The following is a 135,646-nucleotide window of genomic DNA, read 5'->3' as shown; positions in this document are numbered from 1 at the left end:
TGCTATACAACATATATAGACTTAAGCAGTACTATACCTTACAATAGGTTTTTTAGGGGTGCAACAAGTAAATGCAACAGCCACCTATTAGGTAGTGTGTGCAATGTAAACTGGTGCCAATTAATCCCTTAAAGGGACATTATTACTTTTTTTTTCAATAAACATCCACTTAACCTCAGCTTTGTGTAGCTGATTTATATAAAAGTGATGGTGCCCCATTAAGTTTCTCTTATCTATATCCTCCTGCCCCTTTAAGAGAGATTCAGAACCTAAGAAGTTCATGGAGGCAGTCTTTTCCAAGTTATTTTAGATTAGCTAGAATGCTATCATAAGAATTCTAAGAGGGCTGGTTTTCCTGATATCTGGAGTTTCTGCGGCAATGACATTTTTTCTACAGGTTATTTGCTCTAAAAATGTATATATGTGTTTCACATTTTAATATCTGTAATGTTTTGTTTATATTTTTACCAAATATTTCTAATGGGGCTGCTATGCTGATCACTAGTGCCAAATTTACTTATGAGTATTGTTACTCCATTACAGATCTAAGAACTAAACCCATTAGGAGGAAGTATATAAAATACAAACAATGCACAAAACAAAAGCACTCAACCAATATGCACCAAACATACAGGAAGGGTGCAAGATCTTACCAAGGATACAGAAATTAAGGGATCAGGAAAGGATTTATTTGTGCACCCCAACAGATAGCAGTGATACTAAACATATTATTTCTAAAAATGATTAAAAAAACACTATAACCTGCTGATAGCTGCTTTCCATCTCTGTCATTAGGAAGCATGCCACCTATCTTAACCCAGTCTGATGATTATGACAAAAACTGGACGCTGGACTTCAGTTGCTGTACTCCCATAATAACATAATCGGATGCATTGCAGGTAATGCATTCCCAATAAAATATACTGGGAAGTGGCTGTCATTGGTTAAATGTACTTTCCTCAAAAAAATAATGAACATCATAATTTGTGTTGTGCCATTGTATTAAGTCTGAAATCATTTTACCAACATATATAATAGGCAGTGTTCCACCAGCTCAATCCTATATGCGCCACTTGCCTTTTCTGCCTAATAACTAAGGATGACCTCCTAACTGTAAAGCAGCAGGTGCTGGGAATAACTGCAGAGCCAACACATGTGAGCACGCTGTTGTATGTAAAGTCCATTCAGCAGAGTTTCACAAACACATTGCCTGTTCTAGCAGCAGCTCAGCTTGTTCAGATGAACCAAAGAAATTTGGAGTGATTACTGTTTGTTCAGCTCAACAAATCTGAGTATTAAAGCCTGAGTTACTCTCATTGCATAGAATATTAGAGGTTGTCATCATAAGACTCTTCGCCGATGAGCTGCTTCATGAACCAACTATTAAACTTACACCTGACTAGATTCAAGACCTCTGTATGCAACCGCCAGTGCCCACAATCTGCATTCCTGGATAACAGCTGAAGGTGGACTATAAGCAGGTTAGTGTGGAAAATGTTACCTCTGTACCTTTGAATAAAGATATAGAAAGAAGGCTGGAGATAATATGGGAAATGAAATGGAAAATGGAGGGGGGTGAAGCTTCCTTTGAAATGCAATAGAAACATCTAGGTAGTAAAGAGCTGCTTATCCAGACAGCAATTTTTACATATAATTGGGTATAAGTATTCTATGGAAGCACATTTAGCTTCTAGTAGCTTGAAGCAGGCCACAGAGATATATATATACCAGCACATGGGTGCCATAGTCCATTAACAGTGAAGATACCTAAACAAACCTATTTAAACCTACAATGATTCTATACAGGTATAGGTATACAGGTATGGGATCCCTTATCCAGAAACCTCCAAGGCCATCTCTCTCTCTGTAATAATAAAAAGACACTTTGTACTTTATCCTAACTAAGATATAATGAATCCTTATTGGAATCCTATTACATTCATTTAATGTTAAATTATTTTTTAGTGGACTTAACTCATGGGGATCCAAACTACAGAAAGATCCCTTACCTGAAAAACCCAAGGTCCTGAGCATTCTGGATAACAGGTCCTTTACCTTTATAATATGCTAATGCCACTCCCCCCTGGTAAATACAGTAAATAACCAAAAAAAAAGTAACAGGGCACAATATATGTAAGGGCGAAGACAAACAAGGTGATTAGTCGCCATGACATTTGGAAAACGAAACCACACAGCGAAAATGCTTGCGCGATTAGTCGCTGCAACAACCATTATAGTCTATGGGCGAAAAGTCGCTGCGACTGTCTTAATTAATAGTCGCGGTGATTAATCGGCCCGTTTGTCTTCGATCTAACTCTGCATAAACCAAATTACTAAATAATAAACAACTGAATTCATAAATCACTTGTAGTCACTATTTATTTTATATATGGACGGCCAAATTGCTGTGGCTTCAGGCAACTTATGAATTGTTTATTATTGTTTGTTTATTTGTTTAATACTATTTTGCTCCCGAACTTTCTTTTCTAGAGTGTTGTTAGTTATTCTAGCATAGGGAATGACAATATACAAAATATATATATCACATAAAACTGACAGGCTAATTACTAATTAATGCAGATTCATATTAAATAGTAACACAGAAACAAATGCATTTCTGCACCAGAAGCATCAGCTTCTATGATTTAACCTCATTTTTCTGCTAATGTTGTGATGATTTTCCAACTTCTGGAACTGCAGAATTCAGCATCATGTGATTCTGAAAAGGCTGAAAACTGGTTTTTTTTTTATTTATTTATATGATACCAACATTATGGGGGTCATTTACAAACGGTTAGATTTTTTTCTGACAAGTCGCCAGCAACAACTTGTCGAGATCATGTAAAAGTCAATGGCATATGTCCTTTTCCTTCCCTGGAGGATCCTTATTTGCTTCCAAACTTTGGATTTTTTGCACTGTTTTTTTGCACGACAATTCGAAAAAGTAGAGTTTTTGGTGCAACAATTCAAAAAAGTTTTTCTTTCTGCGACTTTTTCCCGCACATACTTTTTTGGTTCAGACTTTTTGGTAAATGCCACAAATTTGTGGAAATTATTTTATTCTAATTTTTAAAAAGAAAAAAAATGAGAAATGTTAGAGTTTTAGTAAATCTGCCGCATGTGTGTTTACATTAGCTAGTTGATTTTAACATAATAGCATCATATTTGCAAACATTTTGCCCAAAAACTTTAGTACATATTGTACAAGAGAACTGGTTAGAAAATATTCTACGTACAACAAGTCATTGGGACAATTTCTAGTTATGATGTATGCGCAATCTGAAGTGCTTTCAGCAGACTGGAAGGGTAAAGTAACATACGCCAGTGTTCAACATAAACTTTTAGATTTTGTAATATGCTGAATTTAATAGGGCACATGGAGAAAGTTTTACTTTGCACATATTCAACAGTGTTTGTGAAAGGTTAAATGAAATGGGGCAATACACACAACGGAGTGCATGCTGATGCTATTCAGTAAAGGGCACCTATCATAGCCAAATTGTTTCCCCCACTGAAAGTGCAGACTAACAGAACTTTCTGGCCAAAATAGTTATTGGTTCCCTCATTTCTAATAACCCTGCACTTCTGATGCAAGATGTAATTTTTGAATGATCAGTGTCCTTTAAGGTATTGTTTTCAAACATACTCTTATGCATCCACAAGGTTGCCAGTGTGTCCATCCTGCCTCTTATGATAAATGGTAAAAGGCCTTTTGATGCCGGGGAACCCTGGCTTAATCACACTTTAAACCCAGTGGTAACTCCAGTGGGTTGTGTCATTAGGCACAGGCTTGCAGCCAGTGAATCAGATGCAAAAGCTCTTTTGAACGAACCCTCTGGAAATGATGAAATTTACATTGGAATTCTGGCAAAAGGCACTTCATTATGGGTAAAAAGTAGTGCAATCTGCAAAATTGCACTTTGCACATTTGTAAAAGAACACTAATGTCTCTCTCCCCCAACCAGTTAATACAGCAAACTGTAATGCAAAAGTAGTACACAGAAGGGACTTGTCATGCAAAGTTCTATATCCCTGCCCACTTTGTACTAGGAATCAATTCCCTTGTCCATCACAGTTACTGTACATTATTGTATTATTCATTATTATCTTATCTAACACTACAAGAGGCACTAGTATGTCACACGTTAGTATAGTATGATACTATAGTGTTTTGCTGCTTGCAAACCCATTGTTAGCAAAACAGAAAACATATTCAGGTTAACATCAGTTTTTTACAAAATCCTCCAACATTTTATGTAACACAACCTTTTCTATGGCATCATGGAAAATAATGCAAACTGACCTGCTGGGATCTAATGGTAACCGGATCTACTCCTTAGTTAAGAAGAGCAAAGAAACTTGACTTATGTACCAACACTTTTTCAACAGGTTTTCTGAAATGAGGCATGAAGGATCCTAGGATTTTGTTGGAGCTCACACCTTTTTATTTAAAAAAAACACCCACTACTATTGTGAGTGGTATGGGGTTACAAAATGATCTGTTAGCTCTAAACTGAGACCAGTGCAAAATAAATTGTGGTGTGCACAAAGAATTGTGAGTGAAAACCCATCATTTTGTACTGTGAACACCAGTTTTTTAAAGAGCGCACGTTTTTAAAAAGTGCACCCCAAAGAATTTTTTTGCACACACAGCCAAGAAGAAATTAGAGGGAACATTGCACTAAAACCCCTATTTTTTTGAATTGTTGCACAAAAAACAGTGTCAAAAATCAAATACCTCTAAAGTTTTGAAGCAAAAAAGGATCCTCCAGGGAAGGAATGAGACATCTGCCACTGAGTTCTACATGATCTTGGCAAGATTTAGCTGGTGAACTGATTAAGATTTTTTACCGTGTGTCACATAGTAAATCTCGAAAAAGTTGCAACTTTTTTTCGGTGACATTTCGGGCTAAAAAATTAGAATCGGGAAAAAAATCCAATAGTTTGTAACTCGCCCCCTAAATGTTAACAGGAGGATATTTATTGCTTCCTACTACTTTCCAGGAACTTCAGTGCAGAAATGTTTACAGAAATAAATATGTAAATATGTTTACAAATTTTGTTTTCAGTTTTCCTTTTTAAGTATGATTTTTTTTTTTTGTCTGTACTAAGTTAAAAAGTTAGGAAATTACTTTCTTTGGTTCTATCATTCCAGGTCTGCCTTGGAATAAAAATAGAATACAAGGATGAAACAGAACCAAAAGGTGAATTGAATGGGTCGCCCAAACAATTCTGCACCAGGATTGAGGTTGGTGAGTAATTGCAGTTATGGCACTGCGACCCACCATGGTTTTCCCTAATGAACCAAAAATGTATTAGTGTCACTGTAGTAAGCCTGCTTGAGGTAGTAAGAGGCTTCCTTTGTCTTTTAATTATGGTAGTTTTTTCCTATAACTTGGGGAACTTCTGCCTCACTTACTAAATAATTTATTGTCCAGCAAGTACAAGGAAATGCTGTTTACACACTGCCAAAATATAAGGAAACCTTAGGGCCGTGACAGACGGGGAGATTAGTCATCTGCAAAAAATCTCCCTTGTCGCGGGTGACTAATCTCCCCGAAATGCCATCCCATGGGCTAGAATGTAAATCGCAGGTGGGATGGCATACGCAGCGCCGAAATCGCCGAAGTTTCATCTCAAGGCAACTTCAGTGATTCGGCAAATCGCCGCGCCACTTAGAATGTAAATTGCCGGTGGGATGGCATATCGGGGAGATTAGTCACCCGCAACAAGAGAGATTTGTCGCCGGGGACTAATCTCCCCGTCTGTCATGGCCCTTAGAGTAGGGATACCAGAAAGTTTGCTGAGTAAGACAACCATAAATGGATCACTAAAAAGCACTGACCCATAAAATCACCCCAGGTGAGGGCCATGAATGGCCATTCACACATGACTATCGCTTGCACCATTTTTTTGTTTTTTGAAGTCTATTGTTATCACATGAAAGGTTTATTTACAAATCGTATTATTTTATTGGCCCACATATGCACTTAATGATAACATTAGGGGATAGATTTATCAAAATGTGAGTTTAGAGTTTAATACATAAAACTGACCCATGTTCTATTCATGTCTATGGTATTTTTAGAAGTGTATTTATTAATGGGTGAAAGTTAGAGTTCACCATTTGATAAATACACTTCTAAAAATCCCATAGAAATGAATGGAACGTGGGTGAGTTTTTATGTATTAAGCTCTAAACTTAAACTCTAAAAATATTTAGAGATCCGCCCCTAGGTCTCAAATGTATTCAGCTGGATGAAAAATGTATTTGTGTGGCCAACTGGTATACACAAGTAATTTAATAGGTTAGATGTTGTTGAGTCCAGGGTCGCTGCTGCCATGAGGTGAGTTGAGAAACTCGCCTCAGGAGGCAGCTTCCGGAAAGTTACCAGGGGCGGCAAAAAGCTGCTCCTGGTAATTTAAAGGAGAAGGAAAGGCAAAGTCACTTGGGGGTGCCAAAATGTTAGACATTCCCAAGTGACTTTAATCGCTTACCTTGTACCCCGGGCTGGTGCCCCTGTACAGAGAGAACTGCACCAGCCCGGGGTACCTGTAGCGCTTCCTCCTTCCAGGTTGGTGTGTGCATGTGCAGTAGAGTGAAAAGCCAAACTTTAACAGAGAAGTCGCTTTTCACTCTACTGCGCATGCGCTGGTCCTTAGTCGTTCCAAGAACGAAGCCGGAAAGGAGGAAGCGATCGCTGCTACCCCAGGCTGGTGCTGTTTTCTCCTAACAGGGGCACCAGGCTGGGGTACAAGGTAAGCGATTAAATTCACTTGGGGGGTGCCTAACATTTTGGCACCCCCAAGTGACTTTGCCTTTCCTTGCCCTTTAAGGTGCAGAGAGCACTCACACGAAAAAGCTAAGCGCGGGGGGGAGTGAGGGGGGTGGCATCAACTTGATCACCTCTGGTGGCCAGGACCCCTGAGGTGGCGCTGCTTGAGTCTAAGAATTTGATATCATGTGTTTTCTTAATATCTGTTTTGGTAAACCAACATTAATTTAATTTTCTTTTTGGCCCTTTTCCAACACTTTGGCTTTGTAACTATTTATTTTGAAATTTTGTAAATGAATTGGCTTTTTTCACAGTTGTTCAATGCTAGGGAACCAAATAAGCTTTTTTTTTTTAAATGTAAAAAGCCTGCAGATCTAAAATACTAAAATGTTTTCAATCCAAGTTAAACTGCATTCCCAGCTCTGTATCTTTTAGCGGCCCATATCAAATATTGTATATAAAACTGTACATAAAGTCAAATCAATCAAATTCACTATAAAACAATCTATCAATCCATTTTTTACATGTCATAAAGACTATAGGGGCCATTTACTGATACTGAGGTATGGTGCAACATGCAAAAGACTGGTGCAAGCTGTCATGATTTTTGCACTTTGCAATCAGCACTGCCCTCAGTGCCTCTGGCTGCAAGTCCTTGGGATCCAGAATAAAGTCCAATCCCCATAAATACAAAAGTAGAAGGTACGTAGCTACATTTTCCTCTCCCACCCATCTGGAGGGCAGGGCTGGAACGAGGGGTAGGCAGATGAGGCATGGTCCTAGGATGGAACATTGAGGGGTGCTAGGGCATGTATCTCTGTCTCTCTCTGTCTGCCTATCGCTAATTCAGGATCACCTGATGCAATTGCTGGATGTGCTTCTTGTCACTTCTTTAATGGGGGTGCAATCTTGCCATGGGTGTACTTTCTATATGGCCCTGCACTGCTTGAAGGCCACAATATCCTTTTTTAAAAATATCAGCTGGAAAAAAATATACAAATTTGGTATTCCTATCTGCCCAGCAGCATGATTGTCAGCTTAAAATATGACAACACCCAAAACATAGTTAAAAAGACAGTTAAAAAGTTACAAGACAGTTAAGAAGACCTCTCTTTCATCCAGGTCATGATATACAGTATTTAGTAGAGTTAAGTCTAAAACAACTTATGTGCCTTTTCTCAAGAGAAAACAACTATAACCATGACAATCTTTCCTTATATTTTAAAGGAGAACTAAGACTTAACAAACACGTAGGGTAGAAATTCTACAAATTCTGTTTTTTTTGCGTTCCTGTACCAGCCCAAAGCAACCACAGCCCTTTAGCAGTGAAGATCTGTGCCTCCAAAGATGCCCCAGTAGCCCCCCATCTTCTCTTCCGCTGTTTCACTGCACACGCTCTGTGCTGCTGTCAGATACTGAGCTTAGAGTCCGATGCACAATATACTGTATATAGAGAATCTAAATGTCACAATATAAGGCTAATTAGTAATTAATATAGATTATTAATACATGGCAACTCAGAAACCAGTGCAGCTAGCAACAGAATTTAATTATCAGCCATTTTCTGCTTGAGGTTTTGCTCTGTCCCCTAAGCTTAGCTTTCAGAACACACTGAGCATGTGAGAGTCGCAGACACTTTACAAATGGAGAGCTCCTGTGATAAATGTAAAGACCAGAACCATTGCAGCTATTGATATTCTTAAACTTTAGGCTGGTACAGGGTTTAGTTATCCTTTAATTCTTCAGTTTCTTTTAACTGAACCTCATTTGACATTTTGCTGCCCAGTTCTTCAATTTAGTAAAATCTCTCCAAAGAGACAGCATCGGCCACCTCACCCCTGCACCTCCCTCCCCCTCGCATGCGCAGTTTCGGGGGGGGGGTGGGGTTGCGATGCGATGGGTCATTGACAAAGGAGTGCGGACTAGGGGTAGGCAGGAGAGGCTCCTGCCTGGTGCCCCGCAATCGTTGCGCCCTAGGCAGCTGCCTCTTCTACCTACCCCTAATTCTGGCCCTGCAAATATCTAGGGCAGATACTTGGAAACAGAATTTAATGAAACTACTCACCAGAGTACCTACCCGCCCTTGATTGCATGCACTTTTGCACTCACATTCTTTAAGCAATGTCCCTTCAGAGAAAATAGTAATAAAATAGAAAACACAAATATTTCTGTAAGATGCACCCCTTCATCTATAGTCTGAAAATATACACTCTAGAGAAAATAATGTATCCTCTTCTGTAAAATATAAGTATATTAAGTTTCAGCACAGTTCTGTGACCATATAGGAATAGGGGTGAATGTTTTTAAATGTTTAATTAATTTCAAAAACTTTACTAGCTTACTTACCATCTATTTCAAATCACGGTCTGGGCTGTATCTTGATCCAGTGCTGCCGTAGGCACCTGAACTCAGCCCACCTCTTCCCCTCAGTAATTGGCGCGTGCAAGCCACAGATGCTCTTGCTGTATTGTGCATGCCTACCTAAAGCCTCAGCTCTGCCACCTGAATTAGTGGCTAGTATCTGGCAGCAGGTTAGGGAGATTGTTTTCTTGCACAATTTTTTTTATTTACCGTATATTTATTAACCTCCTAAACCAGCAGCCCTGGGCAAGGGTCCTTGGGTGGCTATATGGTAGTAGTAGTAGTTTCCTTGCAACAATTTGCTGCTTTTATTGGACTTTATGGGAAATAGTATCTCTCTATTTAGGAGATTTCTGAATAATGTTTTTTTCATATTTAAACTTTGACTGACAAACTCCTTTCCAAATTCCAAACTCTGAAAATTGAATTCAGAGTTAAGAGATTCATATAAGATGTTTTTTGTTACAATCATACAATTCTTGAGGGGGATGATATTCCAGATAAGTATATTCATATCTAAATCATATATTCCTAGGAGGTGAAAAAACAAAAATAATTGCTGTATATACAGAAATGCAGAGAACTACACGCACAGATAAAAAAAAGTATTTTACAAAATACTTTCCAAGAACATTACAAATATGGTGAATACAGGGAGTTATTAAGTATTGGGCTTTTAAAGTATCCATCTCCTCTCCTCTACTGTGACCCAACAATTGTGTTGGCCTTTCTGCTGACTGAGATTGTTGTGGCTAATTGAGCTGACTACATGTACTATGCTTTGTTTTCCTTTTTTTGTCTGGAGAGAGTAAACTGATTGGGGCCTCTGAGATAAAAAAAAAAGAGAAATGTGCAGTGACAAGAGTTTTCTACAGGCAGGGTCATGAGAGAGCACAAGGCCGGACTGGGTCTGGTGACAGCAAATGGGCATGAATTACTCTACAATCACATCAATATAACATCTTAAGAGAAAGATGTCTTTAAATTATATCAAGAACTTCTATGAAGGATGTGTGAGTATTAAGACATCACTGTGATCATGCACTAGGTTCTAAATTATTTGAATGGTTTTTGATGTTACATGAAGAAGAGGCATGTATTTAAGCTGGTTATGTTTTAACATACTATATTATATTCTTTCAACTGAAATACTTTCATGAACACAAATTTTGCCTTTAACAAGATGAGACGATGACTTGTTACCTAGAAGTGGATAGGCCTGATTCATATCAATAACCAAATAGAAAATGATTAAATGTAAAACCCTTGTATGGCATGTAACACTGGGTTGCAGTACAGTTCATACAGTTTTGCTTCTACATCTGAATAGTGATCATTTGATTATGATTATTATCATTTAGAAAAATGAAAATGTTGCAAAGAAGTTTTCTGCATTGGTTTATAATATTGGCATGCTGCGCTGATAATATTATTAGAAATTTGATTTTCTGTTTTACATATGTAGCATTAGCAGAATGTTTGCAGAAGAATTTGTTTTCATTTATCAAATATAATTAAATATTAAAAATTGTTAAGCATACAGTAAATTGAATTGCTTACATTTTTTTCTTAAATATCTGTTACTTTCCAGCTCAGGCCTCCAACAGTGATTGGTCAGTTCCATACTCTCTTCTTTGGTTCTGTGCGAATGTTCTTTCTTGGTGTATTGGGCTTTGCTGTATATGGAAACGAAGCTTTACATTTTAGCTGTGAACCTGACAAGAGGGAGGTGAACCTGTTTTGTTACAATCAATTTCGACCGATAACTCCTCAGGTAAGGTACAGTTTTTTTCTGTTACAAAATATGCATTTTGCATGCGTTTATAACATCACTTATTGTACAGCGCTGCAGAATATGATGGCGCTTTATAAATAAATGTTAATAATAATAATAATATCTTTTTTTGTATTTTTTTTTTTTTTTAAAAAGGGGAAAGAAAGGGGCCAAAGAGGGAAGATAATAATCCAATATTACAATATTACATAGGTGTAGGTGACAAATCTGAATGTACAACTCAATCAAAACAAAAATAGTTAATGTCTTTGCCTATATTTTGTTTGCTTTGTACTGAATTAGACTAAAAGATATGTTTAACACAGATGGCAGAGCTTTTCTTTTGAACTGTTCAACTATATAACTAAAGGGATGCTGACATAAATCCTAGCCTGTTTTAATATCTCAGCAGTGCCATACCCTGGACATGTTATCCTGGATGGATAATTTCTTTTTTTTTGTTTAACTGTATCAAGGCCGGGCCTCTACATGCCTGGACTCTTGAAACCCTCCCTTTACATGATGCTTTTTCAAAGGTTAAAGTACTGAACAGCTAAATTAAGATTCTACAGTCTAAATCCTCCCTCCTCTACCAAATTATCAATTTCTTCTAAATATAAGGAACTACTGCTTAGACCAACTATTCTAATGCATCTCCAAATGTAATAATTTACCTTAATCTCTACCTCCATTCATAACCACACCCAAGATTAAGCCACCTCCCCCTCTTAGCCTACCTCATCCTCTGCTGATTGCATACAGATTGCAATATTATCTGTAGTAATAATTTTATACATTTGCTTTCGTGGTATTTTAAACGTTTGCTTAGATAATGTGACCCCTTTACCTGCAACACGTTAGGGAACATGCTGTCACATGACAATTCACAATTGTTAAAAAATTTTGCACAAATCATGTTTACAAGTCACAAGAGGTTTGACCTGAACTTTGTGGCATTAAAGAATTATGCTTATAATCTTTGTTTTTCTAAGATCTGTCATGTAACAAAGGCCCAGCATGTTGAAATCTTTATGTACATTCAAATTACTGTGACTATGCATGGGGATTTCTGGATATTCAGTTGGGCCAGAATACTATGTATTTAAAGTATATGGTTGTAGCAATAATGTTTACAAAAAAAAGGGGAACTACGGCTTTTGAACAAAAATGTGTTAAAGAGACCCAAACAACAAAGAATCCCCTAGTATACCTATCCCTGTAATCTGTTCCTTCAACAAGTATCAATAAATACCATTTTATATGTTGAAATCAGCTGCAAAACAATTCTCTTTCTGCATCATTTGAAATCCAGGTGGGCAGGAGGGAATAAACATTGATGTTACAAATTGTAACAACTTTGCTGCAGCTTACAGACACCATGCAGGAACTACATAACCCCCAATGCATTGCACTGTGACATTACCTTCCTTATTGGCATGCAGGGAATTGTGGGATATAGAGAATGCAGGCTGAAAGAAGGCTAGGGAAAGTCAACTACTGTTACATTTAACAAACAAAGTAACCAAAGTAGCCAGCCAAATCAGCAGAACAGGGGGCCAGGCTTAGGGAACAGTTCCAACCATATTATTACATTAAAAATCATGAAAACGCTGCAAATTATTTTTTTATGTATTTTGCAAAGTTGCTTAAAATTATGTTTGCTTTTTAAAAAGCTTTAAGTTGTGTTTGGGTGGAGTTCCCCTTGTAAATAACTGTGAAGATCTGTGAATAATGCATATTGGAAAGTGGATTTACATAAGAAGACTTACATTTTCTTTAAAGAGATACTGAAATCAAACATTTTTAAACATCATTTGCATGCTATTTATAACTTTGCTATAAAAGTATTTGCCTGATGCTTTTACATTGCCTATCTGATCCCCCATGTTCCTCTATGAGGGGGCAGCCATATTTGTAATCCAGTAGGCCGTTAGCATTAGTAGGTACAACTGACAAGTTGAGAAGGGACAGCCAGGTTGGCAAAACAGTCAGATTTAGGAACTTTAAGTTACTTACCCCAGCAGGCCTATCAGCAAAAAACGATCAACATGACCTATAGGTAACTTTTAGGGGCGTATTTATTATGCTGTGTAAAACTAATTCGCCAGAAAAACGGAGTAAAAAGCTGTGTAAAATAAATGGAAAAAATCGCCATCTGAACACCGGATATTATGCCGTTATTTTTTTTAAGTTCCGGTGGAAGAAAAAACGCGTAAAACAATTACGCCGATTTTACGCTGTTTTTATGCCATTTTTACACGGCAAAGCCTGGCGATCTGTGGCGAATTTTATTGCCGGTTTTTACACAGCATAATAAATATGCCCCATAATGTACATTAATATTTTGAAGGGTAGTTTTTCGGTGTCAGTATCACTTTAAGTATGCAAAAATATTTTTTTGGCTTTACAACCCCACTATTAATAATAGTAGGTGCACATTTAGGCATGTCTTAATGAATGATAATACAGGTATAGGACCCATTATCCAGAATGTGCGGGACCAAGGGTATTCCGGATAAGGGATCTTTCCGTAATTTGGATCTCCATACCTTAAGTCTACTAAAAAAATCAATAAAACAGTAATTAAACCCCATAGGATTGTTTTGCATCCAAAAAGGATTAATTATATCTTAGTTGGGATCAGTTACAAGGTACTGTTTTATTATTACAGAGAAAAAGAAAATCAGTTTTAAAATTCTATATTATTTTATTAAAATGGAGTCTATGGGAGACGGGCTTTCCGTAATTCGGAGCTTTCTGGATAATGGGTTTCCGGATAAGGGATCCCATACCTGTACCCCCAAAATCCAATGTTGAGTTCTAAAGCTAGTTGGTAGCATGGTTGTAGTATATCACTCAAAATATAAAAACACGTTACAGTGCAAATGCCCTTTTTATTTTTCAGGTATTTTGGGCCCTACAGCTAGTGACAGTATTGGTCCCGGGAGCTGTATTCCATCTTTATGCAGCCTGTAAGAGTATTGATCAAGAAGACATTCTCCAGAAGCCTGTCTATACTGTATCTTACATTATATCTGTGCTGCTAAGGATTATCCTGGAGGTGGTAGCATTTTGGCTTCAGAGTCATCTTTTTGGTTTTCAGGTGAATCCGATCTTTATGTGTGATGCGGGAAGTCTTGATAAGAAATATGATCTCACCAGGTGCATGGTACCAGAACACTTTGAAAAAACAATATTTCTCATTGCTATGTACACCTTTACTGTCATTACAATAATATTGTGTGTTGCTGAAATCTTTGAGATTCTGTGCAGACGGCTAGGTTTCCTAAACAATGAGTAACTCGGCTACTTTCCCATTTACTCATTTTATTAGTTATTTTTTAGTTATTAACCCTGCAATGTGAATAAGACCCATTTGCAAAGTAGTTTAAAATTCATAATAATAATGTATTTAATATATGGTTTTGTGTAACATTGGCAGAAATATTAAATGGTTCAAGAGTAGGAATATTATTCCTTAAATTCCTTGCTCCCACTGACAGTATTCAACATTGTTGTCCAAGTACAAGAATTTATTTGGATCTTACAAGTTATGCCCTTGCTCAGTGTAGATCAGGGGTGGCCAAGACGTTGATTGCGGTCCACCAGTTGATCCCCCGACAAAGCCGGAGGATGCGGAAGTGCGGCGTGAATGCGTACATATGCTGCGCCGCTAACATACGCTGCATCTTGGGGGAGGAGTCATCGGTCAATCGCCAATGGAAGAAGTCTGGCCACCCCTAGTGCAGACTGTTTTCTTAACTTCCACCCTTGCAGAGTCAATACCTTTAGCTTTTTCTTCAGCAGCTCTCCAGTTTGGGATTTCAGGAGCTATCTGGTTGCTTGGGTCGTGCTTACCTTAGCAACCAGACATTGGTTCAAATGAGAGACTGGAATATGAATAGGAGAGGAGCTGTATAGAAAGCTAAGGAATAAAAAAGTAACAATAACAATAAAATGGATTTAGTACGAAATTCTGCATTTCGCCACTGGCAAATTTTTTTGTGAAACTGCTGCAAAAATTTGGTGCAACAAAAAAATTTGCAGGGTGAGGAAAAAGTCACAGTCATGTAAAAAAAAACAGTCTTGTCAAATAAATCGCAGTGGCATCAAAAAAAGGTGTTGTCTTGTCAAAAAAAGTAGTGCGCAAAAAAGTCATGCAGTTGCCACATTTTGTGAATTTGTCACTGTTTCACAAATTTTTCAGTAGTTCCACAAATTTCAAAACAGGACAGATTTACTCAGCACTAATAACAAAGACCAATTGTTAAGTTGCTAAGAATAGGACCATCTTTAACATACTAAAATGTAACCTTAAAGGAACAGTAACACCAGAAAATGAAAGTGTATAAAAGTAATTACAATATAATGTACTGTTGTACTGTTGGACCAGGGAATGTGCATTGATCAATCCCTTTTGTCTTTCTGTATAATGTACTGTTGCCCTGCATTGCTACAACTGGTGTGTTTGCCTCAGAAAGTCTACTATAGTTTATATAAGTAAGCTGCTGTGTAGCCACGGGGGCAGCCATTCAAAGGAGAAAAGGCACAGGCACATAGCAGATAACAGATAAACCCTCATTATATGGGGCTTATCTACTAGTTATCTGCTATGTAACCTGTGCCTTTTCTCCTTTTTCCAGCTTGAATGGCTGCCCCCGGGGCTACACAGCAGCTTATTTATATAGTAACTTTTCTGTAGCAAAAACACCAGTTTTTTGCAGAGCAACAGCACATTATATTTTAATTACTTTAAACCACTTTAATTTTTTGATGTTACTGTTCCTTTAAGGTGAACCACCCCTTTAAGTGTTGACCATTCTAAGTAAAGATTATTTGCAACAATTCCACTTAGAAAACCTGTAAAAGGGGAATGTTCACCTTCAAGTAGAAACATTATATTGTCAGCTAACTGTCTAACTTTTCTGTTTCATATAAGCAGTTTTATAAGGTATAAGACAGTAGCATGTGTTACTTGCAGATGCTCAGCTCAGTTAGCACAGTATCTCAGACAGTAAAACAAGAGGCGGAGACAGAAGCGTTTTTGGCCCATGGGCCACTGAAGGCGGCTCCTCCGATGCCAGCCCCCCTCGGCACCCCACGCTTAACTTTACAGTGTCGGAGGGGGTCCAGGGGGGCCGCATCGCTAGTGTGGAGAGCTCAAATGCACTCTCTGCACTAGCAGAGACGAATTTCCGGTTTAAAACCCAGAAATTTGGCTCTTAATGTTACCAGGAGCAGCTTTTTGCCGCCCCGGGTAACTTTGGGGCACTTCAACTTTGGTTGCAGCATCATAGGGTTTGCTGATCATAAGTGTTTCAAATGGTGCTCATAATTTAATTATCATCCTCTTTAAAGGAGTTGTTCGCCTTTATATTAACTTTAAGTATGACATATACATTGATATTCTGAGACACTTCGTAATTGGTTTTAATTTTTCATGTTTTGTGGTTTTTCATTTATTTAGCTTTTTGTTCTGTAGCTCTCCAGTTTGGAATTTTAACGGCTATCTAGGTGCTAGGGTCTTGTTTACCTTAGCAACCAGGCAGTGGATTGAATTAAATATTGGAATATGAATAGGAAAGATGCTGAACAGAGTGATAAGGAATAATAATAAACAATAAATACATTGACCCACATTTGAAAGCTGGAAAGATGTAGAAGAGGAAAAGCAAATAATGCAAATACTATAAGAACAAAATAATGAGGACCAATTGCAAAGTTGCTAGGAATAGGACATTCTATAACATACAAAGTTAACTTAAAGGTGAACAACCCCTTTAACTATTGTTCTGTCCCCTTTGCAAATAAATCAGCTCTTGGGAGTGCGAAAAGTCAGTGCAACCTCTGCTTGATTCATTCTTCAAATGTGGCCAAGCAATGTGCACAAGCATTGCTTTTATGTATCAACTGTATGCAGCTGTTTTTACATCAAGTATCAAGTAATTTGATCACTTTTTAAACCTAAAATGAAAGTTCTGTTGTGTTTTAATATGTTTATAATTAGGTAGATCATATTATATTAAATTTAAATGAAAGGCAGTAGAAAAAAAAATTATATAGCAAAAGCAAAATATAGTTTTAAGTGGATGATAATGTAGTTTATCTAATGTAGTTTCAATGAGATATAGCATCAATACAAATATGTATTGCAGTGAGAAGAATAATTTTACTGGTCTAATGTCTCCCACATAAAATGCTACATTTCAGGCCTAACTGTGTATACATAAATATGTCAATGACTTTAAAAATGCATTGAATTCATTAAAATTCTTGGAACTATAAAGAAAATGCATTACAATAAACATTATAACTCATTTGCTGGTCAGAACAAATGCACCACCACAAGTGGTGATAAGGAGTAAGAATTTGAAAACATTGAAATATGTGCAGATTAACCTTCTAAACTGTGCAGCAATGTAATAAAAAGATCAGAAATCAAGAGACACTTGACAAGATACACCACTTCTTTTGCAAATATGATTGGTTGAATAATGCTGTGTAAATCATGTAATAATCTTCCTAGTTATATCTTTAAATATATTACAGAAAACCCTTTACCCAGAATCTGAATCTAAATTACAGGAGGGCCATCTCCCATGCATTTTAATCGTTTTTTTTTTTTTTTTTATAATCTCATTTTCTCTGTAATAATAAAACAATACCTTGTGCTTGAGCTTAACTAAGATATAATTAAGCCTTATTTATGGCAAAACAATCCTGTTGGGTTTAATAATGTTTAAATTATTGTTTAGTAGATTTAAAGTCTGGTGATCTAAATTATGGAAAAATCCCTTATTGGGAAAACTCCAGGTCCCAAACATTCTGGATAACAGGTCCCATACCTGTACTGTAATCTAATGTTCTATCAACTCTAGGTTGCAGGGCAGCGGTTCGGTGTAGCTGGTGAATTAAGTCATTGTAGCAAATTATACTTTAATTCTAAGTAGGGTTTAATTTTATTTTCAAACTTAAAAGCTAAACATTTGACTACACATTAGCAAATATGAGGAACATATGGCCTTTCAGTTGTTTTTAGGCTACAACCAGTCCAGAGGCTGGACTATATATAAAGGAATAATATACAGGAAATAGCAAAACTTTGAATCATAGCTACGTAAATCCAGTGTAGTTTATGAGTACAGGATAACCATAAAAAGAATTAGGACATACATAAAAAGGGAAACATTTTTACCTCTGAATGTCTGGTTTTGTACATGCAATTTATTACATTTTTCACATTTTCAAAATGTCAGGTCAGCATCTGTAGAAATTAACAAGTCCAGGTTTTCCCTGTTTTGTTGCAATGCAAATCTTTCTTAAAAATAACATGGCAACATCAGCTTCTCCTTTAGAAAAGTGTTGTTGCTATGAAAAATGAAGACCCATACATTAAAGGGCACCTATCGGTGGAAAACTGTTCCCCCTAATGGAGGTGTGGGCTAATACAGCCTGCAGTCTGGGGAAACAATCCTACTTTTCTGTAAAAATAACCCCCTTCAGGGGTATGCTACCTACCCTGGGAGGAAGCTCCAGATGTGGGCCCCCTGGCTTGCTCATTGCTTCAGATTTGTGTGATGCCATATTTTTTTATTGTTTTGGAAATAAAAAAAAAACTTTATGTCGAAACAAAAATTATACTGTAGTTTGTAGATCATGATTTTCCAGTAGATCTTAAAGGAAAAGTTCAGTGTAAAATGAAACTGGGTAAAATAGATAGACTGCTCAAAATAAAAAATATTTATAATATAGTTAGTAAGGCAAAAATGTCCACTCCAGGTCAGCATAAAAAGCTGCAACAGTTAAATATTAAAATCGATCAACCTTTATTTGCACATCTAAAAAACACAGCTTGAGGTCTTACGCGTGATAGAGACCTCTTATTTTCGTGGGTAGTGAGCGAATTTAGGGGGGGCACATGGGACATAACTATTTAGTTTGTGAGCATGCAGGTCTGATTAAAAAACTGAGAAGTTACGTCCCATATGCCCCCCCCCCTCAAGTAGCTGATTCATTACTGACTCCTAATAGTTTAGAGAGCTGTAAAGAAGGAAGCAGAGTTCTAGCTATTATGTTACACATCTGCTCACTCCAGCCTCTAAAGATTACATTTTTGCCTAACTAACTATATTGAAAACATGTTTTATTTTGTGCAGTGTATATATTTTACCCAGTTTAATTTTTATACTCAACTGCTCCTTTAAGCTGGCAACCAGTAGATCGCTGCACCTCAGCACTGTCCATGCACATATCCACTAGATCATCCTGCTGGGTACTTAATAGAATGCATATAATTAAAAAATAGGTTTTGGTAATTTAAAATCACCTTTCACAATAATAAAATGCATTTCAATGGAATAAACTCAATATTGGTGATGTAAGACAGTAAGATAATGGCAGTATGGATTAGAATTTGTATACAGTTATAATAGGCATTTTTCAAGTGGCCTTTCATTTTCATTCTTTAGGATTATTTAACTATTTATTCTGCACCTATCCAGTTTAGAATTTAAACTGTTATTTGGTTGCTATGGCCCCACTTACATTAATAACCAGCTAGTGGTTTTAATGGTTGGCTGAAAATGAAGAGAGATTGCTTAAATTGAAAGATGAGTAATAAAACAAGAACATTTAGGGGCCCATTTATTTACTCACGAACCGGGCGAATGCGTCCGATTGCGTTTTTTTCGTAATGATCGGTATTTGGCGATTTTTTCGGAAAATTATCGCGACTTTTTCGTTGCCATTCCGAATGTTGCGCAAAATCTGGCGATTTTTTCGTAGCGTTAAAACTTGCGCGAAAAGTCGCGCCTTTTTCGTAGCCATTCCGAAAGTTGCGCAAAATGTTGCGATTTTTTCGTAGCGTTCGGATTCATTCAAGCTTCAGTATGGTGACTTTTCTTGGGCCAGGTTGGAGCTGCAGGGTGCCATTGAGTCCTATGGGAGGCTTCCAAAATCATGCTAAGTCTGAAAGTTTCGCCCGCTGCTTACGAGCGCTCAATACGAAAAAGTTGCGACAAGATACAAGCGAATCGTAATGGCTACGAAAAACTCGCGTTTTTTCGCGAAAATCGTATTGGTAACGAAAAAGTCGCGACAATTTCCGAAAAGTCGTAAAGGCGCCGAAAAAAAATCGCTAAAAATACGAAAAAGTCGCAAAATGTTTGTTTTCCAATCGGAATTTTTCCAATTCGGATTCGAATTCGTGTCTTAGTAAATCAGCCCCTTAGTCTTATAATGAGTCTGCTTACTGGTTGCTGGGCTTCCTTGATCTTGACAACCAGATGGTGTTTACCTTCTATTTTAGAGAGACGTTTAAATAAAAGCAAACACTAGCAAAAGACTAGGTTTGTAGTGGGTGCTTTTTAAATGAATTTCCCAGACAGCCATTATCATATTGTTAGATACTTAATACATTAGTACTGTGCTCTTGCATCTAAGCAATATTGTACCTGGTGTTTAAATATATGACATGCATGGTAAGTAAGCAAATGTAATGTATAGCAGCAAGAGAGTCGCACAATGTAACAAACACAAAACACTTTATCTCCCTATGCTCCAGGCATATTCAAGAACTCACTTGCCAGTGCAGAACTGGTTACACTTTCTAGAATAAGCTGGTAATAAAAGTAACACAATTTATCATGACTTATGTTTCTAACACTGACGCATTGATTTACATTCTCATGCAATTGGCAGCTGGTTCTGTTACCTTTTGCACTGTAAACCTTTAAACTAACCGACAATTAAAGGGGTTGTTCACCTTTGAGTTAACTTTTAGTATAATGTAGAGAGTAATATTCTGAGACACTTTGCAATTGGTATTTATTTTGTATTATTTGTAGTTTTTTTAGTTACTTTGTTTTCAGTTCAGGAGCTCTCCAGTCTGACGTTTCAGCAGTTATTTGGTTGCTAGGGTCCAAGTTACCTGAGCAACCATGGCTGGATGGTTTGGATGAGAGGCTGTTATAAGAATAAGAGAGGGCCTGAATATAAAAGAAACTTACAAAAAGTAATGATAACAATAAAACTGTAGCCTCACAGAGCAATAGTTTTCTGGATGCCGGGGTCAGTGAACTACATTTAAAAACTGAACTACAAGTTAGCGTAAAGGTGAACCACCTCTTTAACAGTTATTGATTCTGGCAAGGTAAAATAGTTCATAAACCAAAGAAATGTGCCAGTGAGTACTCTGGTTTCCTCCCACACTCCATGACTTTACAGGATGATTAACTGGCTCCTGGTGGGATTGACTATAGTGTGTGTGTGATGAGGGCCTTAAACTGTAAGCTCCACTGGGGCAGGGACTGATGTGAATAATGTATTATCTCTGTAAAGCGATGCCAAATGTTGGCATAAATAGGATTAGCAATAATATTCTTTTTAGAGATGAGGTTTCCCCCTGCATCATGGCAATATCCACCCTGCAGATGATTATAAAGTGTGGGTGGTTAGTCTTTATATGCTTTGTAAAACATAATAGTCATAAAGGGTTATGTAATAAAAGAAGCTAAGTTTGCCCAGGAGCAGTAACCTATAGCAACCAATCAGCTACTATGGGTTACCACTACTGGGCAAACTTAGTGTGGTTTATTACATAAAGGGGCTTGTCTATAATTTTAGGTGTACTACCCCTATATGTGTCTTGGCTGGAAAAAACTTAGTGAATTTAGGGGCTATGGCACAGGCAAGAGAACAATATGCCCATTAACCACACAACATGCTATATTAGGGTTCTTTTGGAAATGAATCATTTACTGTAAACCAAAATATGATAAAACATAAGGAAATCCCCTCAAAAGAAAAAAAGACATTAGTATTTTGATACACTGCAAGATAGTATTTTTAAAGTACTTGTTTAATTATATTATGTGATGTGAAGCCAACAATGGTTTGTTATTAAATATCCATCCAGCTTGTTTTAAAAGTTAAGTTATCTCTCTCTCCAATGAAAATGTAAAATCTCAGGAACAACACTTTTTATTTCTTTTCAAGCGTAACTACATTTTTAAAGTATTGTAACCGGATTTGTACTTAATTGATCCATGTGTTACCTGTTATGTTTTATTAAGAGTCAATTGTGCATGGTAAAATAAAAAAAACAAAAAAAAATGTATATTTGTCTTATGTTTATATTTAAGGCATTGTAAGTGATTATTTAAATAAAAAAATACTCAGCTATTTTATATATTACGGCTCATATACATTGGTAGTTTCCGGCCTGCTGCGGCAAGCTGGTATATAATACATTTAGTGGTGGCTCCCTGGATAACTGGTGTAGGCAATATGAAAAAAACAGAAATAGATTTTAATTATGGTAGTCATAATACTGTACCTGTGCTAGCTGGGAAAATGTAGCATAGCCATTACTTAAAATTCTGTCAATTTAGTAATTTAATTTATATTTTCTGTTCTCTCTTCACTTCAGTTTATAAAATCGTATTATAGATGTACCAACCACATAGATTTCTAGGAACTGAAAACATACGATTATATCGCCAATTCACATCACATTTATACTTCTGCATGCATCCACCCTGCACATAAAAGGGAGAGTACAGTAGTAAAGTGTGGGTTGACAAAAAGTTGACCCGCTTCCAACCTGAATCCAACACAACACGGCAAGACCCCTCTATTTATAGACCCACACCCAACCTGCCCATCTCTGATGTCACAAAGGGGATGGGGCAAGAGAACACCTATAAATAGAGGCTGCCAGAGGCAGAAGCCAGCAGAGTAAGGTTGTAGGCAGGGACAGCGGAAGGAAGAGCTCAGCCCGAACCTGCCCACAACCTGGAAATATTTTGTGAAAGTCCCATGGGTATAGCCCTTATTAGTAAGGGACGCATTTATTAACATTGGAGACAAATATCACCGGTAATATTGCCCATACCAACCAATCAGATCTTTGCTTTTGTGTTCTAATTTGCGGGTTCAAATCTAATTGCTGATTGGTTGCTATGGGCAACAACACCAGTGATATATATCTTCAGTGTTAATAAATACACCCCCTAAATGTACTTGTCTGTATCACACATTCCCACAAATATCTGCACTGGGTGACCTTAACTATTACGAGATGTACTATAGATGTGCTATACCTACAACGTAATTATTTAGGGGAAAATGTGTGGTCTGGGACCAAAAAATAGGGTCTCTCAACTTGCATTCTCTGAGGGGCCTATGAGTATTATCCCTTTCTATATAGGATTTATAATGCTATTATACTGCTATATGCTATATCTTGGTGTTCCCAGTGCCATTACAATTTAATGCTTTTGATGTTCACTTTCATCTTTCTGTACATACACACATATACTGCACTAAAGGGTACCTTGTACTTGTACTGCCAGCAAGTTAAATATTACCTCTTTCTGTAAATATGGTACCCCTCTCTGTAAATGTGGTAACCTTTTCTGTAAATATGGTAGCACTGTGAGAACAGTCTGATATATCACTCTAACAAGAGTATATAATATTTAAATGCATGCATGGAATATTGTTCTTTACATACACTTACATAATTACCCATAATCTCTATAAACTAGAGAACCAAGAATGTCAATACATACCTCCCAAATGTCCTAGTTACCACCAGACAGGAAGGCCATATAATTAGAGAACCAGAGAAATTTTGGTAGAGGTTACTAAAACCTGAGGCCTACAAACTGAGTGTATTGCATTTAACAGAACTAGCACCCTATATAACAGATACAGTGTCAGTGAAGAAGTATCCACCTTTTTTTTTTTTGCAATATTGTTTGTTTTAACAGAAAATAATGCAGTCCCAATACTTTTTAAAACTGCAACCCACCCACTAGGCTTCCGAATGAGCTAAGGTGGGATATGTAATCTCCTTTATGGGAAGATAATTCTCCCCTAATAAATGATGCCAATGCCTTCCTTCAGACTTTCCAGACTGTCTTTGATGATCCTGGTCATGTAGCTGCCGTGTCATCTTGTCTCACCAGCTTGTCTGGACTTTGCAGACAAGCTGGTCCAGAGGCGCCCTCTTGGAAGTATTGCCATTTGGGAAGTTGAGTTGGCTCCAAAAAAAAAGATGGGCCTCATTTACTATACCTATAACCTTGCCATGAGCTAAGGGATGTGTGTTTATTTGTGCTCTTGGTACCCCTGGAACTATAGCAGGGTAATTACCCTAATGTTTTTATATATCTATAACATTGCTATAAACAAAATGGGGCCCTGCCTGAAGGCCTGTTAGGGTGAGATTTGGGGTGAGAGCTTATTTGTACCCTGGGTACCCCTGGAACTATAGCAGTGTGACTGTTGCCCCTATGTTTTTATATATCTGAAACCTTGTTATGAACAAAAAGGGGCCTATCCTGAAGGCCATGGATGTGTGATAATATGGCAGCAAGTGTCCTCTTCTGACTGGCTCTCTGCTTTATCTGGAAATATATCTATAGCTACAGAGCCTTGCAAAAATATTCATCCCCTTGAATTATCACATTTTACTGAAATATGAATCCTACAGTGAAATTCTATTAATTTTATTCAAAAGCAGTGTAAATAAAATACAAAAATAAACAGAAATTAAAAAAAAAAAATAAGAAAATAGGTGCCCATTTTAAATTTTCTGGCTTGGAGACAAGTTTTGGAAGCACAGAGACACAGTTTTACTCCAAGCAGAGCCTCCTGCAGGCTAGCACTCTATATGGGGCAACCAAACAGCCAATCGCAGTCTTTATTTGGCATCCCCAAAGAACTTGGTTCACACTTGTGTGGCTCACCAACACTTTTTATATCCGAGTGTAGCTCACAAGTAAAAAAGGTTGCGGATCCCTGCCATAGTCCATCAAGTTCAACCCTTCCCAAATGAACCCCAGTCGACATATATACACACATTCTTACCAACCTGTTTATATACTTACATACAGTATGTAAACTATATATTCCAATATCTCACATCTTAGGGGTTCTTAGTTGGACTGGGGGTTAGGGCTGCGACTAGGCTTTTGTACAGCATTCAACTTTATTGGTCTTGAGCAAAAAAGTTTTTTCGTTTACTTTGGTAAATCTATGCATGCCTGACATTAAACTATGTAGTAGATGGAATTAGCTTAAAGGACAAGGAAAGTCAAAATCTATTAAGCACACTATTAAATAGTACTACTATTGCTATGTAGAAACGCTATATTTCTGGCTTGCCTAGTGAAAGATTTACTGAGATACACTTACTACTTACTACAGACTCTTTTCAGTGAACAGCGCCACCATCTTTAATAGGGATGCCCACTTCCTTTCCCTCACTACTCTCTACTGCACATGCATCCCCAGCCAGGCTTCCCCCCTCCCTCCCCCAGCACCTGCAGGCAACGTCTGTCCCGCACAATAACACCCCCCCACTCCCCAACACTTGCAGGCTGCGTCTGTCAACACCCCCCCCTCCGACTCACACCCAAACTCCGCTTCCCGCACCTGTGTCTTTGCTCCCCCCGCTCCGCTCCCGACTCCTGCACAGACTCTAGTCTCCCCCACCCCCCGCACCTGCTGGCTGTGTCCCTTCTCCTGCACAGACTCTAGTAACAGAGAACTGTCTCAGAGTCTCCCTGTCTCCCTCGCACTATTCTCCTTTATAGTTGTGTGTGTGGGTGCGGCACACATAGCATCCCTCAGTGCTGAACAGTAGAACAATAAATTATTACAACAAAACAGAGGGTCATCACAATTATAAATAAACTGCAATAAGTTAAGAATCAATGAGACAAGAGGATAGAGGTCCCTGCCCTGTAGAGCTTACAATCTAAATGGAAGGGTAACTTACAGACACAAATAGAAGGAATTTGAATATTGCTTCTATAGAATAAACATCAGGGCATGGTACACAGTATATGCCAAGAGTTTAGGAATAGAGGCCTACTTATAGTTATTTAAGTTATCGCATCACAGTCTATCCCATCACATGGTACCCAGAAATGATCTAATGGAGGAGATCTAAGTGGGAAGTGCTGGGCTGCAAAGATCTAATGGCCACCAACTCAAGGGCTAATGGAAGATCACAATCTAGCTTTAGTATGACATACACTTGCACTAGGTGCAAGTAGTATTTTACTACCCTGGCTGGAAAAAGTGACGCTTCATGCCAATGTTATTAATAGGAAGAAGGCTGCTATTTTTTTACAGAAAAATTGGTAACCCTAGGTTGAAGAGTCCTGTATTTAATTCAATTAAGCAAGATTAATTCTAAATAGTTCTCAAGCTGCACTGCCAGTTTTATTGCCCCCACTGTCACCAAAGAGACCCAGGCAGAACCAGACCATAAGTAAGAGTACCCAAGGCATCCAGCTGCCATCATTTGTTCCCCTTTTGCCCAACCACTTTAGGAAGATCACAGCCATGGTCCCCCTCTCCCTGTCACCAACACCTATCATGTGGGCTATGGGCTATGACACTATTGGAAAGCTAGGATGTCTATCAATTTGCAAAAGGTGCCAGTACTGTAGAATTATAAGGATATTAATAGTCACTGAGGGGTTCTGTGTCCCTCTAAGGGCACAAGCATGCTAGCTCAGTTATACAGGGAACTCTGAGTGTCACTCATGTATTATAAGGGATACTGTACCCTCTACTGTAAATTATAAGGATATCAGAAGTCACTGAGAGGGTTCTGTGACCATATAAAGGCACAAGGCTGCAAGCTGAGTTATACAGGAAACTCTTTGCATCACTTATATTTTGAATAAAGTAAAATGAATATGAAGTGGAGTGCTGAAGTGTGTATAAATCACGCCCTTAGTTGAAACACTTGATTCCAAGTACCACACTGCCTGGAAGAAACAATAGCACAACTATTCATAGGATAACACTAAAAATAATTTCCAGGTACATCTTGCTTTGGTATCTTTATGCCATACAAAAATGAATTTAATGGGAATATTTTCCACAGTTACCATAGGTTATTAATGGAGATATTACATCAGTGAATTTTATTTTAAGCACCCATCTAAAGTCTGGTTTAAAACCAGATAGTTCAGTCTTGGCAAGAGCTCTCTGGTTCTGCAATGACTTTTAAAGGTCTATGCTACAGTCTAAACATAAACAGTGTCTCGAAAAGTGAATATTTGTTGACCATTTCCTTTTTGGATTACTGTTTTAGTGAGGACTTAACTTTGGGGATAAAGTATGGGGTGGACATGGTTTAATAAAACAACGGGCTATCTGATGCACTTTGGGGGCAAGTTGGTACCAACATATTGTGAGGCAATAGGAGGATCCTATGGGGCAGATTTATCAAACTGTGATAAATCTCATTTCCACAAATGGCAGTTAATGATCAAAAGATCTGAACAGAAAAAGTACGAATATAAAAGAAGTTGCAGAAAAAACACAAAGAAAAGATCTTCCAGTTGTAAAAGATACAGCTGCCATTGACTTGTACATGATCTCAACAAGTTTTAGCTGGCCTATTTTTGCATTTGGAATTGTCGTGGTTTCTCGCCATATAAATAGCGACAAATCCTAGATATGTTTGCAACAAAATTGGGTTTTTGCGACAAAAGGCTGAACAGAAAGAATCAAGCATACTGTGGTGAGCTCTAATTTCACACTTTGTTGCTCACGAGCAAATCCATTGTTCCCTATAGTAAATGTAATAAAAACATATATTCGGAAGGTTTAGTAAAGGTTTTGGGCAGAACCCTTTCTCAAGCGCTCAGTTTATATACCAGACTGGCCCTGAATGCTAGGGGCAGGTGCCTACTAGAAAAGGTGTAACGCCCCTATGGAACAATTCCATAACTCCATTAACACTATTGCAACTGTGTGCGTCCTATTCACTACATTTTCACCATGAAAATGTATTTATCATTCTAACTGCGGCATGAACCCATCATTTCCAGGACAGGCCCGTGTACATGCCGAAATAAAAGTCAGGATTAAGGCTCTAGTAACCGCAGCAGCAGCATTACATACATTGGCGAGATATATATATATATATATCGTTTTCAAAATCATCACTTTTCCTTTCCCCACATGAGTTCAGAGTCCGGCCCCGCCCTACGATGTTCTCCCTCTCACATCACCTGAAGGAGGCGCCGAATGTTACGTGCTGGAGACGTCGCCACGGCTTTACGTGTTGTGACGTCACCCGCGGCCATTACACACTAGGAACTAGCAGCTACCCTCTACACACAGACAGGGACGCTGGAAGGGAGCTGGATCTTGCAAGGGGGTGGGGGGGGGAGCTGGAGAGGACGCTGGAGAGGACGCTGGGAGGGAGCTGAATGATGCAAGGGGGAGCTGGAGAGGATGCTGGGAAGGAGCTATATGATGCAAGGGGGAGCTGGAGAGGTGCTGAATGATGCAAGGGGGAGCTGGAGAGGACGCTGGGAAGGAGCTGAATGATGCAAGGGGGGAGCTGGGAAGGAGCTGGATCATGCAAGGGGGAAGCTGAATGATGCAAGGGGGGAGCTGGATGATGCTAAGGGGGGAGCTGGGAAGGAGCTGGATCATGCAAGGTGGGAGCTGGGAAGGAGCTGGATCATGCAAGGGGGGAGCTGAATGATACAAGGGGGGAGCTGAATGATGCAAGGGGGAGCTGGAGAGGATGCTGGGAAGGAGCTGAATGATGCAAGGGGGGAGCTGGGAAGGAGCTGGATCATGCAAGGGGGGAGCTGGGAAGGAGCTGGATCATGCAAGGGGGGAGCTGAATGATACAAGGGGGGAGCTGAATGATGCAAGGGGGAGCTGGAGAGGATGCTGGGAAGGAGCTATATGATGCAAGGGGGAGCTGGAGAGGGGCTGAATGATGCAAGGGGGAGCTGGAGAGGGGCTGAATGATGCAAGGGGGAGCTGGAGAGGACGCTGGGAAGGAGCTGAATGATGCAAGGGGGGAGCTGGGAAGGAGCTGGATCATGCAAGGGGGAAGCTGAATGATGCAAGGGGGGAGCTGGATGATGCTAAGGGGGTGCTGGGAAGGAGCTGGATCATGCAAGGGGGGAGCTGGGAAGGAGCTGGATCATGCAAGGGGGGAGCTGTGAAGAAGCTGGATCATGCAAGGGGGGAGCTGAATGATGCAAGGGGGGAGCTGGAGAGGCAGCTAGGAGGGAGCTGGATGATGCTAAGGAGGGAGCTGGATGATGCAAGGGGGGAGCTGGGAAGGAGCTGTATGATGCTAGGGGGGAGCTTAATGATGCTAAGGGGGGATCTGGGAAGGAGCTGGATCATGCAAGGGGGGAGCTAGGAAGGAGCTGGATCATGCAAGGGGGGAGCTAGGAAGGAGCTGAATGATGCAAGGGGGCAGCTGAATGATGCAAGGGGGGAGCTGAATGATACAAGGGGGGAGCTGGATGATGCTAAGGGGGGAGCTGAATGATTCAAGGGGGGAGCTGGGAAGGAGCTGAATGATGCAAGGGGGAGCTGGATGATGCTAAGGAGGGAGCTGGGAAGGAGCTGGATCATGCAAGGGGGGAGCTGGATGATGCTAAGGAGGGAGCTGGATGATGTAAGGGGGGAGCTGGGAAGGAGCTGGATGATGCAAGGGGGGAGCGGGGAAGGAGCTGGATCATGCAAGGGGGGAGCTGAGGGATACTGGGGAGGACGCTGGGAGAGAGCTGGATGATGCTAAGGGGGGAGCTGGAGAGGACACTGGGAGGGAGCTGGATGATGCAAGGGGGGAGCTGAATGATGCTAAGGGGGGAGCTGGAGGATACTGGGGATGACACTTGGAGGGAACTGGAGGCGGGCAAACGTAGTTCCTGGTCATGTTAGTTACACTAAAAATTGCAAATGTCGTTATAGCAATAATACTAGTACAGGTATTGGACACCTTATCCAGAAACCCGTTATCCACACAGTTCAGAATAACATAAAGGCCATTTCCCATAGATTCCAAATTAATCAAATAAATCATATTTTTAAAAATTATTTCCTTTTTCTCTAATAATAAAACAGTACATTGTACTTGATCCCAGCTAAGATAGTATTAATCCCTATTGAAGCCAAAACAATCCTTTTATGTTTAACTACTGTTTAAATCATTTTATTTAGTAGACTTGTTAGGACATCCAAATTATGGAAAACTCCATGTCTTGCGCATTCTGGATAACGGGTTCCATACCTGTATATACTTATGCCTGAAAATTATTCACAGGCTTAATTAAAAAGTTATTGCTTAGTAAGTGCTTTATATGTAAAGTCGAAATAACCATTTTATGAAATCTTTTTGATTATATAATAATTTTCATATTTTACTTAGTAATTTTAGAAAAAAGAACTTTATTGTGAACGGTTTCTGAAAGGCATGGCAGGCTCTCAAGCAGACTCGGAGGCATGGAACAGCTTAACTAAGGAAAAGAGGGTAATAATTTAAAATTTAATATGGCTCAAGACTGAGGGGCTGATTTACTAATCCACGAACGGTCCGAATGCGTTTTTTCGTAATGATCGGTATTTTGCGTTTTTTCCGGAAATTGTCGCGACTTTTTCGTAGCCATTACGACTGTTTCGCAAAATGTCGCAACTTTTTCGTAGCGCTACGACTTTCGCGAAAAGTCGCGACTTTTTCGCAGCTTTCGCTCCGAGTACGAAAGTTTCGGATTCATTCAAGCTTCAGTATGGTGACTTTTCTTGGGCCAGGTTGGAGCTGCAGAGTGCCATTGAGTCCTATGGGAGGCTTCCAAAATCATGCTAAGTCTGAAAGTTTCACCCGCCGCTTACGAGCGCTCAATACGAAAAAGGGCAACAAGATACGAGCAAATCGTAATGGCTACGAAAAAGTCACGGCTTTTCGCGCAAGTCGTAATGGTTACGAAAAAGTTGCGACAATTTACGAAAAGTTGTAACGGCGTCGGCGACGAAAAAATTGCAAAAAATACGAAAAAGTTGCATAATGTTCGTTTTCCAATCGGAATTTTTTCAATTCGGATTCGTGTAGTAGTAAATCAGCCCCTTAGACTTTGTATTATTGTAGTACCTTTTTAAAATCAATTCCCTTGTGTTTTTTAAAATAATTTTCATGTTTGCGAAATATAAACTAAAAGGGCCATGCTTTTTCAAAGCCTACTGAAACAATTAAAGTGATTTTGTTTTCAAAAAGGAGTTTATTTTTTTTTCTAACTTTTTATTTCAGATATGTTTCATGGCACTAACTAATTTCAACTTTTGATACATGTTGATGGAGTTAAATTTCTCTAAATAAATCTGTACCTAGCTGTTCAGATTTCAGAAATATAAAAACAAATTGTCTGAACATAACAAAACTTTTTAAAAGAAGAAATTTTTAAAACGCACTACCAATCCACATACAATTGGATTTAGACCATTGGTTTATCTGTTTCAAAGGATTGAATTTTAGTATATTCTGTTACATGGAGACTTGTAAGTCATCACTGATACAAAAGATCCAAACATAATATCAGAACCTTGATTGATGTTCTGACACTGCAGATGCTTTATCTGGTTTCTCTACATTTGCTAGATTTCTGGGCAAAGTGTCACAGACTTATATGTGGTAAGTAAATTCCCTTCCACGATATTCAACAGGTCTTCCATAAGAGGGAAAAGGTGTTCATTTGATGTTTTCTCATAAATTGTATGAACGACCCACTGTTTTCTGGATCGTGGGAAGACTAGGTTGGTACGCTTTTCACCCACTTCTGCTCCACTTGTGGTTTGCCGCTTTACAACAGCCTTCTGCCTGCTAGTGTTGAAATTATGAGAAAGAACTGCAAGAGAAGTTCTAGCTACCATAGAATCCATTGTAAAATGGATGCGTTTTGTTCTATATTTCAACATCTTGGAATGGTAGCATTCCAACATTCCTGTGTGACAGTTGTTTACCAATCTTTTTAAGTCATCAATAAGTATTGGATTGGTAACAATATCCCTTAGTTGAAGATAGGCTGCACTGTCTTTTAGAAGCCACTCTTTGGATTCTGTTTGCTCTTTTGATAATTTGCCATGGAAGCATTTGGAGTATTTCCTACTTCCACTCCATCTGTGCTGGTTGACTGTGTGGTGAAGAACTGAGACCCACATTATCCTCAGCAGTTCTTCATCTCCCTGACAGTTGGAAATCTGTTGCACCCCTAAAACATCAAAAAATTCATGAATCTTGTTAATGTTGCACCCGGTGAATAGAACTGCAGCAGCTAATAATATGTTTCAGGTGCTGTAATTATTTATTTTCGGCTGACTTTCAAACTAATTGAAACAATGGCCAACAGCACAATATCCAGTGACAGATATGATCTGATATGACCCTTCTGTAATTTTTCAAAAGCGGGTCACAAGGCAGTGACATGTTTCAGAAGCCTGACATTGGACTTTATAAAATAAGCTATCCAAGCATGTTTCAAACACAATAAATTTACGGTCTTCAATGGAGGATTTTTCTATATCGGGTACCCTGGATTCTAAAGTCGAATTAATGTCATCTACAGAAATGTGTTCCAGCGTGTCTTTTCCTACAATGAAATCTGAATCGTTCGGGTCATAAAGATTGGAAATGTCACTGACCAATAGATCATCTGTATCCAGATTTTCACTATTTATTGAATTGTCATGTTCTAACTGTAAATCTGACACGGGATCTGTGGATTTAATAGGCGTTACAGTGTTTGGTATCGATGCATGCTTGTCTATGTATATGTGACTTTTAATGGGAGTTGGCTGGAAAAAAGTATAAGTGTGATCCTTTCCTACAGCTTCCGACTCTGCCTGTGTCCATTGAAATTCAGGGACTTGTGTTGCCTGGTCTGCACAAACATTATCAGTTTGTGTGGATGCCTCAATTAGGATTTTTTTTTACTTATTACTACGTTTACGTTTGGAAGGCCCGGATACAGGCTGATGAGTTTCAGTTCCAGATGACTCTTGCAATGAACAAGTTGAAGAGCTATAACTATGCCTCTGGAATGAGTCATGTCCAAACAGTGTTGGAACTGCAGAAGGAAGAAGGACCTTTTTATCACCTTTAAAGGACAAGGAAAGGCTAGGTCACTTGGGGGTGCCAAAATGTTAGGCAACCCCAAGTGACTTAAATCGCTTACCTTGTACCCCAGGCTGGTGCCCCTGTTAGGAGAAAACAGCACCAGCACGGGGTAGCTGTTGAGAGCGCTTCCTCCTTCCTACTCGCGCTGCAGCCAATTGTCCTGGACAAACGCATGAACAGTAGAGTGAAAAGCCGACTTTTCTGTTAAAGTTCGGCTTTTCACTCTACTGCGCATGCCAGCGCGATCGTTCAGGAAGGAGGAAGCGCTACAGCTACCCCCGGCTGGTGCTGTTCTCTCTGTACAGGGGCACCAGCCCGGGGTAGAAGGTAAGCGATTTAAGTCACTTGGGGGTGCCTGACATTTTGGCACCCCCAAGTGACTTTGCCTTTCCTTCTCCTTTAACCAAATAACACTCACTGAAATGACAGGGGCTCAGTAGTTTCTCACAGTCCAAGATGGCCTCCATCTCATGCCCATTTTATGTCAAAGTATTTTATCACGTACTTATTTCGTATATCAGTGGAATTGATTGTCTTTGTGTGAGTCCTATATGCTATGGTATCTGTCAATATTGTTGAGTAATGATGGGTGAAATAATTCGCCAGGCAGGGATTTGTGGCGGACTTCCGTGTTTCGCCATTGGCGCATTATTTTGGGAAATGGGCGACTAAATGCACCGTGTAAAAAGTTGTCGAAAAATTGTCACCCGCGTAAAAAAAATTGTTGTCCGTTAAAAGTTTTTTTTGCTGCGTGCAGTTTTTTTTAATGGACACATATAAAAAAATTACACGCACAACAATTTTTACACGCAACATTGTAGTCGTTTTGCAAATTTTTCTCCGTTTTTTGAATCTTTGGCAAGATTCCCAGTGGAAAAATATTGTCACCCGTGTAAAAAAAATTTGTCGGGTGTCAAAAAAATTGTTGTATGCATAGTTTCTTTTAAAGCACATGTGAAAAAAATGCTGTGCACAACGTCAAATTTTTTTGACGTGCAACAATTTTTTGTGCATTCTGCCTATATTACAGCTGCCACTCCCACGGCCTACAGGAACTAAATGCAGCAGATTCTGTTGTCACTGTCCTTACAGTATACAAAAATGACAACAAATAGGCTTATGTTGGAAGGTGGACCTCCAAGCTGAATTCCTGTTTTTTTTTACCATTCTGTAGGAGGGGTGGGGAGCAAACACATTATGCATTTTATGTTCTTTAGCAGGGGGCAATCATCCGCATTGAAATGTTACATCTTGAGTTAAAAGGACAGTCACATGCTCTCATAAAGAGGTAGTTCACCTTTAGATTAACTTTTTAGTATGATGCAGACATTGATATTCTGGGGCAATTTGCAATTGGATTTTATTTCTTATGGTTTTTTTATTTCTTGTGGTTTTTTACTTATGTAGTTTTTTGTTTTGGGTAAGTGACACCCATTTTAAAGCTGAAAAGATGCAGGCAAATAATTCATAAGCTATAAAAAAAATGCAAAGTTTCTAGAATAGGATATTCTATGACATATTAAAGGTTAATGTAATGTAAACCACCCCTTTAAAAGAGGAGGAACAACATAATGAAAATGCTTGCTTTGTTGGTTCCCTGTATAAATAAAAGTGTTTATGTGAAGTGAAGTCCTGTGCATTTGTACTGACACATGTGGAAAAGCCTTTATCACCAGGGTGTACCCCCCTACAAGTACACCTTTTTTTATCTGGAACCAAAACTTGCCTCCAACAATGGAATTAAAAAAAAAAAAAAAAACACCTGATTTGAGGCCACCGGGAGCAACATTAAGGGGTTGCAGTGCAACATTTTGCTCATGAGCCACTGGTTGGGATCACTGACCTAGAATGTCAAATGTGGCAGAACTGTGCTAGTTTAGAAATAATCAAATCAGACATTGAGTCTAATGGCATCCTCCTATGGCCAAAAAATAGTGAATAGCACCTGTCGGAACAGGGGTAGATAGTGAATATGATACATTTATTTGTGTTCTCACAAACTAAAACTTAAACAAGAGTTCTACTTTATTTTAACAGATTAAAAAAAGTGTGGTGAAAAGACTTTTTCTGTTTGTGAAAAATGAATTGCACACATATTACGGAACTACAGCTCTCTATCCTCTGAAAGTTTTTAGCCAGGACTTACAATACAATCAACTAAGTTTGTGCATAGTTTATTTCTAGCCAAGTAAATAAAGTTATGTATTCAATCCTAAAAAGCGGACCAAAAAAAATGTACTTCAAACAAAAAAGTAATTTTATTTATAATTTTATTAAAACAAATGAAAACACGAAGCCGGATCAGACAACAAATCTAGGACACATTAATAAAACCAAAGCTTTTCTTTAACGACTACCACTTCCATTCCTGGTAAAACAATAGGAAAATGCACCAAACGATAGAGACAAAAGGAGTCGGGATGTGAGGATTCCAACAGCATCTGAAAAATAGGAGAAAAAAGAATCAATTAACAAATTCTTATCTAAATAAATTGAAAAAACTGATGCCACTGAACAATTACTAAAATTAAATAGTTCTGTGAATTAAAGGAGATATCAACCACCCTTGAATCCACGCCTGAATCCTCCTCCCTCTAGACCGGAAAAGCAGAGTGAGTGCAGTGGAGCTCCCAGCCGCCATCTTCTTAATCTTCGTGAATGGAGTGGCGTTCTGGCGCATGCGCAGTTGTAGCAAATTTCTGGGTTTGAAAAAAAAAAAAAAGACAGGACGTGCCGAAGAGGAGAAAGAAGTCAAAAACATGGCGGCTGGGAGCTCCGCTGCACTCACTCTGCTTTTCCAGTCACTATTTCTGGAGGGAGGAGGATTCAGGCGCAAGACGGGGGAGGCAGGGAGGGGGACGGCAGATGGGGACTTAACATCAAGGAAGTTGAATTCTCCTTTAAGTTATAATAAAAAGGGATGAGAAGCCATAGCCCACTACAGGAGGACAAGGGATTTCTCAAGACTGGCACAGTAACCTACCACCCCATCGACTTTCAAAGATACAGTGACTCCCCCTCCCCCCACCAAGGGGCAGAATGACCCACCGACATTCAGAGGCACAGTGACCCCCCCACCTTACCCAAAGAAATTCAGAGACACAGTGATACCCTCCCCCAGAAAATCCGAGGCACAGTGATCCCCCCACCCCATATACCAAAGAAAATCAGAGGCACAGTAACATAGTAAGTTGGGTTGAAAAAAGACATACGTCCATCAAGTTCAACCATAATGCCTATATATAACCTGCCTAACTACTAGTTGATCCAGAGGAAGGCAAAAAACCCTATCTGAAGCCTCTCTAATTTGCCGCAGAGGGGAAAAAATTCCTTCCTGACTCCAAGATGGCAATCGGACCAGTCCCTGGATCAACTTGTACTAAGAGCTATCTCCCATAACCCTGTATTCCCTCACTTGCTAAGAATCCATCCAGCCCCTTCTTAAAGTTATATAATGTATCAGCCAGCACGACTGATTCGGGGAGGGAATCCCACAACTTCACAGCTCTCACTGTAAAAAATCCTTTCCGAATATTTAAATGGAACCTCCCTTCTTCTAAACGGAGTGGGTGCCATCGTGTCCGTTGGAAGGACCTACTGGTAAATAAAGCATTAGAGAGGTTATTATATGATCCCCTTATATATTTATACATAGTTATCATGTCACCTCTTAAGCGCCTCTTCTCCAGTGTAAACAGACCCAACTTGGCCAGTCTTTCTTCATAACTGAGACTTTCCATACCCTTTACCAGCTTAGTTGCCCTTCTCTGGACCCTCTCTAACTCAATAATGTCCCGTTTGAGCACTGGAGACCAAAACTGAACGGCATATTCTAGATGGGGCCTTACCAGTGCTCTGTAAAGGGGAAGAATAACCCCCTCCTCCCGTGAATCTATACCCCTTTTAATACAGCTCAATACCCTGTTTGCCCTTGCAGCTGCTGCCTGGCATTGCTTGCTACAGCCAAGTTTATTATCTACAAGGACTCCAAGGTCCTTCTCCATTATGGATTTGCCTAGTGCAGTCCCATTAAGGGTATACGGGGCTTGCATATTTTTACATCCCAGGTGCATGATCTTACATTTATTTGGTCAAGATCCTGCTGCAAGGATGTCACATCCTGGGTAGAATTGACTGGTCTGCAGAGTTTTGTGTCATCTGCAAACACTGATACATTACTCATAATACCCTCCCCTAAGTCATTTATGAACAAATTAAACAAAAGTGGACCCAGTACAGAACCCTGAGGGACCCCACTGAGGACCTTATTCCAAGTAGAGAATGTGCCATTAACAACCACCCTCTGTACCCGATCCTGTAGCCAGTTTTCTATCCATGTGCAAACGACTTCACTAAGACCAATAGACCTTAGCTTAGAAAGCAGTCGTTTGTGGGGAACGGTATCAAATGCTTTCGCAAAAATCAAATAGATTATATCTACTGCATCCCCACTGTCCAGCTTCTTACTTACCTCATCATAAAAAGCAATTAAATTGGTCTGACATGACCGGTCCTTTATAAAGCCATGCTGATTACTGCTCATAATGGCATTCTCCAGTACATCATTTTGAATGTGGTCCCTTAACAAGCCTTCAAATAACTTGCCCACCACGGATGTCAAACTTACAGGCCTATAATTGCCAGGCTGAGATCTTACTCCCTTTTTAAATATGGGAATGACATTCGCCTTCTTCCAATCCCTAGGTACCATACCTGATGAAAGCGAGTCTGAGAATATCAGAAACAAGGGCCACTGCAATTCTGCCCCTAGCTCTCTCAGTACCCGAGGGTGTATTCCATCTGGCCCAGGTGCCTTGTTTACATTTATCGTGTGTAACCCTTTAAGCACCATATCCTGTGCCAACCACTGTGTAGTTGGAGCTGAGGCAACAGTGCAGCTATTGGGTGGGACTTGGCCCACTGGCTCCTCTACTGTATACACAGAAGAAAAGAACTGGTTAAGCACATCTGCCTTTTCTGTATCCGCTGTAACCATATTGTTATTATAACTCAATGGGGCCACACCCTCAACCTGCATCTTTTTACTATTAATATACTTAAAAAACTTTTTGGGGTTAGTCTTGGCCTCGGCCGCGATGCGCTCCTCATTTTCTATCTTTGCCTTCCGGATTGCTGTTTTACAACACTTGTTATAGTGTTTATATTCATTAAACGCAGCTACTGTCCCCTCTGACTTATATTTCTTAAAAGCTTTCCTTTTTTTCCCTATTAACTTCTTTACCTCAGAGTTAAGCCACATAAGGTGATTCTTAACACTTCTACTTTTTCTTATTAATGGAATAAATTGAGAACAGTAATGATTTAATATCATTTTAAATGACAACCATTTCTACTCTGTGTTTTTATCAGAAAACATAATGCCCCAATCTATGCCCTGAAGCGCTGCCCTTAAGGAGCTAAAATTTGCCTTCCTAAAATTCATTGTCTTTGTTGCCCCCGTGTAAATTTGTTTCCTGCACAAACATCAAATGAAATAACATTATGGTCACTATTACCCAGGGGTTCAACCACTTGCACATTTGCTATACGTTCTGGGTCATTAGAGATCAATAGATCTAGTATAGCATGGTTCCTGGTTGGCTCCTCAACAACTTGTGACATAAAGTTGTCATGCAGCAAGTTTATAAACTCGTTCCCTCCAGTGATACCCCCCCCAGAAAATCCGAGGCACAGTGATACCCCCCCCCCGAAAATCCGAGGCACAGTGATACCCCCCCCAGAAAATCCGAGGCACAGTGATACCCCCACCCCATAGTCCAAAGAAAATCCGAGGCACAGTGATACCCCCCCCCGAAAATCCGAGGCACAGTGATACCCCCCAGAAAATCTGAGGCACAGTGATACCCCCCAGAAAATCCGAGGCACAGTGATACCCCCCCAGAAAATCCGAGGCACAGTGATACCCCCCAGAAAATCAGAGGCACAGTGATACCCCCCCAGAAAATCAGAGGCACAGTGATACCCCCCCAGAAAATCAGAGGCACAGTGATACCCCCCCAGAAAATCAGAGGCACAGTGATACCCCCCCCAGAAAATCAGAGGCACAGTGATACCCCCCCCAGAAAATCAGAGGCACAGTGATACCCCCCCAGAAAATCAGAGGCACAGTGATACCCCCCCAGAAAATCAGAGGCACAGTGATACCCCCCCAGAAAATCAGAGGCACAGTGATACCCCCCCCAGAAAATCAGAGGCACAGTGATACCCCCCCCCCCCCCCATTAGCACATCTGCGTGTTTGAATGTAGCGCGCAATAATGGGGCATGCGCAATGACGTCACGAAGGTCTCTTCCTAAGGATTGGAACTAGCCGCTGCCCTACTTCTAACCACGCCCACTCGTAGGCGGAAGCGGAAGAGTTGCTGTGTCAGTGAGAGGCGTGGGGGATTGTTGTCATCTGACTGACAGGCGTTCAGGTGTGCAGCTGTAGGCGAATCGGTACCTGCTGAACTGTAACTCTATCCGTGCAGCATGGCCGAGGCTTTGCCCCCGCTACCGGCGCAGTTCAGATCTCTGCAGCATCACTTGAGGACCGCCCAGGAGCATGAGAAGAGGGACCCAGTTGTGTCTTATTACTGTGAGTGCTCCTTATACAGTGGCACCTCGGCTACACTAAGCACCTACTCACCCCCTGTACCTCCCCCCACCTACTCACCCCCTGTACCTCTCCCCCACCTACTCACCCCCTGTACCTCTCCCCCACCTACTCACCCCCTGTACCTCTCCCCCACCTACTCACCCCCTGTACCTCTCCCCCACCTACTCACCCCCTGTACCTCTCCCCCGCCTACTCACCCCCTGTACCTCTCCCCCACCTACTCACCCCCTGTACCTCTCCCCCACCTACTCACCCCCTGTACCTCTCCCCCACCTACTCACCCACCTCTCCCCCACCTACTCACCCCCTGTACCTCTCCCCCACCTACTCACCCCCTGTACCTCTCCCCCACCTACTCACCCCCTGTACCTCTCCCCCACCTACTCACCCCCTGTACCTCTCCCCCACCTACTCACCCCCTGTACCTCTCCCCCACCTACTCACCCCCTGTACCTCTCCCCCACCTACTCACCCCCTGTACCTCTCCCCCACCTACTCACCCCCTGTACCTCTCCCCCACCTACTCACCCCCTGTACCTCAACCCCACCTCTCCCCGGCTCTTACCTCTCCTACCTCTAATTTTCCTGCTTGTCTTTCTTTTCTTGTAGCTTATTCTGCTGCTCTCTATCCCTGTCGTTATCTTTTCGCCTTCTGTACCCTCATATAATCCCAGGGGCATCTGGAGCAGATCGCTAGTAACCAGCCCAAGGGCCAATTTTGTAACTTGTACACTTGCACCTGGGCCCTAGTCTGTCTTTGTTCCCTCACTGCCTGGCTTCTTATCATGGATGTGGGAATCTCAAGTTGCAAAAGCGCCCATTTCCCTGCTCTGTGGTTTGTTGGGCAGGTACATGAGCAAAGGGACTTCTGGGTGGTGGCAAAAGGTTTGCTCTGAAAAAAGTTACATTAACACTCATTGAAAAGAATGTTTGCAAGCCTGGGGAAACAAGGCAAAGAGATAAGCCACCTTTTGTGACCCTCAAACAATCCTATCCCTTGCTTGACTGCCTAAACTTATTTATGTTTTCTTGTCACTTTGCCTTTCTAACAAAATCCTTATCGTTAATGATATAAATTAATATAAACACCTCGCCAGGCTTCGCAATTTTTTCTTCAGCCAGAATTTATTTAAAATAATGGCGTAAAATCTGGCTTTCTGGCGGTGAACTTCTTTGTTTATTCTACAAAGCTTTATACATATTTTTTGGCATATTTTATTCTACACAGCATAATAAATAGGCCCCCGGGTGTTAAGTATCTAAATAACTGTCTCTGTGCTTCTGATGCAGGAACCCCTAGGTTTTATTGTGGAAGCAGTTTGTGTATAGCGCAAATGTTTGCTAATATGCAGTGAACTTAAAAGAGAATTTGAATATGGCCATAAATGCTTTATTTGATATTAGGGATGCACCGAACCCACATTTTCGGATTCGCCCGAATATTGAACTGAATTGGAATCCTAATCAGCATATGCTAATTAGGACAGGGAAGGGTTAAAAAGCACGCACAGCAAATTCCCCCCAACATTTAACCCTTCAGAATGCTAATTAGCATATGCAAATGTATGCTAATTAGGATTAGGTTCTGCGCAGAGCAAGGATTTGGCTGAAACTGAATACTTTGAAAAAAGGCTGTATTCGGCCCGAATCCCTATTTGATATATTATACTGACTACCAGCTGAGTTAAAGTCCCCCCCCCCCGGATTTAAGTTCTCGGCGCCCCGAGGCCGCCCCCCCCCCCCGAGTGCGCATGCGTGATCAACGCGCATGCGCAATCGCACATTTAAACTCCCATACGGAGCAGTGGGGAGAGGTCCCGACTGCTCCGTATGGGAGCCAAATTTTAAAATTCTGTTGCCGCGGGGCGGCATGCCGCCCCTAAACTTGTGCCGCCCTAGGCCCGGGCCTTTGTGGCCTTTCCACAAATCCAGGCCTGCCCCCCCCCCCTTTTTCAGGGCATTGTACTTAAAATGGCCACTAAAAGCTGCCAGTGGAACTAGTTAGCAGCTTATCAGCTTGTCTGTGGGGTTGTCAGACTGATATCTGGCTGAAAATCAGGCAGATGTTGTTTGGGCACGTTTAAAAGTCCCAGTGGGGCTCGGAGCACATTGGCTTGTTGATGTGACCCTCGCTCCTGATGGCCTGATTCCCATTAGTATATACTAGTTGTAGGGAACCTCGCACTACAGTATTTTTTAGGATGCACAGTATTTAGAAATTTTAGGGTATAGTATATCGTGTTAAAGACACAAAAAAGAGACAAAACTGGTTGGGAGGGCTCCACGGACATTCATCTGTCTATAAACTTAGATGCTACTTACCCGGCTTTTTGATAAGCAGTGTATATATGCTGGTGAATTTACAAATAAACACAGACACAACATATGAATTTTGTAAAAATAAACTTTATTATATTGATGCCGGGATCACTTATGACCTTTTCTCTGGAAGAGTGTCTAATACTTACCTTTTGGATAAAGCTACGATTCTCTCTACAGCACTAAACTACACAGGATACACTGTGCAGACCAATTACATCATTGTTACAATTGTTGCCAGTGTAAAACTAACCACGATAATAAAGATACTTTTTAAGTAACAGTATCCAGGAGTGTGATAGCTAGAATTGAAATACGTTCAAGGTGTGAATTCTAACATTTTAAATTTTCCTTCTTATCTTTTCTATCTATTTTAGTAAGATTTTATTTATTAAGAATAAAAGTTATATTTTAACATAAATAGGTGTGCCAGTTTTGTCTCTTTTTTGTGTCTTTAACACGATATGATTCCCATTGGTATGACTGATTGTTTGGCTCTCAGGCCAGATGATCAGATCAGTTTGATGCCAAGTGTGTGATGTCAGTTGTGTCAAGGTGGGCACATCGGACAAAGACCAACTTGTTAGTAAAACTCACTAAACGAGTAGGTATTTCAATGTATGGCCACCATAACTAAGCTGTATGAATCCATATTGGCAGAAAAATTATTCTAATTTATTTAATGTTAAAATTATTTTAGGTTTAGTAATCCAAATTACCCAAGGTTCCAAACATTCTGGATATATATACTGTCCTGGACAGCATTCACGGGCAGTAAAATAAAGCCTCTAAAGAGACTCTGAAGTTTGGCACAGCGCTTGTGGACTAGTATCCGGGGCTGGTGACAGAAACTCCGGACACACATACTTATACAGACTGCAAATCAATGCACTCATACACACATAAAAATATATACACATACCTATACTGATCTTAGGGTCACTCAATATTATTTTTGTCCAAGCTGCTTCAAACTGAAAGTTCAGTTCCTCAAGTATTAAGAGGTGGCCTCTTCTTTGTTCTTTTCTATATGAAAAAAAGCATGCTATCTGTCTATAATGTACTTGGAATGTCTTTTTTTTCCCCAGAGTAAACAACCCCAACTTTGATAATGGTTTTATTCTACTATTCCTTATACTAGTTTTACTGCACGTCTCTGCAATCTCTTCAGCTCATTTATATCCTTATTAAGCACTGAAGCCCAAGGTGAGAATAAGATAGTGAGCTACTGGAGGCATATTCTAAGGGCTGATAAAGGGTAGCATTCCTAGGCTAATTCTTTGTTGAAATAAATTGCCTTGGTGCTCGTTGTCAAGAGCGATCCCCTGCAATGCGTTGTCCTGTGTTCCACTGTAGGGGAGTACAGGAAGGAATGCATTGTGTTCTCCCTATGTGCCTGTACTCACTCAGGTGCATGTAAGCGCTGAATGCAGGAAAGCACAGAAACTAAGGTTTGTGAGTATGAGCCCTTAGTCTTGCCAGCGGAAGGAAGCATTTTTGTGAAATTATGTGATTCTACAGGCAGGGATAAAGTGATTTTAATTTATTTATTTTGCCCAAATATGGTTTTCTGCTGGTTAGAGAATGTCCCATATGGCTGTGTCTTAAAACATTATATATTTTTTAAAAAAATTCTTCTACTCTCATTGCTATTCATTTAATTTGCTGCCTCATTTTTTTCAACTCTGTAGATCTCCTTTCACCTTCTCCTTTAAGTGTATGTAGCTTCCAATTCGTTATGTTTTTTTCTCCTCCCTTTTTTTATATACGCTTATTATATCACTTGCACATGCCTTTCCCACTGATTTTTTCAGTTTTTTCTCTGCAAAATTTATATTAGCATGTTGTATATTAATGAGGCTTATAACATGGCGAGGCACAATGTTTTCCCAACAGTTCAGGACCCACTGCAGAGTAAAAACCGGTGTGATTGTATATACATAGGTATAAGAGGTACCTAATTGGGGAACTCCACCCTCATACTGGAAAATGTTGAAATGAGTTATTGTTTATTATGTTGTTATTACACTAAAGCAGTAAGTGGCCATTTCTGTTCTCTGCAAAGTGTTTCCTGATTGAGACAATGTATCCAGAAAAGACTCAAATCCATACAATGGTTTGCAAGGTTTTCTCAGGTTTATTAGGCACAGAAACAAAAATGAAGGGGTTCTGGAAACTGGAATTTTGGATGTAAATAGCTACATGTAAAAGCTAGGATAAGCAATGCAGAGAATTGAATGGAGCATACTATTGTCAATAACTAAAAAGTAAAAGAATAACAATGTTAATTGATGTTTAACGTAACATTTATTTTTCTTTACGGTTTATTTAATGTATATCTGTTCTGGGTATTTGTCATGTTTACTTTACAGAATAGGAATAACTAACTGAAATAAGAAAAGGGCTGATGGTAGAAGTCTTAATAAATGTAGAACTGGTGAAGAAAATAGAGACCTGGAGGGTGACTGAGTGGTAAAGTGGTTAGTATTTCTCCCTTGCAGCTCTGCCATCTGGGGATAGATTTCGCCCAGCCGATAGGCACATGGACTTTGTATGTGTATATTCCCTGAATTTTCTTCCAACATAATGGTTGATTAATGTTGGTGTAATTAAGGTTGGAATTTTAGATTAGAAGCTCTACTGCAGCCAGGTCTGATGTGAATATTTGAGTATTCTCAGTAAAGCTCGGCTTAATATGTTGGGATCAAATAAATAAACAATAATAAAATTCTCCGTGAAGGTAAATTAGTTGTAATCTTTTATATGTGACTAATGTAACAATCCATTTGCCTTCACTTATATTAATGGTGCAAGGTTTTTCTAATGATGTAAAGGTTCCCAAAATTTTTGGGTCGATTGTTCTCGTTATTTTTGGAGCATCAAGAATAGGGTGACTATTATAACAAAGATATATGTATCATTAGCCTGGTACTGAGCAACAGAAAATGTTTGAATCACCAAGGTGGAGCTTGAATTTAAAATAATTTTAGTTTACATTTAGATAATTACTTTTTGTAGTGAGTCCTTTTTGAACTTGGAACTATGGGAAAGTTCCTATTTATCATAAGTTACCATGTTATATTTTAACTGCTTCCAACTCCTTTATGTCCTTTATGACTATAGAAAACAACTTTAAAATGTACCAGTAAAATCAGCGTTTTACCTATGATTTTCTGTACGTTTATATTGGCTGGAAAGTCCTAATCCATATTTTTGTGCCATGAATATTTGTTGCATCAACAATGGAATTTGCAATTGTCAGGTTTTCTTTAAATATTTCAGAAGCAATTGTCTTTGGAATTGAGTTGTAGCTATTATCCTTAGTATAAAAGGAGGCTTTTTGTGTAAAAAAAAATAAAAAACACAAGAATTTGCCAGCGTATAGAAGGAATGTGCCTATAAAGTTGTGTTTTGGCCCTTGCCCTGGCTCTGGGGCCAAACGATCAGATTAGAACGATGGGTATAGGCGTCTGTTGGATCTGACTAATTTTCAAACCTGCCCGATTTCTGGCCAGATGTCGGTCGGGCAGGCCAGTCGTTAGTGCCCATACACGGCCCGACAAGCTGCCAAATTGGTCTAAGGGACTGTTACTTTAGGGCTTTGGCTATCCCTATCCTTCTGTTATTCTGGCAGACAGGAACCATAGCAGATCTATGGGAAGCTCTGCATCTCCCTTTAGCTGTTAGAAGCAATTGATGATTAGAAATACTGAGGGAATGCCTTGCAAAAGCTTTTCTTGATTGTTACCAATTAAAAGTACAGTTTAGAATCTTCAAAATTAGAATTTTTTTTCACCAGTTTATACATTGTTTATATATTGTATACTTTACTTTCTGAGGGCCATTTACTAAACGTTGGATTTTTTTTTCCAAAGTTGCAGAAAAAAAGTTGCAGCTTTTCCAATATTTACTATACATCAAAACAGCTAAAAATCTGACAATTCACCATCTAAAACATGCCAAGATCATGTAGCAGTCAATGGCAGATATCCCTTCCCTGGAGGATCCTTCTTTTGCTTTAAAACTTTAGATGTTTTGGATTTTTTTTGTGCGGCAATTCGAAAAAGGGGGGGCAGGATTACATTAAGAGAACTGCAAAGTCTTAGGAAAGTGTTCTGCTAGGAAAGCTAAAGCTTATTGTTCAGCCTTTATTGTCGAATGAAGGACATGGATGATGAAAGGTTGGTGTTATCATTGACCTCTGCTTATAGATTGTGGCAGATACAAGCAGACCTGTAGAACGCCCGTTTTAGTCCTACAAAGACCTGGGAGGGAAAAGGAGCTCATAAGTAAGCACAACAATATCATTGAGTTGAACCCTCTAAAATCTTTGCCTTGACTTGATGATAGCAGTTTACAGGGGATCCCCCAAACAACATGACATTTTTTCCTTTAAGAATTAGGACAACATCCAGTCCTACTTGTGGCTTTCTACAGTTGTGGGTGCAGAGGGTGGATTTAGAATAAGAAAACTTGTCCATTTTTAAAAAAAAAAAAAATAAAAGTGATTTATTTTTAGTCTTTATTATGTGAATTAGGTGATGGATATAAACACTTTGGAACAATTTCAGCATCAGGGTCCCCAGGAGAAGTATACAGGATTATCCCTCTAACAGCTGCCTATAATGTCATTTTGTTAGGTGAGTAACTAGTCCAGCAACCTTTCCAACAAACTCTATCTGTATAAGTAGGGCAATGGTTTCATAGTTAGGAGTGCCGTACATACCTTCCGGATTGCATCATGCTTGAAATGCAGCACATGAGAATGAACACATTGAGTTGCCTCTTAATATCTGGTGTGATCTTGAATTATAACTGACTGTATTAACCCCTTGGGGAACCAAGATGGATGTCAGAAACTGGCAAAGCTATGGTAAGATGTGCAAGTTAGGCCCTATTTTGCTACAAGGGCTGCCATCCCACCCAGAACATGGGACCTTAGGGGGTGTTCAGTATAAAGCCCACCTAAATGTGTGCCTTAATCTTATCCGAAAAAGAGAGGAAGATACTAGCCATTTTCATTTGAGGTAAAAATTTACCTTCAAAGGAGTTTATTTATCTTTGTGTTTACTTTTAGTATGATGTAGACTAGAGAGTAATATTCTGAGACAATATGCAGTTGGTCTTCACTTTTTTATTATTTGTGTTTTTTAATTATTCTACTTTTTGTTCAACAACTCTATTTTGGAATTCCAGCAGTTATCTGGTTGCTAGGGTTCAAATTACCTTAGCAACCAGGGAGTGGTTTGAATGGGAGACTGGTATATTTATGGGAGAGAACCTGGATGGAAAAATAAGTAATAAAAAGTAACCATAACAATAAAACTGTAACTTCACAGAGCAATAGTTATTTGGCTGCTAGGGTCAGTGAAAGTTGGAAAGAGTCAGAAGAAGGCAAATAATTGAAAAACTATAAAAAAAAAAAAAAAATTAAATAAGGAATACCAACTGAAAAGTTGCTTTAAATTAGCCCTTTAACTAAGAATTACATAGAGCTGGAATAATATAGGCCAATAAAGAGTAGCTCAAGCCAAACATCAGCAAAGTGCACATTGATTTTTTTTCTTAAAGATTCTAAAAACTTAAAGCCTGGTCCCGGGTTCTCCATTCAAAAAAGAAATCTATTTCCAATATACATGTATTATTCTTTTATTTTTTATCCTCTTGTGTGCAATTCCCTTGTTTCACTCCGCTAGCTGTAATTACTGAGCACACAAATATGGAGGCGCCCTCTTCTGGACCATCTGAGAACAGCAGGGCAGCAGCTTGCAGGACTGTTTCTAGGTTTTGTGTCTTGCTAAAGCAAGAAATATGTATTTACCCATTTTTGTTTTGTCAGAATGTGTACTTTTGGAAAAGTATGGTTTTCTAGGGCCTCCGTACTGTGTGGTTTTATGGCACATAATACACACACTGGAAATGTATATTGCAGCGTATGCACTTTGTATGCACTAACTTCCTTTTGGGGTCTCTAAATGCCACATACATTGCTGATCCTATGCACAATGGCCATCAAACTGCTGGGTTATAAACCTCTGTCCTGCCTTCATTTCTGGCTGCCATATTTTCCATCTCAGATCTACAGTCCATATTGTGAATAATTTGTTTTAAATTAAAGGGTCCGCCTAGTTTCCATTGTCATGCTATAGTCATTGTGGTAGTGCTGAATAAGTGAAACAAAAATGCAGTTGTTGCGGTATTTTGCTTTTAAGGTCTTTGTTGATAAGTTTAAACAGTTGTGTCCAGAGCTGATTGATGGAAGCCAAGTTCCTGGATGATTACATCCCCTCCAGCATTGGGGTGAATATGTGGGTGTCATTTTTTGTAGTTTAGTTGCTGTTATATGACTCCAAGTGATTAGTACATCTAGTAGCTATTAGATATTAGGTCGTGTTCCCATTTGAGCTTGTATTTCAAATTCAATTTATATTTCAAATCAAATATTTATAGCTTTGTGAAAGAGTTCCTCTGTGCCTCCATCCATCTTTACAGGGATTGTTCTATTGCAGATTGCTGGTGAAGGGGCTTATAATTAAAGTCCATAAAAGTTCTGTATGTTGTAATTCCGTATAGGTCCGATATTGAGGTGATACCTTTGAAATTTGGAAGAAAGTACTTGAGGTTTTGGAAAGGCATTCTTGGGGAAGGGAGCTGTCCAAAGGATGTGGTTTTGTTTTGTTTGTCCCAGAAGGATAGTATTGTCCGGGTAGATGGCAGCATTTTAAGGTTGGCTGGTCTATTCTTTATTGGCAGCCAGAGCAGTTGTGGTATATTAAGCTCTTGCAGTTCTCCTTACTTTAGGTCTAACCATTGTCTGCAGTGGTTTGGACTATGCATTTTAATTGCTGTGTCTAACAATGAGGCTTTGTAATAGTTTAGGATATTTGGTTGGCCCAGGTCACCATTACTGAATGGTTGTTGAAAATTTTTTACAGATATTCTATGTTTTTTACCTGCCTTGATGAAGATGAATATCTGTACTTGTAAAGACCTAATAAATCGGTAAGGGATATTAATTTGTACTGTATGGAACAAATATAATATTTTCAGGAGCGCATTCATTTTGATGAACTATCATGCCTACCCAGGAAATGTTATGTGACTTTCATTTAAGATAGTTAGCTTGCAAAGTTTTCTGTAATGGCCCATAGTTATATTTGTAAAGGAGATCAGGATTTTTTGTGAGTTTGAATGGAGAGGCGACAATATAAATTACATAGGGATCAAAGTCATAATAATTGCTTTTAAGTTGTTCTATTTCCAGTTGTGTGATATTCTACTGTACAGCACTGCGTACATAAGTAGCGCTTTATAAATAAAGATATACATACATATTGATGAGAAGAGCTTGTGTTTTGTGGAGGTTTATTTTATACCAGGAAATTTTGTAAAAGGTGTCCAGTTCTTGCATTACATTTGGTAGGGTAATGTGAACGTTATGTTATCAGCAAATAGTCCTAACTTGTGTTGGCTCAATTTAGTTTAGTAATGCCTGAGATGTCTGTATTTGCCCTTAATCTTGCTGCTAATGGTTCAACCAGTAATGCAAATATAAGGGGGGGATAATGGGCAGCCTTGCTTTGTAATTTGAAAGGAGTCCGACAGAAACCCCAAAGTTGTAGTAAGGATGTTGTTGATAAATACTGTTGTATGTCAACATATGTAGGTTGGGGTTCTTGTTGTCGATTAGCTAAATTATAAAGGTGTACTATTTAGCGAAATGGTTAGCAATTTGGAGAGGGTCTGTATTTTGTGGTTGTGGTCTTGCTACTATGTTTCTACACCACAACATAATGTGGAGCTAGCCAGCATATTTAGTGCTGGCTGGCTCTGCCCCCTCCAGATTTTCACTTTTGAGCTTAAGGCTAATGCCAGACGAGGCGTAGGGCGGATATTTTCGGCAAGCGGAAAAACGCTTGCCGAAAAATTCCGCCCTACGCCTCCTACTTGTGCCTGCACCCGAATGAATAGAATATGCTCGGGCGCAGGCACATGTAGCGGAAATACGCATAAAAACGCAAGAGTTTCAAACTGTTGCAGTTTTATGCGTATTTCCGCCCTATGCCTCGTCTGGCATTAGCCTAAGACCCTACAGTATGCTCACCAAATCCTGCAGAACATGTGTTAAGGGTAAACTATGCAAAGGTTTTTACTATATGTTGTCTGCTTCTTATGTGTTTCTCAAGCCTGTCTCTTAGTTATATGAAATGCCAGTTTTTCACTGTGCTAACTGAAAATTATATTTATTCCTTATCTCATAGAGGGGATACAAATACATATACTGTATTAGGTGACATTATCTACAAATGAATTAGGTTTACAGATATGTTGAAATTGTAGGGCTCTTTAGTGCTGCATTTAGATATGCACAGGTGACCTCACTCCCCCTTTTTTTTTTTAAATGTTTTATTAGTATTTGCAGAAATCAGAATGTCTGTACATTTCACTGGATTCATTAGCAGTATTAGTCAATGAGATGTGCAATTTGCTATATTTCTTCAATAAAGTAGCCACAGACACCAGACATTATGGGGCACATTTATCAAAGCATGATGACCACTTTTGCGAAAAAATTTTATTTTTCCTATAGTTTAGAACTTTTCGTAATGACCACGAAAATATCATTAAAATTATGCAACATTTTTGCATTTCACGTAAATTTTTACGCAAAAGTTGTATTTTTCGCAATGACTACAAACATTTCGGAATTCATTAAAGCTTTGGTATCATGACTATCTTTTGGCCAGGTTGGATCTGTAGAGTGCCATTGAGTCCTATGAAAAGCTTCCAAAATCATGCATTGAAGTTTCAGTTTCAAGTCAGAGGTTTTCACACCGTTTACGATTGTTCGGATACAAAAATGTGTAACTTTCGGATCATAACCACAATATTTTCGTAAAAGCGCGACACAAATTTTTGCGTAATTACGCACATCAGAAATTATCATGGTTAGTATGAATTTTTTCCAATTGTACTTAGAACAATCCAAAATTTGTGCAGACTGTTGTGTTGTACCTTTTTGTTTACAGCAGATGGCAGTATAAGGTCACAAATGAAACTAATTTTTACATCTTCATCCCTTTTTTAAATGCATTTATTTTAAGTCTCTACTTCGAGACAGTATACAAGGCATACTGGGGCTCCTATACCTGTCCTATACCTTGCTGTAATGGACATAACATTGGTGCACAAGATGCCATATAAATGCTGTATATAAAGCTTGCTGTAATAGAGAGTGCATGGGTCACCAGAGCTTTATGATCCTAGCACCCTCTAGTCTGCATGTTTGAGTGACATTCAAGCTACGGGACATTACAGAAGATGCCTGCCCTCTCTGGAATCACTGCTACAAATTGCAGTCTGTATCCAAATTGGTGCAAAACTCGATGCACTCCTAGAGAGAGCTTAGTTCATTAGGGAGACCCACAATTGGATGCTACCTGTGTCCTGGAGTCTGAAATGCATTAGGCATTTAAAAATGTACTTGTCATCATTTCTATTTTAAGATTAATACATAACCATGACCCTGTAATTTCAAGTGTAGTGCTTCATTTCCCTAGTTTCCTGTGGCAGTACCAGTCTTTGGCCAAATATCATTATGTTGGTCAATAAAGTAATCAACAAAGTTGTCAAGTAGTGCATCTATTGGATGTTATTAATTCTGTGAAAAAGTTGGAGTTGAGACCGTTCAGGAGCATGCCAGTCAAGGATGATTACCCATCTAGCTGAGGCTAGTATTTGGGAAAATACAAGTATCTGGAATTTTGACCCTGATGTGGTGCACATAGTGAGGCAAATTCTGGCTTGGGAGAAACCTGCCTTTAAAGAGGAAAAAACTCCTCTGACGTAAGCTTATATAGTTGGGCTTATGTTAAAGGAACAGTAAAATCAAAAAATTGAAGTGTTTTAAAGTAATTAAAATATAATGTGCTGTTGCCCTGCTACAGAAAAGCTACTATATAAATAAGCTGCTGTGTAGCCATGGGGGCAGCCATTCAAGCTGGAAAAAAGGAGAAAAGGCACAGGTTACATAGCAGATAACTAGTAGATAAGCCCCATATAATGGGGCTTTGTCTGCTATCTGCTAAGAAACCTGTGCCTTTTCTCCTTTGAATGGCTGCCCCCATGGCTACACAGCAGCTTATTTATATAAACTGTAGTAGTCTTTCTGAGGCAAACACACCAGTTGTACCAGTACAGGGCAACAGTACATTATATTGTAATTACTTTTATACACTTTCATTTTTTGGTGTTACTGCTCCTTTAAAAAGAAAAGCCTGTCTCTGACTTGCTGGTTCCATTCAACCCCACCCCAACTTAGGCTGTCAATCACCCATACCATATCTTACTCAATGCTTATTTATTGTATTTATTTATTATAACACTTGTCTTCTCTGTGTGTAATTCTGTATATTGTAAGATTGTACAGCGCTGCGTACCCTTGTGGCGCTTTATAAATAAAGTTATACACACATGCATGCAGAATGATGGATTCTGGGATGTAAAGTTTTGCTGCTTTAAATGGTGCCTGTACATGGTGACACACTACAGCAATGTGAGGAGCAAGGGGAGCTTTCGAGTGGCGGGGTGATGTGAAACAGGAGCGATGATGTGATGCGCATTTGTAAAAAGTACGGAGAGCTTTGCATTGCCACTCTTTCAGCTGGGCGGAGCTTGGGGTAGCTGAGGTATGTGCCTAGTGACACCCACTCTGTTCTGCACTGGGCAGGTGTCTCTTCTGCCTAAACCTAGTTAATGCCCTGTCTTGAGCTAAACAGGAACATTTAAGCTACTCCTATGTAGATAATTAGAATACCAATTCACAGATAATATAGGTATGGGATCTGTTATCCAGAAAGCTCTGAATTACAGAAAGGCCATCTACCATAGACATTCCATTTTTATCAAATAATTCATATTTAATCAAATAATTTCCTTTTATTTTTGTAATTATAAAGCAGTGCCTTGCACTTGATCCCAGCTAAGATATAACTAATCCTATATATTTAACAATCCTATTGGGTCTAATGAATGTTTACATTATTTTTAGTATACATAAAGTATGGTGATCTAAATTACGGATAAAGCAATTATTCAGAAATCCCCAGGACCCCTGCATTCTGGATAACAGGTCCCAAATCTGTACCCCTGCATAATGGACTCTTGCTAAGAAAACAGTTACAACAAAGGGTGGAGAGAGGGTGGTGGTTACTGTTTATTTTCATCCTTGACTCTATTGCATAGAGGTTGTGGAATAGAGCAGGTGTGAATATCTGGCTGTAAAAGCCTGTGTTGTGCTTCTGGTAAACTGATACAGATATCCTTGCGATATCCTTCTATGTGGATCTGTGACACTAAAAGGGTTAAATGTGAATTTCCCCTTTGAGTGCAGAGGATCTTGGGCATGGATGTGGAGAGGTTGGGGGATCCTTGCATGGAGCTGGTCTACAGTGGGAGTTTAGTGCTTAGAAAAAAGTTGACTTTTCTTTTCACTTTTTTATCAGGTCAAACCCTTGCTCTCTCTAAAAAAGGCAATTTGTTTTCATTGGCGCAGCCCTAATGAACTTTAATTGGTTTTAAATTATGTTTTGTTATATATTTCCTTAGAAACAGCATGCAATGGAATTCCAGAATATGATAGAGTATATCAGTCCTGTAACTGAGGGTTGCCTTACTGTAGGCAGAAAGTCCTTTCATAATGGCTTTTGCTTAAAGTGCTTAAAGTGCTTTGTGTTGTATTTCAGTAGGTATTAAAGAGGTTGTTCACCTTTGAGTTAACTTTCAGGATAATGTAGAGAGTGCTATTTGAAGACAGTTTGCAATTGGTCTTCATTTTTATTATTGGTAGATTTTTGATTACTTCACTTTATAAGTAATAAAAAGTAACAAAAACAATACAATTGTATTCTCACAGACCAATTTTTTTTTCGGCTGCCAGGGTCAGAGGCAAATAATTCAAAAACTAAAAGTTAACTTAAAGATGAACCACCCCTTTAAGCAAATTAGCTAATGATATCAATCAACAGTTTATTCATTTAGGGCAGTGGCACACAGGGAGATTAGTCGCCTGTGATAAATATTAACTACCGCGGACGACTTGATCTCCCCGACATGCCATCCCACTGGCAAGAATGTAAATCACCAGTGGGATGGCATACGCACCGCTTCGGCCAGCCCAAGTTGCCTCGCAAGGAAACTTCGGGCGACTTTCGGGAAGCCAAAGCGTGTTGTGTGCCATCCTACCCACGACTTACATTCTTGCCAGTGGGATGGCATATGGAGGAGATTAATTGCCTGCGGTACTTAATATTTATTGTGGGGGACTAATCTTCCTGTGTGTCATTCCCCTAACTGGGGCAGTGCTTAGCATTGCTGAAGTCCTAGGTTTGATTCCAACCAGGCACAGCCAAAACCTATGGGTAGGCAGGAAAGGCACCTAGGGAACAGTGGTAGAGGCGGTACAAAAAATTATTGCAGAATAAACTGGGCACAGACAAAGGGCAGGGGGACAAAAACTCCTCAGTAAGTTAAGTGGCCTATAGTTGGGGGGTGCACTGTTGTGGTGAGTGAACAGGCAATTAGGGCAGAAGAGGAGAGTGGGGAATCATATAAGTGCTTTAAGTTGTGTTGGTGGTTGAGCAGGACCCACAGGTACTTGCCTTGGGTGTTTGGGCCAGGTCACTATCTATGGTCACATTTTGCTTCTCCAAGTAGTCTGATTTCCTTCCACACTCAAAAGCAGGGGCAGGGTTATTGGCTCTCGATTGATCCTACTGTGTGTGAATGCCATAGGGATTTAGACTGTAAGCTCCAGGGAGACAGGGAGTACTGCAGGATTTGTCAGTGCTGTATAAAGGATAACAAACATAAAAATCACCCTGTGGGTTAGAATTGCACCCCTGCTGGCCACACTGTGACTCAGAAGGGATTTGTATGAGAGTGGCTTTAAGATATGTCCGTCATCTTGCGCAAGAACTGTGCTAATTTCTGGGAATTTCTTTGCCTGTCTCCTCATTTCCTGATACCTTGTCATATGCACCTTGTTATAAATGGCATTATGGAGATGAGGGTGGTGAGCATCATGTCATTACAGATTTCTCCAGAGTCATTTCAAGTACACTACATATATTTTTCCAGCTGAAAAAAAAACCTCTTTACTTTGTAGAGGCAGGAGATTTGTGTCAGCCATGCTGGAGATCACTAGATTAATTCTATACAGCGCCTTGTGTTTTGTTTCAAAATAGTAACACCTGCTTCTAATATAATAGAAACCAGAGGTGAAATCTTGCTTTGTATATTTATCTTTTTTGCACTATGCCATACCTTCTAATAAACATAACAGATCAATCTGATGGAAATGATGTTTTTGAGACGTTTGTTGAGTGGTCCATTACCTCATTTACAATTTTCTCTTCTTGGATTAGCAAGGCTATAAATACCCTCAGGTAAGAACTGTAAGATTGCCTCTTGTCATTCTCTGTTTGCATTTTGTTTATTTTGTCTTGTAAATTAATAGCGTTCATTTTCCATGCAGAACACAGTGTGCCCAGCTGGCCATTTTTTTGCACTTTGCATACTGCTCTGCTTTGGGGAATGGCTGCAGGCCTCTGCACTACGTTTTGGAACATAAAGGCCTATGCCTAGCCCACTGAATAGAGTGCTGCCTGCATTTAGGCAGTGTAAGCGGGGTTAACAGGGGAGTGGTATATAGGCTTCCCCTCTCCCACCTCCTACCCATCCTCTAACATGCATGACATTTAGATGCGTAAGTTAGGGTGCGGCAGGAGGTGCAAGCTAACTCTGGGCCCTGTCCTTACTGCCTGCCCTATACCTTCTGATATAAAGCTGCCCAAGTCTTGGTAATATTGCAGTCCTCAGCATCTACACCTCCTGATGCTGTGTTTTGCTTCTCTGGCACACAAGCTCAGTAGATGAGCACTAAGAGCCCACTCTTGCTTTAGCGTTTGTGTCTCAGAAAATAAAAACAGGGCAGCTAATTCATTTAAAGGGGTAGTTTACCTTTAGTTAATGTTAGTATGGTTGCATTCTGAGACCATTTGCAATTGTTTTTATGTGGTTTTTTTTATTTACATTTTATAATTTAGCTTAGTGTTGGGCGGTATACCGGTTTTTAAAAAAAAAAACCAATATGGTTTTTAAACATACCGCTACACCGGTATGCGCGCCTCCTGCTATTTTTCTTCAATTATATCCGGGTTGCGCCCGTGCGCATGTGACGTCAGCGCGCATGTGACGTCAGCGCGCACGCGACGTCGCTAGGACGCATCGCTGGAGGAACCACAAGTTGGGTAAGTTCTGCTGGGGGGTTGTGGTTGGAGTTGTGGGGGGGTTGTGGTTGGGGTTGGGGGGGGTGTTGGGGTTGGGGGGGGGGGTCAGGGTTGTGGGGGGGGGGGTGTTGGGGTTGGGGGGGTTGTGGGGGGGGCACCAATATTTATTATTTATTTTTTATTTATATACCGTCAAATACCGTGATACCGATATAATTTTGAAAAATACCGTGATATAAATTTTTGGTCATACCGCCCAGCTCTAATTTAGCTCACTAGTTTTGAATTTTGGCAGATATGTGATTTCTAAGATGCGGTTCACCATAATAACCTGGGAAGTGGTTTGAATAGCAGAGTAGACAATTAATAGCAGAATGCCTAAAAAAAAATGATAAGTAACCAAAGGTAACAATAAAAATTATATGGTAGCTCCAGACTGTTTATTATCTGGCTGCCATGGTCAGTGACCCTCTTTGAATCCTGGGGACGAAAAAGCCCCTGTATTTTGGCAAAAAGTTGGTGAGTGATTATTATTCCTCAAAGTTATTTCAAATTGTTGTGTCTTCTGTTCTTATGACATGTCTAATAGGTACAACATATAAGTTGTGGGGCATCTTTAGGAGTTTACAAGCTGTTTTAGCAATATAAAGTATAACCATTTTTGGTGCAGTGCTTTGAAATGTAATTTGTGCTCATTGTGAGCTGTAAAGGTTTATTATATTTGTTTTCAGAAGGGATATATCTTTTAAAATCCATTATGCTCCCACACATTGAAAATAATCATTTTGCATGCTATATCTTTATATTATGAAACATGTATTTCTAGAGTCACAGTTACAGGAATGAAATTACAAGTTTTATTTAGAAAGCTTATAAATAAGCTTACATGTTGACATGAGGAAAGGGCACAAAAGTAGAGAGAGCATAAAACACGTGGCACTGAGGTTGCACAGGGACATCCAGGTGGAGATTTAAAAATAACAACCCTGAGATAATAGTGCGGAATTGAGACTAGGTTAAGAGAGGGAACTTTTTTTCCCTGGCATAATAACTGGAACAATTAAATGAATTGTAGCCAATTGTGGTGTTTTGGTGATATTAATTTTGACAGTTATATTATAAATATTTTAATCCTCTTAGATTACAGTAGGTGCTCACACTCCACTGAAATAGCAGAATATTTATCAAACTGTATCAAATTTAAAATTAAAAAAAGGTCTGAAATATGTAGATGTTATCTGGAAGGTATAAAGAGTAAAGCAATATCTATAAAAAAAAAAAAAAGGAGTAAATCCCCCTTTTCCCCAGCCATTACTATCTTTAAAAGGAAGGAAGACAGGAAGGAGAAAGGAATGCCTTTGCAAAGAATTCTAGCCTGCATAGTCTGCCTGCTGAAGTACAAGGGTGCCATTATGTGGAAACAGTTTAATTGGAAGATTGGATTGCATCCAGAGCTACAGAAAACATCAAGGTTCAGTGCTGACTTTTCCATGACTGAACCTTTTTTTTTCTTGATGATAGGTTACCACATTTTTACACACGGAAGATTTAACTAATCTGAAGATGTATTGAAAACCTAAAGCTACGGTAGGGAGAATGGTCAGTGTCTTCTGCATTAATAAAAGTAAAAGTCAAAGAAACAGATGTATTCTTTTGCCAACAGTAAGAGAATAAAGTTGTGGAACACAGCTGTCTTTGTCTTCTTTAATGCAGCCGGTCTGGACAAGTAGCCCATTGTTGGCTTATTCTAACTCCTACTGATATGGTCAAAAGTACCTGCATCTAGAGAGAAACTTACTTGTTCTGTATTTCCTTTGAACTTGCCCTAATTTCTCATTATTTCTGCTATATATGAAAGACTAGGAAACTGAAACTTGCAAGAAAGATAATCTGCTTAATGTCTGTGACGGTGATGAAAAATAAGAAAGAGCAATATATTAAAGGAGTAGTAAGCAGCACTTCCTTTATAAAAAAAAAAAAAAAAAAATTGCATACAAAACATAATTCCTCTGTCACTTCATAGGGGACACAGGCACTGTGGTGTTGTTCCCCTTCCCACAGGAGGCAGGGCACTAAAATGGAATTACCCCTCCCACGGCCATTAGCAAGCCATTAGCTCCCCCCATGCCATAAGCCTTAAAGATAAATTGGGCAAAACTGTAGTACTTTGGGTTTCCAACATTCTGTTGTTCTTTAAAGGAAAATGAACACCCCCATGGCTACACAGCAGCTTTGTTTATATAAACTATTGTAGTGTTTATGAACCAAACACACCAGTTTTACCAACTGCCGTAAAACACTTTTCAAGTTTTGGTATTACTGTTCCTTTAAGAGAAGGACAATGCAGATTATCACTTTACAGCATAAAACAAAGAGCAAGGAAAGGGGTTGTTTAAGGTCTCCATACACGGGCCGATAGTAGCTGCCGATATCGGTCCTTTAGACCAATTCGGCAGCTTTTCAGCCCGTGTAGGGGCAGAAACGAGGGGCCTGCCCGACCGATATCTGGCCTAAAATTGGCCACATATCGATCGGCCAGGTTAGTAAATTTAGTCTGATTGGGGACCGCATCGGCTCGTTGATGCGGTTCCCGAACAGACTGCCCCATTAACGCCAATATAATTTGATCGTTTGGCCCCAGGGGATATCGGGTGAAGATCGCCAAGCGAGCGGATCTCAATGTGTATGGGGGCCTTTACATAGAGCTAATTTCTAGATAAACTTACTCAGTTGATTAATCTGTTAGTAATAATAAAGTGCTTCTTCAGATCTGTTTTTTATTTTTAGTCCACAAAAATACAAATAAAATTAATTGAAGCTGTGATTTGTTGTTGCAAATTCTCAACAATAATGGCAAACATACAAAACTTTTTGTATAGTTCAAGAGCCTTATATTTTAATTGGCTTTATATTTTTCCTATTACTTATCTAAGTCCTTAGGAAAGGCTGTGTCTTTTATTAGCCTCTTAAGTTTTCCACTTTCTAACTTCATGTAGTGTCACCTGGTTCTAGCCATATAATGCTTCTAGAAAATGCTACCCTCCTCTGTTAACTCACTACTCCTAGGGGCTGATTTACTAAACCACGAATCCGAATCCCGAATGGGAAAAAATCGGATTGGAAACGAACATTTTTTGTGTTTTTTTCGTATTTTTTGCGATTTTTTTCGTAGCCGTTACGACTTGCGCGAATTGTCGCGACTTTTGCATAGCCATTATGACTCGTGAATTGTCGAGACTTTTGCATAGCCATTATGACTTTAGTGAATTGTCGCGACTTTTGCATAACCATTATGACTTTCGTGAATTGTCGCGACTTTTGCATAGCCATTATGACTTTCGTGAATTGTTGCGACTTTTGCATAGCCATTACGACTTTCGCGAATTGTCGCGACTTTTTCGTATTGAGCACTCGAAAGATTCGCTACAATTCGCGAAAAAGTCGCAAAATACCGATCATTACGAAAAAAAAACACCTTAGGATGCTTTTCGGACGTTTGTGGATTAGTAAATGTGCCCCCTAGGCTCAATATTTTCTGTCATATAATGTATTAATTTATTAGTTCTCTCTCCCTCTCTGTATAACTTTGTCTTAAGATTTGCTATCTTAATTGTGAAGTATTGTGGCCTTACTCTGCAAAATGTTTCTCCACAGGAGTGTCCCTGTTGTTCCTTATATTACCTTATTTCTGTTCATTAATCCTAGTTCAAACCAATCTAGAACTTAATGTTATTATTTTACCATTGAAAGACAACCAAGATGCATAAAGCTGTGTTGTGCTGATTTGGCATGCCACTGGCCATAATGAAGAATATGGCTAGCCCCATGTGAAATTTCAAAATTAAATACAAAACAATTGATTGTGTTTTTGAAAACGGGATTTCAATTCAGGATTCTGCTCGAGAAGCTCTATTAACTGATGGGTTTTGAAAAAGACATGTTTTCCCATTACAGTATTCCCTAATATACTTTCTAAGGACCAGGACCTTAGACTATGCTGCATTCTCAAAGTAAAGCCTTACCAGGGATCTGTAAAGAAACAAAATTATGTATTTATCTGTGGAGTCAATGCCCTTTTTATTCAAGAGAATGCTTTATTTGCTGCTACTACCTAGAGTTCAGCAGTTAGCCACAAAAAAACCAAATTTCTCAATTAAAGAGGCCCTCAACAAACTTTAGTTTACGTTATTTTTACCCTAGTGCATAACTTTACATTTAGCAACATGAAACCTCATTTGCTAATTTCCTGCCTAACTCTCCAATTTAGGCACATTTTTCAAAAGCGGCATCATCCTGCATGGAACTTATAGCCTTGCATAGTTTAGTATCATCAGCAAACATAGAACAGTATATACAATTCTACCCAGTAACATTACTGGTCCAATTAAAACATTCTAGCCAGTAACACTGGTCCAATTAAAAAAATGTTTACCACAACTCTTTGTAATCTATCTCTGCCTTTTACCTGCTCTTTACAACCAATTTACCTCCCTCTTACATCTATATGTAAAATATAATATAATAATTTTTATTTTTTTTATTTAACTAGGTTTTCTTCATCTACCTTTAGAACTTGATGATGTTTTACATCACATTCATTTAAAAATATAGAACATTTTAAAATGTTCACAAACTTTCAAGTAAAATTGTATATTTGCTTACCTGATTTTTTGCGTGCTTTGATTGGCCTCTTAGTACCTAAGAAAAGTTTAAGCTGACGCAGTTAACTTTAATGCCTTAAATGCACAATTTCCCAACCTCAGCGCTAATCTCTCTGTTAAACCATAATTGTTCTGCTTTGCCACATCTTTACAGGAGGACATAATGACCAGGATATTTGCTAAGCAGCATTAATTCTCTGAAAAGTTTTTCCCGGTTAGTATGTTGTATAAATGCCCTCGTAATGGCAAAATTAGAATGTCTTAGAGCAATGACAAAGAACCTTTTACGTTTCATTGCATGAAAAAAGTAAAACACGTTTAATTGCGTAACTGTGTGAAAAGGCACTTTTGTGGGATTATGTAAAGTAAGTGTTTTACCTATAGTGAATTCCTTGCATTTCAATGTGCTGTATACGTATTTTCTGGTGTTTTGTCGCATTTTCTCTCTGAGCGACAAATTGACTTATATGCCATTCCCCTGAGATTTATTTTGTGTTAATCACTCCCTTATGCAGTTGTCTCTTCAACATAATGATTGCATTATGATCGCTATTGCCTAAATGTGTATTCGCACTAGTGCTGGAGATAAAAGGTACTTTATTAATAATTACAAAATCCAAAAAGCATCTTTCCTAGTTTATTTCTGAACTTCCAAAAAGTTGTCATTTGGAATATTCACAGACTTTTTATAGTTTTCAGTTCCAGAGAATTTAATTTCCACTGGCACTGCCTCTGACATAACCGGTTATAGGACCTTATGTGTGCATCCTGTCTGGCAGTAACGCAGTCTTTCCTTACCACTATGCTTAAACAGCTGTGGTTTTGCTGAGTGAAAACACAATCATCTTATGACCCATTGGGGCATTTTAGCTTAAAAATTTAAGGTCCCTGTATTTGTCTGTGCCACAGTCAGATGCAAATTGTTGCGCATAGCACTTAAGGAGGTATGAGTTAGCCCATGGTGTCCTAATGTACACTCCTTTATTAATTTGCTATTTTATAGATGCTAGAAGGAGTACCTGTGGCTGCAAGTAAAATCAAGGGCCTTTTACTCATCTCCTATTTACAGCTCTGATTATATTTATGTATTGCCATGCTGAGCTTATAATGAATGCGTAGCAGTGTTGGATTTAGTGCAGATTATTACCTGCGGTGCCTCTGTTTCACCACTAATCCTTTAATAGCAGACTTATTTATTTGTGGCACGATGACAGCCTTATGCAGTTCAGGTCACCTTCTCTTAATTATCTGTGTTATTAGTATAAGAGGCACAACATAGACCTCTTTTTATTAAGCAATGGTTTAGATTATGATTCAAAGATAATTAAAGGGAATCAGGAGCTCTAAAATACTAGCTAAAGTAAGATAGGAGAATCAAAGATGGATAAATGTTTCTATACCATCATGGAATGTAGATTAATATTTTGAATAACAGTGCCTATTAACTTTAGGCTGAGGAAGGACATTTTCCTACATTTTGTACTATTTGGAAAGTAGGCTGTTTGGTTTGTGCAACTAGAACTGAGACTGCTGAATGTAAGGCCTGCAAGCTTCACGATCTGTACTAGTTCCTTTAGGTTAACTTTTAGTATCTTATAGAATGGCCTATTCTTAGTTAGTTTTTAATTGGTCTTTAATCAACAGCAATGTCAATATCTGCCTGTGGTCATGTATCTTATTCTTGAGCCAGTGGGCAGGACAAGGCGATCATTTGCAGGTTGGCCTAAAAATGTCTGTTGGGTTCATTCCAGCAGCAGGATAGAGTCCTTCTCTGTCTAGATCCTCATCAGGTTGTGAACTTTCACATGTGATAGTGAAAGCCATAGGTATGTGAACAATCAGCTCTCATCTAATAGGCTGTTGGTCACAGAGATAACAGCCTTAGGCTAATGCCACACGTAGTGTATGGAGCATATTTTTGGCAAGCCGAAAACCGCTTGCCGAGAATACTTTCCATATGCTTGCAAGTAGCCGATATCCTCCGAAAATGATGAAAATATGCTCCATACGATCCGTGTGGCATTAGCCTAAGCCTAATGCCACATGGAGCATATTTTCGGCAAGCCGAAAAACACTTGCCGAGAATACACTTAAAACTGCTCCCACCTGTGCCTACACCTGAATGCATTGAATACGCTTGAGTGCGGGCACAAGTAGCCAATATCCGCCGAAAATGCAAATGTATTCAATGCTATAAGGTGCAGGCACAGGTAGGAGCATTTTTAAGCATATGTAGCATATTTCCGGCAAGCGAATTTTGACTTGCTGAAAATACACTACGTATGCTAAGTGTGGCATTAGCCTAACAGTCCAACCATTCCAGCATGCATGCCACTTTTTTTTTTTTTTAATAAAAAAGATTATTTTGATGAGTTATTATTATTACAATTTCTACAAATAGTACAATATAAAATAACTTTCTCCTTATATTTATTTTTAAAAAAGAGATTGTTTTCTTAGTAGACTGGGTAGAAACTCAGAAAGTCAGAACATAAATTGCTGTAATTAGTGATCCTCTAAATAACTTCACATGTGTTTTCTGTGGAGCTCACTACGAACTTATATTTATAATTTTTGCTTCTGGTAATTTTGCTCTACTTTACTTTATTTTTATCTTAATTGGTTATGGCATCAGTCATCAAGTCATTTTATCCCATTTGTCACGTAATCCTGCGGAGGCGGTTAGTTCCTTAGGAGGAAGAGTTGATCAAAGTGGGGCAGTGAAACAGTTGGTTCGAATTAGCTGATATTATTACCCTGAAGCATCTATTTTTTTGCTAGATATAGGAGAATAAATATTGTTTGTTGCACATCAGTTCTGTAAGGGTGTTGTATGTGCATTATCTGTATATTCTGAAACCTCAGTCAGTAGTGAATTAAGGTGACTTAAAATTGAGTTTGTAAGACTGGTGTGGCCTCCACCAATTCACAGTTCCAGTAACTCGTGAGAACCCCCATAAGGTAAATTATAGCTCTTATTACCAGCCCCAGGAACCTTTTCCATGCTTGTGTTGCTCCCCAACGCTTTTTCCATTTGAATGTGGCTCATAGGTATAAAAGGTTGGGGATCCCTGACCTAAAGTGAGCACCAACCATTTGTCTTTAATGTGAATATGATCTTAAAAATGTTTGTGTTAGCATGGGTGTGGTTTAAAAAGGGAGTGGTCAAAACTGACTTCCATTATCGGCCCTCTGCCATGTCGCTCAGTTGGTCTCCCTTCTGAGAAAATTGCTATTCAGTTTTCTGCTGGTTTTAGCTGGGTTAGAGGCAGCTTATCTAGGCTCAGGATGATTTCACAGTGGAGCTTTGTCTAAACATGAATTATTCAATCACCATGCAGGACACGCCCCCCCTTACTGTAATATTTTCAGTCCAGCCAATGAAATGTTCACGCCACCCCCATCCCAGCGTGGCTTAAGGTATTTATATACAGTTTTCTATTTTTATGTTAGATTTTCATAGGAACCTGACTTATAGGTATAGGACCTGTTATCCAGAATGCTCGGGGCCTGGGGTTTTCCTGATAAGGGATCTTTCCGAAATTTGGATCTCCATAACTTAAGTCTGCTAAAAATCATTAAAATATTGAATAAACCCGATAGGCTTGTTTTGCCTCAAATAAGGCTTAATTATATCTTAGTTGGGATCAAGTATAAGTACAAGGTTTAATTATAACAGAAAAAGGAAATCATTTTTAAAAATTAGTATTATTTGCTTATAATGGAGTCTATGGAAGACGCCCTTTCTGTAATTTGCAACTTACTGGATAATTGGTTTCCGGATAAGGGATCCCATACCTGTGTTACTTTGACAAAATAAAACTCTGCCCCCCGTTTACTGTTTATAAAATGCTGATACAGCATGTAAAGAAATTAAACCCATTCAGTTAAATATAAGTAAGAGTTCTTTGCATGTCTATTGAGGGAACTTTGAAAAACCTCTTTGCCTGCACGAATTGTTTATTTATTTGAATTAAGAAATAGTTTGGTTATAAAAAAAATCAAAACACAAACATAGTAAAATACCGTGTCTGGCCTCAAAGTGCTTTACAGGGTCTGTTTGTTATCAATCACTCCTTTCATCTTAGATTGGTAGGAGAACCTGTTGAATCTAGTATTGTACTGTAAAGGTATATTTGATCTCTCCGCTATCCATGGACCGCAAGCCTCAAAGACAGTGTATATATTCATCTGGCTTCCCTGTCACGGATGCCATCCTTGAGGGTCTGTAATCAGCTAGATTCTGGGAAATGACTGGATCAGTATTCATTTTATATAGAACAAGCAGTCTTTGGTATCTAGGGTAATGATAGAGATACAGTTTGCAGGTCTTGCCTCTGAGGGATAGTAATTGGCAGAAATAACATTGAAAGTAAAAATAAAAAATATATAGCTTTATAGCAACACTTTGTGAAAAACAGCAATTTAACAACCCAGAGCTTTTCTGAAGCTTAACTTTCCTGTGCATGCTTTTCTCATTACCTGTATGTACTTTAACTCACACATATGGGAAAACTGTACTGCTAAGTACATACTGTTTTATGGGAATATCTTTGTTTCACTATCCATTCTTCTTTCTCTTTTAATAAAATATATTATCCAGCCCCTGCTAATGTAAAGCAGCCCATAGTATAACTTAAAGGTATACTAACACATAGATTAAATTACTGGTTTGTCGTCAACATGACCCAGTATTTATATTTTTCACAATTTATTTTCAGTGATACAGCTGCCCGAACCTCTCGACGAACTCAATAAATCTTGATTGGAGTTGAGTTCCCTTTTGGATGCCTGTAGCAACCTAAAATATCAGTCCTAGATATTTTATTGTTTCTGGTACTCTTAAATCTAGAATTGATCAGTGTTTCATGGTAACTGGTCCTTTGATCTCTTGATCAGGTTTGAAAATAGTGTTGAGTATGCCTTTAAAGGGGCCCTCCACCCAAAGAGGATGTAATAAAACTATTCCAGCATGGGTATTATCATGTGCTCAGCTCAGTTCTTATGAAAAAGTAAAAATGTGTGATGTGGACATTCCACTTTGAATAGATGTATGTTACAAATAAACTGATGTGGTTGAACTTTACAAAATAATTGTTACCGCAGTGTGTAAAATATGAAGAAAATGGATTTTTCTTTTTTGTTCTGCATTACATTTGCTAATTATCTACTTTCTCCATATGTTTATTATCTTCATATTTACATGTATTTCCCATTCACACATGGTTACCCCATAATCTTCACTGATAAGTAAGCTGCATCTCTGTGCTACAGGCTGGCTGTACGTGACCTGTAGCTCGTCCATTAGACGAGCATGTGAATTGTGACTGCAGACATCATTCTGTAGTTCATTGCAAATGACTGTTTCCTCAAGCAACCAATTGTTTACCTAGCAATGCGTTATTATTGCCTGTGCCTGGAAAAGCCCTCTGACCTGCCAGCATTTTCTCACAGATCCTTAAATCTGACAGCTGGATTCAGGAGTAATAGTGTTACTGCTATGGGCACTGAATCTCAAATTCATCCACTTTCTCCTGGGATAATTTGAGAAAGTTATCTCTTGAACATACTAATGTTAAACAGTATGAGGTTAGTTTAAAGGGATAGTAACACTTTTCTATTTTTATCAGAAATATTTCATTATCCCTAATAAACCCTCCGCGCCTGCATCCATGCCTCCTTGACTTCCCCAGACCATGGTTACAGATTTGAGTCCGCCTTATCTCTGTTTACCGATGTCCGAGCAGTCCATGCTTTATTTTGATGACGGACAAATTTCTAAATGGAGGGGGGAGGTTTATGTTTGTCCTCAGCCAGTTGGAACTGTTGCTTGAAACGTCTCACTATCATTTTTTTCAAAGAACACATCTCTGCATTCTTTCCTTAATACATATTGAAGCAACCATTTTGATTTCTTCATCATTAATTCTAAGTATAGATTAAGCCTCATTGCTCAGTTGGCATATAACGTCACAACATTTATTCCAGTTAATCACTTTATATGTAATGGATGGTAGGCCATCTGAGACAAATGTCTAGATAAAGTGAGCTTCATCCAAAGTTTTATCTATTTTGAAAGCTTTCTAGTGGCATGCCTTAGAGCTATAATTATTGCTTGATTAAAAATTTGCAAAGACTGTTACAGCCGCCAAAGAGTAATTGACAATTGATTATGATGGATAGAGAACATCAAAGCTACAGACTGACCTGTACATGTGTCTTTGTACATTCAAAGGGCTTGTTCCATCTTTGCTTTGCACCCACGATCTTTGTCAGACTTTTATAACCGTGGTGTGCACATGAATTACTTTACTTTGCCTTTACACTTGGGCTTATATTTTTACAAATGCACTGAGCTTTTCCTTACCTTTGTAATTCAGCCCTTGTTGCACGAGTTTTCTAAACAGCTTTGCTAACTAAGCTGGCATTTACCCAGTATCTTTTTTTTTTTACATCAAACTTTACGGTGTTATTATTACGGACATAAAAATCTAACTGCATTATTTTTCACACCCCTTTATAATTCTTGCTTACTCTATTAATATGTCTTTGCCATAGTTTTTGGCACATTTAAACTATTTTTTCTATAGGAATGGAGCAGAATGGAACAGAAAAAAAAATGAGTGATAAAATCAGTTTGCTAACCCCCAATTCTTTTTTTGGAGGCTTTCAGCAGGAGACTTTCAGCTTTTCAGATTTTTTGCACACAAACACACAGATTTGTGTTGTTATGCAATACATTACACAGGTAACCTGTGATGGAACACCCCACATGCACTATTTGTGGGCATAAGTAATGGTTATGAATTGTGAAAAAACAAATATTTGGATCCAGTGTGACCTTATTGAAAATGCTATTTATCGCTCTGTATTTTTGTGAGCTTATTGGAAACAGCTTTTATTTATTGTTGGAAACAGTTGTTATTTAATCAGTTTATTGGAGATCTTGACTAACTTTAGAACCCTATACATTGAATTATCTTGTTTATTTTTATAAATGATAGTGCAAACCATTATTTTTTTCTCTCTACAATTCACAGGTCGTTTGTATTCCATGCAAACTGGCATGAAGATCGATAGCAAAAGTCCAGAGTGTCGCAAATTCCTCTCTAAACTCATGGATCAGTTGGAAGCTGTAAGTAAAATCTAAATCAGTTCCTCTGAAATATGTGCAAATTAAATGCCTGCCATTGCCTGCAGCTTCAAATGGAAATAATGTTTTATATGTCACAAAAAAGAAAAGCATTATAGGACATATTAGCAGTTACTGATGTCAAATGATGGCTATTACAGAAGTTCACATTTATGTACACTTAAAGGCAATGCAGTTTTTCAGACCTTGGATGAGATTCCAAAAGGTTGATATTTTTTAAGTTTTCAGTTTACACATTTATGAACAGTGCAGTTCAATTCATATTGTTTTTAACCTTTTTCCAAAGAATTATGTCTTGATGCATTTTATATCCTTTTTATAAATTAAAAAAAAAACAACAAATTTAATCAAAAGCTGTTCCCTGGCTCTGTGGTTGGGAAAATCACTGTAATCTATGTTCAAAAATGTTATGAGCTTGCCAGAATTTTGTAATTTCAATGATTAAAGAAATCAGTGAAAATCTTTTTAAATATGGTGACATTTCTATTAATTTATGATTATGGGAAATTTTCACATGTTGAAAATTTTTACTTGGTTTTTTTTCCCTCTAATGGGAAAATATTGTAAATAATATTAAACTGTGGGAAAAGTGATTCCTTTCCGGGGGAGAGAGAGGGAAGGAAGATCAAGTTTTTTTTCCCAGTGGTACCCTACATGAGACTTATTATAAATGCTAGACTGAGCTTTAACTTAAAGGGAAGGAAAGTCATTTTGGCATTTTACTGCCAATAGATTCGCCACCTAGAATGCTATATTTATTCTGCAGAAAACTTTACCTTACCTGAGTAAAGAGCCCTAGAAGTTTCCTCTGTTTGTTTAAGATAGCAGCTACCATTTTAGCTTGGTCTTCATAGCTTCCTGTTGCAGCTCTAGCCGTTGGAAGCTCAGATCACAAATTCCCAAGTGAGGGGGGGGGGGTGTTGAATTCTTATGGGAGGGGGAGAGAACTGCACAGACTTGTGCCCGAAAGGAGAGGAAGTCTGGTACTGAAGAACATGTTTACAAAAAACGAGACAAGAAATCCTGTGTTTCAACATTGTCTTGCCTTGCTCACAGCCTTTCCCCTGCGCACAACCTCCTTCCTTAACCTTCAACAACTGAAAGGTTTGGCAAGAGGCTGGTTTGACTGATTACAAGCTGGACAACCACAGTTGAAAAGTCATAGAGTCTTAGAAGTAATGTAAAAGTAATATGTTGTTAACAAGTGAAAAATAATCTGAAAGTGGGAAAAAAGATTAAATAATATGGGTGAGAGTGTTGGTTTAGGCTTGTGCAGCTAATTAATTTCACTAGACTTTTGTGTTATGTAAAAAGTTTATACTCAGAGGCAGATTTATCAAAGATTGAATTGGAGAATCCAACAGAAATCCCAACATTTCGATCTTCTTTTGGAATTATTAAATCCTCCACAATATTTTGTTAAATCATTTAACCTTTAGACTTTGCCATTATTCATATTTTTTTTTATATGAAAATATAAATTGTTACTTTTGGTAGGTTTGTGGGAGCAGAACTTAAATAGGTATTAGTTAAGGCACTTTAGTCAACAGATTATGGATAGCTGAATGCAGCAAAGCTAACTATAAAATAAAGACCATGCCCTACAGTATATAAATAATACAGGTATAATTATTTATATAATACAGGCTAATTTACTTTTTCTCTGAAATAATTAAACAGTATCCTAGCCTAAAGAAACCTGATAGATCCCATATTGTTATATCAAATAATTTTCCCTTTACTTTACCTAAAGAATTGCCTTTTACTCATTATGTATGTTACAGATGCTTTGGCTATAACCTTTATTTCTGCTGTTTATTTAATACAAAATATGGAACAGATTCCCTTTAAGTTGCCTCTTATTTTGTTTGTCACTGTAAATACTAAAATGGCCTTAATCCTTTATGATTTAATAACTGTGTTTTTCTTGTTTATTTTTGATGGACCATTGGTGAAAAGCTTTGTTCAACAGAGTGTTGAAAAGCCCTCCCAGCAGTGACAAGCTTTCCAATGATGACTGTCTTTGTACACATTGTGCTAACTGTATTTATTAATATTGCCATGTTATTTGCCTTTATTCTGAATGGATGTTTGCATGGGACAGTGCATATGATATACTGTTAGAACTAACTGAGCTTAAACTACAAGTATATTTAAAAAAAATATTACAGGTATAGGATCCCTTATCCGGAAACCCGTTATCCATGAAGTTCCGAATTATGGAAAGGCCATCTTCCATAGACTCCATTATAACCAAATAATTCTCATTTTTAAAAATAATTTCCCTTTTTTCTCTGTAATAATAAAACAGTACCTTGTACTTGATCCCAACTAAGATATAAGTAATCCTTATTGAGGGCAAAACTATCCTATTGGGTATATTTAATGTTCAAATGATCTTTTAGTACATGAAAGGTATGGAGATCCAAATTATGGAAAGATCCCTTATTCGGAAAACCCCAGGTCCCGAGCATTCTGGATAACAGGTCCCATACCTGTACTATTATACATTAAATATAGTGAGTATTTATTATTAGTTATTAGTTAACAGTATTTATTATTAGTTATTAGTTAACAGTTGGCACAGGTTGATAAATACTAATAACATAGTGTAGACATATTACAAGTTCAAATTTTAGACAGTGTGTTTAGTCTGCTCTCTTTGCAGTTTTCCTTTTATATAATGTATTTTACAAAACCATCTGATCTCTTTATAATACTTATTAGCTGATCCAGGGGTGGATGCCTTTGCCTTTCACACCATGCATCAGACATGAGGTTAAAATTATTATTCTTTTCTCAGTGCTAATGAGGTCAGTGTCCTTTCTGATGGTGTGGTCTCAGTATGTAGATCCACCCCAACAAATGTTAGTGAGTGAATCTCTTGAGACAGGGTGGAGGTATTAGTTGATAATAGTAAGCGACTGAGCCAGAAAATTTTTCAGCAGGAGACAATTCCAGAAAATGATCTTCATTGAAAGAACCTTGTAAACACTGATCTGTTGTATATTTATTAATGTATTTAGAATATTGTGGATTTTATAAACAATATTTTTATTTAATTCAAAAGTAAAAGGAAGATAAAAGATTTTGCCATGGTTTTTAAAACTATCCCCCATATGTAATAAAAGGCACTAGGTTTGCCCAGGAGCAGTAACCAATAGCAAACAATAAGATGATTGCTTTTAAACAGGTGACTGGTCTGGGTACTTTCTGCTGATTGGTTGCAATGGGTTACTGCTCCTGGGAAAACTTAGTGCCTTTTATATCATAACCCCCTGTGAGGGCTATTAAAGTAGAAGGAAAGTTACAATCACTGGGGGTTGACAAAATGTAATTGTAATTGCTTACGTAAAACCCCCAGGGTGTATCCAGCAAAGCAATCCTCTTCCTTCTTTGGTTTTTACGCAAGTGCAGTGGAGTGAATAGCCAACTATAACAAAAGTTCAACTTAATTGCGCATGCGAGGGCCCTGGGATCCCATCAAAAGGTGAAGGAAGGAAGAGAATTGCTCACCTGTATTAACCCCTGGCCCCTGGAATTTTCTTCTAACAGGAGCACTAGCTAGAGTTTTCAGGTAAGTTGAAACAATGATTTAGCCTTCTCCTTTAAGGTATTTTATTTGTCTGAAGAATTAGGTTTACAAAAATGATACTTTCAAAGAACAATTCCTAAATAGCAAAACTGAACACTGTTTTTCTGTATTTTTCCAGTTATATAGAAGTAGCATCATTGGCTGTGGGATTAAGGAGTCTCTTTAAGCCTCACCAGATTTTCAGTGCCTCATAAGGGAGGGTGACTTCACAGTTTGAGAAACACTGTTCTAATATGAATGCTATTGTGTGATAACCCTACATTTGTGTAAGAGAATAGGGTATTTATTGGCAACAATGTGTGTATAATATTTAGGTGGTTACTGTGAAACTCTCTTTAAAGGGCACCTATCACCATAAAAATAGAGCCCGCGCTCCGGTTGGGAGAAGCAGTAGTTTTCGTTTTTTAGTTTAAAAAACAGCCCCTGCCGGAGCTAGGCCGTCCGCACCAGGAGGCAGCTCCTGCCTAGTTAACTCCCAAGTCCCAAACTGGACATGTCTGCTGTTTATGCAGATTATAATCTGTATTCGCTGTACCTGATTCCTGGTCTTTTATTTATGTTTTACTTTTTTTTATGATACATACAGTATGTGCTACTTTCATAGCAACCTTTAGCAGAAATGGGAATTTAAAGATGTGGAAAACTTGAATCTAGTAAGAGAAAACCATAAACATTTAATGAATATGTGTGCTTTTTGGATTCTGTTTCCATGTGCAGTGTGTGTGCGCTGATCCTTGCTATACCTATACATGTTCATACAGTTAGCAAGATGCACATTTATCTTAGGTTATCAGCCCAGAACATCTGCAACTTGTATAACCAATATCTTTGCCTCCATATTAAAATACAAACTGTCCTCTCTACCACAAAAGGGATGCAGCACCTGGTTTGTTGAATTACATAACACACTGTCAGATTTTCGTTACCCATGATTTATGTTAGACGTCATTTTTCTTTCTTTTTTTCATGCCACAAAGGAAAGTCCGTTATTTCATAAATACAGATGTTTTGGTATGTTCTCCCCATGCTTATGTGGGTTTCCCTCAGCTACCCTGGTTTCCTCGCACAAGTAATGGGGACTTAGACTATATGGCATTAAATTTAAATTTGCTGTACACCCGAATGGTAGCAGATGCCTTATAATTCTTTTTCACAAATAGGTTTTATTGTTTCCTTTCTTATAGTTTTTGAGATATAAACATGTCTCACAGTAAAGAAAGTTTGGACAAATTACGGTTCTCCTAACAGGAACAAATTAGTACAGGAAAAGGATTGATAATTTGTAATGCTTGAAACCTGACAGTGTTTACTAAATGCCTGCAAGAAACAGAGGCATGAGCTGTGTATTTAAAAATAATAAAAAACAATAAAAAATAATGGGTGCTCAATTTGACATTGCTTTAAATCAGGCAGAGCTATAATCAGATTAGGAAACTAGGAAATCTCTCTGAAATAAAACTGCAGAATCATTGCAATCTTTTTGGCTATGGCGCACACAGGACACAGGATACCCATTAATGCTTCCCGACTTCCCATAGAGAGCTATTATAAATGTTTTCATTTTTAGAACAATTTACTTTAGCCAGTGGTCTTTTTTCTATTAATAGAGCTAAGGGATCTGTTATCCAGAATATAATGGTTGTTTTGAATGGAATAAATAATAAATACATAGAAAAAGTTAATCTATAAAAAAATAATCAATAGCTTGTTTAAACAGTGCTCTGGAAAATGGCAGTGCAGTATTTTGGAGTTTTCTGGATATTAGATTTCCAGCAAATAAGGCTCCTTTCCATTGGTAACATGAACTTTATTATTTCGGTTCATGCTCTCTCAATGTTGAATCGAGTTGCTGTTCTGAATAGATTTAATACAGAGGGCCTCTCACATTAATAATTGGCAGCTGCATCCTTACAGAGTGGTTTTGCCGAATGCTCACTCACAGTAAGCTGCTTGTAAAGCTTAAATCTTGCTACATTCACAACCAATACTGACTCACAGATGTTTATAATGCATATTTTACTTGGCGGTACTATTGCCTAATGCTTGTCTGCAGGCCTTCCTTTGCTTTGCTGAACTGTATAAATTTGTTAAAATAAGAGAAGTGGATATAGAATATCCTCTTCTGCATACTGGTTTAACAAAGAGACCTGCATAATTTTCTTTGCCAAAGATTGCCATCTCACCTAAAATTTGGACAAAGATGCCATCTCTAATAAGCATTTGTTATAATATAAATGTATGTATCATAATTGTATCATTCCATTTAGAGAGTAGTAGTAGTAGTAGTATTAAAATACTCTCTAGTGTCCAACTGACCCTGTTGCACAGAGAGAAAATAGCAGGATCTCAAAGTGGTTTGATTATGGGGTATAAATGAGAAATCAGAGTCCAAAATGACTACTAAACAGCCAGTGCCCTACTATTCATGTCACTAGGTGGGAGGGTATGGATAAAGGGGCTAAGGAGGCAGGCACAAAAGTACTGGACCCCTTTTGTTACCCAAACATGTGGGTTTCTGGCACTCCTATGTATTACCCTTGGAGTAAAATGATAAATTTGGGTGACCTCCTCATAACCTCAGAGCCATGATAAACAGCACTGGAACATTTTATTTTCATATGCTGTTATTTTATCATCTAACAAGTAACTTATATTTAGACTCAGGAATCTTGCTGCCGTGTGATATGGTATGGGTTTTTTTTCTTTTTTTTTGCTTTGCTGCTCCATCAATTTTCAGTAATTATTCAGCAAGAAAGAAGGAATACATTCAACTTCTAGTTCTGTAATAGCCACCAATAAATTGTGAATTGTTTTCATTATTCTCCTCCAGGGTATGGTAAGATGTAGACCAATGTGGGATCATTGTTTAGTAACATAGACTAAGCATTGAATTTGAACCACTTTAATTTTATCATTTGAAAACTTGTTTCCTTTTGAGCTGTTTGCTTTTAGAGAAACAAGAAATGTGGATATACCGTAGATTAAAACCAAGCGTTTTTAAACCTTAAGACTTCGAAGAAATCATCCACTTAAGAATACTACTATTAAATTATACTGTGAGCTTTAGAATTTTCTAAAACAGTTTCTTAATTCTAACTTCAAAGCTATTATAGTATACAGTGTAAGCCTTATAATAGAAAATAATAGTTCAAAGGGAATTATTTTGTTAGCATAGATATTGTGAAAACACATATTACAGTTCTCAGATACCTTACAAATATTTTTGAGCCCTTAAGGAGTTGCTCCTTATTGCCACAAGAACATACCTAGGTCAGAATTGGCAAATTATGGTACCAGGCATCTGCATCTCTTATGCATTCATCTTTGTGTAGGTGTTTGAAATTCTCTATAACAGAGCATTGGTTTCTTTCACAATTCTTTTTGTCCTTTATAACATTATAATACACAAGGGCCATGAATATCCTGTATTTGATTTCCTTATAACTGAAGCTTAGTAATGTTTTCATTTATAATCGGTGCTTAGTGATGTAATTTCTGTCACATGACTCGATGAAATTTGTGTATTATAATAAATAATGTACACCCTGTTGTAAAATACACAGATATCAGAAGTCACTTCGGAGCTCCATAACCTTTATAAAAGCACTAGGCCTTCGACTTTGTGCCTTTATTTAGTCATTGAACACCTCGGTGACTTAATATCTTTGTATTTTATAACAGGGGGTACATTATTCACTATATACCTGACACATTACACAACTTTAGTATGCTGGGTGTTCCACTTAGATTAGTGGTCCCCAACCTTTTTTTCACCACAGACCGGTGCAAGACAAGAAAAAATGACCTCTTTACTGCGTTGCCTATAGTATGTAGTTGACCCAGTATGACAAGTATAAAGCGTATTACACTGCATATGGCTCTTGAGCGTGTCTTGCATGTGATGCGTGACAACAGCCGGGATCCGGCCCAGGGATTGGGGACCTGGCTTAGATTATTCTCATTTTTGAATGAAAAAAATGTACATTGTATCTAGGCTATAACTTTGTTTTTTAATTGAACATTAGTCTATAAGCAAGTCCAAATATAATTTGGAGCATTGATAGCTAAATTCCATAAAATGCGCTGAGAATTGATGTAAGGGGGCATTCTAATATAGCAAAGATTAGATAGTGTCTAGTCACCAGTCAATGTGAGCACATCTGCACCAGTGTACTGTGAATTTCTCAGTGCCTTATTTAAATTAAAAAGACTGGAAGGACCCAGACTCAGTGTAGGTATGTATATGGGATCTTAAATCTGGAATGCTTGGGACCTGGGGTTTTCCAGATAAGGCGTCATTTTAATTTGGATACCATCAGTCTTCTAAAAAGTCTTTTAAACATAAAATAAACCAAATAGGATTGTCTTGCCCCCAATATGGATTCATATAGTATAGTTACCATCAAGTATAAAATACTGTTTTATTATTACAGTAAAAGGAAATAATGTTAAAAAAATACAATTATTTTCTCTGCACTCTGTGGGAGATAGCCTTGCTTAATTTAGAGCTTTCTGGATATAATGGATCCCTGAATAAGAGATCCCTTACCTGTACCATGTCATATGTAACCAGCACTAGAGTGCATTGACAGAAACCTGAGTTTATTCTTTTATCTGTGAAGGGTTTCTGACTGAATTGTTGGTGATATACAGTATTAAAAAGGCTTCATCATTGCTGCTCTGTTCAAACATAATTATTCAATGCCCTGTACAAACCAGATATTTTTCCACAAGATGATGCTAATGATATTGGTCAGACCAAGCTTCTCTCTCATCTGTGCCGTCACTGGAACATTTAATTGGAAAAACAAATTTATCCAAAGCTCTTTTATAATCACAATGATGAGTGATTACATTTGGAGGACTTTTAAAGTCAAAACCTGCTAAATGCAGTGTAACCTTTTATTAACAGGAATTTTGGCCCCACACATCAACACTAACCAGCTGAAAAAATAACCGCAATAATGTTTTAAATTATGCATCTCAGACAAATAAGAGCAACTTTTTTTGTTGGAGTTATAACTTGAAATTAATTCCTGTTAATAATATTTACAAAATTCAGCCTTTTTTCAACCACTAAGTTTTGGGATCAGCTTCTACTTGACATATTAAAACCACAAACACCAAAAAAATGAAATATTATTTGAATTGACAAACTGGCTTCAATAATTTTTTGACCACATGATGCCCCTTTTTTAGTTTATTTTTAATACTCTTCTTACTAGAAGCAGCTAGTGAAGTAGGGATTGGTTCAGTTGAAACCTGCTAAAAAATCTATATGTCACTCACTGCTGTCTCTAAGGATGCTTACACTATTTATAGCTATATGTATAACTGAGAAGCAACTGACATATGTACCCTGATAAACAATCTTCTTCTGTTCTTGCTGAAGTACATTTCTTCCTGCTGTAAGACTGTAGCAACTTCCGCTCATAGAAGCATGGGCTGCTTCTATCAAGACAAGGGAAAATTACAGGCGGGTTGGTTTAAGTTTGGATAATAGAACTGAAAGAGTGTATAGGAGAAGAAATGAAAAGGGAGAGCAGAAGGCAATAGGAAAAGAAGTGCACAGAAGAGATGGTGAGAGGAAAGGTCAATAAAAGATCAGACAAGAATATTCAAGAACAAAAATACAAAGAGAAAGATGATGGGAGAGATAGAATGTTAAAGCTGTGAAGCAGGATGGAACAAGAGTAAAGGAAAGTATAGTAAGGAGATAGTACAGGCAATGGCTATGGCATGCATCTAGAAGATCTAGAAGTAAAAGGAGAATAGAATAAAGTAGAAACAACTTATATGAAGAAAATAACATTTTAAAAAGAGTTTTAGAAAAGAGGTCCGAAGGGAGGAAAGCAATGTTAAAGGTAAGGAGCAAAGTAGAGATTGTGATACAACAGCAAAACTGAGTGTGCTAGTAGTTTAGTGTGTTTAGCCAATTGTCCTCTAGCATGGCCTGTGTTTATTGTAGATTTAGAAACATATTCATCACCTACTTCCAAAGACTCTCCAAAATAAACTATAGTTATTTTAGAAAATGCTGTGCTTTCAAGTCAAGAAAGGGTGAAGAATTTTTGAAAATGCATACTATTATCACATACTATGTTTATATGCTTATGACATTTTCAGTTACTTTGTATTGTGGCACAGTGGCTGAGATCACACTAAAGGAACGGTATTTCACAAATGTCATTGTTCCATAAGGCCTGAGAAGCCATAAAAGCTGTTGAGATTGAGGAGTCATCACCTGTTGAAGAGGAGAAGGGGCTAAGTCAGATCACTAACCAGGAACTGGAAAATGTGCTTGTGCCGTTTGGGGGAGCAAAGTGGAAACAAAATAACCATGTTATTGTGAGTTAAATATTTAGAATTTTGCTGAATTACAGTGGAACCCCACTTTTAAGTCTTCCCAGGGTCCACAAAAAATATTTGTAAAATCTGTGAAAACATAAAATCTGGGAAGGAAGGAACGTTGCTTAGCTGTTCCTGACCCACAAAGAGATATCATATATGGGAAAGTATTATTTCACAGGGCTTCTACTCTAATTTGCACTAATACAGGCTGACACAATACAAATACTAGACTTTTTAGATATTCAGACATTCAGGTAGCCATATACTAATGCTTTTCTAGATTCAGATTTTTTAGCTCTAAAAGTCACAGAAAAAAAAGTTGCACATTTTTTTTTTTAGATTTACTATGCAACAAAATGACAAAAAATTTGAAAGATCATGTAGAAGTCAATGACAGATGTCCCTTCCCTGAAAGATCCTTCTTCGAAAATGTGGAAGTTTTGGTGTAACAGTTTAAAACAGTACTTTTTCAATTTAGACCTTTTTTTTTTTTTAATTTTTTGTATTTATTCGAGTTTATTTGAATTTTTAAAAAGGAAAAAAACATAGAAATGTTATAGTTTTAGTAAATCTGCGCCTCACACATTTAGATATTAACACTTTAGTGTGTTTGTTGCATTATCTGTGTATAACTAAAAGGTTTGTAAAGAACCCTGCTGAATGAAACCATAAACCTGTTTAAAGTTACCATGGGTATTCCAGTCAAAGGTATCGCCACTTTGACATTTACACATTCTCACACTTGCATATGCATATATATATATATATATATATATATATAAGTGCATACATATAAACACATTTACTAGCAGTTTAGTATCATATCGTGCATTTATTTCGATTAATGACAACATAATGTGTTACTGGTTCTGTATTTTGTTATGTGTCTGTAGGGTGAAGTTTTGTTAGACTTGATAGGCTCTTTGTTATTCTTGTGTTTCCATGCATATTTATGAGAGAAAAATAACAGCCAGTTGAAAAATGAATGATGAAATGAGTTTGCTGTGGCAACAAATTCCAGTTCTGGAAGAGTCAGTTCCTGGCACCATACACACTGTGCAGTTTACTTTAGTCTTAATGCAAGGTACCCCTTATTATATGATGTGTCTGTATTTTTGGTTCATAAAAAGCTATGATTTTGCAGACCAGCGTATACCTTTGTGTCTATGATCAACCACTGAACATGGTCAGATAAGCGACTGGCTGTTTGCATTTAGCATAACCTGGGGCATACTTATAAAAGTGTGCATTTAATTTTATGTAAAAATTGCCATAAAAGTATAAAATTTAGCAGAAAATTAAATAACTATAAAGCCATGTTGTAATAGAACACTTTTACCTTGGCATTAAGTCCTATTTAAAGGCTTTGGTTGCACTACTTACTAACATGCCTAAGGCTGAGTTACACTGGATTTTGTCCCAAATGTTTACACTTTAATAAACTTGGCAAAACCCATTGCAGTCTATGGAAAAAAAAACATAACTAGTAAAACTGCATGAGAATGTGCATATTTTATGTATTTTTATTTTCTATGTTGATTTCTAAACTGTTTAACTTACAGCTTTGTTGCCTTTTCAATACATTTTGAATGCTTAGTGCTTTCCTTTAAGTGTGGAGATCCCAGCTTTGTCTAGATCAGTCTTCACTGACTGATTATAGTAAAGAAAAAGGGTAATATATATTGCCTGAATGTATGCATAAGTATGTTTGCTCATTATTGTAAAGAATCAAAATTATTTTATTTTTATTGTCATATTGTAGTAAGCATTTCTCCCTGGGTCTATTTATATCCTTCTGCAGATGATGGATAACTTGACTACAATTGTCCCGGAGCCATACAATAGTTTAATGTGAAATTTGGTCCAACTTGCCTTTATTTATAGCCAGGGCAGTGCTTTCTAGATGTGCATCATGCTTTTTTAGTATACTTGCTGTTTTTCATTCATCACAGTGATCAAAGGTTGTAAAATGCATAGTGATCATTTATGCACTCCTTCATTTTATGTGAACTTATTTGTAGTTATTATTATAGATACAATCCACCACACTTTCTTTGTTTTAAAAGAAAACTGAAACACTAGATAGTACAGGTATTGGATCCCTACATAGTACCGGTATTGGATCCCTTATCCAGAAACCAATTATCCTGAAACTTTTGAATTATGAAAAGGCCATATCCCATAGCCTCCATTGTAAGTAAATAATTTTAAGATTTCCTTTTTCTGTGTAATAATAAAACACTGTCTTGTACTTGATCCTGACTAAAGTATAATTAATCCTTATTGGTGGCAAAACAATCCTATCGGGTTTATTTGGGTTTAAAGGATGTTTTAGAAGACATAAGTGATTATCCAAATTATGGAAGATCCTGTTATCTGGAAAACCTCAAGTCCCAAACTTTCCAGATAACAGATCCCATACATGTAACTATAATCAGACAATGAGCCTGGCTCCTTCCAGTCCTTTTAATTTAAATAAGACACTGAAAAAGTCAACGCGCACTGGCGCAGATGTACTCACATTGGCTGCCGATTGGTTACTAATGTGAAAACTGTGCTATATTAGAATGGAATCTAGTGATGTGCGGGCTGACAAAAAAAGGCAGCCCACACCTGACATGAACCTGCCTGCTCCCAACGCACCCCCAACCTGGCAATGCACCTCTATTTATAGACTCGCGCCTGACCCACCCCACCTCTGACGTCACAAAGGTAGTGGGGCAGGGCAGATGTGTGCCTATAAATAGAGGCTGTTGGAGGCGGAAGCAGGGCATAGCAAGACCTATTAATTTTTTTAACAACTGTCCAGTCATTGGCTGAAGTAATATGTATTCTTGCTTGTTTGTGTGTGAGCACATTACCATAGTTGAGGCAGAGGGATGGACTAATGCTTAAAATGGCAGCTGTATTAATATGAAATAGTGTTTTAAATATGGACAGTTTTATGTGATATATTTCTATAGCGGCATGTAATGTTCAAGTGTATAGTTCCCCTTTAATAAACAGTGCCTGGCATCTTGCCATGCTGAAGTAATTATGAACATATGTTTTCTTTCTTTTAGTTTTGACTTCCCCTGTTTTTATGGCTGTGCATGGCCGTTTTTTCCCCCAGAAAAAAGACACTGCCTTGTGTGCTGCTGGCAAATATACACAACGAAGGTGTTACATTTAAACACCATTATTGGCATCGTGCCAGACACACTAGAGAAATAGTATGTTTTGGTCTGGACACCTTGTCATAACCCACTGCTAATGACCATATGCAAATCTCTCCCTGAGAGAGGAATAGTACCAGCAAACAAACTGCTTTTAATTGATATAATAAATCATACTGTCTCTATACACAATACTAATCAGTAATTTTTGAAGCTGTTCTGCATATGACTCCCCTCTAAACATTACCCTTCCCCAAGAGTTCAAGCAGTTGTACCAGCTGAGAGTTCTACTTTCTACAAATTAATATTACTCTAATGATATAATGTGAAACTCCCATAGTGTCAGTGCAGCAATTTGAGATTCCATTTATTAACCTTCTAAAATCAGAATATATTTCTACTGTAGGTAAGAATGATACCACTACAAAACAAAAAGTTGCAAACACCTTCTAGGCATTCAAGTGACTTTTTTTGTTACAAATGGGGGAGGGACAGGTAGTGGCGTAACTTGGTTGCTCTGGGTCCCCATGCAGAAAAATCCTGGCCCCGACCATGCCACTATATTTTAGGTAGAAGAGGGGGGGACTAAAGTTCAGCAGACCCCGCAGTCCAGGCCCCCCTGTGACCGCGGGGTCTGCTGTGTTTATAGTTGGGGACAGGACCAGGTGCCTTTACACAGACCTGTAAAGAAAAATGGACTAAACCCCAATGCTCCTGCCCTATCTCCCTACACTGCCAGTCTGTTTCTTGTAATTCATTATGTAGCTTTAGAATTTTAAATCAGTTGTCGGACTTTAAAATATACAGTTAATAGGGTGTTATTGTTTTGTGTTCAAATTTTATAACTGGACAAATAGAACATAGTGGTGCAATGGTTAGCACCTTACCTAGTTAATTAACTTTATATTTACACCCTCTCCTATTCATATTCCAGTTTCTCATTCAACCCACTGCCTGGTTGCTAGGGTAATTTGGACCCTAGCAACCAGACACTGTAAGGTATTTTTAGTGCAGGAAACACATCCAGTTCCCAGGCTTTATGGGGGATGTTCTCTGATTGTCTTTTTACAGTTTGTAGAATTTTTCTTAAAGTGATACTGACACTAAAAAACTACTATATAAAATTTGAATGTACATTTAAAGTTATCTATAGGTCATGTTGATCATTTTTCGCTGATAGGGCTGCTTGTGTAAGTCATTGTTACTTGAAGTTCCCAAACCTTTTCCAACCTGACTGTCCTAACAAAACCTGTCAGTTATGGCTTCTAATGCTAATGGACTCCTACTACACAAATATGGAGCCCCCTCATAGAGAAACATATATATCATATAAGGTAAAATTATAAATACCATGTAAAGACAATGTTATGATAGATTAGAAAAAGGTTTAATTTCTGGCATCAGTATCTCTTTAAAACACCTAAAAAATGTATAATTCGATTGGACCTTTCTTCAGTGAAAACTGGAAATCCTGTGATTTTAACTGTAGCTTGCTTTAAGTAGGTTTAATGAATTATATTTTTAATTTTTTAGCACATAATAATAAATGGCATGATACACCTAGCCACAAGGATGGCAGTGATCAGTATAACATATGGCTGTTTGTGCAGGTTTATTGGGTCCAGATGGTCACTGAAATTTAAGATATTTGATAGATGATATGATAGAATAACTTGTAAAACCCACAATCCGCATATGCTTAATGCCATTGGGACTAGAAACAGGCTGCTTTTATTGAACATATAAACATAACATACAATGTACAAAGGTCTTAGTTGCTGAAATTAGATGCCACTTAACCCATTATTTGCTGTAGATGTTAAATCTGTTGACCTGGCACTTTAGTTATACAGTGTCATTACTGTACTTTCTATTTTCCCAGGTACAAATTAGTCAGTGCAGGATTAGCGGTCACTGACAATTCCCTCACAAACAGCTAATATGGAATCGGCTGAGGAGCTATTAATGGCCAACTAAAACCAAAATAACTAATTGTCTTAAGCATCCTGACAAAAATTACGATTTATCAATATCTTATATTATCTTATACAGGTAAATATTGCATCTAAGTGCAGGTATAGCTTGTTAAGATTTCTGGGCTCTCTGCCAAAAGCCACTTTTTAATTAAGTTTGTATCTTTTTTAGCATTCAGTGCAGGAGATCTAAGGGAAATTGACTTTTCAGTAAGAATCTGGGACTGCAGGCTGAGCTGTTAAAAGAGGGACTGTCCCGTGAAAATTGGGACAGTTGGGAGGTATGCTACTATACTTAGGTGTAGTATGGTAAACATGAAATAATGCATCACTCGTAATCATGACTTGTTAATATTAATCATTACATTGTATACAGAATGTGGTTATGTAAAAGAAAGACAATTATCATTTCAGACATTTCCTGATTGTGTTGCACAATTTTTACATTATTAAGTGTATAATGTTGCAGGATATGAAACAAACAGAGAAATCATAAGCTCTCGGTCCAACCCTCGCTGTAGTGTGGACCAGCTGCTATTTTTTTCAGGGCTTAGACTAACCTACACTAACCAGCTGCTGCAAATTATTTACAGCCATTTGTTGCCAATATTTGTGCAGCCATTATTTGCCAATTTATTTCTTTTATATAATGTTGCAGTGTGCTTGAATATTTCTTGGTGCCATGTTAGTAGTATTCCATGTTTAGCCCTTCACACCTTGACCTATGGGTTGCACCCAAAGCCACTATTAGAATAGAGCTTAAATAGCGTCTTACTCTAAATACAGTGCTCTCTGCGTGTGGGCCAGGTGTGGCCGTGGCATGTCATTGTCCCCTGGAATGCCCTCTAGTTTGTACGGCATTTAAAAGCACAGGTGAGAAAGAACGAGAGAACTCTTTATGTAACCAACCAGCAGTCTTTAAATGCAGGACTGCCTTGCAGCTAACAGCACTATGCTTAGCACCTTTTGCCAGGTTGCCATTGCCCTGGATGCAAAAGGGCATAATTGAAAAAATTCATTATATGCAACTTGGACATCCACACGTTACATAAAAACCCAATTTTAACTGGACAACATGATGTTCTAATCTTGACATTTGGAGATATCACAAAAGCCTTGAGTAAGTTGGCCTGGGGTTGATTTGGCAAAATATGTAGAGGTCACCCTGCATATTTTCCTTGAAAACAGAGGTTTAAGTTGTTTTTGTGAAAAGATGCTGCTGTCTGCTTTGTTTTTCTGTAAACATTGCTCCTATTTTAGGTGTTCTGAAAATAGTCATAGGAAAAATACAGTAACCATATTTGACACAGTCCCAAGCTGAACTTTAGTTATGCTATCACAATGCAAACCCCTGTTGAAAGGACTGTAATAAAGTAAAAAAATCTACCAGAAATAAAGTTTACATTTACTGATACTAAACTTGAGAGAATATTGGGTTATATGGGAGGGATGGGATGCCTTATCCAGGAGCTCCAAATTACAGCCATCTCCCATAGACTCAATTTTAAAGGAAACTATACCTCCAGAATGAATACCAACAGATAGTTTATATTAAGTGACCTATTAAAGAATTATCGTATTGGTGATCCGAAAGTCACGAAATTTTCTTACCAAACGATTGTAAAATGCAGGAAAACCTTTTTCAACTTTGATCCTTCTGTGCATGATTTTGGAAGCCTCCCATAGGACTCAATGGCAATGGCTTGAATGAATCCAAAACTTTAGTACTCGGCGTGACAATCCAATTTTGTCGCAAAGTACGAAAAAAGTCGCCGAAAATACGCTCAAAGCGTTTGTGGATTTGTAAATGTCCCCCTTAATGTATGGAGATTCAAATTACAGAAAGTCTCCCAATAATTCCAGTCTACAGATCCTATACCAGTGTTATTAATAAAGAGAAAAATAAGAGAAGGAACTTAATAATGTAGTATTGAAAGAAAATATTCCATGGATTTGTACATTAGATATCAATAACCAGTGCTTCATACAAATTGATCAAAGCCCAGTAAGGTAACCATGCATTGCATTTATAATCCTATTATTATATTGGTATTGTATATAGGGTATTTTGAGGTCAAAGCAGTGTTAGAATAACCAGACCTATTGCTTTGAAACTTGCCAAGTTCTCTCTTGGTCTCAGCTGACCACAAAACTTTTTTTTTTTTTATACATTTTAGGTGGGTCACCCATATGTTTTTCCGCAAACTCCAAACATGCTCCTATATGTTCTCTTTAATATGTATAGGTTTTTTTAACACCCTCCCATACAAAACAGTGTTATCCAGAGCTTTTGATCCTTTATTTACTTCCGTCAGTGGTATGCTTAGCCCATGCCTACTCGTGAAGTATTGTGGTGTTAGTAAAAATGAGAAAAAAAAATAACTTTAGGTTTCAGTGCTTTAAAATCAAAATGCCAAAACAAACAGCATTTCAGTGTAGGACTGAACTAAGTTTAACAGGGCAAAATGGGGAAATCAAAGCTGCTCCATGTTTGGTCCTTGTGAGGTAGATATCGAATTTACCAGTGTACAAACCCTTCCCTTTCCCATTTTTCATGGGGAGGTTGTCTATGGTCTTTTTGTAGAGCAATCATTTTCTATGTATCCATTTATTTTATACTATTGTTTTCTTATATGACACATGAACAAGAGACTTTGGCAAGTGCTAGAGACGGATCCTTTGCACTTTCCTTTTTCACTTTCTTTAGCACTTCTTTTTGAACTCTTGATGTGATTTTTGCAGGATATCCACTTGTAGAAAGAAAAACAACTGTATCAAATTGCTTCAATTTGTAAACAGCTGGTCATACTGCAAACTGAGAAACAAATGCATTTGCACTTCTGTGCATGTCTACCATTAATCTTCTCAGGTAGTTCTTTAATTGGAGAAGTTTTTGCATGAACAGCTCTTGAGAACAACATTCTATAACCAAACTTTGCCTACTTTATATATGGAAGGATACCTCTACCCTGCATTTCCAAGCTTTACCTTATTGGTTGGAACACTGCACTTCATTTAGTTTGTAGAGAAGTCATTAGCCTAAAATTTACACTGATGGTGAATATTTAACTCTTTAGATGCCAGCAAACATAGAATGAACAGCACCAACATTAAAAGGCTGCTCTTTTAGTTCTGCTTGTGTTTTTGCCGGCAAGCAATGTGGCATTTAAATGTTAAACATTGTTTTTGCTATTGATGAGAAACGTTCAGTTGTCTGTGTGTGGTAGGTTCAGCATGTTGTCAGTGCGTATTTGTAGTTTGTATATTACTGTTGAATTTGGTTGAACATGAAACCATATTGTTACAAGTGATTAATACACAAGTCAGAATACCAATGGGTTAGGAAATTGTTTTTTGCAACCTTATATAAAGTAGTCTGTATAATCAGTTTAAGGTGATAACTGTTCCTATTGTACAGACAAAATGAAGTGTAAGGAAAAAAGGAATTAAAAGCTCACAAAGCAGACTAAGATTACTAACTGTGCTGGCTGAACATCAAGTGTTTGACTTTTAGTATGAGACACCTTCAGCGAGCCAGTTTGGCCATCAGTCTGTGTGGTTTATAAAAGAGAACTGCAAGAAATGCTAATATACTAAGCGTCTAGCCTTCATGATTACATTTTACCCTTGCTAGAAAAAACACATCCAAGCCAAAGCTGAAAGCCTTCTTTTAAAGCCATTTGGCAGCTCAAGAACCAGAGTTTAGTATGTCGTGTGATAATACTGTTTTTTGTTTTCTAAAAATAACTGGAGATTTCCTGAGTCATGAACAGTAGGTCCATTCAGAATTCTAAGTCCACCTGTTGTCAAAGTATTAGTGTTATTTTCCTTTTTTATTTGGAAACATGAGACCTCATGTGTTATATAACAACATTTAAAATGGTCTTTGAATTGCCGTTTGCAGCCCTCGAATTAAAGGGGTAGTTCACCCTTTACACACTTTTTTTCAGTTCAGTTGTTCATAAATAGTATTTCAGAAAAAATGATTTTCAGCTAATTTCTATTTTTTATTTTTGACTGTTTTCCAAGATTTAAGTTTATATTTTCATTTTTGTAACCTTCTGTTTCCCAGATGCAGCCAATTAAGGGGTGTGTTTTCTACACTAGTTTCATAGTTAGATTATTTTCATAAATTCATCCCTGCTGAGCATTCTCTCTGAGCTGTTATAATTGATACATTGCATTACTGACACTCCTCTGATGCTGCTGAGATATGTATTGACTAATATAGCAAATTGTAATGCCTTAAAAAAGTCATTAACCTATCTTACTGGGCTACTACTGGAGACACTAGAGGGATGAAAATGAAGCAAAAATATTTTAAAATAAGAAAAATGAAAGTAAATAGAGAATACAATTAAACCAAAATATTCCTGATGTACTATTTTAAAACTGAACGAATGTTTAGAAGGTGAACTATCCCTGTAATTTTTTTTTTTTTTTCCATCAGGTGACTTTGGATATCTATGACATTTATTTGATTTTTTTTTTTCAGTAATTTGACATTAAAACAATACCTCTGAATTATTATTATATATTATTATATTATTGGTTTAAGCCAGTTAAAGTAGTGGAAAATGTCTCAGTTCAATTTTTAATTGATTTTGAATTAATAATCTCATGAATTTACATTTTTGGTGATGATTTATAAGAGATTGCTAAATTGTACCTTAAGTAGTTAAGGTGGTTACTGCTCAGAAAATCCTAATCATGCCTTGTAAACAATGTATTCTTCCAGCATGGTAAATATTTGTCTAAATTATTTCTTCTCACATTAGATATGCATTGGGGAGTCAGGATTCTGACCAGTCATAGTGCTGTTGAGAAGCACTAAACATTATGTCCCCACATAACAGAACATTGTTTGCCTGCTCAAAACAGCCAAACAAGTTTTGACAAAATCACACAGGTATAAAATCTGAAAAATGTGTCAATTCATTGACACTTTTCCAACTGTAATTTTTTTTTTTTTAAATAGGGTTTTGTTACCTAGCAAAAGAAAATTAAAAACTGCCAGTAATCCTACCGTTTACTTTAGGGATGTTTTATTAGGAGCAAGTAAGGCACAATCATTATAAATTTTACATTTGCTTTAGTTAAAAAAAATTGTCAAAATCAAAAGGGCATGTTTCATTCTAGCATTTTTTTTTTTAACTTATGGAAATACTACTGCTTTAGTGTAACATAACATCAACTATTTAATTAATGGACAAGGCAACCCAGAATTTATAGGCACTTTTCCTCCCCCTGATGTATAACTTGTTTCAGAGTTCTAATGCTTACTTTAGCTTTGTTGCATTCCGCACAATAGATCACTGTATGGTGCTCTCGTGCATCATATTGTCTTCCCTTGGCAGCCAAGTGATGTCTGCACATGCATGGAGAATACCCAGTCTGCTCTGTGAATTAACTGGTTTGCTCTGTGCATGCTGCAGTCTCTAAAACTATGTAGTGAGCAGAACTGGCAGACTTTGTCTCAGTGGAAGACTAAAGGAGTATGGGAAATTGCTATAGATCTTCTCTGCAATATTTTAGATAAACAGATGCAAATTGAGGCATGTCATGAGTGCTTTGTTACTTTCCTTAGTGTGGGTAGGCTTTTCTTATTACACAATGTTGTGGGGGCTTTCAACTTGATACATTACATCAGTAATATAGGATGGAGCCCAGTTCATCAGATCTATTTGTCATGTCCTAGTTGTCATGGTCCTAGAGCTGTCCAAGAGCTTTATAGGCTTTTGGATTATTTGATAGTTGAAGATTGGAGAGCAGTGCCCACAGCCGAGTTTGTTTAATTCTGACCTTTTTTAAAAATTATTATAAACCCTATCATTTTGCTGTTTCTGTGCGTTATAGCCTTTACTGGCCATTCGGTGTGGCTGAAAAAAGAAAGAATTAGACTGTATTTTGTGTAAGTGATATCTTTATGGAGTCACAAAGAATATAAAATTGTACTAGCAGAGATAAATAAACATAACATTCTTTAGTACTGAACCAAAGCAGAGGCCACATGTGTACAGACATAGGCCTTAGTAATATTTGCTGGAGTGTTGACTTAAAGAGCTTGTTCACCTTTGTACAACATTCTCAAATCTAACAGTTCACATTAATAGAACAATCTTTGCCATATACATAGTTAACCAAAAAATGTGCAGCTGAAGAGATATTTACCTCAAGATCATCTCTCTGCTGATCCTTCACTTCTGCAACAGACCCTGTGCTGGGGGGGGGAGGTCAGTGACCCTTGTAAACACTACAGTTGCTTTTTTACTTTCTTATATGATGTCACTCATAGCACTGGCAGCAGTATGTCTCCTGTCAGTCTGTAACTGCTTCCTGTGCTGCAAATCTAACATAACCGTATGTTACATTTGTGATATGCTGAGTCTGTTTGCCTATGCCATTCCAAGGGAAAAATTAACCAATTACCTTTCAATTTATGCAACTGGTTAGAGCGCACAAGCAACCAATGAATTGGTCCAATAGGAAAAAAGTAAGGGCAAAGCCTGGGCGTGATGATGAAAGCATATAGGAAGTTCTCAGTGTGTCAGGTTCAAAATAGGCCACTGATCAGAGAGACAGAAGAAGGACTGATATAACAGGTATAGAAAGTAGCTTTTACAGTGTCCTTTTATAATGAAAAATTAATCATCTGACATGCTGAGAGCATTGTTGATGGTTTCATTTGGATATTGAACTGAACAACCCCTTTATAGGTAGATTTTAAAATGTGCTGTTGACTGTGCAGTGAAAAATCAATTACTTTTTATTTTATATTATTTTTTATAAATGGCCAAACTAGATCAGCTGTCATAGAGCATCTTTTATCTGTAATGCTTGGGACCCGGGGTCTTCCAGGTATGGGGTTTTTCTATCATTTGGAACACCATGCCTCAAAGGACATGTAAACCCCACACACAAAAATTTAATCAGTGAACAGCCTCTTTGAAATCTTTCAATACCTGCCACACTGGCTGTCCAGAGGTTAATAGTAAGGCTACAATCTCCTTAATCACTTAGATTTCCTTCTCCTCCTATAACCCACTCGCCCCCCCCCCTCAGGAATTTGCTTTGACTTCTGGCTTGCCAGACATGCTCAGTTCTAAGCTCAGATTACTAAACATGCCCTCCAGTCTAGCAGCCAGTGAAGAGATGGCATTGCTGGTTCCCATAGAAACTCAGCTCTAGCTGTCTGCTTCATTTTTTTTCTCCCAACCTTCTCTCCTGAGCTCAGCGCAAACAAAGCAGAACCTTTATCAAAGACAGCTGTGCCTGTGTGAGCCTGTATTCTTGATGAAATGTATGGCCACCAGGTCAAAGCTACTATTTGCTTTAGGAAAATGTGATTGTGCTGGCAAGCGGAGGGGATATATGCAGTACAAACTATGCCATTTGGGTGGGCGAGACGTTCCCAACTGATATACATTGTAGGCAAATGTAGGCTTTACATGTCCTTTAAAGCTACTAAAAGCTTATAAACCTTTCTTATTCATGAGTCACAGACAACACAACCATCATAAAAGTTCATTGGGGTGCCAAAGAAGGGCTAAGATTGCTTGGTAAATAAGACCCTAGCAACCACAGTTGCTGAAATACTAACCGGGTGGTTAGGAATAGACCAGTATGCTCATTGATGTATTTAAACATTTTTTGTTATCATGTATATTTCAGTAATATTTCTGTTTACTAATCTATATGTAATTATTATTTTGGTAGTGATTTTTTTAAATGAGTAAGTTCTGGGTGTGTCTATGATAGGTATGTAAGGCCTTGGAGTAATAAAAAAAAAAAGATTGAGATGTTCGAACTTGAGAATATTACCTTCCGCTCCAGCAGGCCCGCCGCCGGTCATGGCCCTTTGGGGAGGGAGGTTCTTCCTGCTGTAAAATGTAAAATTGGCTGTTTGACAGTTGCAATTAAAACCCTGGACTGAATGGTGGCTTGCCAATCCTATTCAACTGGTTTAGCTATCAAACTATTTTTTGCCTGTTTTTGTAGTGTATCAGATCGGAGTAGCTGCTTTTTATTTACTTTACCAGATTGAATATGGATGTCATTTTCAAATTTGCTTCAAGCTTGCATTTTATTTTCATCATTCTCTGTGATAATATATACAATAATATACAGGTATGGAATCTATTATCCAGAAACCCATTATCCAAGAAGGCTCTTAGACTCAATTCAATTCAAATCAATTTTTTAAACATGATTTCCTTTTTCTGTGATAATAAAACATTATCTTGTACTTGATACCAACCAAGAAATAATTCATTCTTATTGGATTTAATGTTTAAATGACTTCTTTTACTACACTTTGGTTTGGAGATCCAAATTATTTAAAGTTCCCTCATCCGGACAACCCCAGGTCCCGAGCATTTTGGATACCAAATCCTATATCTGTACCTCCTGTTGTAAAATATAAGGATCTTATAAATCAGGGAGGAGTTGCAAAACTAGATAAAGGCATGAGTTCACAGCCATGAGTCATTTTTCATTCCCTTGGGATTAAAAAGTGATCCACACATGCATCTAGTCATAAGAATAGCTTTTCTTTATAAATGTGTCATTATGATTAAGCAGGCTAGTACACGTGCGAATTCTCAAGTAAGAAGGCCTAGAACATGTAACATGTTGAAAGACCCTCATTAATGCCTTAAACACATGTAGACATATCATGTATTTACAGCTGTAGCTGTTTATTGGAAGTAGCTAGATTTTCTTTTCTGATCATTATGTCCATTAATCATTAAATTCCAGGTCCTTGGGAATGAATATAAAGTTGTGTTTCTAAAACGTTTGTTTGAGCAGGGAATTGTGCAATAATTAGCACAACAGACACGGGCCACATCAGTGAGCCAATTAAAGTCATAAATCCAACAGGAAATCTTTCACTTTATAACTTTATAAGGGGACATGCCCCATGAAATTCATACTCCTCTATTACTGAATTCTTTTCAGCTTTGGTAGTTACAGCATTGCCTATTAACATAAGGAGACCTGACAAAAAAAGAAAGGAAATTCTTTAAACTAAAACAGAACCTATCACCTCCTTCATTTATGTATGGAACTGCTGGTTCCAGTGAGTCACTGGTTTCTCAGAATTTACATGTTGTCATACTTCTTAGAATAATAAATGTTTCTGCTTGTAATATTGCACTCAAGCTGCTGATGAGGTATAGTATTTGCGAGAAAAGTACTTTATACCTATGTTTTTCATTGTTACTAGAAGAAACAATGTTTTAAGGTTAACATAATTAGCAAAAAGTACTTGAATCTATATTTATGCCCCAATATATTAAGTAGATATAGGGTTATATGCAATGCAATTATATGGTTTCTCTTTACATCTATTGTTACTTGGAATACCATCGGTGTATTACAGGGGCAACACTGAGGAGCTAACTTGTCATGGTGCTTGAAGCCTAACATTAATGCCAATCTTAGCATTCTTTTTGTGGTTAAAATTGCTGTGGGGTCTGTAACACTGTACCCTGACAAAGGCTTAGAAGTGGGGCTGAAACATTGGTTCTTATACAATTATATAAATAAACTTTGTGGTTTTTTTGCTACAGAAGGACTTGTGTTATGCCAGCCTTTTTGAAAAACTAAACCTGTCATTCCTCAACTTAAATTGCAGTTTCTTTCTCTCATATGCAGTTTTACTTTAGTATAAATTGTACAGGTTAAGAATTTCAGAATATTTAATTTAACATATTTTACTATTCTTTTTTTTTCCCAGATTTTGCCTTCAATAAAACTATAACTACTTGAGGTTTTGAAGTCTAGGGGACATAATTTTTGTATTGCCAGAATAACTATATTTTCAGAGCTACAGCAGCCTTAACACTTCACTACACACTGGAAGTCATTAGTCTCTGTGGGACTTTAAGTGCTTAGTGGAGATCTGGGCTATATATTTTTGGCTGCTCTAGCTCCAAATATACAGCATTTTAGTTTAAACAAATGCCATCACTAGTCTTGGCTGCCAGTATCTCTTTAACAGAGTTTTATTTTTTTCAAATCAAATACTTGTTGAGATTGGTACATTACAGTACAGTCTATGGATATAGGTAGAACTTTAATTATATGTTTAGGAAAATTTCACGATATATGATAGCTGGTTTACATTTTAATGTAGGATATAAATAATACCAGTATATTATATTTCCTGTTTAATTCATTATACCGTTTTGGGTTTTTTTTCAGTTGAAAAAGCAGCTGGGAGATTGTGAGTCTATAACTCAGGAAATAGTTGGCAGTGCTCATGTGGAGAACTATGCTCTGAAAATGTTCCTGTATGCAGATAATGAGGACAGAGCAGGGAGATTCAATAAGTAAGTTTTAATTACAGATGTTGATTTTAATGTATCTTGAATATGACTGTTTCTTTATGACCAGAATTTTAGAGTTGAAAATCCCTCTATGAAATACATTTACACTGAGGCCGGATGAGGTATGTATGAGCACTTTATTATTGCCTGGTTCATTACGTATATACAGAATAAACACTGAGCAAGAAATCTATACAACTCAGGTTATGGCTATATATACTAGACTTGCCCTGGTTTCTTCTCCATATTCTTTATTAGCCAAGTGAATAGCTGTTCAAGGCTGATACAAATACATATACAAGAGGGCAAAATTAAGCTTCCTTTTTTAGTAAATGGTAAATAATTGAAATAGATTGATGGGATGTACTTAAATAAAAGTCTTGTAAAGGCAAACTACCCCTCAAAGTACACCTTTTATAAATAGACCCCATTATACATAATAGAGGTATGGGATCCGATATCTGGAAACCCATTATCCAGAAAGCTCCGAATTATGGAAAGGTTATCTCTCGTAGAGTCTATTATAATCAAATAATTCAAAATTATAAAAATTATTTCCTTTTTGTCTGTAATAATAAAACAGAACCTTGTAATTAATTAATTAATCCTAAAACAGAATCTCGTGCTTGATATAATTGACCCTTATTGGGGGCAAAACAATCCTGCTGGGTTTATGTAATGTTTTTTAGAAGACAAAGTATGTAGATCTAACTTACAGAAAGACCCCTTATCTGGAAAACCCCAGGTCCCCAGCAATCTGGATAACAGGTCCCAAACCTGTAGTATTTCATTATGATGTACTGTGTTTATGACAGACTAAACAGTTCATTAGAAGATAGAACAGGAAATATATGCTATGGTTGTATTTGATTTTCAAGCTGTGATCACACTTTGTTGTCATATTGTAGTCCTTTGTTATGACAACATTAAAACATAATTTTATATTATCTTTCTTTTCAGAAATATGGTAAAATCTTTCTATACAGCTAGTCTTCTTCTTGATACACTGGCAGTATTTGGAGAGCTCACCGAAGAGGTAGGCATCAAGCTGTTTTCAGATGAACTGTTTTGTCTTACTGTTGAGTTGTTGCTATTATTATTATTCCAGGTTAAAATTACATCTGTTTTGTGAATTTCCATCTATGTTATATTTGGCAGACTAAAGTAAAAATTGAACTCCAAAGGAAGGCATCCACGGGTCACTTTTCACTGACAGTAATAAGAATCCTTGCAAGAAGTCAGCAACAGGCAATTGTTTCAGGGAGACATTTGATTACCATAGGCCACCCCTGATCCTTTCTGTTGGCACTAATAGAAAGTGACTTTCAGATATATTCTCAGCTACTGGGTAGCACAAAGTGATGGCTATTCCTCTGCCCTGTGGGTTAGATTTTGTCTCTAAGCTAACAGAAACTTCTTTTCCTGATGTAGTTTTTTCCTTTTTTTTTTTTTTATTTCTAACTTGATTTTCTTCGCCAGGTCTCTTTAATCATCAAATAATTTAGCAGTGTGGTTTCTGACGCACCCTTATTTTAGGCATTAACTATTTAAGTTTTACTTATGCTTTCTTGGAGCACAATTTTAAACAGAAACATGTTTGTAAGGAGTAGTGAAAATAACATGTTTCCACGTGTGGAATTCTTTTTTACTGGGGCTATTTCAGAATAGGTGTTCTTTTTGGTTATGGGACTCGAGTGTTGTGTGTACCTTTCTGTTTACTTTAGCTGTTGCCAAGAGCCCTCCCTAAAAAGCAAGCTATAAAAAATATTTATAGGAGTTCTGTTCATACAAGAGATGTATCTGATTTCAAATTGTTCAGTAAGCGTCAGTCATTCTCTTTATTATTTTTTTTCTAATTGTATACTTTATTTTTTTTAATTTTTATAATTGTTTATTTATGATCAAGTATTTTTAACGTGAGTATTTATGGGATCGTAGCAGTGTTGTTGCTGCTCCCACAGTTATTGGGCAGAGTAGCTGCTTTTGGTATTGTATTTTTTTTAAATGGCATATACCAGTATACTTCTTTATGAAAAGCAGCTCTGTTATCAGTAATGCTTGGGACCTGGGGTTTTCCACATAAGCAGTTTTTCTGTAATTTGGCTCACCATACCTTAAGTCCACTAAAAATCATTCAAACTTGAAATAAACCCAACTAATCTTAATATGGATTCATGCAGCTTAGTTAGCATCAGGTACAAGGTCATATTGTGTTATTTAGAAAAAGGAAATCATTTTTAAAAATTGGAATTATTTTCTTAAAATGGACTCTATGGATGGATGGCCTTTCCATAATTCAGAGCTTTCTGGATAACAGGTTTCCGCATAAAGAACCCCCTATCTGTACATTGCAGTTCACGTATTTATTGCAGCCACATCTGCTGTCATTGCTAACTGCAATCGGAGAAATGAAGGTGGAGGATTCACAATTGAGGTTTATTAAGTGAAAAAAACAGTATGTTTAGGGCAGATAGAGGTGACCTATAGCAACCCAAATTTTCATTCTATAAAGTTGGCAAATATAAAGTAGGTTCATAGAATGAAATCTATGCATACTCTCCCATATACATAAACACTTCCCAGAAGGCAGGTGTATTGCAACATTTTGTCATCTTGAAATCTATAGTTATGGCTATTTTTGTATAATTATGTTCAGGGAAATAATAATCTGTATCCCTGTTGTGATGTATGCAGATAAAATGTCTATAAACTTAATCTACCAATGTAATTTGCTTTGTTTGCCATCATTTAAAATTCAGATTTATTTCCTGTCATTTAATTTAGTGCTTATTATGGATTAATATTTAACAAGCTTTTATATTGTATAAAATAGTCACACTAAAAATATCACTATATTATACCCATAAAGAGAACTCTCTAATGCGGTTTCATGTAATTCATGTGTTTTGAAGAGACTTTGTTGCATTATTGGTCTGCTTTCAGACTGGCAGTGGCTTCTATTAATGTGGGTACAATGGTCCATTGAGTTTGTTATATTCCCTGAAGAACTTTTATGGTAACAGCAAACTGGCTGGATGGGCAGAGTTACATATGAGTGCAATTACAAGAGCTGTGCTCCACATTGTATAACAAGGCAAAACAATGTGCCTTTACAAGTCCATGTTGATTAAATTACATTAGTGATTACTGCTTCAGTTATTGACAACCTCGGGAGCAAATTTCTGTAGGAAAGGGTACCTTTTCACAGAGCCTATAACTCCTGCTGGGCCTGCTGTGGCATCACTTCATATTTATTTTTTATGCGGGCTCTGTTTTGTGCAGCTGAGTTTCCTTATAATATATAACTCTCTACATCAATTTGCCCAGCTTGCAGTGCATGAAACGGGCAGATCCTACATTATGTGTGTTGCCTTAATAAAAGATCACATAATCATTTTACATAATCATTAAATTTAAAATATACAGTAAAAAAAGTGAAGTTTGAATGGGTTTTTTTTTTACACAACAGAAATGAACAGAATAAAAGGGTAACTATTGTTTTTTTTTTAATGAAATGTCATTATATTTAGGGGCCTATTTATTATGCTGTGTAAAATGAAATTCGCCAAAAAAAGTTGTGTGAAAAAGAAAAAACATGTGGGGATGTGTGGCAAATTTTGTCACTGATTTTTACACCTCAGACTTTGAAAGTAATCATTTACAACCAATTATAATAGTGTGATTTTTTTTTTTTTACATTACACAAATGGCTAAAATTATTTTAATAGATGCACCAAATTTAGAACTTTTGGATTCATCCAGATACCAAATCCACATCTAAAATGCTAATATTTGGAGATTTGCAGATTGAAGCATTCATTTTGTAATTTAGACAAATCCCAACACTTTAAAGAAGAAGGAAAAGTAAAAACTAAGTAAGCTTTATCAGAAAGGTCTACGTAAATACAGCCATAAGCACTCACAATAATGCTGCACAAAAGAAACATAGGATTTCTTGTCTTCTTTTGTGTACATGTGTACTTCGGTATCAGACTTCATCTCCCAGAAAACTCCTTTATTCCTGCCCAGAGTCAGCTTAGCTATCTCCTCTCTCCCTTCTCTTGCTCCCCCTCCCATAAGAATTCACTCCCCCTCCCATCAGAATGTGTGATCCATGCTACCAGCCTATGGAGACCAAACTAAAATGGCAGCTGCTACCTCAAACAAACGGAGGGAGCTTCTAGGGCTGTTTACTCAGGTATGGTAAAGCTTTCTGCAGAATAAATGTAGCATTCTAGCTTTGCACTAATTTTCTAGAGAAGCTCGAACCCAGTGGCAGGAGCAGGTAGGCTTCTAGGCAAAGTAGTGTTGCCAGGGGCTGCAGTACTGCTTGGTCCAACTTTGCTTAAAGTATCGCACTGGTCCAGAATTTGCTGCAAGTTCTGCCTCTTTACTTCATCAGTCTGCCGAATTGCATTATTGCCAAACTCCATTTGTAAAGTTGGCAGCATATGGGGCCCTAGGAGGATTTGCCCAACTGATATCAGTCTGAAATTATATATTGCCAGGTTTGGAAATCTTGTAAGGTGATGACCGCAATAGTACATTAATGTGGTCCTTTCTCAACAGGTCTCCGCAGGCCTGGGATCATTCAGCCCAATCTGGTCATGCATGTGGATGTGTAATGGTGTGGGCATGCACGTGTACAAATTTTCTCTTTGCTTTGATTGAAATCATCAAGTTAATGAAAATGATTGTCATTTCCTCAAAGACGTTTCCCCTACGTTATGCAGAATAAGGTCTAACAAGTAGCCTGCAGTCTTTTGGCCTTGAACATTGCTTAGCATACCACATTTTTCTGTCATGTGTTTTTCATACTTTTGATTGAATTGGTTGTTTGGTGAAAAAACAATATTTTTAACAGGATCCTTGTACTAAAGCAGACTTGTTACATATAGACTGTTTGGCAACTGTCTTTTTATTAGCAGCTCTAACAGAAGCATGTTCTCCCATTAAATCTAGTTTTATGAATGCAATAAATTTGCTGGAAGAACTTCGCTGGACTCGCTTAGAAAGTTTTGTCAGTTGAATTGCATTGTCTTCCAGTGTCTGCAATAACCATTTGCGGCAGACTTTGGCACATTTAGCCTGAGAACATTATTTTACAAAGAATCTGCCACACTGCAAAATGAAATCCTTAAATTTACAAACTGTGCTTGTAACAGTTCCAAATCACTCACATCTTATCCCTTAACCCTTTCACTGCCAGCCGTTTTGGTCAAAATGGAACTAGTATTGCCAGACAGTTTTTGAATGTTTTGCACTATTTCACTTTTGGGGCCCTTTCTCGGGGGCACTTTTAGTTTACCCAGGAAAACTATATATCATTTTTTTCAGGACAACCTAAGCTTTCAAAATATGGTAGAATTTTGGTGTAATTCCAATTCTGAATTTTATGCACAAAAATACAACTGATTTGGAAAGTCCCATGTCGCCTGAATGTGCCAATACCAAATATATATAGTTTTATGGAGATTTCTCACTTGTATAGGTCAAAAACTCCCAGCAGTACACTACCAAATTTCCAAAGCACTGCTTCAGAAAGCTGCATACTTTAGATTTCAAGGCCAAAAATTCCACTAACAGAAGGTTTATCCCAGAGAATTACACATTTCTGGAAAGAACGGATTCTGGAGAATCCAGAGTAGGCACAATTGTCTGTCTACTCCAAACTACCAAGTTGCAATGCTTTCCTAAAGTTATTGGTTTATATCAAAATTTGTGAAATTTTTAAAAAGATTGCTTCAAAGCTTCCAGTCTATAGTATCTTATCTCCTACAAGTCATAAAGTAACCAAATAAAACACCCTAAATATGAACGCCAGGGGTCCACTGAACAGTTTGATGCCCAATATGTATAGGTTTACCTAAGTATGTGGCATGTAGGGGCCCCAATGTGAACATACCCCCATATGATCTGTCATTTCCATCATTTCAGCTCCTGCAAAATCAACACATTTACATCATTATGTGGAATAAAGCTAGTATAAAGTACGTTCACCCCAGAAAGCCATATAATTTTGGAAAGTACACATTCTCCCGAATCTAAAATAGGTACCCATGTCTTTCTACTCCAAAGTACCAAGCCGCAAAGCTTTTCTAAAGTTGGCAATTTTGATGACATCTCCAAAAATCCCCTCAATGCTTCCACTTCAGCAGCATCTTATCTCCCACATAGCATTAGGTACCAAGATAAAACACCCTAAATTGGAACGCCAGGGGTCCACTGAATAGTTTGATACCCAATATGTATAGGTTTTCTCAAATATGTGGTATGTAGGGGCCCCAATGGGCCAACACATTTACATCCTTTATTTGGGATAATGCTACAAAAAAAGTACACTCACACCAGGAAGTTATATATTTTTGGAAAGTTCACATGCCGCTTCTGCAGAGAGTATCTTTATCTGCCAAACGATGTACGGCGCACGTCACTGGCAGATAAAGCCTTTTACTGCAACGACGTATGTCGTTGGCAGTTAAAGCGTTAAAGCAAAGTATGAGTGTGACTCGAGCTCAGGGTTACAAAGCTGAAACCTGCCAAATGGAAAGTGGAGAATAGTAATGCATGAACATAAGTTATATCTGTTTATAGATATATGGCCAATAAATAAGGGTATATATACTAACATGTATTTTATTGATATTTTTACATTTATGGCGATTTTTGTATGTACATTTTTATTAAAGAGAAAATAATAGTTATGGTGAACGTGTCCCTCTTAGCTTGACTGACAACTGTGAATATATTTGTTTCCACTTTCCTACTTTGCATTTGTAATGATAAAGAGAATCTATAAGTTTCCTAAACTTTCCCACCCGGGTTGTGGACTCATGTGCCAGCCACTGCTTTAGCAATTATAACTAACGTTACATTAATTAATGATGGCAAAATTCATCTATATTCCTAGTTCTACATAATAAAGTAGTGCAAGGATTAAAAGTGAGAGTTCAAGCAACATATTTTGCCTGCTAAAAATTCCCAGTCTGAAACGTGCTCAATGCCAGGTTGTAGGTCTTAGTTTGCTAAATTACTGGTTACAGTATAATTACTGATGTTTCGGTAGATAAATTGTTGTCTGTTCCTGCCTGTTTTGATTGCCTTCTGTCCTGGCCTGTGCCGGGATCTTGACTTTGATCCTGCTTAACTCTTTTAATACCACACCATTGGACTTTTGTCCCTGCATACAAACAAATATATTGTTTGCATATGAAAATGTCATAACGAGTTCTTAAAGTAGAAGGAAAGTCATTTTGGCATTTTACTGCCAATAGATTCGCCACATTAGTGCCACCTAAAACATTTTATTTATTCTGCAGAAAGCATTGTCATACCTGAGTAAAGAGCCCTAAAAGTTTTCTCCATTTGCTTAAAACATGTTTACAAAGAAGGGGACAAGAAATCCGGTGTAAGGCCCAGGGCTAGAAATGGGAGTAGGCAGAAGGGACACGTTCCTAGGTTGCTATGTTTGGAAGAAGTTGAGGGGGCTTAATTCTCTGTAAATTTATACAACATTTGGACAGCTCATCGGTAGATCAGCTCCTTGCCTCTCCTCACATTTTCCACGTCACTTGTGGTCATTTGTTGTTTTTACCTCAAAGGGAGAAAGATGTTGACAAGTGATGTTGATTTGTGTCAGTGTAGAAAATCTCTAAGTAAGCAGGAGCAGTTAATATAATACAATTCAGTTAATTCTGATCAATCTACATTATCCATTTGTTTTTGGTGGTCTCCTATACAGGCAATTTGACTGTAAAAACTCTGACACCATTCACTAGGGTTGATCTTTCAAACAGAAAACAAGCCCTACAGGTGATCCCCATCTTAGGCTCTTAGGTTGAGCAAAAAAAATTGAATTGTCTGGTTTTCATTTGGTTGATTTCTTGTATCAGTGCTTTATAATAATTTAGTTATCCTTGCGTAGCCAAATTTTACAGCATGTAATTAACTGACCTGCTAAGGACTGATTTCTTGGAATTTTTCATTGACTATAGACATTGAACTTGTACTATTATACTAAGAGAAAAAGCAAATCATTGAAAAATTAAGAATAGTTTGTTTAAGCAGTGAACTATGGGAAAGGGCAATACTGTTTATTCGAGAATTATGAACAATAGTTTGTTTAACCCAAGAGGTTTTTAATTTACTAGGGTGTCTGGTCCTCTTTACTGCTTAAAATACAGTAAATAGTTTCAGGATGGGGCAAAACAAGGGAATATGTAGTCCACTCAAGTGTATCCTGAATGTAATGAGATGGAATAGAAAAAAACGGAGCAATGCTGCTGAAAGTTATAGAAATGAGAGAGGTTCTTCAGGGACAGATGATGAAGGATGAATGCTAGGGCACACACAGTTTATAGAGTACATACAGTGAGGAACATAAGTATTTGAACACCCTGCAATTTTGCAAGTTCTCCCACTTAGAAATCATGGAGGGGTATGAAATTCACATTGTAGGTGCATTCCCACTGTGAGAGACAGCATTTAAAAAAAATTCAGGAAATCACATTGTATGATTTTTAAAGAATGTATTTGTACATTGCAGGGTGTTCAAATACTTATGTTCCTCACTGTATAAAGCAGGTGCATGTATAGCAGATATAAATTTAGAGGTTCATAAGACACATGCTACCAACAATAACTAGGGTGGATCCCCCTCTGCACTAACATATCTTCAGAAGATTTGTTCATGCAGTTTGATCTGTTGCCAGTTCAGCACTGAGGACCATTGCCGGGTTCTGGAACATAAACACAGCTGGGTAAGCTCCTTGTCACCACACTTATCATTGGGATTTGAATCACTCTCTGCCCAAGACTAGAGTGTTAGCAGCATCATAAAAATAAATAATGATATTTGTATTATAATTGCATTGCACTTACAGAGTGTAAAATTTTAAAACTAGTGCAGAAAAAGGGGGGATATAGCTGCTTTAATGAGGAGCACATATATACTGTATCTATAACTGCCTTGCACCTCATGCCAGATTTTTCATCCAGCATCAGGTCCAAAACCAAAGACCTAATGCAGTCTGGTGCTACCCTAGGTACCGAGCTACCCCCCCCCCCCCCCCAAATTAATGAGCACCAATGATCCCTAATGTGTTTTGGCCATGTGATAAATTTACTTTATTCTGTTTTGAAATGTATTTACTTCCCTTGTAATAAATTCCTGGTTTACGGAATTATTCAAGCTTTGCTCAGGGCAAGTATTTCAAACTGTATGCACTTTAATATATTTGGGTCTTTGACATTTTGCGAGAAAGCAGATAATCTTTCTGTATATTTTGCTTTGAAGGAGAAATGTAGAATTTTATTTATAGAAGAAAAACTGTCATTTAAAAAATAGGCATGTATTCCTCTGTTGACTTTGCAAATATTTACCAAACCTATTTGATGAAACATGTTTATGAATTAGCTGTAATTCTACAGTAAATTGTTCCCAACTGTATATGCTAAACTTTTGCAAATGAACCATCATGGAAACAGTCCCTTAATGTTTTAGAAAGTCTTATTACATATATTGTTAAGAGATATGAATAGTGAAAAATCTATGAACCTATCAACACTTTGGGGAAAAAAGGAGAATAATAATGATTTTTAAGCTCCATTTTTTTTTTTACCGTCTTAAATAGTTATTGCTACGGTTCGAGTGAGCTATGATGACAAGGCAGTACCACCATGTGTGAAAATGAATGATTCTTTGTTAAGACTTTTTAAGGAAATTTAGGTAACAAAGACTCTTTCATTCATGCATGATTAGTCTGCTCTGTCATAATAATTTCACTTAAATAATTGTTATTAGTATATACAGACAAAGACATCACCAAATGTTCAACAACCTATAAATATAAAAATCGAGTGATTGTAAAATACGTCAACTAGAAAAACTGCAGTATAAATCATCTACTTGAGGAAAGTGTCACAGGCAGCGAATTATCCTTTATAGATGGGCTAATTTCTCATAAGCAAATATAAGTATATAAAAAACATACTAAACCAAAAATATAAAATTCATCTTATTTCACATTTTTATGAGACTGATTTTGTCCTTTACTGACTCGGCATATTTGTAAATTACCTGTATATGGGCATTGCTTTGCAATTCATAGGGCTCTACACATGAGTGTTGTATGGGAATGAATACTTGCAATGCAGTGCGCTTCAGTCAGATTACGCTTCTCACTTGCTTTAAAGTCTAAGGGGTTTATTATGCTGTGTAAAGAATGTCGACAGCACTCAGCACAAATCAGCAGGCTGCAGAGTGTAACAAAAAAATAACAGTGTAAAATTGTCGTAACTTTTTTACACGTTTTTTATTTCACTGGAATTTATGTAAAATAACAGAGTAAAATCTGGCATTCGGACTTTTCCATTTATTTTACAGCATAATAAATAGGCCCCTTAGGGGCACATTTACTAATCCACGAACGGTCCGAATGCGTTTTTTTTGTAATGTTCGGTATTTTTGCGACTTTTTTGTATGTCCCGCAACTTTTTCATATATTTTCCGTGACTTTTTCGTTTACATTATTTTTTAGTAGACTTAAATTATGAAGATCTAAATTATGGAAAGCCCCCTTACCCGGAAACCCCAGGTCCAAAGCATTTTGGATAACAGCTCCCATACCTGTATTCCAATTCTAGATTTTTCCTGAATAAAAAAGTGTAGAATGCATATTGGGTGATTAGCTCCACTAAATTTTCCCACACTGTTCCTTTAAAACAAACACGTCAAACTAAGGGGTGTATTTATTAAAATTGGAGACAAACATCCCGGTGATGTTGCTCATAGCAGCCAATCAACAGTTAGATTTAAATAGTCGCCTACAAGTTAGAAAAGAAAAGCAAAGATCTGATTGTCACCAGTGATGTTTCTCTCCAGTGTTAATAAATACACCCCTAAATGTATTGGAAATGAGAGGTCATGGAAGAAACCCATGTTTCTTCAATTGGAGCAAGGTAAAAGACAGAAACCAAATTTATTGTCAGGAGTCAGCTGTTATTATGGGAATAGCAAAGCTAGAAGTGGCACAATGAAAGTCTTAAACCTACACATATAAAGAGCTATTCGGGCACATTTAGGGGCTGATTTACTTACCCACGAACGGGTCGAAATGAGTCCGATTGCGTTTTTTTCGTAATGATCGGTATTTTGCGATTTTTTCGTATTTTTTGCGATTTTTTCGGATTCGAAAAAATCGCAAAAAATACGAAAAAATCGCAAAATCGCAAAATTCTTTACGAATTTTTCGTTACCAATACGATTTTTGCGTAAAAACTCGAGTTTTTCGTAGCCATTACGAAAGTTGCGTAAAATCTGGCGATTTTTCGTAGCGTTAAAACTTGCACAAAAAGTTGCGCTTTTTTCGTAGCGTTAAAACTTACGCGAAACTTTGCACCTTTTAAGTTTTAACGCTACGAAAAATGCGCAACTTTTCGCGTAAGTTTTAACGCTACAAAAAATGCGCAACTTTTTACGCAACTTTCGTAATGGATACGAAAAACTCGCGTTTTTACGCAAAAATCGTATTGGTAACGAAAAATTCGTAAAGAATCCGAAAAAATCGCAAAACATACGAAAAAGTCGCAAAATGTTCGTTTTCAAGTCGGAACTTTTCCAATTCGGGTCGGATTCGTGGGTTAGTAAATCAGCCCCTTAGTCTGTCGTTTTTTGTTTTCATGGTCTAGTGCTGACTGACTATATTGTTTAAGGGCAATACGTATTTAAGGATATGTGGCAATATGTGGTGTGTAGTACTGTTTGAATCTCCAGACTTGCCTGTGCCAGAATGTTTCATATTTGCTCTTTTTCTCACTCACTGAATAAAGTGTGGCAATTAAAAGGATGCTGAATTACATTTGGTTGCAGTTAGCTACATCTGCTGAATGAGTTATCTGGTACAGCAATGTTATTTGGGCCCTGTTGTGTGTGCATATTTGTGCAATTGCATATTTTGTGTCCTTGTTTATAATTAGAGTTATACTCAATATTTGTTTTTTAATCAGTAGATTTAAGGTCAGGTTACAGAAATATACCGTAGATAAAATAAAAGTAAGATTAATTTATTGATTTCCTTATTTTGATATACAGAATGTTCAGCACAGGAAATATGCTAGATGGAAGGCAACCTACATCCACAACTGTCTTAAAAATGGGGAAACTCCTCAAGCAGGACCTATAGGAATGGAAGGAGAAGAGTATGGTATGTTTCATATTTGCTTAATATTTTACTGTGTATTCAGTTTTTCTTTTGTAAGTTTGATTTTATTTCATTTTGAAAACTTACACATAAAAATCACAAGATATACTCACTCATTTCTGTTGAAATCCACCCCTTGTACCTGCTCTCATTCTGACGCAGTGGCTCTGGGTGCAGCTACAAAAGAAAGCTGATCAAAGCGCAAGTGCACGTATCAGCCCTGTGTAGGGCTGGGCGATATACCGTTTAATACCGAATACCGGTGTTTTTTTTTTTTTTAAACTATATTCATTTTTCAGATACCGCAATACCGGGGTGTTAGGGTACTCACCCGTGCAGCCCGGTCTCGCGCGTCCCGTTGTCCGCGGGATGTTGCGCACGCGCGTCCAGGTGCGCGTGCGTCAAAGCACACGTACATGTCAAAGCGTGCACGTCCGTGACGCGCTGACGGCGCCGGTTCTGCCCATGCGTGGGGGGTATTTAAAGCTATCAAACGCCTCCTCCTATGCTATGTTGTCTGCGGCCTTGCCTGGGAAACTAAGCCTGCCTGATTTACCTTACGACTTTCTGTTGCCGATCCTTTGCTTGCCTGACTCTGATTTTCAATACTGCAGTAATTATTCTCTAATTTATTAGGAAATGGGGTTAACACCTAATCATGCATGGAAAAAAAAAATACCGTCAAATACCGTGACACCGATATAATTTTGAAAAATACCGTGATATAAATTTTTGGTCATACCGCCCAGCTCTAGCCCTGTGTGGCATTATCTTTATACGGAAACCCATAATCCAGAAGGCCATCTCCCATATAGTCTACTTTAAAGGAGAAGTAAAGGTAACAGCTAAGTAAGCTTTATCGGTAAGGGCTATGTAAATGCAACCATAAGCACTTACAGAAAAGCTGTACTGAATCCTCTTTCAAAAGAAACACAGGATTTCTTGTCTTCTTCTGTGTAAACATGTTCTTCCATATCAGACTTCATCTCCTTTAGGTCTCCTTCAGGGTTGGGGTATGAATCTTTGCAGCTCTCTCCTCTCTCCCCCTCCCTTTTTTTGCTCCCCCTCCCATAAGAATTCGGAATAATTCACTCCCCCTCCAATAAGAATGTGTGATCTGAGCTGCCAACTGCTAGAGCTGCATCAGGAAAGCTATGGAGATTAAGCTAAAATGGCAGCTCCTATCTTAAGCAAACATAGAGAGTTCTGTGGCAGTAAAATGCCAAAATGCCTTTCCTTCTGCTTTAAGAATTTACTGGATAATAACTAAGCAACTTTGACACCTCATGATAAAGAATTATAACTTAAACCATAATGTGTAGTGTGGAAATATCTTACAATTATCACAATCCCAAAATCATTAAAAGGATGCTATAATTGTAAGTCATCTAGTTTTGTTGAAAAGTTAATTTAAACAAAAGCTCTTTGTTTAGATGTCATGTTCACACAAAGTGAGATGCAAGACAAATTAGAGACTCATCAGATGAGGAGAAATTAAAGGGACATCTGTTCCTTTCCAATTCATGTACATTCTGAATACTTTTCTTTTTCAGTTGGTTCAGTAGTAGTCATTCATTTGTTTGGGCAAATGGCTCTGACAGGATCATGGGGATAAGCTTAGTGATCATGAATCTTGTTGCCATTTTATTACTTCTGTAAGAAATACCAGTCTCTTCATGTTTTGTTGCAAAGCCTATACTCCTGCCTGACCTGCATTATTGTTAGGGAGGTATTTTTTGCCACCAGTATTCTCCTGGTCTGAATTCCAAGTAAAAACATTAAAGAACAATGAAGAATAAAACCAAAAATTCTTAGAACACAACATTGTACTATATATTAAAAAGGGTAACTGGCCCCTTTAATGGGATTGTATTACAGTTTGCAGCCATAAAAATAATTTGATTGGAGAATCTGTACTGAGATGAGACGGTCCCCTGTGTGATGCCCCTTGTCGTAATAGATAGCATTGTAAAAAGACTATAAAGGAAATATTGACAACTTGTCTAAATTTCACACTAGGAGAGAAAACTTTCTTGCTAACTTACAAGCTGGGCCCTGGAGGGGTTAACACATGATCACAACCTCAAATGCAAACAAACATCAAAAATGTTGTCTATAAATAAATAAGTGTCTGCTTTAATTTTTAGTTCAGTAGGTGTTTGCATATTTATATCTATTGTGCAATTGTTTGTGCATAAGTGCGTTATGTTGTTCAACTGAGACTTTCACTGAGCTTGGAATTGATGTAATACTTGCTTATTTTTCCTAATTTGTGCCTTGCAGAGCTATAATTGTAATACATTTATGCTATTCAACTGGTTATTTCCATATTTAACCAGTGAAGTTAAAAAGCAGAGCAGAGACTGTGTGGTTGGTCAGAGCCCACATTTAAACACACTTAGTTTGCATCTGTACATGTCCAGGATTACAATTTCTGTTAGCACCATTTCATGCTCTTCTGCAAAACCACACTGCAGCTTGGGCAGATGTTTTTCTACTCACAAAGGTGTTCTCTGTGTGTGTGTATTTGACCTGCCCTTACTTTAAAGAGGTGGGTAAAGCTGCCATTACACCACAAATCCACTGGAAAACCAAACAGCTGTATGTCTCAGAGAGGTAGTAGGCTTTAATTCTAGGTCATATAATATGTTCAGCAGTAAATACAAATAAACAAATACATGAATGACTTATTTTGTGGCAGTTTGTACTGTGGGAATCACCAGTGGGAATGCCCAATATTGAATTAAAAGAAATATTCTGAGAAAGTACAACTTGCTTATTTAATATTTCTTTTATTATTAAGTTGAATATTTCCAAGAAAATTTAACTAGAATTTTAACTGTTAACTGTAATTAACTTGTTTATTAATGCACATAATATAACAACATAATATAGCATCAACTTCAGTATCAAAGGTGCAGATATACAGTACCATGAAGATGCTACAAATCTTAAAAAGCCTTTATTAGAGCAATGGGCACAGAGTTTAGTGTGCACCTTTTGGCTAACAGTGCACCATCGTAGTGCCAATATGATTTGTCCTTATTCTTAATCTTTACATAGTATTTTAGGGAACTTTCAGTCTGGAAGTTTTGACACTAAGGGGCACATTTATTAAAAATCTAACATTTCTAATTTTTTTTATTTTTAAATTAGAATGAACTCATTTCCACAAATGTCTTTACAGATCAGCCTCCTGTGAGGTATTTTTTTTACAAAGCATAACTGCATTGTATTTATACTTAAATTGACACAAAGGAAATCTCCTTTTCAGTAAAACATCTGTTTGTTAGTTATATTAACCACTGCTGACAGGATCTGAAGTGTCTATAGCAGGTGTGTAAACTAAATGCTTTAGAACAAGGTGCATTTGTTTTCCATGTTCATATGCTCTATTTATTTTATTTTATTTTTGTTAACTCTGAAAGTCTTAAAGAGATCTTTCACCCAAAAACAATTTTTTGTTTCACAGTGAAGATTTAGTTCCATTATATTTTTGTTTTAGTCTTTGCACTCCTGACTTCAGCTGCTTAAATCTGAATAAAAAACCTGTAGGAGGCCTGACTTCCATTTCAGGTATGGAATTTGTTATACAGAGACCTGTTATCCAATTATTTTCTTTCATTATGCAAACACATCATTTTTAGGTGGAGGGCAACTTTAATTGAAACTACAGTCCAGTTCTTTAACCCTTTCACTGCCAGCCAATTTGGCACTTCTGGTTCTTTAATTGTCTAACAGTTTTTGAACATTTTGCACTTTCACTTTATAGGGGCCTTTCCTTGGGGGAAAATATGAATGCCAGGGGTCCACTGGACAGTTTGATGCCCAATTTAACCCTAGGGGGCTTTTTTTTTTTTTTTTTTACATTTGCATATATACACATACCTTGTCTATAGGATGACAAAATGTGATTCTTGAATCACAATTTACCATGTGTTTTTATCCACAAAGCAGCAATATGTGCTGTATGATTATGGTGGGATGCATGGGGGATTGACTTGTCCTTTAAGAGAGCCCAGTACCTTTCTGATACACATTACGTTTTTAATTTGTTCAAGTGAAAACAAAAATATTGTTTTCATTTTGGCCAGTTGCTTATTTTCCATTTGAAACATTGAAACAATATGTATGGTTCCGTTTCAGTTGGCATTATTCCATCCTCTTTTGTGTTTCTCACACAGAATATTTTAAAAGTGTTAATTGTATTCAGATTATCTGAGTAATTTTCTACTATCCTTAGTTAGCAAAATAGTTATTTCACAAACTGTACCTTAATTTTCTTTCTACAAAAGGAGGATTAGGTAGGTGATAGGTAAGTGTTTGGCAGCATTAGTGGCAATTTAGGGAGACTAATACTGCTGACTGACTCTGAACTCTTTTTTGTGATACTTAAATCTACAATTAGTATATATGCTGTAGTTTATATATGTGAGTGTATAGATAGGTCAATAAAGGTATGTATATATATGTGTACTGGGGTTTATTTGAAGGGTTTAAATGTTAATTTTTTTTGGCCTTTTTTTTTTTCAATCGAACTGTACTATGTAGCAGTGTAGGTTAAAGATAATAAATGTGTCAAACTCTCATGTATCCGTCCAAATTATTATTCATTTTAGAGTGTAATTTTGCATATTTTACATAATTGCATATGAGTCTTTTTAAAATTCAATACTATTATATATATTTTACGAGTGGTGCAATTTGTAGAAAGACAATGGTAGTTAATAAATCTGGATTTCAGGGCAGTAGGCAGCATTAGGCACACACCACCAGCAAAGTGTTAAAAACAAGAAATTAAAGCAGCAATCCTGCACCATTAACAATTTCATTTTCCTAATGCATCTAATTGAAATGCATTTAGCTAAACAGCATTTATTTACCTTCGGTTCTTTCTGTGTTGACTGAAACTCTGGATAATGCTGGTATATATTTAATTGCACATAAGGTTTTGCCTTCAGTATGAAAGGAAGCCAGCATTTTTATATGTCAATGGAATTTTGACAACTAAAGAGAATACACAATGCACGGGAACTATCATCATATAAGTTTTGGAAGGGCTCATCTGGAAATATGTTTTAACTTTATTTCCACATTCACATCCTGTCGTAAAGGCTAATCCTATAAATCTGATTCTGATGTCTTCACAAGTATCAGCTTTCTTTTATTGGGTCGTACATCTTTTAGGTAAATGTGTTTCCAATAAGGGGATTCCTAATTGGAAACGTGAAAAGACTGCATCAGCAGTGTTCGCTTTGAAGCACAACTTTCTGCTTTAAAGGATCTATCTGATAAAATCATTTAAAAACATAAAATATAGCAATTCATTCCAATTATAATATTGACCATATTCTAACATTACAAAATAATTACAGCTTCCCAGATGGCTGGACATTATATTTTTGAATTGTCTCCTTAAGGGACTGGTTTTTTTTTCAAACTGAGACATACAGCACTTAATGATTCATGTAAGGAAATGAAGTAAAATCCCCAAAGGAACAATGGATGAGTTATTTCTATTTTTAAATATGGGAAAATGGGGGCAAAAACATATGTAATTACAGCCCCAAGCTGTTATTTTTCCTATAGGATACAATATTCCCTACTGCATTTTTGGGTAGTTCACAGTGCTTTCTTTTCCCAAAGCATATGAGAGACCTGCAGTAATGCATCTGCAAGCAAGATTATACTATAATTTCACAAAATTTAGAACTGTGTTTTAGGCTTGAATTGAATTTTACATCATCTGACCCTTTTGCCCCATTCCTCAGCTGTTTTTTATTACACTGCTTAAGTGAGATGTTGAAACTTACATTTTAATTAAGAAAAATAAATTTGGCTGTGATGTAAGATCCCTGCCACCTGTGCAACTGGTGTTCAATTTCATTTGAACGTATAGATATTTTATTGCAAACATATCTTGCAGACAACTCTTTAAGTGCTAATTGCCCTTCTCCATCAGTGCTGGTGAGGGGAAGGAAGGGTGAGAATTGAAACTTTCAGAAAGTGTTTTATTTTTCTTTCTGAAGATGTTCATACATCTCTTTTTTGAATGATGGTCTCAAGTCTTTATAAATCCTTGATTAGATTAGTTAGTAAATGTGCTCTTTTGTACTTTTTTTTCCAACCTTCAGCTAATTCTATTATATTATGTAATGCCTTTTTTGTCCACATTGTGCTGTATTAAAATCTGTAATTAAAATGCAATTAGTTATATTGTCAGAGTTGAAAAAAACTCAACATAGTTTTTAAAAGACCCCTGAAAAGTCTTAATTGCAATAGCATATGTACTTCCCTTGGATATGAAAGGATATAGATATAGTGCAAAGCAGTATTATGGGCCGCATTTAGCTTTATGGGATTCCTTTGTCAAGTTGTCAGAATGTGAGTGATGGCAGTGATGGCACTTTTGCCTGTCCAAGCCCTTGTTCCCCAATATTTGTCATTCTGGAAGCAGGAATACAGGCAAATTATTTCCAGATCATTCCAGAATAGAAAATAAGTTGTTGTTACTACTCCATGAAATGTATCAACACTTGATAAATTAGCATATTCTATTGATTTCCAATTGCTGAGGATTGTTTCTCAACATATTTTTAGTATGATCTTATGTCATGTAAACAAGAATGAACCAAAAGTCCTTTCAGAATTATTTATTAAATATATAGCAATTATTAACTTCCTGAATTATTCAGAGTTTACAGAATTTAATCAGTAGTGTAGATATCTGTTACATGCAGATAAATGATACTGTTAAGCATATATAATCTTACACTGCACAAAGATGATCTGTCATCATGTACTATCCATTGGGCAAGGCATTAGTCATGGGTGTATCCAAGGAGTCCAGTAGGAAAGATATACTGTATTTCTAACAGGATCTGAGTCTCTGTTAAAGGCCCATGGTTGCATTTTTCACACCACCATTGAAGGATAAGAAAGATTAATGCAGACCAAATCTGTACCGAGGTTTGTATCATGTTAATAAAAAGATATAATAATAATGAAAACGAATGTGGTAAATGATACAATCTGAGCTAATTTTAATGCCAAACCCATTTTTTTGGAAAATTCTCCTTTGTACAGTTTAAATAAAACAATAATTTAGAAAAAGAAACTGAAGACGTAGGAAAATCTTAGGCACACATCATGGCCACTTATTGTTTCCTAAATTAGATGCATTAGCCATTATATTCTTTCTGTTCCCTTCTGATTTGAGGATGAAATACAATACAGAGGGATTCTTCCACTTGGACTTTCTGTACATATTACAGTCCAGGGAGCTATCGTTTCTTATTTCAACACTGGCTTTTTTCCATTTAGTGTAAGCATGTAAGCTTTTTCTATGGTGTCTTCAGTATTTTTATGACATATTTTGCCAGACCAGGGCTCACTGTCCAAGAGATAGCATGACTCAAGTACTATTAAATAATATAAATGTGCCTGTTGTTAAGAAAGAAAGAAGTTGACATTTCCAACTGCAGAGATTGCAGATATTTGTAGCAGAGCTGCAGATCTATCTAGCTCCCTTCCAATTCTAGCTTGTATTTTCTCACCTACCATCTAAATTTATTTTAGATTTAAGTCATTGTTTACAGAAACTGTCAAGATATATTTATATTTCTGTGTGTACAATTACAACTTCAAAACATTGTTATCCTCTTGCCAAGAGTGATGCCATTTCAGCAGTAATCAGTAGGAGGGTAGATGGGCTGCAAAGAATCAAGGGCATCAGATGTTACTATATAGTTTTTAACACTGGCCTAGAGCTGGCATAGCAGGTTTGAAACAAGGCATTACCTTGGCCAGGCAAATACCATATAAGCAGTTACATAGCAAGTGTAGCAGTGATTAAAATATACTTGATTTATATGGTTGGCCATTTTACCATGAACATTTTCTGCAATAATGGTGTGAAATCTTTAGTGCTAGCATTTTCATGGGGGTGAATTAGCTCTTTGACACTGTGTTTTAGCATGGAAGCAGGATAGGAAGCCGTGCAGCTCAGGTAATCTTGTTGTTCCATAAGGCTAATGTCAGGGCTACAAATATGTCCGTACTGCCCAGTATTACCATGTGTGTTTAGGAATTGAGATCAATTACTTCTTCCCGTTCTTGTGCTCAAAAGGAGTTTTTTGCTTTACATAAATCTGTTGTGTTGATGTTATGTTGTGGTCTTTTTCTCTTGCTTATATGGGCTGTCTTAAACATGGTGTGTTTTTACCAGGGCTGTGAAGTCAGTAGATAAATTCTCCGACTTCGACTCCGACTGCGACTCCTCAGTTTCTGATACTTCCGACTCCTCTGTTTTTAATATGCTAATGTATTTTATACATTCATTGAAGGAAAGGAAGGAGACATACACGTCATTTAACCACAGAACTACTGGTTAGGAAGCCAAACTCTACTGTATTGCCCAATTAAAGCACGTATACAAGTATTTCTAGTCCTGCAATTTTTTTTTTACTTAATTAGTTATCAGTGAGAGTTAGGCTAGGTTCACAGTGGGCATTGTGTTCCCTGTAACAGAGGAACACAACGCAGTGGAGCTGCCGCACCTTAACTTTACTTGACATTTTACCTATTTTACAATTTGATTCTGTGAGTTACTTGACACTTTACCTATGCTATATGTAGAGGCTTTCAGTGTATTTTGTATTAGATGTTTCACGAACAAGCTAAAAGGGTTGAGGAGACTGCCTCATACGTATGCAAATAAGTCATAACAGGATTCTGGGAAGAAATTCCTTAAGGCTCCTAGAAAAGTCCCATTTACATGATGTTTTCAATACCAACAGAATATAAAACAAAATGCCCTATATTTCCCATGTTTAGCCATGTGTGCTAAGAAGACTAGATCAGTTAAACACTTTTAGAGTCAACTAAAATATAGTTGACACAGTCTGTAGAACACAATGGAGGATCTGTTTTAGGCCTTCAGCCACCAATCTTTGTCTAAACCGTTGTATTGTTGTCAGTTTGAAATCTGCTGTGTTATCTGAAAAGGTTTTTGTTTGTTTTTCACAGATGAAGAAAACGAAGGGGAAGGCTCATCATCTTTCAGCAACCGAGAATCACCATCAGCATACCAACCTCCAAACATACCAACACCAAATTACACTGGAATACAGATCCCTCCTGGTGCCCATGCTCCTGCCAACACTCCTGCAGAAGTTCCACATAGCACAGGTATCCCTTTTTTTTGTATACCTATGGTAGGCTGATCTCCTTAACAATAGATTATATAATTTCAATAGCCAACAAAATGTAATCTATAAAAGCAGGAGTGACCAAATATCACCATAATAGCCAGAATGCAACTTCCTCCTGGGAACCTCTCTAGCCTGTTATTCAGTCAGTAACTTTAAGGGGCCACGTGGAACTGTTTAGTTAGTTTGTTTTTCATTCTGAGCAAGTTGGTCAATGTTTTTTAGTATAAAAAACATTTTCTTTATTTTCTTGTGAAAAATGTCACACTAACACATAAAAATATTAGCAATCAAGGGTTTTAATAATGAATGCAGATGCTATAAGTCCAGGGTCAGCTGTCAACTCTGCTCTATGTGGAATACCTAGAATTGTTGTTTTGTATACTTCTGTACTGAGACTGTGAACTCTAATAAACAAAACATTTTATAAAAATAGAGCAGAAAAAAAACACTCATTTGTTATTTAGTGGGACAGCTAAAATATTTTCATGTAACACTTTTTATGCCTTTTTTCTGATTTGATAGGTGTAGCAAGTAATGCTATTGCTCATCCGTCTCCGCAAAACATACCTGCAGTAGATCCATCTCTTTATAATGCAAAAACACAAGGTAAGCGTTGTAACTTTGACTGACATAAAATTAAAATAAGTATTCTCTTGGAAACATTACATGAAATCAAAGGAGGGTACAATTATTATTTACTTTATTTAATCACATAAAAATCTACATATTTTTGCATGATTGGCTAAAAAAATTATTGACTTTCCTGCTTATGCATGTTTATTATATTCTACACATAGGCTGTCTTGACATGACTGCTGGCCATATACCTGTAGGTATACAGTTGCAATAAGGGTTCTATAAACCTATCATGCATAGAGCATACATCCCTAGATCGATGGTCACCTTAGGCTCTAATAAGACAGTAAGGTAGAATAAATCTTATTGCTTTTTTAAATGTTTATAGTAGCCTTGAAATGTGGTGCTTCGTGTACTCTGTGGTGTAAATGTTATAGGCATAGCTTATTGTTAGCACAAAACAGCCTTTATGTTCTACTGTGTAAGATTTACACAGGAAAATGAGCAACATATGAAAACAGGATAATTTGGGAACCAAAAGAAAGAAGACTTCCAGGCTTTGAAAGTCCTCTTATTAACAACTTAACATAAAACTGTTGAGATTGAGATTGCAGAGGGTTTACAGTATTAAAAGTAAGCTTTATCAGAAAGGTCTATGTATCCGGAATACCCTTGGTCCCGAGCATTCTGGATAACGGGTCCTATACCTGTATATACAAACCTGTATATACAAATCAGTAGGTTAAAACTGATTTAACCTACTCACTCTTTCTCTCTCATGTGCACGAACGTAAAAATGTTTTTTTTTTATTAAATATACACACACATACATATATGTGTTTAACGAATTTTGAATGTATTATGCTATTATATGTTAAATATTATATGGTGAAATACAAAAATCAAATACAGATATCTGATATTTATATATAATATTTTTCCTTGATGGCACGAATATTTTCTATTTTATACTGTAAAGCAATTTGACTGGTTTCCCCAGCACTCATTTTTGCTGTATTTTGCATTATTATTTCTACTTTAGGTCAGATAAGGTAGCTGCAGTACTTAAATGGCATCCACAAAAATGTCAACATGAAGGTCAAGGAAGAAACAAGGGTGTTCTTTAAATTATACAAGAGCTAGTGTCTATAGGATATAATTTTCTTTCCAGACTCTGGTTTCTGAATTTGATTTTAAGTTGGGTTTATTTACATGCAGGCAGTAATGTATAAATGCACTATTCATTTCATATTTAGTAGTTATAGAGCCTCTTGGCTATTGAGCTATTGAGATAATTTCGCTCACTTATCTGGTTAAAAGGTCATCCAGTGTAACAGTTTGGATTTATGCAGTTTTTAGCAGGAAGCAATCTATTTACTTTCCCTGAGCCCTATGCTATACTGCAAGTCTTTGTACCAAATATTTAACAGATTAACCATTATCACTGAATGCTTCAGATCCATCTATTAGTTTGCTGAATTATATTGAGTTTAGTATCTTTTCTTGCTCCTTTAAGTTTGAATTTATAAATATGTTATTTTTAATCAGCCTTCTTTTAATGTTTACCTATGTGGGGAGAAATTATGTTTGTTATGGGGACCTCCACAAAATTTCAAATTTTATAAATAAAATCATACCTGGTTAAAAAGTAATTCAAGAAGCTTGCGGGACTGGAGAGATAATCACAAAGTTGATCTACAAACTGAAAAAATAAAGGAAAATGGCTCATGTATTCAATAAAAACTTCTATCCAAGCCCTTTTTTTTAGCAGAGAATTTTTTTTTGCCAGAATTATTCAGCATGGGCTCATTTGGAACATTAACTTCTGAGTTCCAAAGTGTCACTGAAAGCAACTTTAGACTATTCTCCAGAGTTGTATCATTATGTGCAATGCCAAGTATGAATTGGTGTAAAGGTGAGCACTAGTGATGAGTGAATCTGTCCTGTTTGCTTCGGCGATGTGCACAACAACTTTGGGACGCAGGCATCAAAAAAATGAGCACCATAAGTGAAAATATTTTTGAAGAATCCACTTTCTGGCAGTTTGAGGGACCAGAATGCCAAGGGAATGTCAAAGACGAATTGTTTAACAATGAATGTGGCGTTGGTAAAGGAATAATGGAGTGGGAATGATGTGTGTGGGAGTGATGTGTGTCAAAGGCTCCAGTTACACCCTTACCAATCCCGTTGTGGCAACTTTTTGTGGAAAATTCTTGCCATGTGGCTATAATGCCCCATGCTGCAATCTCAACACAGGTTTCACACACACAGCTTTATTGATCCATTAAAACCACCATGCCAGATGCATTTTATGCTCAGCTGCACCTAATCATAATGCCCACATGCACAAAGCAAGGTAGGTGTGAACAAATTTGGTTTCCTGAGATGGGAGGGGAAGAACTTGATTGACTGTCTGAACAGAGCTCTGATCTCAAGCCAGTGAGATAATTTGTGAATAAATCAAATAGATTTATTAGATATTGATCAAATAATGATTCTAGAAGTTGTTCCAAGAAAAGTGGATTTGATCAATATCTATATTAATCAAATCCACTTGTAAATAAGGAGAACAAAAAATAAATTTTATACCTCAGATTAGTCAGTCTTTTGGGGGTCTTAGGTATTAAATGCCAGAGAGCTATGGACAAAATTAAATACAAGTTTTTATCTAAGTGACTTATCGGTTTCTGAAACCCTCCCTGAACCAGACCAGCAACCCAGTATTTTTAGTCACTTGGACTAGCTATTTCAACCACCTTGTCTGCAACCTAATCCAATACCAGCTGGCCACCATGAAATGTGACGTCCCTGCATCTAAGAAACCAGTAAAATGTATGTAAACTGCAAAAATGTCATTAATTTAGATCCTCTGGGAGAAATCTGTGGGGTACGTAGTGGGAAATCTTGTAGAAAACAGACTTTTTTTACCAGTTAGTTAGCCTATTAGGGCACATACGCAGTAGAAGCGAGGAGGATGAGGAACAGCAACATTTTTGTTTCAGTACTTTGGCAGCAAGAACAGTAATTTGAGGATATCTTAATATGGTAAATTGTAAATTGTGTTAAAGGAATACTATCATGAGAAAAACGCATCAGTTACTAGAGCTTCTCCAGCAGAATCCTGCATTGTAATCTGTTTTTCAAAAAAAAAATAAAAATGTATATTTAATTTTGCAATTTTACATGGGGCTAGCCATATTCTTCATTTCCCAGGGTGCCACAGCCATGTGACTTGTGCTCTGATAAACTCCTGAAAGTTTAAACACAATGCACTGAGATGGTGCCTACACACCAATATTACAGCTAAAAAAATACATTTTTTGGTTCAGGAATACACCTTTAAATTGCATACATTGCTATGTAAACAGTGTAATTTAGAATTAAAAAGTATACCATAAAAATAACTACAGAATCCTTTTAAAGCTTTATCTGCTTAGGGGTATTGTCTCCTTGCTTGCAATTAGCTAGCCTGATATTAACTCCTAATATATGTTATCTTTCAGCCTGTAACTAAAGAGGTATGTGCAGAAAACTGTACCCTGTAACCATTTGCAGCATGTTTAGTTTACTGCATATTCTTTGCAAGAATAACGTGCTGGACAGATAATGCATTACATCCACTGTTTGTATTTAAACTGTTAACTTTACACAATTATTTTGTTACAAGCTAACTATATTTAGAGAGTCTGGTTGACTGGCACCTAAATAGAAACAAGACGTTGGACATAACAAAACAGCAATTGAGAACAGCTCCTGTAAAAATAAGATTAGTTGCTTCCAGTAAGAGCTGGATTGAAGCCCTTCTTGTTTTTCAAAGAATAAACTTCTCCATCCTGCTCCCAGCAGGTAGTACACTAGCTGCCCTGTTTTATGTGCTGCAGTATGTTATTGCTATGTTTCAATACCATAACCACCAAATAAAGGGCCATTTCAGAAGGCTGCGTAAAAATATATTTTGAGGATTTACGGAATGCAGAACATGACTTTTACTCTTTTATATAATGAAGGGATGCCATACGCTGCTATTGTCTGTATCATAGAAAGCTTGTGGCAGGAATATCAATTTGGAATTTCAAAAAAAAAAAAAAAATCTGAGAATGGTGATGATTAGTCAATTTTTCATCTTAAAGGTGAACAAAAGTTGAAACCACTGACAGGTGTTAATTTGCTTGGCACCCCTTTCCTCCAAGCAAAATCGCTGAGCCTTTACCACAGGCTGTCTGAGTACTTTATTGCAGTAGGCTTCCCCACCAGGTTTCCTCCCTTGTGCTGAATGTGGTGGATGCATGCATGATGCAGTAGGCACCACAGGAGTTCTGTATTGTGCATGTACAAGGGATGGATAAAACTCGAACTTTAAAGTTCGAGTTTTATCCATTCTCTGGCTGACCATGGTGCTTTGCGAGCCGCTTTCTTCAGAGATTTGAGTTTGCTCCCTTGGGCTACGGGTTCGGGTCTCCAAGCACCCGAACCAAATTTCGGCATCGGTGAGTGTGTGTTTATTTATGTGATCTTCACTGCTTGTGTACTAACATTTGAAATATTTGGCGAGGGACCTGGGGTATTTACACCCAGGTCAATACCTATTTTAGGTAAAGATTTTTGTCTTTAACTCTGATCTCTTTTATAAATTGTCTAATTAAACTGTGTTAGCACACTATATATATATATATAAATTTTACTGAATTGGATGTATTCTTTGAGGATTTATGTACAAGGGATACATGGAAGCAAAGAAACCACAAAGTACCTTGGGGCCATTTTGTTTTTTGGTGTTTTTTTCTAACAATAATAATGCTGCTCTGGGTCAAAAGACTGGAAAAATAAATTGGCATACCCATAGGTCTTCTATAAGTGCCAATGATGGAAGCGTATACCATATACAATATCAGTGCAAGTCTAAAGGGAATGTTTCATATTATTCCAATTTTGCCAGTGCAGTAGACTTGTAGAGTCTCTAACATTATATTCTGAAATACTTACATAACTGTAACTCTCTTTTTGGCGAATTTAAGTAAACAAATATCAGTAATATAGGGATGTCTGTAATATTATAACAATATGGAATTGATCATAGAGCAACACAAAACAGCACTTGTTTTGTTTCAGGTGAAAGATTTTAATTATGGTTAAAAATATATATTTATTTTGTTATTCTATGTCTTCTTAGAGTATAAAAGGTGTTTGCAAGGGTCCCACTCACTAAAAATGTTTCTCTCTTGTTTGACTTGACTTTTATCCTTACCTTTTAAAGATTTTCCACTAATGGGGTTCCTTTGCTCTTCTCCATTTTATATTTTTCTTCCAAAATGATGAGCAGAACTTTAAGGGATTCTGTTATGATTTTTATAGTGTAGTTTTCTATATGCTATTCTTACTATTCTTGAACCAATAAACACGTTTGTTGTTGTTGTTGTTGTTGTTGTAATAATGGTGTGTAGGCAGACAACTCATGTAATTGTTCTGTTATCTTGTTACCATCCCACTGTTCTGCTCATAGGTAGAAAGTAATAACAAATGTTTGGCCTACATTTCAAAATTGAATATAAAAATGCAGGATTCTGCTGGTGGAACGTTATTAATGATATTAATGACTGTTAATGATGCATTTTGTAAAAAAAAAAATAGATTTATGTGAGCATCCCTTTAAACAAGGAGCTGCCTGTAATTTCAATTCAGAACAGCTGGAGGGCAGAGAATTTGTCATCTGCGAGTTAGTGTGACTATAAAAAGGTGTTTATTGAATATGGGCCAGGTTGGCAAAACATACAGATAAAACCACTTCTAAGAATAGAAAATAACCACAAGGGAGAATTAAAAATCACACTATTGTTAATGTTCTGTATCATTGTAATACTTTTTTTGTAGAGCTGAAAAATCTCAAGCCTAGAGGTGTTTCCATTACTTGCAAAAAGCTTTTCATTTCGAACTGCAAGAGACAGCCAGGCTTTCAGTTTTTATTACATTGTTGTGTAGGGAACACATTCATTTCTTGTATGCAAAAACCTCTTTTAATAATATTCTTTATTTTGCATGTAGCTTGTTCTCTTCTTTTTTTCTGGCACTGATCTTGTTGTAACATTTACCAATAAATAAAAGTTCCCTTCGTCTGCCACACCTGAAGGACAAACCTTTCTCAAAGGTATTGACTTTCTCATTATAAAAGGGAAGTAGACAATATGCGCATCTATGCTGTAAAAGTCATTCTGTAACAAGAGAGCAGCACTGAAGTACAGCCAACAGCACATTTTACTTAAGTGATGATTGTTAAGCTCACGTACACTCATTGACTGTTGATATAAACAAGCAATATCTATTGCACCTACGCAATACTTCTACTCACTATAAATAATTACTGTATGGTACGAAGTTTGATAATACTCTCTTAGTATTTGCATTACAATGTAATTAACTGTAACATTAAATGTGTCTTTGTTTAATAATGCAAGAGAAGGGAAAAAAAATATATGTAATCCAGGTAATTTGCAGAATTCAGAGTAAGGTTCCACTTGGGTCTGAGCTAATGATGGTAAGAAACACAGGAAAGAAGTTAGTGGTAATGCTGTATTGAAGGGATGAGCAATTTGCACAAGCAATATGAAATGTAAAACTGCGATGATTCAAAGTAACAATGACTAATTAAAGGAAAATGTAACATACATTTATGCTGTAAAAAAAAAAAAAAGCAGTAGCATAGAACTGAGCACCTTACCTTACAGGTGGGTTGGAAATATGGATGCAGGTACTGGTGTATGTCTGTGGGTCCACCGTTAAAGCCTTGGAAATGATGTCATTTAGTGGTGGAGGGAAGGCAAAAAAGGAGTAAAATGTATTTGTACAATTACAAATATATGTGCATCAAATAGTGTTTCCCAGGTCCTAGGTTTGATTTAAACCAGGGCACTGTCTGATGGGACTTCAAATGTTCTCCTCTGGGTACTCCAGTTTTCCCCTGCACTTTAAGACATTTAGGCAAATTGCACTTAAAATTGATCATTGTGTGAGTCTTAGGGACTTTACATTGTAAGCTGCTTCAGTGGGGCAGGGACTGATGTATAAATCATTGAAATGCACTGTAAAATGTATAAAAATTGTATTTGCTGATAAGATCCATTAGAAGCTAAACCAGTGCATATAGTCAATACAAGGGCACAAGTAACTGGCCTTTTTTGTCACAATAACCCAACAATGCCGAAATAGGTGCCATTCATCCAAACAGAACTTGGTTCCTAGGTTGCAGGTCAATAGAACAGTCATATATGTTGATGTCAGTAAAAACATTACAGAAGTCCAAGTAATTTTTCAACTGAAAATCAATTCCCTGGAAGACCATGTGTTGTAGGGATTATGGCTGTAAAGCCATAGAAATCCCAAGCAGCAACAGAGACGAAGCAACTGCAGGTTGAAAATTATGGAGCTTGCTTTGGTGTTAGAACTGGCTAGGTTATGCTGTCATGACTTATCTAGTAAAAAAAAAAAATGTAGACACGGCTTTCCTGACAATGAGAACAGAAGACTAGTGCAGGTATTAGTACAAGATTTCTTAACTCTAGTCTTAAGGGACTTCTGATGCTATACAGTCAGGATCTCCTTTTATTAATTCAAATGGGTTATTCAGCTGATGGCATAATATATCTGATTCAGTTAAAAAAGGGGAAACTTACTACATATATCTTATTCAGTTCATTCACTTTAGGCTTGCATTCAATCCAATTAAGACTTATATACTTGGCAAACAAGAAAAGAACACATTGTTTTTAATTGAAAGTCATTGAAACAAAAATCAAAAGTTGGGGTTTTAATATGTTAAACATCTGTTTTTTTTTCTAGCAACAATAATGAGGAATGGTGTGGAGTTAAACTTAAAAAAGGGGGGAAATATATATATATATATATAAGAATGTTAGTCTGTGTGTTCTTTACGTGTTAGGGCACTCTTTGACCAAATGGAGCAAAACTCTCATTCACAGGGACATCAGTAGGTACTTTTGGTTAAAAAAGCATTGGCAAAGGCACAGCATATCTTTAAACATAAACTCATGTTGTTCAATTTGGACCTGGAATGCAGAAAAACTGTTCAGGGATCATGCTAACATGTCTAGGAGGTCAACAACTACTTTTTAGCCAAAATAAATGAAAGTAGTGTAAAAATATATGTAAATATATGCAGTGAATTTACGTGAGTGAGAAGTCACTAGTCAGTAGAGCTTATGTTTAAAGGAGACTATACTAACTAGTTATCAGTTCATTAACCTATTCAGACATGCAGGGCCAAGGAAATCGGTTGTAATCCCAGTAACACCAGTGACTAGTTTAATACATTCCTCTTGGGTCTTTTAATGGCAAAATTTTTTATCTTGTGATGATAAATTCAAGGTCTGTATAAATTCAATATGCTTTTATATACTTTGTGTAATTTAAGAAATTATATGCTCTTTTTTTACAGAAATACTAATTTCTCTTTTTTGTTACAGGTGATGCCCGCTTGACCCCTGAAGACTTTGCTAGGGCCCAGAAATTCTGCAAGTATGCCGGTAGTGCTTTACAGTATGAAGATGTGAATACTGCTGTGCAAAATCTTCAAAAGGCCTTAAAGCTGCTCACAACAGGCAGAGAATAAAGTGTGATTATATACAAGCACCAACTGGGTTCCTTAAGATCTCTCTCCCAATGTATGGAAATTCTTTGTTACCCACTTAGTCACATATTAGTGCTACCTTAAATAATGCTTAGCCTCTGAACACAAAATTGGAACAGAAAAGACGTTTCAATGACTTTGATATGTTTACATGTGAAAAATAAACACATTTTACTGTATTACTATGAGTTTGATTGTACTTGAAATTATTGGTAAGACAACAATTGAAAAACACTAGTTTTAACCATATCTCATAGAAATCCCTGTCAAGTTTTAAATTTGTATCCAAACCAAATGGGCCATTTTAATTTGTATAATGGAAAATTAAGGAAACAATGTATTATTTTCTCCTATGCATGTCTTAATATGGGTGTTATTATGCCAGGTTGCAGTGCTAAGCTAGTCTGCTTTATTATGACACTATCTGAGGCTATCGTTCCAGTCTTCCATGCCGTATCCTGTCCATAGCCTGTGCGTGGTTTTATAATCTCCTTGCAAAAAGCCTACTGGGAACTTTAGCAAAGGAGTAAGGCAGGGATCCCCAACCTTTCTTATTCGTGAGCCAGAGTCAAATGCAAAAAGACTTGGGGAGCAACACAAGCATCATAAAAGTTCATGGTGGTGCCAAATAAGGGCTAAGATTGGCACACTATCAGCTTACAGGAGGCTTTATTTGGTAGGAAATCTTGTTTTTATTCAACCAAAACTTGCCACCAAGACAGGAATTTAAAAATAACTACCTGGTTTGGGGGCACTGAGAGCAACATCCAAGGGGTTGGTGAGCAACATGTTGCCCCCGAGCCACTGGTTGGGGATCACTGGAGTAAAGGTGGCCATACACGAGCATCGCCAAGCGAGCGGATCTTCCCCCGATATCCCCACCTACGGGTGGGCGATATCGGGGAGCATTTAGGTAAAAAAAAAAAATCATCCGATCGTTTGGCCCTGGGGCCAAACGATCGGATTATGTGGGCGACAATGGGGCAGTCGGATCGGGGACCGCATCAACGAGCCGATGCGGTCCCAGATCCGATTTTCTAACCTGGCCGATCGAGATCTGGCCAATTTCAGGCCAGATATCGGTCGGCCAGGCCGCTCTGCTCTCCCCATACATGGGCCGATTAGCTGCCGAATCGGTCCAAGGGACCGATATCGGCAGCTATAGTCGGCCCGTGTATGGGGACCTTAAGGCATGGGATTTGAGAACAGATAAAAATGCAATTCATATGAAATAGTATTAGCAAGAATGATGCCCTAAGCTTGTTCATAACCTATTAAAAAGATATTATAAAACAATGTCATTAGGCTCCATTTTGCATGAAAATGTCAGTTTATGGTTGTCTTTTAATGCAAAATATTATATTTATTCACTAAATACCTTCTAAATTAATCTAAATAGTCCCCAGAATAACATACCTTTTTTCCTGCACTCATTCTTATTTTGTTTCTAAATGACAAGCAGCACAACTGCAGCTACTTTCTAGTCTAGCGTGAAACTCTGCCCCCTTTTCTTTGCTAAGCTTTCCTTCTCTCTCTGACTAGTAAGATGGTCAAAGAGATGTCTGCTGTGCTTGCTTGCTGCCTCTGCTCCAATGAAAATCAATCAGGCATGCGCCATAGGCACCTCTTTGACTATCTTCACAGTTAAAGAGTGACGTAGAATGTAGAAAAGAAAATGGGGTGGAGCTAGAGAAGGAAGTAGCTAAAATAAGCTGCTTGTGATTTAGAAACAAAATAAGACTGAATGCAAGAGAAAGGTATGTTATTCTGGGGGCTGTTTAGAGTCTTTTTAGGGGATTTTAAAATTAAAGGCTTACTTATCCTTTAATTGCAACTGTAACTGTTTTATTTTTCTTGATTTTAAAGCACCATCAAGGAATATTAGTGGCACTAAGAATTGTGAACTCCTTATGTCCCTCTGTCTATTATTAAAATAAGCATTTTTAGCAACAGTGTATTGTAAGTAAATCTCTAAGGTCAGGTAAGCGACAGCAGCCCAGAGCATATGCAGTAAATTAGCAGGAAAGAAGGTGGGGAGCCACTGGGGGGGAATCTTTACTGGCACAGGTCTTCCCTGCTAAAGTTCTCAGGTGGCCTTGGGCTGATATTGTCCAATAATGTGTAGTTCTGCTAGCCTAATTCTTTGTATAGCTTTAGTTTTCTTTAAGCTCATATCTAAAACTTTGTTGTAAGTGCCATGGGGCAATTTGAGAAAATGATTTTTTAGTAGCTGTCACAAATGAAATGATTTGCATGGTTGCATAGTGGTGGCATGTTACCATCTTGTCCATTAAAAAAAATTGTGGTAATGAAGTCTTTTTTTCATTGCTAGACACAATTTGCATGCCTAAGTATATGTCAACTAATATTAGATTTATACTGCTTTTCAATAAACTGGGGTTAACTTACCAAGCAAGAGATCAGATTGTATTTATTGACATAAGACAGGTCCTATATTACATTTAGCAGTGCTACTTTAAAGGGCACCTATCAGTGGAAGTTTTTTTTTTTTTACTTGGGTATGGGTTAATACTAACTTGCAAATAATACTTAGTGCCCCAGTTTGCTCATTATGCACATGCAGGGCCAATTAATATACAAATTAATCCTCCAATGAAAATCCTAGGTGATCAACTTATAGGCGCCCTTTAATTACACATGGTAAACAATTCACCAATAAGAATTCTACTGACCAATGAGAATGCTGATTCCCAGTACTTCCCAGTACAGCTATCTTGCTGTTTTTTACATACAGAAATTACTGTGCTATTTTGGCTTCATTATATGACACTGGAATCAGACATAAAAGGATAGACAGTTATTTGAAAAGGCAAACATTTTGAAAATGGGGGATATCCAGTGTGAATCTGGAAAAGAATGGAGACCTGCCTATAGAGAAGGGCAAAACTGTAGCAAGCATAAGTATGAAATGTCGGGAAACTGTCTTTGAGAGCAAATATCAAGGAAACAGGTAAGACTGAAAGCATATTATAGAAATGTAAGCTAGCGCATCTATTTTTTGGACATGCTGCTTGCAAGGAATACTGCTTCTGCTCAGATTACCTGAGGGGTGCAAACATACTGTATTTGCAGTGCTAGAATGCTAAGAAGGCTAAACATATGCTGCCAATAATATTTCATAGTAAAATCTTGGCAAGAATTATTTCAGCCACAATGAGCATGGAGTCAAATTTCTAAAATTGGCACATAGTAAACCAATCATCAAACCAGTGGGATTTGGCATTTTATTCCAGAACTCAATAATATAAGAAAAGAAAATGATATATAGCTTTGAGGTAAAACCTGGAGAATTTGCGTTGCTGTATAGAATGCCCTGTCAGTAAATTTAAACCAGTGGGAAATCTGTCATGTTTTTATATGTGTGGGCTTGAGTAAATGCCACCTGTGGAGTTTGGATTTGGAATAGACTTTTCTAGGAATAGCAGAAGTTCACAACATTAGTACATGACAATACTAGTGTGTAGGGCTGAATCCATAACCCACCAAGTAGGGTTTTAGGTAAGGGGCCAAACAGCAAATATTGACAATTAGGCACCCAGTACCCAGTTGAGCCACAATTCATTTTTAGGACTAATACATTTTTAACTGAACATCCCCAAACTTCCACATTCTTGAATTAAAGAAGACATTGACTTTAGTTTCAAAAAAATACATAAAATCAAAATCCTATTTGTTATATAAATTAGTAATCATCTGGGGAAACATCTTGCAGATAGCCTATTCTACAAAGAAATATGCTAGTGAGCTCAGCCAAAAATGGATCTAAATTAAGGTAAATGTAATATGCATCTCAGAATGATATAAGGCAGATTTTAACTTTCTATCTGTGCCTTGCTGAAGTCCATATGAAAATCAGATAAGGGAAACAGTACATTAACTGCAACATTCCTTAAGATCTAAGCTGAAGGTATTAAATATTCCAATTGGCAGACACAAGGCAGACATAACCACTTAGCTAGAAGCTTTTCATTCAAATCATTACTCATTTTTAACCATACCACTTTTTCTACTTGTTATTAAGTAAGACATATTTCCATATATTACTTATTTTGTTATTTTAGCAAACCTTAATACCAAAGAATTCTAACAAATGCGGTAGAGATTTATGATTTCTTGTTATACCACTCCAACTTTTAAACCATTCATTTTACCTGCTACTTTAACAAGTACAGCAATATATATATATATATATATATATATATATATATAATATATTGCCACACTACAACACGGCCACTCATCAACTTAAATCCCCAAAGATGCCACTAGATTAACTTGCTACCTGCAGAGAATCTCCCAACCAGCCAAGAGTAAGAGGAGGAAGACACTACCTGATCCTGACTTCCTTCACCTGCTTATCTGCTACATTTGAGCTCTTTTAGTGGTTAAAAATGTGTATCATCTAAATCAGTGCTGTCCAACTGGCGGCCCGCGACCCCCCTCTATGTGGCCCCCCACCTGTCTGGCTGCTTTGCTGGCTTACCTTTGAGTAAGCTTTAAATGGTATCAGTACTGAGATTAACTGCCCCCCCTGCATGGTTCTCACCTCAGATTCAGGCTGTAATCCCTCTGTATTGTTTAAATATGTAATCCCCTGTGTTTTTCACACCTTTTAATACCTGCATTGTTCACACCTCAGGCTCAAACTGTAATCACTCCCATTGTTCACTTCTTCACACCTCAGACATAGGTACTGTAGGCAGAGTATGGCACATACAGCCAGCATAGGGCAGGTAGAGTATGGCACACACAGGCAGCATAGGGCAGGGAGGGTATGGCACACACAGGAAGGGTAGGGCAGGCAGAGTATGGTACACATAGGCAGGGTAGGACAGGCAGAGTATGGCACATACAGCCAGCATAGGGCAGGGAGGGTATGGCACACACAGGAAGGGTAGGGCAGGCAGAGTATGGCACACACAGTCAGGGTAGGGCAGGCAGAGTATGGTACACACAGGCAGGGTAGGACAGGCAGAGTATGGCAGGCAGAGTATGGCACACACAGACAGCATAGGACAGGCAGAGTGCTGCCTGTGTGTGCCATACTCTGCCTGCCCTATGCTGCTTGTGGGAGGTGAACCTGGCAGGGGTTTGTTGTGGGAGTTTGTTAGCAGTTGGAAATAGCCATTAAATGGTCCCAAAGGTGTGTAATTATGTACTGGGGGTTGCTCTGCTATCCACAGGGGAGGAGGAGGCATATGGAATTTAAGGGTATATCTTAATATGACATAATTCTTTCACATATGAATGATGGTTGATATCCCCACAGTAAGGACCAAGCATTTGGGATTTTGCTGTGCTACCACCATTATGATAAAATAGGTGTGGCTTGAAGTGGGTGTGGTTTCAAAAAGGGGAGTGGTCAAAACTGGCTTCCATTAGCGGCCCTCCACCATGTATGCTAGAGAAATTCCGGCCCTCGGCACCGTAGAAGTTGGACAGCACTGATCTAAATAACAGTTCTTATTAGCTATATTTAATTGCCACGTGTAGCCTCATACTCTCCTCCATTATCTGTTGCCCTGCAACATTAAATTAATTAACTCTTACGGCAAAACCTGCTGTCTTTACCTTACTGTTTGCTCTGTGCACTTTTTTCCATAATGTTGTCCAAAATGTTGTCAAACATATTCAGACACCTGCCTGTCCGACATCTTATTCAATAACCAAGGGTATTTAATATGAAGTTGGTCTGTTCTTTGCTGCTATAGCAGACTCTACTTTTCTGGAAAGGCTCTCCACTATATTTTGGAACATTTTTGGTGGGGTTTGCTTTCATTCAGCCACAAGAACATTAGTAAGATTGGGAACTGATGTTGGGAGCCAGGCCTGGCTCACAGTCAGCATTCCAAATGATGCCAAGGTTTCTACAGATGCTCACTTTATTCACAGAGGCAAGTTACTGGTAACATATTGTACTCATATTTATGTATATTTTTATTTATATATTGCTACTTATGTATGCAGCGCTGTACAGGTTACAGTGGGTGACACTCTAATATAAGTTGCCAGTTCAGGTGTTATGTGAGTGCTTCAAGAGGTAGTCTTTGAGTTTAGTTCTGAAGAGACTGATAGAGGATTCTCTCTAAAGCAGTTCAGGGATGGCATTCCCCGGTATAAAGGATGGTCAAGGCAGAAAGGTTTAAGATGGGAAATTGCAGTAGTAGTGGGGAGTACAATTAAGCAGTTACTCTGAGAAGAGCGGAGGAGTCAGCCAGGAACATATGGAGACAAAAGAGAATAAATGTAGTGAGGGGCAGAGGAATAAATGGCTTTGAGAAGAAGTTTGTAAGTTATTATTTCTTTAATGTGAAGCCATGATAAGGACTTCAGCAGGGGAGGGGTCTGTGCTTCTTGGATGACAGGAGGAAAATACTGGCAGCAGTGTTTAATTCAGACTATAAGTGGAAGAGATGGGAGTTATGGAGACTAGTTAGTAGCAAGTTACTGTATTATACTGTAGTCTGGATAGGATGAGAGCATGCATACATTAATCCTCTGAAAAAGCTGATTGGTCCAGCGAAATGCGCCAGTCAGAGGAAATGTCACATCCGGTCACAAATAGAATCACGGGTGAAACAAACACCGGCAAGCCTCTCCTTTGGGGCTTGCATTGGAACTCTGTAATTTAACTTATTTATATGTGACTCACCTCAAAAACAGAATGTGAGTGTAATATAACCTTTTCATTTTTATTACATTAAACGTTATTAATACTGTTAATACTGTTGTTTACATTTTAGTGAAACCTGCGGATATATTAGAAGTAGCAATAAGTATTTTCAATTATGGGTCTATAAGTAGGCATTTCTGCTGATCAGTGGAGGTTGCTGGCATGGACACAGCTATTTTTATACAGCACGCATTTAAACACATTTGGTCATATATATCACCCAGAATTTAAAGGAGATACACTTTTGAATAGTATCCCTTCTAACACTGGGTGCCAATTTAAGAAATTAAATTTACTACACTATATTGGTTTCTGGTTCTCTGTTGCATAGGTGCTGATCTATTTTAGTGTTGTACAGGTTCCTGAACAGTGGAGAGACTGTGAGAAGATCGACTGGAAAAATAAGTGAAGGGCTAACATTCTCAGATATTTATAGTGCAACAATGGCAAGTAATTGGCAAGTCTAAGTAATATTACACAGTGTACCGGCAATGATAGTGCAACTAACTGTAAGCAAAACCCAAAAGATGAACTGATGGTAAATGAACTTAGCGGCAGCAAGTTTAGGAATTAAATACAAGGAAGATTATATAAGATTAGACCTAAGATAAAATAGTTCTATTTGACAATAAAGAGTCCGAAAACACCATACAGTAAACTTTACTGTCTATTAAAGCATATCAAAAACTGTAGCTTAACTACGTCATAAAAAAAGAGTTACCACTGAAAACCTACATAGTGATCACCTCTAGTTAAACAATAGGTATTATGTCTGAGCTTTTCACGATATTATCATAGACATGGCATTGCCTTTCCCGACAAAAAACCCACTTATGGCTTTGGGTTTAACCTTCAGCTGCTTGGGAACCTTAAGGATGTAACAGTGATATAACAGTATATTTCACTCCATGTTATAATGAGTTCTGATACAATTTCCCGAGGAAGCTTTGTTATGCCATTCTTGTTATGATCTTTAGTTTAACAACCACCTCTACCCTTAGGTTTGACCTTCAGCCCCTCAGGTGTCTCCAAGACTTAATATGCGTGAAGATCTAGGGGTTCTCACTAAGGATGCACCGAATCCACTTTATCGCATGCGGCCGAACCCCCGAATTCTTCATAAAGGATTTGGCAGAATACCGAAACAAATCCCAGTTAGCATATGTAAGTTTCACCCATGTCTATCCAAGGTAGCTAGATTTAATGCAATAATTCATTGTCAGAATTTGAAAGGTCAATATGCCAAACAAGAAACTCAAAGAATTCCACTACACCCAGATGCAGACTAAAGATAAAATATCACTATTGCTGAACAACCCCTGGGGCTCTGTCTGGTCCATCACTTGAAAATCCAGTCAGTCTCCACCAGGTGTCAGCAGTTGTAGAATGGCCTTTTTGAGACAGGTAACTGTAAAACCTGATATTTTTTTAGAGCATTACAGACATATCTATTTGACAAATGGGAAAAAGTTGACAAAGATTTAACTCAAAGAAATGGCTCATGTATGAAAATGCCAAGGAAAAGGACATGAAATCATTATAATGTAATGCAGCAGTTGTGCCACAGTGTCCTAAAGTCCAGATAGATGGTACAAAGCTCAGTTAGATACAGGAGAAATGTAATTTTTACTGAAGAACATGGTTGTAATGTATCCAGCCCTTTCTGCACGAAAGAAAGCTATTTAATTGAGAGGCCCTCCAATAATGGGAACAGTAACAGCTAGGGATGCACAGAATCAACTTTTTTGGATTCGGCCAAATCCTTTGTAAAGGATTTGGCCGAATACCATACCGAATCCGAATCTTAATTAGCATATACTAATTAGGTTACAGAAGGGTTAAATCTTCATTAGTATATGCTAATTAGGTTACGGAAATATTACATTTTCAACTTCCGTGTTTACGTGACAAAAAGTCGTGATTTTTAGGATTCGGATTTGGTTCAGCCAGGAGCATGGATTCGAACCAAATCCTAGTGCATCCCTAGTTACAGCTTTTACAGTTGGGCCAAAAGCAGGTAACTGCAAAAGATTTTAACACAGGGCAAAAAGCCCCTTTTGACTTGTTTCCACTGTATGTTGACCCAACTTTCAAGCATTATATATATTGTACTGTTTATTTATTTTTACTATCTTTCTAGATAGCAGCTTATTATCAGCCAGCAGCTTATTATCAGCAATGTTGGCTAGTTGTTTGAAAGAATGTGCCACATTGTCTACTATGGACCCACTAGTCATTTAATCACACTTTTTTCTGGTGATTCTCACCAGAACATCCTATTTCTATGCAATATGTCTGTGCTATATCCTACAATAGAACTCACCTGTAGGCAGCAGGATGTGAAAAGTTATGTGTAACCGCATCAAGACTTTAACAAGAGGCTATATAAACAACACTAATCTATGACTACTTCTCTTACACAAATTCTCTGTCTACAAGATAACTACCCATTCAGGTAGTGGTTTATACGAACAAGGGGTGTGATTCTTGATTGCCTAATAAAATAATGTAATAATGTAAACAGCCTTTGAGAACTTGGGCTTTTTTACAATGGGAGTTTTGTTTGACAATGTTGTTCCTCTAAGGTCAGGTGTTGGAGATCCCTCACAAAAGGTTTAAGTTCTTTTGTTTCACTATTTATAGAAAAACAGACAATAGTACCAAACTGCAAGTTACAAGAAACTGTATAAACATAAAATCAAACAATGAAAATATTCCATATACAGGTATAGGGCCTATTATGCAGAATGGCTGGCACCAGGGGTTTCAAAAAGAAAATTTGCCATTTATTATGCTACAAAACTGTGACAAATCCGAAAGAAATATACACCATCTGAAAGCTGTCAAGATCATGTAGATCATTGCAGATGTCCTTTTTACAGCTGGAAGATCTTTCTTTGCTTCGTGGTTGTAGATGTTTCAGGGGTTTTTGACACTTGCAGTGGTGCGGAAAAGGTGTGTTTTTGCATTTATTCCACATCATTTTTTGCTTGTGCTTTTTCAGTTTGAATCTTTTAATAAATGACTAGACATTTGTGGTTTTGTGGAAATTAGTTTAGTCATGGTTTCAAAAAACACGAAAATCAGAATATTGATAAATCTGCTCCTTATATTGTAGGGCGTGCCATTGCCTGATCCAAGTGCAGCCCTGGGGTAATGCCATTCTACTGAACCGTCAAGTTCATGACTTGTGAACAATGTTCTTAGTATGCATGGAATGTATGTGCATGAAAAGATAGTCCACAAAAAACATTTTTCTGAAAGATACACAGATCCCGTATAATACTGTGTTTGGGAGAACAACATTTCTAAGTCACTTGAACCACTCTTAATTGTGTAGGCTTTTGTAGTATTTTTCTAAGAATTTTGAGAAGATTGGGCCTGGTCAGCAAACATACTTGCCTCTTATTATTCTGTCATTTTTCTGTTCCTTTTTATGTATTTGTCACTTAACATACCCATGATACATGAAAAAATAGCTCTATGAAAACAGAATTGGATTTAGAAAAATATGTAAAATATGTGGGTAGGTTGTGAACTATTTTTTCATTACATGAAAGGTATACTATTTTCAGACTAAAAGACTGTGAGCTTATGTAAAGTGACAAGTTTTGGGGAGTAATGATTTATTTTACTTCAGAAAAGTTCTTGTGGGTGATTATTATGTGCTCAGTATTGCCTTAATATGCTAGTTTGGGTGACCCAGCTAATTCTACTCCAGAGTCCATTAACTGTAATATATTATAGGCAAATGCATACACTGCCTGACTATTTAAGGACAGATATGTTACACCAATGTTTGGGTCCCTATAGGTCTTCCATGTGATATGTGAGCAACTGTAACCACTGGAAATGTTTTTTGCCCAGTAGCAATATTGCCATATTGTGATAAGCCTTAGGGAGGCACAAAGGGCCAGGAAATTACAATGGTAAGGTACCGGGCACAAAGTTGTTGAAAGGATAACCCCACCTTGTTGAAGTGTACTGAATTTTTAAATCTTGTGGTAATCTGGGAAGGTTTTTAATGGTAAATCTACTCAAAAGTACTCAAAAACAATGCCCATGACAGCTATCTAACTGTATTTTCCAAAAATGTGCCATATTTTTTCATGTTTTTCAGGGCTAATCTTATGGTGCTTGAGAATGGCTGTAAAAAGATTTAAGCCTACATCATGACTCTTCTTTTGTAGAAATCCAGTGGCAATCCTTAGGCAAGTGTATGAACATCTAGCTCTTCTGCCAATTGTAATTATGAATGTTGTGTTATTCAAATATTCACAAAAGCTTAAAGAGTTAAACTTTTAGTATGGTGAAGATATTGATATTTTGAGACAATTTGCAATTTTTCAGTTTAGTTTTCTGCTCTGACGCTATCCGGTTAATAGGGACTTAAGTACCCTAGTAACTAGGCTGTGATTTAAACAAGAGGCCAGGGCCGGATTTAACTTTGCGGCGCCCCGAGGCCGCCCCCGCCCCACCCCACATTTAATCGCACATTTAAACTCCCATACGGAGCAGTGGGGAGAGGTCCCGACTGCTCCATATGGGAGCCAAATTTAAAAATTTGTGGCCTTTCCACAAATCCGGGCCTGCAAGAGGCTGGGATATAAATAGGCAGAGGACTAGGAAGATAATAAATACAACAATATTAATAAAATTGTAGCCTCACATAGCAGGTTTTTCTTTCTGCTGGTGTCAGTGACCCCGCCCCATCTGTTATCTAGAAAGGGGCAGAAATATAAATAAATAATGAAGGACAGTAGCAAAGTTGCTAGAAATAAAACAGTCTATAAGATACTTAAGTAACTTAAAGGTGGACTGCCCCTTTAAGATGAGTAAATGCAATGTAAAACTGAAGGCAAAAAATGGGTTTTGCGTACTAAATGTGAGGGCTCAAATAGACATGGAATGAATGTGGGCTGGCTACCATGTAACTTTGAATGCACAAACATACTGCTACAGTGGTGTGAAAAACTATTTGCCCCCTTCCTGATTTCTTATTCTTTTGCATGTTTG

The 135,646-nt window shown here is 37.5% G+C and overlaps 2 protein-coding genes across 2 annotated transcripts; both read left to right on the top strand.

Moving 5' to 3' along the window:
* Positions 1–9,554: 9,554 nt before the first annotated feature.
* gje1 (gap junction protein epsilon 1) lies at positions 9,555–14,758 on the top strand. Its single transcript, XM_002933872.4, has 3 exons — positions 9,555–10,150; positions 10,729–10,911; positions 13,817–14,758. The coding sequence occupies exons 1-3, from the start codon at positions 10,112–10,114 to the stop codon at positions 14,210–14,212; spliced, it is 618 nt and encodes a 205-aa protein (XP_002933918.1). The 5' UTR covers positions 9,555–10,111; the 3' UTR covers positions 14,213–14,758.
* Positions 14,759–39,307: 24,549 nt separating this feature from the next.
* On the top strand, positions 39,308–124,115 carry vta1 (vesicle (multivesicular body) trafficking 1). Its single transcript, NM_001008107.1, is given in 8 exon segments — positions 39,308–39,463; positions 67,793–67,887; positions 93,186–93,313; positions 94,271–94,346; positions 105,402–105,513; positions 114,538–114,699; positions 115,245–115,328; positions 123,773–124,115. Coding segments are annotated over 8 exon segments (909 nt in total). The 5' UTR covers positions 39,308–39,357; the 3' UTR covers positions 123,919–124,115.
* Positions 124,116–135,646: the final 11,531 nt, after the last annotated feature.

This window comes from Xenopus tropicalis, chromosome 5 (assembly GCF_000004195.4).
Source record: "Xenopus tropicalis strain Nigerian chromosome 5, UCB_Xtro_10.0, whole genome shotgun sequence".
Lineage (NCBI taxonomy): Eukaryota > Metazoa > Chordata > Amphibia > Anura > Pipidae > Xenopus > Xenopus tropicalis.
Note: the sequence above shows the minus strand (reverse complement) of the source record. Positions and strands in the feature narration are given on the sequence as shown.

Bases quoted from the DNA above. Each gene is read 5' to 3' on its own strand.
- gje1 (XM_002933872.4), top strand. From the start codon at position 10,112: ATGTCTTTAAATTATATCAAGAACTTCTATGAAGGATGT. The intron at 10,151-10,728 runs GTGAGTATTAAG...GTTACTTTCCAG, and splicing joins AGAACTTCTATGAAGGATGT to CTCAGGCCTCCAACAGTGAT. The intron at 10,912-13,816 runs GTAAGGTACAGT...TTTATTTTTCAG, and splicing joins TTCGACCGATAACTCCTCAG to GTATTTTGGGCCCTACAGCT.